Source organism: Rhinolophus sinicus, chromosome 3 (genome assembly GCF_057876585.1).
Source record: "Rhinolophus sinicus isolate RSI-liver-muscle chromosome 3, RSI-T2T, whole genome shotgun sequence".
Lineage (NCBI taxonomy): Eukaryota > Metazoa > Chordata > Mammalia > Chiroptera > Rhinolophidae > Rhinolophus > Rhinolophus sinicus.
In genome coordinates this window covers 160,708,342-160,852,520 of record NC_142503.1, presented here as the reverse complement: position 1 = coordinate 160,852,520, position 144,179 = coordinate 160,708,342, and the positions used below count along the sequence as shown (strand labels likewise).

Here is a 144,179-nt window from a genome sequence, read left to right as displayed (position 1 = left end):
GGACCCAAACTCACAATGACCATGATCTCTATACTATCTCAAAGCAAAATCAAGGCAACCTGTGGTTTATGAATGAATTTTAAATAATGGGAAAAATAATGCTGGACCTAGAGTAAAATAAAAATCTGAAAGTTTAATAATTCTCTTGTCAGGATCACAAATTAACTATAAAACCGGTTGATCTTTTCTGGTGTTATTTCCTTTTATTTTGCATGTCAAAAATATCCATAGCAGCGCATTGCAATGATAAAAAGTCTGGCTTCTCCTGATATGCACCCTCTATTATTCAAAGATGGATGTAGAGATATTGAAAACTCTTTCATGTTAGAATTTATAGCTTTTCACTAATTCGAAAAAATATATGCACCTCTATGTTTATTGCAGTGCTATTTACAATAACCAGGACATGGAAACAACCGAAATGTCCATCGGTAGATGACTGGATTAAGAAACTGGTACATTTATACAATGGAGTATTACTCAGCCATAAAGAAAAATGAAACCTCACCATTTGCAATGATATGGATGTACCTAGAGAACATTATGCTAAGTGAAATAAGTCAGACGGAGAAAGACAAATACCATATGATTTCACTTACGTGTGGAATCTAAAGAATAGACTAAATGAACAAACTAATCAAAAAAAAAGAATTTATAGTTTTTGATTAACTAATACATTTTAGAAGAGTATTTAAAAAAAAAAAAATTTAAAACCACCACCTAGTTCCAAAGATACCATGACAACCATAGTTACCATTTTAGTATGCTTTTTTCCTGTATTTTTTCTACGCATATATTTATACCTACAAAGATGAGGTAATAGTTTATGCATAAATTTCGTATCCTGCTTTTGCCCATGGTATTAAAAATTTTTATAGACTACTTTAATGGCTACACAATATTGCAGTATGCATTATCATTCTATTAGTAGAATAGAATAATTATATTCTAATAATAGAATAGAATGCATTTCATTCTATTATTTACTCAACTATTTATTTATTCTTGGAATTCAGATAATTTCTAATTTTCTGGCTATCGTAAACAGCCTATAATGATATCCTTGTAGTCTGCATTTGGGGATTTTTTTTTCCTTTATATACTCATACATCCCTAGAAGTCCTTCCTGGTTTCCTGATAAGCTTGCAGCTTGAGAAGAATCAACAGGCTTACTCCCTACATCCACACAGCATGTTAGAAGGACATGGGCCTAGCAAGCAGAAGACTCCTTATTCCACTATGTGGATGGATGTCCTACACAAGTCTCTTTACCTCAGAGTCCATGAGTATAAAATCAGGGAGTTGAATTAGATTATCCTTATCATTCCACCCATGTTTAATGTTCCTTAAACGTTTGTTTAGTAGACCTAGCTCCTATCCAGCACCATAATTCTTCTTCTCATCCAGTTAGGGCTGTATCGACACCAAGGAATGCTACTGGTAACGGATCCTAGGATATTACTGTATTACTATCTTTGTGCCACAAAGAACCCTCAACATTATATAGGAATATGGTTGGTCTTGTGACTCACCCCTCTCAAACGCATATTACTTATTGTTTGTGTGTTTTTCCATTACTTTTGGCTTCTAAGTATTAAGAAGTGTATTATAGTTCTGTGAACCTGCTCACTGATCCTTCTAATATTAACCCAAGGCAAAATGTTGTTCACCTGCTAGATATTAAGATATCATATTTAAAATTTTTTCTTCTGTGTTCCCTGAATTTACATCTGGCTCAGTCTTCATATAAAGACTATATTAAATGTTTCTCTGTGCATGAGCTTGGGCTAGGAATTATGAAGACATTTATTTTGATGAGGAGGAATTTCTAATTAAAAAACCACAGCACTGATGACAAAGGAGCATCTAAACAACCAGGAAAGGAGCATTCTGAGGAATTGTGAGTTTGGGGAGGCTGGAGCTGGTGCAATATTTTGCTCCTCAGAGAGAAGATACGTGAAGGAAATAGGATTCCAGAAGCTTTTCAGATGAAGTGGCAAGGCTTAGGGTCTGCCAGAGAGAGAACATTTCAAGATCTGGGATCTAAACTAGGAAAGCTATTTTTCCTGATAAAGGTGGAAAGAGCCATTTAATGTTTTACAGATTGAAAATAACTCAGATACAGAATAAATAGGAATGATAACTTTAGGAAAGGCAGGTCTTAGCAAATGGCACTGCAAACAAGTAATGGGAGGTAGTGTGGAGACCAGCAGCTGATCCAGGCTATTCCCTTTGTAGGAGTCTGATGTGGTGGAATTGAAATTTGCAGAGAATGCAGCCAGTGGCCAATCGGAGGGGTATGCCTCTGAAGGAGGAGGTGGCAGCCTCTGAAAACTTTGTCCACAAATTGTTGGAACTCCTGCCAGGAAAAAAAGTTCCTCCTTAAAGGAAAAAAAGTGGATGTGAGGCCAGCCACCTAGAAGAACCCGTCACAGTTTGAGGCACAAGCTGAGAAATGTGAGTATGTTTGAATCTCCAGAGTGGGAATGGCTCAATCATGCCCGAGATTCTAGTGATTCTGCTTATGGATGAGCCACACCCTCTGAGAATTTTGTACCGACTCCTTCAGGCTTTCACCTGATGGATCTGCCCCCACCCCCATTTCCGTCCACCACTTTCTCTCCTCAAACTTTGGAGTCCCTCTTCCTCATTCTGGCATCCACTACTAGCATCTCATGTCTTTTCCATTACTTTATTTAGCTGTACCGCCCCCTGCGCCATTTCAACGGCCCTTCACCTTAGTTCAGCCTTCTTTCCCCACCAAATGCTATGGTGAGGCTGTGGGGACAGACCCAGGAGTACAGTTTCCTGGCTCTCGGCCTCACATGGAAAGGTGCTGGCTCAGGTAGTAAATGGCCATCAACTGTGATTGGATGGCCATCAGCTGTGGCTAGTTGGCCGTCAGTTGTAACCAGTGAGCCATTGGCCACTAATATAACTGCTGTGGCTACACTAGCAGAAAATGGGGGGCTAGCAAGAAGATGGTGGCTGAGCCTGCAAGCAGCGCAGTGAAGGTTGCAAAGTGTGTGGCTCCTGCTTCCTGTGTCTCCAAACCAGCCGCCAGCGAGACTATAGTGGTATGACTCCCCTATCTATGGCTCTGTGGGTGTTCCTTTTTGGCCTCACCATGCCCTGCGTTCTTATGTGGGGAGCAGGACCAGAGACCCCGCAGGCCTCCCCACACGACAGAGGCCTCCACCAGATATTTACATGAAGGCCTTTGAACCCTCTAACCACCATGGCAGCCAAGATTTGGGCATTCCACCCTCTATGGTGAGTGAAGCTGAATTTGAAGAGATCATGAAGTGATTTTTGTGTCTGTATTCATCAGAGATACTGGTTTGTAGTTTTCTTTTTTTGTGTTATCCTTACCAAATGTTAGTATCAGGGTAATATTGGCCTCATAAAATAAGTTAGGAAGTATTGCCTCTTCTTCAATTTTTTGGAAAAATTTGAGAAGGACAGGTATTAAATCATCTTTGAATGTTTGGTAGAATTCACTAGTGAAACCATCTGATCCTGGACTTTTGCTTTTGGGGGGGTTTGGACGATTGTTTCAATTTCCTTACTGTTTATCAGTCTATTTAGATTTTCCAGTTCTTCATTACTCAGTCTAGACAGGTTATGTATTCCTAAAAACTTGTCCATTTCTTCTAGTTTATTGAATTTGGTGGCATATAGTCTTTCAAAGTATTGTTACATGATCCTTTTTATTTCTGTGGCATCTGTCGTAACTTCTCTTTCATTTCTGATTTTGGGTTTTTTTGTGTCTTTTCTCTTTTTTCCTTAGTGAGACTAGCCAGGGGTTTGTCAATTTTATTAATCTTTTCAAAGAACCAGCTCTTTCTTTCAATTTTTATTATTTCTTTCCTTCGGCTGACTTTGGGTTTCATTTGGTCTTCCTTTTCTAGTTCTTTAAGATGTAAGGTTAGGTTGTTTACTTGGGATTTTTCTTATTTCTTGAGATAGGCCTGTAATTATATAAATTTCCCTCTTATTACTGCTTTGGCAGCATCCTAAAAGTTTTGATGTGTTGTATTTTCATTCTCATGTGTTTCTTTCTTTTTTTTTTAATTTATCTATCTTTCTTTTGATGTCTCCTTTTATTTCATCTTTGACCTAGTTGTTCTTTAGTAATATGTTGTTTCATTCCTACATATTTTTGGTTTATCCTGCTTTCTTTTTGCATTTGATCTCCAATTTCAAAGCATTGTGGTCAGAGAATATGCTTGGTATGATTTCAATCTTGTTAAATTTGTTGAGGCTGGTTTTGAAACAGAGCAATTTCCAGCAATTCCATTTCCAAAGCGAAGTCTGGAGCCAGTGCAGGGGATACAGGGACTCTCCTGAGATGCTGCTCACAGCCACTTTGTTGTCAAACAGTCTCAGATGGTCAGTGATGAGCACTGACAACCTCCTCATCTCCTCAATTAAAAGCGGTCTTCACATTGAAGCCAAGTCCTACAGGGTAGGTGCCAGCAGGAGCTCTTCCCAAAACAGACATCTGTCCCAGGAGAGGTCACCTAGCGGGCCACGTAGCCAGAAGAGCAGCAGGATTCACTGGAACCTGCTTCATAATGAAGATTAGCATAATGATTATTTCCAAGACAGGAGCCAAGAGCATGGGAGATAGAGATAGTGGAGTGGAGAATGGGACCCGCTTCACTGAGAAAGGAGTCTGGCTGGAAGCAAATGCTTTTTTTTTTTTTTTTTAAGCCTATTTGATTTTTATTTTTTATTTTATTTTATTTTATGATTTCACATTTTATTTTTCTGATAATTTTTTTCAGCCTTCATGTTTACATAATAGTTTCTTTTTTTTATTAGTTTCAAGTGCACAAGACAAAGTAACACTTAGATGTTTATCATTTATATCCCTCACACTGTGTGAGCCCCTCTCCCCCATCCACTATCCCTCTGACATCGCACAGAGCCATTACATTTCCACTGTCTCTATTCCTAATGCTGTACTCCGCTTCTTGTAACCATAAACATACAAATATATACATATATATATATATAAAATTATAGTTGGCATTCATTATTGTTCAGCTTCAGCTTCAGGTGTACAGTGCAGTGATCAGGCATCTACATCATCCCTGAGGTGGTCTCCCAAATGGGACAAGTGTCCATCGGATACCCTATAAGAAACAACTGGTTTTTAATGGACTTGTGTCTCTTCTCTTTAATCAGGACTAAAGCACTGAGGCCTCTCCACCGCTTCCCCTTCCTCCAAGCCCTTAACCCCCTCCAGACATACAAAGAATAACCTCTGCCCTACAGCAATGAAAATTTTCTGGCATCTCTCTCCCACATGTCCTCTTTGCCAGTGTGAAGAATCTATCAGATAGACTGTAAGGAAAAGAAAGGGATGATTAGGTTAAAACTTAAAATGCATTTTTTTTTTAACTGGGCAAGACTATCTTATAATGTCTAGGGATGTTTTATCATGATTGGGTGATAAAGCTACTTGCAAAGTAGCAAAATTAACAGTAAAAGTAATTGGGGAAGAAACTGTTCATCGTTGGGATGGGGCTCATGGAAAGGGCTTCTGAAATGGAAGGCAACGTTTTATTTTTGACAGGGATAATAGTTACTAAGATGTTCACTTTTATAAAAATTCATGCTGTACATTTCTTTTGTGTAATTTTCTATATCTTTATTATATATTCCAATAAAAATTTGTTTTAAAAGAGAGAGAATGATACTTAGGAGACACAGCAACCAAATATATTATGTGGAATTTTTTTGGACATTGATTTGAACAAACCAATTATAAAAGATTTATGAGCTAATCAGAAAAATTAGAATGTTGACTGGATCTTTGTTGATATTTAGGAATTATTGTTTAATTTTAGATGTGACCATGCTACTGTATATTTTAGAAAAAAATAGTTTGTTATTTAAAGATCCATTGAGGGTAGAAATGGCAGGTTGGGGTATAAATGAAACAAATTTGGCCATATGTTGATAATTGGTGAGGCTGGTTGTAGAATACATGGGGGTTCGTTGTATTATTCCCTCTACTTTTGTGGTTGTTTGAAAATTTCCATAACAAGAAATTTCATTTATTGATATGATTTGGATGAGGAGTTCATAAGTAAACAAAAGATGATGGACCCCATAGGTTCTATATGGGGGTGCTCAAGCAGCTTCCTCTCTTCAGTGAACTGTGCTAAAAATTCTCCCTGCATAGAATAATTGTTTAAGTAAACCAAAATTTTAGGGCCAGGTGTCATTTGTCAGGTAAAATGGTCCTGAATACTAAATATCCCAATGCTTCTTTCAAATCACACTGGCAAAATAAAACCTGTTTGAATTTCTCTCCGGAGGGCTGGAGACAGTGAAGCACAGGCTGAACTGCAGTGAGTATACTGTCCAGGAGCTGACGCCCAGATGGGTGCACCTTATAGGACACCACCTTCCATTCCATTCGGCAGAGTTTCAGGTCCAGACCTAAAATCTGTCTCTGAAATGCCTCCCACACTCGTCGAGCAGCTGCTCAGTCTCAAGTTAGCACCCAAGTAAAACATAATAATGTGGGTTGTTTTTTAAAGCCTCACTCCCTTAATTTTGTCATGCTGGCATCAGCACCATATGCCGACTGGTGTGACAAATTGAGAAGAAAATGTTTCTATGACTGTGTGGCTGGTTTTTAAAATAACTTATCTAATGAGCCAGCTGTGATTAGACCAAAAAAAAATTTAATAATCATTTCTGCAGTTTATTTTATCCTAAACAGTTCTCAAATATTATTCTATCTTTTCAAAACTGTAACACAGAAATCATAAAGATGGCCCATTTGATGGATTCTATCTTAAACAAGCCACCTAGGAGATCACTGTTTTTATCAAAAGGTATGAAAATTATCCCAGGTCAAATGGGAAGAACTAACATAAATCATCACTTTGACACAATGACATACATTTGATAAAATAGTGTTGTCAGTTCCTGGAGATACAGTGAGTTGTCCCCCTGGAACTTGAAAATAAGGGAAATAAATAAAGATTGACTTGAGTATTAAACCATGCAATAAATATATAGTGATCAGGACTGAAAATGCAAAGCTACTCAGAGACCAAGTAGCTGTCAGTTCAGCAAGACTGAGCAGTGAAAGAATGAATATATTATACTTAAAGAATTTGTTCATCAAAGGTGTGTGGAAGGGGGTGAAGTTAGCCTGTCGTAGAAATCTAGGAAAGTGAGTATCCCTAAGGCAAGTGTTGGCTGTGGGCGTCTCAACACTGTTCAGGGGACAGGGACTTCACCAATAGCTCTGAGTTACTTGAGTGTCATAGCAAGACCACCCTCTCCTTGCGCTAGATGCATCAACCTGTGGCAACTCAAGGCCGCTCACACACTGGCGTGCTGGACACCTAACCTGGCTGACAGATGGATTTGTCCGGCTCCTGTAGCTTTTCTTTTTCATATTCAAATTAACTGGAAACATTTTCTTAAATGAAAAGATGTTAGATTCTCCATTTATTAATTTTCTTGAAAAATCTTGTATTCCTACGTGGCACCAGTCAGCTAGAACTGTGTAAGAACTGTCCCTTGCAGACAGCTCTCCAGTTCTACATGGTCCCTACCAGCATCACTCAGCTCTCTTACTTGCCTGGCCCCCATTTAATACCTTTAGCTCATCGGTGGGTCTCACTTCCTGTGTTTGGAGTCCATGCTCATCAGACAGTCTTCTGGTGCCAGCCTGACTTCCGTTGTTAGTCTTCTACAGAGAGGAAATGAGCTGGTCATGTCAATCTGAGGATTCCTGCCCATGTGACAGTTTTATGTTTCATGGAACAGTAAGAAACTGGCATTTTGATTTTACATGTCAGTATCCAGTAAGTCAGCCTGGAGATATGGATCCACTCTTGGTATAAAAACAAAACCTTGTGTCGGTCTCTAAGGCTGAGGATCAAAACCCCATTGCTGCTAAACACAGTGGCATGCTCCCTGGTACAGTGACTTGGCACTGAACGACCCACTGTCACCATATGGAATCTTCCACAGAGAGGAAATTTTTTCGTTTTAATTTTATATTTGGAAGGTACTTCATACCCTAATTTTGTTTTATAAATCACATTTGCTTACACTATACTTTTGTATGTAGGGGTGTGTGTGTGTGTGTGTGTGTGTGTGTGTGTGTGTGTGTGTATGTTAAATCCAAAGATGGAAGATAAGGTTAGTGGAAGAGTATACAAAATGAAAGTTTTGGTTCAAAAACAAAATGATCTTTGCCTTTCTGGCACTCCTCCTGCAGAGTGCTGTTTGTATGTTTTTGGTTGCTTTATTCTTTCTATTAGTATCACATTTCATGGCTCTTTATTAATTGTGAAAGAATTACTGCTTTTTCTAACTCTCAAACCTTATCTTCCCTACTTTGTTAATGTCATTGCCTCTGCCATCACCCACTAGCCCCTATATTTTATAATTTAGAAAATGCCCACCTACATATTGCATCTCAATTGTGTCATCTGCCAGAAAGCAAGATGATTGGGAAAGAAAATTTTAAAAACACTTCCTACACATTCACACATTGCAGAGACTTTACCTCACAGGCACTTGGGAGTCCCACTGTGTCTGGGAGAAGTTGAGAATGATTCATAGAGGAAACAACTGGGGAAAAGATGATCTCTCAAAGACTCTCCTTGGCATGGGTGTTGTCTTGCTGACTCATGTAGCAACTCTGAGATATTTAAGATCCTCCAACTCTTTCCCCACTTTGGCCATACACATAGACATCTCATTCATTCATTTTTGAAAAATGGTTTTGCGGGTGACCAAAGATACGATTTCCTTGAAAATAAGACCTAGCCGCACCATCAGCTCTAATGTGTCTTTTAGAGCACAACTTAATATAAGACCGGTATTTATTATATTATATTATATTATATTATATTATATTATATTATATTATATTATTTTATATAAAACCTGGTCTTATGTTATAGTAAAATAAGACCAGGTCTTATATTAATTTTAGCTCCAAAAGATGCATTAGAGCTGATTGTCCAACTAGGTCTTATTTTGGGGGAAATATGGTATACGTAAAGCCAATAGGAAGCGGTTTTCCTAAACTTAATATTAAGGATCATAATAATGATGGTGACAACAATAAAACAGATAAGAACATTTTTGCCTTTGCAACCACATATGTGATTTCAATTGTTTCGTTTTTTGCACAAGATATAGGCTCTAGGGCAGCTTACAAGAATTTTCAGAAAGTGCCAAGTAGATCTATACTTAAGATTTGTGTTTTCCTCCTATAAAGATGTGTCTTTGGACATCAAATTGAAGTTTACTATAAAACACAGGCTGAAAGCTGGCAACTACTTAAGGAATATTTCTCAATATTGCTTCCAAATAATTTTGAAAACATACCAGACTGCCAGAAGCTCATTTTCTATCTCTGTCCCCCCTATATCATTTCTATATCAGCATCAATTATGGTTGAAGCATCTTAAATGAAAAGTCAATATGTGGCATATTGAGAAATAATAAATAGATCTCCTAAAATTATGTTTTTGAAATTACATATGCATTTGATTAATAAGTCAGGCTCACATAAAAGGATCCTAACTGTGCAACTTCTCAGACCTTTCATCTTTACAAAATAGAATAGTTCTAAAGCTGACATTTCAAGGACTAAAATACCTCTTCGATGACAGAGAAGTGCTGGGGCCAATTCTTTATCAGGGTTACAGACTTGAAGTTTATCTTAGATCTTGCTTCCTAAGAATCAAAGAGAATGATAAAAGAACAGAAAAATGACCACATTTTTGAAGGACTCAATATTGATGTTGAAACTATAGAATTGACTGTCCAGCTCCAGCAGAATAAGGCACCTAGCATTGGCCAAAGAATAGGTTTTATCCCATAAAGATGTTATGTTTCTTGCCTTTAATGAGTACTTAGAATTCAGATAGAGATAGGAACATCAGAGACATAATTTTAATGTAAACATTATTCAAAGTGGGATCTATTTTTTTTTTCCTAAAATAGATCTGCTTGTTCCTTCTCCTGTAAACTCTGTCAGCAACGAGACAAGGAATTTAAACCTGACAAATAGAGTTCTGGAAGCTATGCAAGATTGTGTGTTGTTAAAACTGTTAACTTTTAAATCACAACTGTGCTAGTTTATCATCGGGACAAAACAATGACTCTGTGAGTTCCACCTGGGAACCCTGCAATGAACTTTAAAACTACCTTAGGAATCGGCAGGTAAGCTTAGAGATCTGACAGCCAGTGACGATATTTGATGGCTTCACGGGGATGGGTTTGATACAGTACTTTGTAATAGAAGGGAAAACAATATCAAGCTGAATGTGAAGTATTGGGCATTTGTAAGGAACCACAGAATGACCTGCTGGGAGGTAGCATACACATTTACCTGTACTACTCAAAGCCTCTGCCGAGCTTCTCTGAACTTGAAGGACAGGAGGCAGATGATTCCCCTGCCTTTGCAAAGCAAGGACTGCAGTGGAATCGATTCCGCTCAAAACCCTTGGGCTTCAGATTTGGGCACTTAGGATTTTTGTGACCTTGACCAGTTTCTATAACCCGAATCTATTTTTTTATTTTTTTTTTGTCTATAAAATGATTATGTTTAATCTATAAAAATAGACTAGAAATACCTATCCCACAAGAACCGAAGGCTGTTGTAAGGGTAACGTGAGAGCGAGAACGTGCTTAGCAATGTACCTGGAGGATAGTAAATGCTCGGCAAACGAGCATTTACTACACACCGTCTGCCGCTGCTGGAAGCAAAGGAACAGAGCTGCCTGTTTGCTTTGCTTGACCTGATCGAGGCGGTCACCGCAGCTGAACTATAGCAGCTCTGGTTTCTTCCTAAAGGAAGACAGTGATATGAAACAAAATGTGTGTGAGTCCCCCATACTGAGACACCAAGAAAGAGAGATGGTTTTCCTGAGGAGGGTTGACTGAGGGGCAATATGTGTATCGACTTCTGTGTGGCAATGTGTGCTGGCCACCCCAGTATAATTTAGAGTGCCACTTGTGCACTTAGGGACTACAGGTGAAAACCATTTTTCTCATTATGAATGAGATTGAACTTCTCCCCCCATCACGAGTATTTTCCAATTCAGGTCGTTGCTTAAATATCTTAAATATCACCGTCTCAATGAGGCCTCCTCTGACTACCATGTTGAAATTGCAACCCACCAACACATATTGATTCTCATTCCTGAATGTTTTCTTCTTCCTTTGCTCCACTAATCTAATGGAAAATACCTTTTTCAAATTTATTTCATCTATTTATCTATTTTATCTATTGCTTATCATCTGTCTCTTCCAGCTAGAATGTAATCTTTTGAGGGACAGGAATCGTTGTTTTGTGCCTGGAACACTTGATAACTTATTGAATGAAGAAAGAAAGAAATAGGTTTATTCATATTTGCTTGTATATGCACAGAGACACTCTGGAAAGCTAACTGAGAAAATAACAGTTACTTGGGCAGGGAAAGTGGGAGAGGTGATCCTTATGAATTGGGGTCAAGGGTGGGAGGGAGATCTCAATTTTTTATTTTTGTATAAAAATATATGAATGATTTTATACATATCAGACATCACTGTTTCTAAAGTCACCTGCCATCTCGGACTTCCTTTACTTTCCCTTAAGAGACCTCTCTTCCTTCTTTTCCTGTCCCCTAATGTCTCTGTCAAGCCTCAAAATAGCAAGTTTGCTTCCTGCTACATATGCATGTGCATCTGTACATATCTTTTCTGTGTCAATGAATGTTGTAAGAAAAAAATGGAACTTCAGTTTCAAAACAGAGAGATTTTACTCAAATACAGAATGTAACCAAAAGTCTTCGGTAAAGGCTTACTGAACAAAAGCAACAACAAAAAGTTGAATCCAAAGAGGAATGCCAACCAGAAGAGCAGTGGTGACTTTAGAGGGTTTGATAAACTGATGACACATGATGACAACTGCATTGCTGGGCATTGGCCTTCACACCCTGGGGTCCCTTGATGGAAGGCCCATCGTGTTACAGGAAAAGTGGCCTCTGGGCTGGGAATAGGTGCTCTGGGATTCTCCTTGCTGAGCATTTCCCTGAGGCCAGGATATCTGCTTTGGGCTGCACCCTCCACCATTCTGTGAAGGGACTCATTGGTTTTAAGGCATCTGAGGCAAATGCCTCAGAGAGACTGAGAGAACACAAACAAGCCGATCTGCCACGTGGTGTGAAGAAAACAGAAGGGACACATGAGTTGGGACGTGTTAAACATTATGAATTTATTTACATAGTCACCAGTGGAAGCAACATGATCTGAAGTCAAGACGAAGCCAAGAGCCTTGCCTTTCAATCTCCAATGTGTTAGAACATAAGTAAAAATTTAAAATATAGACGCTTTATTTTTTCCTTTCAGCCTCCTTTTCAACTACCCTGCCGTGTTTGCCAGCCAGTTCTAGGCAAGTGAATTACTATTCTAGTCACATTCCTCTAAGAAGGAAAGAATAAACTCAATCCATCTTCATTTCTCTCCTTTTACAAAGTAGATAAAACAGTGATAATATCAGTCTTTAACTCACTGGATTTTGCTAGTGTGGATTTAATGAGTATTCGTTAACACACTGTGATAAGCAATGCAAAAATATGAAGCACAGCAAAGTGATAAAGGCCATAAATTATAAATTCCTAAACCCTTATTATGCAGAAAACCAATTTCTTGTTACTACATTAAGATCTATCTGACCATCTCTAGACCCAATGCCTTTTATGCACTCCTATGAAAGGAGTTATTTTAAATACAAGAATTTATTCCTAATTCCCCACAAAATCATTTCTCTTTCTAAAAAAAAGTAAGTGAACAGTAGTCCAGCCTTAAAAATCACCAGAGTCACATACCACAATGACCTATAAATGTCTTGTATGAAAAGAAAGTCTAAAAATAATTTCTAAATCGACTTGTTAGATTGTATATTGTCTTTAAGCCACTCATTTGGGAAATCATGTTAATTAGTTAGAAATTGAAAGCAACATTTTCTAGATTGTTGCTAGTTATTTCTCAGTGTTGGCTGTTGCTTCTATCCTGGAGCATTATAATGACACCACCCCTTGAGACCCTGCCCCCAAAACAAGACTGTTGGTCACATGATGTCTGAGCAGCATATAGCTGCTCATTCATTTCTTTGCTTCCCTTTTACTTACTTGCTGCCATGACTGTCGTTATTTTTTCATTGTAGGGGTCACACAATGAAAAAGGAGCAGACCCATCACACCTCCGGGTTACAGAAGCACCCAGCCCGAAGGGAACAACTCAGATTCTCTGAACAGCACCCACAGCTAGAGGACTTCAAACCCCCAAGTAGCAGCTTTACTCTGAGCAGCAAAAAGAAGACACAGTTTTGCTTGTGATACTCGTCTTCAGAAACTGCAGCCCACTCTGTGAAATGGACTTTCCTAGAGCATGAAACAGAAGTCATGCTTCAGCAGCCCACTGCTGGACCAAAACACAATCAAAAGCTCTAGCAGTTGCCATGGCAGCAGCACCAGGACCCGGAAAGGTTTCCAGAAACAGGTCTGTCTCGGGAATTTATAATGCAATCACATGCTGTCTGTGTTTAACACATGCCGAAGGAAGACAGATACAGTCTGTTTTCCAACTCCCTCTGTCAGTTCGCATTAAGATTATCTGGAGTGGCAAGTGTGATGTGTTCTCTGACCCAGGTCTTCAAGTTAGTCTGTAGCGAAGGCTCAGGCCTTGCCTCCCAGCCAGAGTAGGCAATGCAGCACAAGCCCATCACTGATGTAGGGTTAGCTCTGTTGGCTATAACTTCCGATTATACTGGAACATGTACCAGTCTCTAAGTGCACAGTGATTGATCTAATAACAAAACTGATTCCATCACTATAGTATTAATTGGCAATATTAAGGGCTAATACACGTAGAGCTGGGGAATGTTCTTTGAATCTGAATTCATTTCAGAAAGAACAACAAGGGGATTTTTTTTTTTTTCTTTGTTCCTCTGTAAGTGAAAACTAGGCTCTGATTGTAGATGTCAACTTTTTCCTGGTATAAGAGGCCAGACCTTTCGATATGCGTTCATTCTCTAGATAAATTTTACCATTCCCCTATCCTGGGGGGACTGAGTTACTTTTTTTTATTGTGGCAAAATGCACATAACTTAAAATGTACCATTTTAACCATTTTTCAGGGCACAATTAGTGGCATTACGTACACTCACAATGTCATGTAACCATCACCACTATCTATTTCTAGAACTTTTTCGTCATCCCAAACAGAAACTCTGTACCCATTAAACACCAACTCCCCATTACAGCCCCCACCCCACCCCAGCCCCTGGCAACCATTCTTCTACTTTCAGTCTCAATAAATATGCCTGTTCTGGGTACCTCATATAAATGAAATCATACAATATATGACTTTTTATGTCTGACTTTTTTCACCTAGTATAATGTTTTCAAGGTTCATCCATGTTTTTGCATATATCAGAATTTCCTTCCTTTATAAGGCTGAATAATATATAATAGTACTATACACACCTTGTATGTACGTTTTTATCCATCCCTATGTTGATGGACATTTGGGTGATTTCTGCCTTTTGTCCTAAACAGTGCTGCTGTGAACAGGCGGTGTCAAGTATCTGTTTAAGCCCCTACTTTCGCTTCTTCAGGGTATATATCCAGAAGTTGAATTACTGGATCATATTCATAGACATATTTTATGTTTAACATTTTTGAGGAACCACCAAACTGTTCCCCACAGCAGCTTCATCGTTTTACATTCCCATAAATTTCCCCCTTTTAATACCTTTGGAAAGATACAACCTGTCTGCCACTTTCCCAAATTTCAAGGTGCTGGGGGAAGATTGCCAGTGGAGCCAACCCTGTGAGTCTGTGTTGATAGATTTCCCTGATGTCACACTGAAATCCTGTGAACTGAAAGTCAGTAAACATGTGTTGAATGCCTACTATGAGCTAGGCAACGTGCCAGGCGTTAGATGTACAAAGAGCTCATAACTTAGGAAGACAGACATTTAACTGCAAAAGTGTCGTGTGATGAATGCACTAATAGAAGGGTGTGTACGGCAATATAATAGCAGAAAACGCTTTGCAGAAGGGATGACTGGCCTGGGTTTTGAATAATGAATTAGTTTGCAAGGTGGGAGGAAGGAGAATAGCCTAAGTAGAAAACAAGTTCAAAGAAGTTCCAACAGAAGGATCAGGCAAAGTTTACTTGCTCTATAAAGCCTGCAGGAGAGCAAGAGTTAACAATAGGACTTTTATCTAATGTAATGTAACATAATCATGGAATGACATCCCATCTCCTTTGCCATATTCTGTTGAGTGGAGGTAAGTTACAGGTCTCACTCACACTCAAAGGGAGGAGATTATACAGGGCATGGTGACCAGAAAACAGGGATCATTGCAGATCACTTTAGGGGCTGTCTACCACCTGGGTCTGTTATGTAGTGCCACATCCCAGAAATATCTATGAGGAGGTTTCTCACCAACATCAAAGCAGAGTACTGACTGCCCATGTCACCTTTGGTGTGCTAGTGACATAGTTTGTCCCATAGCCACAGTATTTCCCTGAAAATAAGACCTAACTGGATCATCAGCTCTAATGTGCCTATTGGAGCAAAAATTCATATAAGCTCAAATATTATATTATAAAGACTCGGTCTTATATTAGAGTAAAATAAAACCGGGTCTTATATTAAGTTTTGCTCCAAAAGACGCATAGAACTGTTTGTCCAGCTAGGTCTTATTTTGGGGGAAACACGGCATTACCTATAAATGTTGAAGAACACAAGATTTATTAGTTTTTAATTTGTGTATTTTATGAAAGCTCTAAATATGGGGACATTCCAAACAGGACAGACAAGTATAAGGACCAAGGACAGATTCTTTATCTCCTTTCCTATTCACAAACCCCCAGTACCACTCCTCAGCAGTAATCTTCAGAAATAGTTTCTGGATAGTGCAGGATATCAAGACTATCACCATTTCAGGAAAACAAAAGCACCATCTGTCAAAAGAGAAAATGGAAGTTGTCCTGGGCAAGGTCAGCTATTTAGTTTGCTGAGGTACCCAAGGTGAACATCAAAGCGTAAGACATTGGTTAAGGCAGCAAGAGGGGCAACAGGGAACAGCAGAAGCAGCCTCCATTTTACTCAGAGTACCAAGTTCAGTGGTAGCTTAAGGAGAGGTTAAAACCTAAAGGTTAATTACAAAATAAGAGAATTAAAAGGAGTGAAATAAAGAAATTTGCGTAGGAAGAAAACCAAGAGATTATTTGAAGAAGAAAAATAGTAATATGAAAAGAGTGCAACATAAATAAAGGGCAAAAGTTAACACCACACTGCAAGTTGAAAGTCAAAACAAAGAATTACAAAAGTTAGGCTTAATTTTTTTTTAAATATGGATGAAGAGATTAACTGACAATTTACAAGAAACACAGATGGTCTATCTATGTGGGAAATGTGTATCTGAATCTCCCTTTAACCAAAAAAATTAATAAAAATCACAAGATAATATTTCTCACACATTAATTAAGAAAGATTAAAAAGTTTGATAACATGAGGAAAACAAGTCTCATACACTGTTGGTAGGAATATAAATTTCTGTGGCCTGTTTAGATGGCAATTTGAGAATATCTATAATAATTTTTAAAGCTACTTGAATTAGCAATTCTACTTCTAAGAATATCTTGTAAGTATATTTGCATGGTATGCACGTATAAATATACAATTTGTCTTCAGACACAATATAGATAGATAGATAGATAGATAGATAGATAGATAGATAGATACAGATACATAGATTCATAGATGAATCATCTTTGATTGAGATAGAGAAATGGTAGAACAACCTACATGTCTATTAATTGGTAACATAAATGATTATATCTCCATTAAATATGGCTTATTTTTACAATACAGCTTTTACACGCCTGAAATGGGTTTCCCTTCATTCTCCTCCTACAGGAAGCCTTCTCAGGTTATTCCACATCTTAATAATGGTTTCTTTAGTAGATGCTAAGGTGTTGCCCACCAGATCCATTTTCACTAACTTTAACTTCAGGGAAGTTAAACTTCAGAGAAGTTAAAGTCCCAATCAATGGCCTCCACAGTCATTGCCTTAATGGTCCCAATCAATGTCCCCTCTTATGCATGCCCTCTGACTTGCCACTCTAGTTCTGGCCCAATTTGAATCTAGGTTTGGCCATGTGACCTGTTTAAGCCAATAGGAAAATAGTAAACTTTGACACACACACACACACACACTCACACTCACACTCACACTCACACACAGGCCTGAAAAAAGCTTCTGCTGGACCCCTGTGATTGCCAAAAAAACATGACTAGGCTAGCCTGCTGAGGATGAGATATGTGGAGTGAAACCCAGCCATCCCAGTTGAAGCCATCCTAGAGCCACAAACTGCCAGCTAATTGTCAAGCTAGTGATTCAGTCTCAGCTAAAATCAAAGCATCAGCCAAACCAAGTGAAGATTAGCAGAACCACCCAATCGGCATGTAGATTAATAAGAAATAATAAGTGGTGGTTATTTTAAACTACTGTATTTTGGAGTTGTTTGTTATACAGGAATAGCTAACTGACATTATTTGCCAATTTACCTTTTTCAAAAATATGTATATATTCCTAAGCTACTTGTGCTTATTAACTACCGTAGCATTCACTATCTTTAGAAACAATCTATCATTAAGTTCAGGATACTGTATTATCAATTATATAATTATATCTTATTGAACCTAGAATTTTTTTTATGATGTAGTTGTTTCTTTTACTCTTCTTAAATCAACCCCCATTAATCTTTTTAAAACCGAGCTACATTACGTTCAACAATGTGGCAATTAAGAGGATAGTGATTGTGAGCAAAGGAAAGAAAAATCTCTGGAGAGGAATTCCTCAAGCCACCAGAGTGGGGGTTTCTTTTTTCTCTCATCTCCGTTTCATTAGTGACTCAGGACCTCAGTTAACACTGAACTGGTTTCAAATAAAGGGGAAAGAGGTGTATGCACAATCAATTACCATGGTAAGAAAAGTTTAAAAAAAAAAAAAAGCAGGAGCTTTTCAGATGGAGGTGTATATGCCTTCATTTTGATCTTGAAACAACATCAAGCATTTTTTGCAGTTGTATACAACACAAATTGATTTCATACGCTGTCCTCACATTTATACTTTTAAAAGCCTATGGAAAATACATACTACAAAAAGGAGAAGATGCAAATATTAACATTCTAAAACTCTAACTTTTAAATCCATCAGCTTTTTCTTTCTGCTCAGTGCCTTTTCTAGAATCTGTCTTTTTTGTTTTGTTTTGTTTTAACCACCTTCAAGTCTCTGAAACAAAGGAGGATTGATTACAACCTTCACTAATGCTTTGGGTGCACCATTCTTGGAGGATGAAATGCTTCAAAAATCCTTTCTAAACAAGCTCTCAAGTCAATTACTCTCCTTTTTTGATAATGTAAAATAAATTGTACCATTAGTCATTTAACACAAGCAAAATGTCTTTCCCTTTGTGAAAATCATCAAGCCATTTGCTTTAAAAAACCAAAGGCTAAATCACATCTATCTAATGGAACAAATCTGATAATTCTTCCATATGCTAGTCCTAAAATTGACATAGCAGAAGTTGCCAAGAGGACACAATAAATGGTACCTCTAAAGAAAGAAAAATCGTTCTTGAATACTCATTAAACATATCTTTGTTTTAAAGTGTTATTCTGTTTCCACCAAGAAATTGACATTTTCATTAGATTTTTGCCTAAAATTAAACAGCTTTTTTTTGTTTTGTTTATAATTCATATTTATTGAATTGTATGAAGATAGAAACAACGAATGCATCATATATTAATAATATCTTAATACTATTATAAAATTGAAATTAGTTCTGATATTGCAGATGCCCTGAGATGGTTTCTAAAATCAAGTATGAGCTTATTCCAGAATATGAAAGAACATAATGAATGACAAACCCTGGAAACAATTTAACATTTTAACCCTCTTTAAGTGTACAGTTCAGTAGCATTAAGTATATTCACATTGTTATGCAACCATAATCACCATTCATCCCAGAAATTTTCATCTTCTCAAACTGAAAACTCCCTACTCATTAAACAGTAACTACCCACCCCTACCCCCACCCCCACCCCAGATGCTGGCAAGCCACCATTCTACTTCCTGTCTGGAAATAAATTTTATTTGCCTTGGTTTATAAAATCTAAATCTGAAAAACTATGAAAAGTGTTAAAATCTTAGAAAAGCTTGCTCAATTTTGATAGCCTAGTTCCCTTGGTTTATTGTTTATTGCTTTCACCTACAATATGAAAATTCTTTCTTCTGTGTAATCTGTATAGTGAGCTGTTTTCAGAATAACTATCCCCAAAGCCAGTCTTTGGAAAAAGCAACATTGCCAAGTTACTTTTTATGATTCTTAGTTTACCAAGGAGTGGCTTGTGAGTATACCCTTTTTATATTTAATAAAGCAACAACAACAACAAAATGCCCACATCTGCATCATTTGTATTCTAAGATAGTCAACCTTTGCACTGAGCATTAAACAAGAAACCTGAACCTTCCAGAGTAAAATGACCTAAGTTCAAATTGCTTTCTCTAAGTCCAATCTGATCTCCTAAGGTCATTGCCCATATTCAAAATGTACCCTTACATCTCCTGGCAATTAAGCTATATACCAATGGAGCTTCCTCTAAGAAGCTGAAAATTCCATTAATTTCATTCAGTCTCTTTTGCTATTTGACAGTGTTTTCCAAAAAAATTAGTTGAAACAGCTACAATGGCAATGAAAAATCACTCTTACTTAATGGCAAGATACCACTATTATATATATTATATATATATGTATGTATATGTATATATATATATATACACACACATATATGTTACATATATAATATATATAATTATATATAAGTCTATAAATTATAAATATATACAATTACATAATATGTATGTATATGTGTGTGTATATGTATATATGTATATACGTGTGTGTGTGTGTATATATATATATATATATATATATATATAGCCTCATTAGTCTCCTTTGTTTTAATTTCTAAAGTAGTTTATTTTTATCTGTACAGGTCATGGCAAAGACTGTTTTCTTTTATAATAAAATCACATTCATGTTCTGGTTTTTTGAAAAGTATCTCCTTCTATGTCCACCAAAGAGAGTTGTGTGATTCAAAGAGAGGGAATTATAAACTAATTTGGTAGTAACCATGAGCCCAGTGCTTTACATATAGTATTTTATTTAGTCCTCATAACCACACGATAATTTAAGTATGTTACCTCTGTTTTGTAGTTGAGGAAATTAAGGCTCTTGAATAGACAAGATAACTTGCTCAAGACCACCTATGGAGTCAGAATTGGATCCCACATGGCTCTGATTCCAAAGCCAGAGATCTTCCCATTTCTTCTTATTACCCAGTCAGATTTTGATAAAACCCATTTGAATGACATTTGTAAGAAGCCAGCAGGATTCATCTAATTTAATTTCGGGATCTAGAATTATTTCCTCCTCTTTTTTATTAAATCTACAACTTGCTTGTATTTGACCCTTCTTAGTTGTCCAAATGTAATTTAAATTCCAGTCCCCTATTACAAAAACCAAAACATCTGTGACTTACAGGTAAAAGAGGCAAACTCTTGGCAAGCATCATGGTTTAAATTCCTGGCTCTGGCATTGAGCTGGTGGATATTCAAATCCTCAGGGAGTCGTTTGAGAACTAAGCAAGGTCATGTATGTTAGCACCTGAGAGATGTGCAACAAGTAGTAACTTAATGTGACAAATACTAATAGAGTGACAAACAAAATGGAGCTGATTCCCGTCACCATTAGACAGGCCCTGGAAGAGGAGAAAGGGAATGAAAAGGAAACAGAATGAAAAGAGAAATGGGTAAGAGTCTTAGGGCCACGGGGCCAAATGCAGCTGAGGACACACAGAGACCAAAGCTTCCACTTTACAAAGTCAAGGGCTGCGGCTTTTAATTACATCTGGGAATTGGTAAAGCTTCCATCTCCTGTTAGAGAAGGTTCCAGTTCCCACTTGAGAGGGAAACAATCAAGCTTGGCAGATAACAAGCAGCTCCGCCGATGACAACAATGCTCAGACATCAAGCCTATTGACACAACAAGCTGACAAGTTCATACCCTCTCTGCGGAATGGGAATTCTCAAATGTGTTTTGCCTCCTTCAAGTGTGGACTGATGTATGTAGAAAAAAAAATGACTGTTGCAAATGAGATTTTTTTATGTGTTGCTCAGCAGCCTCTGCAGTTTTGACAGGTGCAAGAGAGGCGGTGGAGGTAGGTTTGCAAAGCTAGCCCTGATGCCTCCCCCAACTATGCGAGCTGGGTGATTAGCTGGATGTGCTGTTTCAGTTCCTGCAGGCATTTGTTCAGTCAGGATGTAAGTGGTAAGTACTGCTTAGAAGAAGGTTTCCTAGCTAAACTCAGCCCACCTCCATCTTTCATCCTTTAGGGAGCTTTCTGTTCCAAGTGCTGTATATGTAATAAATCATTTTATCATCACATCAGCCTATGAGGTAGCCACCATGTTATCCCCGTTTTACAAGTGAGGAAACAGACACCGAGCAGTTAAGTAACGGTCATGTTTGTAAGTGGCTGGGCCATATTTTGAACCTAAGGAGGAAGACACTGGAGTCCACACTACATGAAAAGCCTTGTATTTGAGAGGCTAGCAATGTTAGGATTCAATTCCTCATAGCAGAGGCGACATTCATGGGGTGCATAAAGTGGGCCCAACCCTGTACTAAGCATCATCAACACATTTCTCATTTAATACAACACCTGTAGAAAGTGAATACTATTGTCATCCTTACAAATGAGTTAACTCAGGAATTTGCCCAAGTTTACAAAAGTAGTAAGAGTTGGAACCAAAATTAAAAACTCAATCTGTCTGATCCCACAGCCCATGGTCTTAACTACTGCAGTGTCCTGCATTGGACCCTTATTAGTTGTCTTGAATATTTGACCTCTAAGCCTCAGTTTCCTCATCTGTGAAATGGGGGTAGTACTAATAACTACCGTGTTTCCCCAAAAATAAGACCTAGTCGGACAATCAGCTCTAATGCGTCTTTTGGAGCAAAAATTAATATAAGACCTGGTGTTATATTATATAAGACCCAGTCTTATGTTATACTATATAAGACCCGGTCTTATATTGTAGTAAAATAAGACTGGGTCTTATATTAATTTTTGCTCCAAAAGACACATGAGAGCTGATTGTCCGTCTAGGTCTTATTTTCAGAGAAACACGGCATCGAAAGACCAATGGGGATGAAACAAAGGAAGGTATATGAAGATGATCCACAGACTATAATGTACTAGACAATCTTTCTTTTCTGAATTGCTCTAGATTTGCTCCTTAGCTCTTTCAAATACTTATAAAACCATTCCCCAACTAAAAGCACGTTTCTGAAGGGTAGAAACACTGACTTCTCTGCTTGCAATTTTGGCTCCCATAGAATTTGGACATATAGTTAGGCACCTAGTGAAGACCTAATAAGAGCTTCGTAAATAAGTAAAGGCATGTGGAACAGCAATGCCAGACATTTCATCTGAGGAGGAAAATTGGTGAAGCCGTTTTGCAAAGGCCAATTCAGGCTTTTAGCCAATAGTCCTATTTATAATGATCATGAAATACATGTATATTCTTTTACTTTAAAACAATGCATAAACTAATATAAATCAATCTCAAATCAATGTTGGGAAAGAGCCAAAGAAAGAAAACGTCCTGTAATTTCACTGAGTCCCTAAACCTGAGGTGTCCGTCCAAGTACAGCACATCCAAAGGACAATGTGTCTAGAAAAAATGTAGCAGGACAAGTAAAAATGACTCCCCCCTTTCTTGAATTTTCCAACCTGTTCTCTACAAAGTTAAACTCTCTAAATTGTGTTAATAAAAGTATTCTGTCTACTCCTAGTGTGATCAGTGTGTGACGATTATATTATCAATACACACTTTCTAAAAGAAAATTAATATGCTTTTCCAAACAAATTAATTCAGTCCTTCCCAAAGCTGAAGGTTTTGGCGTGTGTAACCCCTCACTGATTTATCAGTGAAACACATTTAGAGGGTGGAGAGGAGGAAAGAGAAGCAGGAGGGCAAACCACTTTGCCTCTGTCTCCCCCACTAAGTGGTTTTGTACAGGAGAACCCCACGCAATCCCTGCCCCTTTGCTATGTCATTGAACTTGAACAAGGTAATGAACGGCAAATGAGCCTTTTTCCTTCCAACATGGTAAGTTTCTTATATGACAGTGTCTTTGCATTTGCTACTCCTTCTATCTGAGGCATTTGTCCCCAGATTTCCCCAGAGCTACCTCTTTTCCATCTTTCAGGTTTTTTCTCAAGAGGCTTTCATCCCCAGCTATTAGCAGCTCCCCCCTCACTCAAACGTAACCCTGTTTAAGCCTCTCCACAACATGAATCTGGACCTGGAAGTTATGTTGTGTGCTTACTACCTGTCTCCCTCAACTTGAGCATAAGCTCCTTAAGGGCAGGGAACTCTGCTACATCCTCAAATGCTTGACAAGAGCAGGTGCACATTAAATATGTGTGGACTTAACTTTGGGAAGACAAGTCCTCCTCCCTCAAACCCCACTCCCATCTCCACTCATCTCCAAGCCAGAAAGGCTGTATCAAGAGCACATCTAAGGAAGTGGGGCTCCCTGGTCCTTGGTGGTACCTTGCAGTCTCATTGTGATTGGAGCACCTGAGCTCTGCCTGTGGCAGCCTCAGCTCAAATCCTAATCCACTCACTTGAAGTATTGTTGCAAGGAGTCTACATCATGACTGCCAGGGTTCAAATTCCTGCTCTGGCCCTTACTAGCTGGGTGATCGTGGGCTAGTTACTTAATTCCACTATGCCTATTTCTTGATGCTTACAGAGGGGATCTATAGCACCTATCCTGCAGGTTGAGAAGATTCACTGAGATAATGAATGTACCAGGCTGAGCCCAGTGCCCGGCACAAGGTAAGATCTCAATATATTGTAACTCTGAATTTATTAATGATGCGAGAAAATTTAGACTTGAGCCACTGGTTCCTCTCCCATGGTAGACCTCACTAATTGATGATACCATTCTTTCTTTCAAAAAAAAAAAACTCCTCACAACCTTTATAACACCAACCTCGCCTAGACAACTACCACCAATAAATCTTTCAGAATTGTTGTGCAAACTGAAATCTATTAGCCTTTCCTAATTCAGGAAGCTCTTAACAGGCCTGTCAAGCAGGATTATTAACATTGAGCTTGGTGTCCAAGTGTAAATTGGTAGTTAATTTTGCGTCTGGACAAGTGGCGAAATCGGCAGTATATATCCATGGACAAACTCACTAGCAGGAAAGGAGGAGAGGAAGTCATGGGAGACCTGCTCTTGATAGATGAGGGTAGAGGGGAGACCCTGCCTCCTCCCATTAGGTTTGGCTACTGAGAGGTTATAAAAATCAGGCCTATCGGAAGGTAGGAGGTGAGCAGGCTCTGATTTACTTTCTGATGGATTCCTTTAGATTACACAGCTCTGATGGAAGTTGGGAGTTCACCAGGAAACATCATCTCCTGATTCCTTTGAATTTTTTTCATAATGTTTTATATTTCAATTACAGTTGACATACATGATTATGTTAGTTTCAAATGTGCAATATAGTAAGAATATGGAGCGCTTCACACATTTGCATGTCATCCTTGCACAGGCGCCATGCTAATCTTTGTATCGTTCTAATGTTAGTATATGTGCTGCCGAAGTGAGCACACTTTGGAATTCTTATATTAAACATTCCAAACACCTCCTAACAATTTCTGGATTCCAGTCCGTATCAGCAGAGTTCTATCATTTTAATGACTTATTTTTAAATGATAGAGAGTCTAGCAGGTCATCACTATTTGGGGTGGCACTGTTTTCGAAGTAGCAGTGGGATTAGTTAGAGCTTTTTCTAAGAGCTGAGGAACCTGCCAGACTGAGTGGATAGCAATGACATTTTCAGAACAACAATGTGAAGAAGCTAGAGAGACAAACTATAAAAGGAAAAATAAAAAGTACTGCGCATGTTGCATTGACTTCTGTAAGTCTGGCCCAACCCAAAACAGCAAATTAGGAGATGCCAGGTCTCCAGCATCCTCAGGTCCTCTTTCTTGTTCCCGCTTTGGGTGGTTTTTCTTCATTCTTTAAAGGACCTGGTGCCTCAACTTTCTCCTTAAGTTTCATCATGAGACTCCTCCTACAGGAAATTTCTTGGGGAAAATCGAATTCATACCAGAATGGAAATGTCTATCGGGTTAATATGTCCTCTTATAGGTAATACACAGACTTCATGGCTTAAAGACCATTATGAATTATGTCCCCCGCCCACCAAAATCATATGTTGAAGTCTTAACCACTAGTAACCCAAAATGTGATTGTATCCGGGGATAGGGGCTGTAAAGAAGTAATTAAAGTTAAACAAAGTCATTGGGGTGGGACTTAACAATATGACTGGCCTCCTTATACGAAGAGGAGATCAGGACAGAGATAAGCACAAAGAGACCATCTGAAGGCAAAGGGAAGGCAGCCATCTATAAACCAAACAGAGAGGCCTCAGAAGAAGCCAATCCTATTGACACTGATCTTGGACTTCTTGCCTCAGAGCTGTGAGGAAATGAATTTCTGTTAAGCCACCTAGGGTGTGGTATTTTGTTATGGCAACCTGAGCAGACTAATACAAGTAGCTTTGGAATCAGTGAGATTTGTGTTAGACTCACAACTCTTCCCTTTAGTAACTGAAACCTCAGGCAGTTAATTCTCTGAGCTTCAGTTTTCTCAGCCATAACTAGAAATGATATCATGCCTACCTCATGGGTGGTTGTGAGAGAAGACAGTTGGCACAGTGTCTGCATGTTACCTGGCACTTAGCACTTCATAAAGTACTATTTATTATTACTGTTGTACTGGAATTTTAACTGGAGACAGATCGAGGAAACCAGCACTTCTGTATTACCACTTGTATTTACACAGTAACTACTCCAAAACTATTTATTACTGGATCACACTCCCAAGGGGCCCTCAATTCCTATACATGTGCCATCAGAAGCTATAGGTGTGGACTTGGTCTCCAAAATGTAGATAGGAATTGTAGAAAAATATAACTAAAGTCCATCCTGCAATAAAAGAGGCAGAGAAGAGTCTGCACCAACAAGTGAAATCAATTTTAAACTTATAGAAATATGGATGATTATGGTTAAATAGTTTATTAAACCATTAATACTAATAACGAAGCAATTTGTTTCTATTTTCTGAGAAAGCCTATTAAACGTAAGTGCTCAAGTAAATGTCTTGACATTCAGAATAGTTATCTAATAATAGTTTGTGGTCAGGCACATTAAAATTCAGGTAAACATTCTGAATTTTGACATTTAAATAATTTTTAGTATAACTGGTTTCTCTAGCAATCCAAACTCCCAACATAGGGAGGGAAGACATCACTAAAATTTACGGTATTTCTTCTAGCTCACAGCTTTACAAAACAGGTATGAAACAGATCACAAATCTGTTTACCCACAAGGCATTCTGCAAAATCAGTGTATGTTATGTTGCCTTATATCCCAACAAGAAGTAGGAACAGAGCCGCTTTGGACTTCTGGGATCAGGAATTTTAGAAGTGAGCACATTACCACTCAATGCCTATTGTAAGGCTTTTCCCACACGCTTATCAATAAATAGAAGTAAAGCTGAGGTTGAACCAGCCAAGCACATCACACCAAAATACAAAACCAGATGTAGTCTTCCCTCTGAGTCTCGTCCTCAATGTACACAGACAGTCTACCCCTGGCCATTCCTTCCCAGCAGCAGACAACTGTCCCCTCTTTGTCTCTCTGTCCCAGTCTGGCACAAGATGTCTCCATTCATTAATCTTGAGTCTGTAATGTTACCCATCCTGCAGCTGTATGTTCTATTCTGTCCTCCTTGTTCCCTAGGCTCTCGCCTCCAAAACCCACTACACCACCCCTTTTCAATTACTATCTCTTATCTACTTCCCTGTGCAATACAGTTCATCCCATTGTGCAATAGATTCAAGAAATCCTTAGCAGAGAGGCTGAGAGGAGGGGAGAATTGGCTTCCATTCTCACATCAGACCTCTGGGAGTTCCTGGAGCATGGCTGTTAAAAATGTATCATTAGCCATATAATTCAACACCTCCCAATATCCAGAATTGACCCCAAGAGAATAAACATTCAAATCTTTGGAAAAGGACACTAACAAAAGAAAAACAGAAAGAGGTTTGATTTTCTAGACTTCTTTTATAGTTGATTTCCTCTTCAAGAAGAATGTAAGCAAGATAAGTTGCTTTGAATTGAAGTAAGATTCTTTATTGTGAATGGCTATTTACACGAGCCTTGCAGAAAGCTATTTCTCAACATCTCCATCAGAACAGAAATTACCACAATGATACGTTCATTTAGCTCCTGTTAACCTGGTACCTCCCCCATTGTCCAGCAGAAGAGAAAAGAAAGGCTGACTTGCTGTTATTATAAATGGTATAACTGAAACTTTATTGCATATATATTTTTACAGACTAAATCACTAGCGAAGATGTATATTTTTACCCACCTAGTAAAGATGTATTTGTTTTCTGTTTTTCTCAAGTAACGATAAAGCAATAGGTTTATTTGGCTTAGCCTCTCTATGTTGACAACTCATGGTTAATCATGAGGGTAGAAGAGAACACCACACTTAATTTCCTTTGTATTGTACCCTTCAATCTCCAAGAAGCTTTTCTCACTGTTCAGGTGACCTCACTCCCTAGACTAGCTTAGCTATTTAGGCATAAACTTGTTTTGCAAGTATACATCCATAATCTTTGATTCAGTGATTCCTCACATCACTGATTTTGCATCTGACTTTCTCTTTTTTCATCGCGTTGTAATTTGTCACTCAATGTGATGACCAGTCAGTGTGTTTTATTTTTTAAATTATTTTAGTCTATACTCTACTGTTGAAAGAAGACAAAAGCTTCTAATCCTCTGAATTTAGGGTTCTAATGTTCTAATAATAATGTTCTAATCCTCTGAATTTAGGGTTCATGGAGGAATTTGGATTGATGCTCCTGGATGTGACAGCTTCCATGAATGTCCTGTGATGTCTCTTGCAGGACCTGATAAAAATCTTCATATGCTTTCACAAGCATATCTATTATACAAGCAAAAGAACCTACCAGGGCATATAATTATGAATAGCTCAATCACAGAATTCCCCTAGAACACTAACTAAAGCAATAAAAATAGAGGTTTAAAAATAAATAAACAGCAGCAAATAAAATGCAGTGCTCCCCATAAGCATTTAGTAGATACTCATTAATAGACTGAGAGACAAAGAAGATCCCAAAATGTGACTCAGGTCTGCATCTTCAGAGATGTGCAGTCACTGATACACCAGATACTTATGATGTGAAGCTTCATCAGCTCCCACACAATATAAATGAAGACACACACACACACACACACACACTGAAAATTCTGGAGCTGAAATTAATATAAAAGGCAGAATGGGCAAAACACTAAAAATGAAGGAATAAATAACAACTTTATGAGATAAAGCTTCCCGTCATGGCCTACGTACGCACACAAAATTGTCACCTTGGTTTGTATTCTTCTCACTCAGACATGATTTTAAGTGTAAGCATTTTATTTGGGGTATGATCCTAAGGAACTGTGTTAAGGAAGTGAAGGAAGAAAAGACAGAGGTTGCCAATAAAAGGAGAGTTACCAAGTTACTTTGGGCAACTTGAGCTGATCCCACTGGGGAACTCTGGGAGACAGTGAGGAACATGTCGCAAAATCATCTCATCCAGGAGATATTAGGAACCTTGGTATTTACCCAAACTTTCACCTTCTCAGCATCTTGGTTGGGGCTGCATCCAGGGGCCTTAACTCCCCAGCCCTTCTGGCTTTCCCCATGTCTTGGCTGAGCATGCCCCCTCAGCTGGAAAATCCATCAAAAGCTCACAGCTTTCTGCACTAAGCAGCCTTCCGCATGAAGAGGTTTATACTAAGGAAAAATGGACAGACAGAGCACCAATAGCATCTGAGACAATAGAGGTCCTGAAGATGTATGTGAGTGATTAAAATGTGACTAACTGAATAATTTGATTTTTGTCTTTTGATTGCAAGGAAAGAAAGCACACTTAAGATAACCAAGAAAAATTAAATTTATTTTAAAGTTACCAATATGTTCATGGACTTACAAGTACAGAAACCAAACTAATGCTAGGTCTAGGGGGAACTATTAGCCATTAAGAAATAATGAAGCTACTTCATCGCTTTCAAGGGCCATTCTCATGACTGGTCTCTGCAGATCTCTTCCATTTCTCTCTCTTTACTACTGGATTTAGTCAGGTTAGGCAGCACTATGTTGCTGTAACACAAAACCCTCACATCTCTGGCTTAACACAACAAAAGTTAATTTGTCCTCTGTTGTTCTCCAGGCAGTGAATGGACAATTCTGATCGCTGTTTTCCATGTGGAGAGCCAGTAATCCAGGCAGCTTTGATCTTATGCTTTAACAAAATCTCAACACATTTTCCATAACATGGTGCAGGAGGTTTTTACTGACTCAGTTTGGACTCAGTAACACACATCATTTCTGCATACATTTCTTTGGCCAGAACTGGTCACAAAGTTTTGTCTAACAACAAAAGCTTGGGATGCATAGTCCCCCATAAGCCCAGGCAAGAAAAGAGACCTAGATATTGCTAAGTACGGGAAACATCTACCATGCCAGACATGTTCCTCAAAACTTTAGCTTCCATATAACTATACTGGCTAATTTGGCTTCTAGTACGCTTCATGACCTTTCTGCTTAACCCACCCCCAACTAATATACTCAGTCTTTCAGGTTTCCAATTTCAAAATTCTAAGAGAAGAATTCCTATATTTAGTGTCTTCTAGCATTACCAAAAGTAGTAACACTAAATTTAAAAGAAATTGTGGTGTAAATGACTTCTGACTTTGAGACTTAAACATCAGAGAAGAGCCCAGGGCAGTGTTTACTGAACACCTAAGGGAAAAGGATTCTGCTAGCACCTTTATTTTTCTAGCAAACTGTCATCTTCTTAAAGGCAGGGAAACAATATTTGAAAACATACAGAATGTAGAGAAATTCACCAGGAAGACAAACAGCTCCAGAGAACGTTATAAGGAACAATGGCATTGGAAGTGTATGGGGAAGCTTAAGGGGAAAGTAGCTATGATTTCAAATAAAGATAGAATAAATAATGTAAGGTCATATTAACACTATAACAGCAAATATAAAGTAGAATTCCAAAATAGAAGATCTGAAACGTAATAGATGCTTCCAAATTCTGGTATATGTCAATGACGATTAGATAGGAGAAAAGGTATCACAAGTACAAGGGCTCACGCTTCTTCAGAAATTACCTCAAAATTCTTCTAAAAATATTTATTAGATGTTTTTGAAATTATAACATGCTTATTATAAGAAATGAAATAACCTAGTTCAAAGCTGTTTAATGATGTGTATATGTAGAGGGTGGACCTCTACCAGGTTAAGCAGTACGAACTTCAGAGGAAAGAGCAATTCCTGGAATTGGAATACAAACAAGTCTCCTTACCTATCTTGAAGATTTTTTTTTTTCCTTAAAGAGTTCAAGAATTGTATCTGTATATGCTGGGTCTTTTTTCATCAAGGGTATTTGTAATTCTAAAATCCTTTCAATTTGTAACCTCAGATCTTTCTTTGATTCAGGAAATTATTTTTTCAATTGCGATTTTTTTTCTTCCATCTGTGCCTTTTCCTATTCTGGGATTCCTGTTATTCACAAGTTGGGTCTCCTGGATTTATCTTCCAACTTTCTTACCTTAAATACAAGATTCATTAAACCTCCATCTTCCCAGTCTCCTGTCTACCCTTTCCAAAGTATTAGTAATAAAGTATTTATAGTTAGAAATACTACAGAATTTGGATAAGGTCATCTTCCAGTACTAAATGGGCAAAATACTCTTACTACAATAATTGCATAATTAAAAGACAAAGGAATATCAACAATAAATATGGAAATTATTAAAAGACGTCACAAATATAGCAAGCATAAAATTAAATAATGGGCTAAATGACCCCATAAAAAGTTTGCTCAGAGTTTCTTTTGAAATAGAACATCACCCCCATCACTTTTCAAACAATACAAATTTCACAAAACACATTCAGCAATATCATTAATCACAAACTAAATACAGAATATTTTTATCTGTGTCTGAGAATCTTAAAGGGCCAGCACCTACAATCAGCTCCTTTCATTGATTTTCCTGCTGTACTAAAGATTGGTGGCTCTAGGAGAGAATGAGGGGAGATGGGAGAGAATTCTTTCTTCTCTGAGTGTTCGTTCTTTAGAATCAAAAAGACTGTTGTGTTATTAAGCATTGTAGTCATAAAATAGAAACCCACCTAAATTTTTCATTGGTAAACATTTGTTTTAAAAAAAATGGAAATACTGCTAGAACATTTTAAATTTGTTTGGCTCATCGCTAAAGAACATTGTTTGGGTGAATAATTTACTAAGTTTCAGAGGCTAATCAGGCACTTGACACAAATGAGAACATCTGCAGTCTCTGCAGGAGTAATGAAATTACAGGGCTATCAATCCTTGTGCTGCAGGGCATGGGCTGATCACCAGCTGGAAGAGAGAAGATATCCCCTAGTATTTCTATAATATCATCAATTACATTCAGATGTTTATTTCCCTTTAAATACAACTCATGGGCGGGGGCAGTTTTAAAGTATATTATGGCCAAATAGGGCAACATGAAGGGAAAAATCTTCAAAAGTTTACAGAAATATTTTAAAGAAATTAATTTTTTTTAAATCCCAGGGAAAGTAAGCAGAATAGCATAGAAACTAACAAAGATCATTTTGGGTATTTTATCACACACAGAGCCTGACAGAGAGTAGAACTCAGCGTTTGTTGAATGAATGAGTGAATGAATGAACAAAGAAACAAACTTTCATGTGCCTGGGTTCAAATCCCAGCCTCACCAATATTCGACCTTGAGTACTTTGCTTATCTTAGTTTACTCATCTTTAAAATGGAGATAAGTGTACCTACCTCATCTTTTTTTTTTTTTTTTAAAGATTTTATTGGGGAAGGGGAACAGGATTTTTTTTTATTGGGGAACAATGGTCAAATTGTTGTCCTTTCAATTTTAGTTGTGGAGGGTTCTGTTCAGCTTCCAGTTGTTGTTCTTGCAGTCTTAGTTGTGGAGGGCACAGCTCAGCTCCAAGTCCAGTTGCCGTTGCTAGTTGCAGGGGGCACAGCCCACCATCCCTTGCGGGAGTCGAACCGGCAACCTTGTGGTTGAGAGGACAGGCTCCAACCAACTGAGCCATCCGGGAGATCAGCGGCAGCTCAGCTCAAGGTGCCGTGTTCAATTTTAGTTGCAGGGGGCGCTGCCCACCATCCCTTGCGGGACTCGAGGAGCTGAACTGGCAACCTTGTGGTTGAGAGCCCACTGGCCCATGTGGGAATCGAACCGGCAGCCTTCGGAGTTAGGAGCACGGAGCTCTAACCGCCTGAGCCACCAGGCCTGCCCCCCTACCTCATCTTTTGATTACAGGGACTGAACTAGGTAAGGCATGTAAATAAATAAACCCATTGCCTAGAGCAGAGTGAACACACAATAAAAGCCAGTCATTTTAAGAGCTCTCTTGGGATTGATATGTCTAATTCCTGAGGTCTAACAAATCATCTCAATATATTTCATAATAGATCAAATGTTTGCATATTGGCTATATTATAAATCTGTATTCTATTGAGTATCTGTGGAAACCAAAAGCATATTACATCACAGACATTCCCTAAGACTATCCCTTATTCTGAACTAAGCATGAGCTTTGTGCTAATAAGCAGACCTCTTAGATGGTGTCTTCATCAGTTTGGGCTGCTGTAACAAATTGTCACAGACTGGGTAGCTTATAAACAACGGAAATTTATTTCTCACAGTTCTGAAGTCTGGGAAGTATAAGATCAAGATGCTGGCAGATTTGGTATCTGATGAGGACCTGTTTTTTTTCACAGGGTATAAGGCACAAGGGAGCTTTCTTGGGCCACTTTTATAAGAGCACTAATCCCATACACCGAGGATCTTTCCCCCGTGACCTAATCCCCTTCCAAAGGCCCCACCTCCTAACACCATCGCACTGGGGATTAGGATTTCAGGATATGAATTTTGGGGAGACACAAAAATTTAATCTATAGCACACGGTATACTGTGATAAGCAAAATTCAAACTCATAAAAAGAGTAATAGCTGCTCACTTTGAAATGTCCAAACCCCTGGCCCAAGGTTACTGTGACTTTTGGCCAAATGCATACAAAAGTCATGGAAAGAGTTGTAAATTAGGAGCGGTACTGACAATTCTTTCTAACAGTTTCTTAATAATTACCTGCCTGTTATTAGCAAATTTTCTTGGGACTCCTAAAGTATGTGTATCCTGCAGATACAGATAACGTTCCAAACCCAAACAAAGAAATTCTATGTAAACAGAATACATATGCCTTTGGATGTTCTGGATGCAACTAGCTAAAAGATAAGTTAAAAGTAAATTTTATAGCATTTGTGATAACGTAACTTTAAATAACAATGAGAACATTTACCCCCAGTAATCAAGTGCTGTTGTTTGTTATTTTTATAAATTTTTACTGGGGCATATTGGGGAATAGTGTGTTTTTTCCAGGACCCATCAGCTCCAAGTCAGGTCGCTGTCCTTCAGTCTAGTTGTGGAGGGCACAGCTCACTGGCCCATGTGGGAATCAAACTGGCAACCCTGTTGTTAAGAGGTGGAGTTCTAACCAACTGAGCCATCCCACCGCCCTCAAGTGCTGTTTTCATTGCAACTGAAAAGAGTATTGAAGGGATAACCTAGTTTATTGGACTATTTTTCCAAGGGCAAGGTTATAAAAAGTCTTTTTTTTCTGGGCAATAAAGTGGTTTTAAATTTAAAATGTGGCTGCATATCATCAAATTATCTTTTTTGGGAGATGGAAAATTAGAAGATATCTTAGAACTTTGAGTTTTTATTATTTATTTCATGAATCACTCAGCAAAAGGCAACCATTTCATATGAGTTACTACCACAGAATGTCATTATGTCACTTGACTCAACGATTTTTCTTTCTTTTTGTTCTCTATCATGAAATCAACAGTTCTGCTGGCAAGGGGCAGGACCAGATATCTCCAGCAATGTTTGGGGAGAGGGAGGAGAAGGATGCTTAATATATGAGAACTGACACTAGGAAACCCCCTCATCCCCCACCCCCCATGGTCACTTAAGGGAACAGAAAGAACCCAGCATTCTAAGCCTTGGTAAATGCTCAGGCCACGTGACACCGAATAATGCCGTTTGGAGTCAAATACTGGGACTCCTCAGTAACACCCTGATTCATCTGGAGCTAGTTACTCAACTAGGGGCCTCAGAAATGGGCAATCCTTTCCTGCCTCAGCTGAACCAAAGGTCCTGCTGGCCTTGTGAAAGCTCAGTCAGACGCTGAGAGCGGGATGAGGACAAGCTTTGGGAGGCAGGGAGAGTGAAGAGGGGACCGAAACACGTTCACACCATACGGTAGGAAGCCTCTGAGCTAGCCCGAAGTGAAAGCGGGAAATGAATGGGGCACAGATTTGAACCAATGTACTGAGCCTTTACATAGGTCACGTGGTTTAAATCTCTAGGGAGCCGATACCATTAGACATCACGGAGTGAGAAGGAAAGACGCGAAGAGGCTCTTGCCAGGGCTCCTGCACGGCGCCCTCAAAGTCCCGGAATGGGAGCGCCAGGGGCACGCTTCAGCGGGTTCATGAGGAGGACAAAAGCCCGGCTGCCACACAGAAACGTAGGCCTGAGTGAGGACCAGTCAAGGCTGCCAGCAGCGGAAGGATAAGGTCGGCGCAGAGACCATAGCTGGAAGCCAAACGCAGACTGCTGGCGAGAAGCACCAGCCCCCTCCGCCAGCCCACTCGCTGCGCGGAGGGGTTTCTCACGCCCCCTGCTCCTGGGTGACTGCACCGGAGGTCGGAAGGAAGGGGGGCGAGGGATGAGTCATCCCGCCTAATACCTTCTTCCGGGTCCCTTCGCCAACGCACGCCAGCCCCCTCCCGAGATCATGCAGCGGGGAGCAAAGACTCCGCTCATCCTCAGTCCTCCACCAAACCCCCTGTGGCCTGCGGAGGAGAGGAGAAGAACGGGGCGTGTGGCCAATGAGAGCTTCGCTCTGTCGCTGCCGACCAATAGGCGGGACCTAGGCGGGCAGGAGGGGGCGGTCCTGGGGTGGCGCTCAGCGCCGCGGTGCTGTAGCTCACCGAGAGCGGTTCACAGGGAGTCCGCGCCTCGGCTACGCGAAGAGGCGCCGCCGCTGCCAGCGCCGCCGCTGCTGGCCAAGGTGCTGGACACGACAGGCCGGTGGCCACCTCGCCAGCTCAGCCACCCGTTGCAGCCGCCGCTGCCTTGCTCCCAGCCGGGTCCCCATGGAAGAGATGGAAGAAGAGTTAAAATGCCCCGTGTGCGGGTCCTTCTATCGGGAGCCCATCATCCTTCCCTGCTCTCACAATTTATGTCAGGCGTGCGCCCGCAACATCCTGGTGCAAACCCCGGAGTCTGAGTCCCCCCAGAGCCGTCGGGCCTCAGGCTCCGGTGTCTCCGACTATGACTACCTGGACCTGGACAAGATGAGCCTGTACAGCGAGGCGGACAGCGGCTATGGCTCCTACGGGGGTTTCGCCAGCGCCCCCACTACCCCGTGCCAGAAGTCCCCCAACGGCGTCCGCGTGTTCCCCCCGGCTATGCCTCCACCGGCCACCCACCTGTCACCGGCCTTGGCCCCAGTGCCCCGCAACTCCTGTATCACCTGCCCCCAGTGCCACCGCAGCCTCATCCTAGACGACCGGGGGCTCCGCGGCTTCCCCAAGAACCGCGTCCTGGAAGGGGTAATTGACCGCTACCAGCAGAGCAAAGCCGCGGCTCTCAAGTGCCAGCTCTGCGAGAAGGCGCCCAAGGAGGCTACTGTCATGTGCGAACAGTGCGATGTCTTCTACTGTGATCCGTGCCGCTTGCGCTGCCACCCGCCCCGGGGGCCCCTAGCCAAGCACCGCCTGGTGCCCCCGGCCCAGGGCCGCGTGAGCCGACGGCTGAGCCCGCGCAAGGTTTCCACCTGCACAGACCACGAGCTTGAGAATCACAGCATGTACTGCGTGCAGTGCAAGATGCCCGTGTGCTACCAGTGCTTGGAGGAAGGCAAACACTCCAGCCACGAAGTCAAGGCTCTGGGGGCCATGTGGAAACTGCACAAGGTGAGTCCTAAGAAAACCCTGCCCTAACTCCCCGCGCCTCCGATCCTCCGGTTTTGCAGCATAAAGTCCTCTTCTTTTGCGCACAGTGCATCCCAGCTGGGGCGCAATGCAGGTGCCTACATTTGCTTCCCCCGTATGGTGCATTGCAGGAATCGCAGGGTGATCTTAAACCGCATACTGGGGAGTTGACTGTCCCCACAGAGTTGTTGCGGGGGTGCCTTAGAGCAGGTCTCCCCGGACGCGCAGCTTGCGAGGTAGGCGCAGGGCGCCCCCTCTTCGCTGCAGAGGTGCAGCCCGCGGCTGAGGGCCAGCATGCAGGAAAGCGCTGCGTAACTGGGTAGAGCGGCGCTAGTGCCCTAGTAGGCCGACAGTGCCCCTCCAAGGCCGACAGTGCCCCTCCAGAGCAGAGCTGGCTGCTGGGCTCTGGCCGCGGTGCTCCAGGAGATGGTGGGGGAGGTTGGGTGGTGCGGCCCGCCGGGGGCTGGGAGCTGTTAGGCAGGCGCGGTGAGTCACCGCCTGGGCGGGAGAAACGCGGCGGGAGGAATATTGATGAGTTCGCGCTGGCCCAGACCCTGCGAACCAGCTAGAGGGTTTGCGGGTCGAGGTGCTATGCTCTCAGGAGGCAGAGGAGTGGGGTGGGGAAATCCTGTGGTCGCCTTGGCAACACGGCTGGCAGGCTGCTATCTTAATCCTCCCGGAGGGGACCTGTGGCTGGAATACGTAGCAGCAGGACCGAAGGTTTCTGCGTGGTCGAGGCCTGAAAGCTAGGTAGGAGTGTCTTCCCGGGTAACCCCTCCTCCCAAACACCCACACACCTATTTGTCTGGGAGTCAACCCTTTTCCTCTTTCAGGAGTTGTCTGTGCAGACTTTCAGACACCTGTTACCAGATTTATCTTTCCGGTCTTTTCTGATGGCGCCTACACCAAAGCTTGCTTCAGGAAAAGTGCCTTTAACGTTCGTTATAGGTCATGCCACGCCTCTACTCAAAATCCTCCAATCATCCCCCTTGTTTCTCAGGCAGTCCTTAGAATGGTCCATCAGGACCTACGGGACCTGTTCCTCTTTGGCCTCATCAACCTCGTTTCCTCCCACTCATTCTCTCTGCTCCAGCCACAATGTCCCTCTTGCTGTTCCACAACCAACACCAGGCACCTCTGGCCCCAGTGCCTTTGCATTGATGTTCTGTCCACCTGTGATGCTCTTCCTCAAAATCTCATATACATATCCAATTGGCTCACTCTCTCGCCTCCTTCAGATCTTTGCTCAGATGTCTTCTTTGCCACAATTGCTGACTTTCCTGACCACAATTGCTGCCACTCACCTCAGACACTCCTTAGTTCCCTCCCTGCTTTTTCTCAATAGTAGTTACCACTACCTGGCATGCTATATAGTTTACTGATCATGTTTTTTTGTATATCTATTGCTTCCCTCCCCGCCCCCCCCCCCACTGGAAAATAAGCTTCAAGGGGAAAGAGATCTTTATGTTATGCCCATATGCTTGGAAGGAAGGGAACCACTCTTGAGATGTGCATAAATTTGACTTCTACTTTTTAAATAATCCACTTAGTTGGGGGTGTGAAGGGCAGGGCAGGAGTTTAGGATTCTTGTAGGGAGGGTTTCTTCACATCATTTAATTGTAAGCCTAAGGATAAGGCAGGCAGTAAAGATGGTGTTCAGGCATTCCCTGGAGACTGGAAAGGCTAGCTGTTAAGAGAGGCCATTGATATTTACAGAGAGAAAAAAAAAAAATCACCATTTTCAGCAATCAGGAAGGTTTTCTCAACTCAATATTAATTGAATGTGATTCATGTTTACAGTCATTTGTGTTCTTATATATAACCTGTTAAACCATATTAGTCCTAATGGAGATTTAATTCTGCACAAATTTGAGCCCTACAAGGCACATGCCACTATTTTGAAAATGCTTCAATTTAATTTTTTTTAGGTGACACTTAATTTGGACAGTTTTTAAAAATTTAGTTCATGGCCAACTGTTATTTCATTTTATGATATCACTCTTAAATAGTCAACTATAGCCTATGTTGAATTGCCGGACGAAACTATTCTTGGAACAAAGAAATTAATCACCCTGTCTGGAAAAAGAACTTAGAGCCACACACTAATTATGATGGTCAAACCACAGCATTATTTTTCTGTGAAGAAGAGCCTATACTTCATTGGTTAAGACTAAAAGCAACCTTTAAATCTGTCTAGCCCCAAGTAGCTTTGAAATGTTAAACCATTTGTTTTATCAGTAATGAAAGTGTAAGTAGACACTGTGGTGTGGACTTGTTTGAAATTTGGATGTCTGCCAAAAAAGAATAATATTCAAGCTCTTCAGACATGACATAAGTAGGCTAGCAAGGTTATGTTGGTTTATTAAAAAACACACACACACACAAAAAAACATTTCTTCCCTGATCTTTTGCACATTTCTTCCAAAATAGTAAGTAGATATAATTTTGTTTTGTCAATATCAGGATTATTAAACTTCCAAGAAAAAATAAGGCAGAAGGATGGCAGATTTTAACATTCACTTATCATGTGTTACATGAAAAACAAACATTACTCCCCCACCTTATCTCCTTAATATGGCAGTAAATGGTAAACGCTGGATTTTCTCATACACTCTATTTATGTTCTAGTTAATGATACTTCTAGCTTTACAAAAGGTCATGAGCCAGAATTTTTATGCCCTTCAAAATATAGGAGAGAACAAAGAATTACCCGAGGTAATTCTCCTAAAGTTGGGCAGGTAGTTGTTAATACAGGTGATTATTAGACCTGAACGTTGTCATTACTATTCTACCATATTAATTAGCCATTTCTAGTGATAAAGAAAATCCTGTGAATAAATCTTTTCCTTGGGCACTAAGTTATTATCTTACACACTCAGGACAAAATGTCTGAAGTTAATTTTTTAAGTGGTTTTAAAAACAACTGGTTAACATTCATTAGTTGTCAATTGACCAAATTAAAATAGTTTTCATATATATATGGCCTTCAAAAATCCATCAAAAATAATGCATGAAGTGGCCTTATAAAATATCTGGTAACAGTTTTTATTTAGTATCAGCATTTGCTATATTCCTTTATCCAACTTTGGTTGGTATAAAGAATTGCTACACACACAAAAAATGATTTTGTAGACACTGTCAAATAGACAATTGGAATAATTGTTATTGCTTTGTAATTTCAACAATTCACGTTCCTAAATCTAACATTATCCTTGAATTCCTAGTGTGTTTTCTCCATCATTGAATCAATAATATATTTGTAACCGTTCTTTTGTGTTTGTGCTTTTGAACAAGGATTTTGTTTTCCTTTGTATCCTAAACACCTAACTATTGATTCTGAATCTGGTCTCAAGTGTTATTTCTTAGCTTCTTTTTTTGATGAAGATTTGCAATTTAAACACTTTAAAATGAACTATCAGTTGTTATGCTTTTATTTTCAAAATATTCTGGAAAAAAATTGCTTTGTACTGTGGTGACATTGCATCAAGTATGTCTGTAGCAAAATGTGTTATTTAATGTAACTAAAATAATCAGTTAACTATATATCAACAGTAAACACAATATAATCTAGGTGTTCCTGTGGTAAATAGAATAGATACATCTGTTCATGTTTTTTAATTTTTAAAAAATTTACCTCTAGTACAATCAGAACAGTCTGTGTGCAATGTAAACATTCTTAGAAGTATTAAGGAGAATGTACAGAGACATAAATTGTTCCTCTTTGTACTGAGACATAATGGAAAGAACTCGATGACGGGAGATCTGGGTTCCACCCCTGGTGCTGCCACTTGCTTGCTGGTAATGTTAAGCAAGTCTCATAAGCTCTCTGTGCTTCCCTAACCCATAAGGATGTAAAGGAGCTAAAACTATATTTGTGAAGGTACTTTGAAAAAATAATGTAAACATTTGTAACTTACTGATTTCAGTTTGCCCCAAGAGAAAGTTTTTGCATAAAACAGAAGTTATGGTCTGACTATTCAACAAATACTACATGAAAATCTCATCCCCCAGGTTGGGGTATTTTGCTTCTTTCAAAGCACAGAGTGCAGTACAAAGGCTACTCTGGAAAGTGGCCTAAAAAAGTGAACTACATCTTTATAGGTCCATAGAGAGTACTCAGTTGAATTAAGCTCAGGGAATAAGAATGTCACACAAAGACTTATTTATGTATTAAACAAGTGTATCTTTTTCAATAACAAAGCTACAATGATAACTGATATGACTGTTTTTTTCAGATTTTCCAGTAAAGATATTGGTATCAATTTGAAGTTTTAAAAATTGTTCTTTCTGTATATGCCATGAAAATATGCTGTTAATTAGAATTTCAGGTCAAATCACAGTTTGTATAAAGTAAGAGAAAATGATCACAGCCATCTGTTATTAAGTAAGAAGATAATGCATAGGCAAAACTTACCTTTACCATCAGTACTCCTACAACACATTGCATTTCTTTCACCTAAAACCTTTTCAAAGTGTGTATGCATATAACTTAACATTGACACCGAGATAGCATTCATTACAAGATTAAGAACAAAATAGTTTTAAATAATATCATTTTTATCAGTTTTATCAGGCATTGTTGGTTGTAAGGGACAGAAACCCACTTAGGTGATCTCAGAGTAATTCATGAGAAATTAAACAAAATCAACTCACAAGGAGAATGGAACTAGAAAGCTAGAAACTAAGTTCTCTCTGTATCAGTCAGTTTGGACTAAGTTATCCTGCAGTAACAATTTCCAGATCTCAATGAATTACAAAAACAGCACCAATTTCCTTCTCATGTCGATATCTCAGCTATGGCCATCCTCCACATCCTCCTTATTTTTGAACTTAGGCTGAAAGAGAATATTTGGGATATGCCAACCTTATGGCAGTGGGAAGAGAGCAAAGCAGAACCACTCACTGTCACTTAAAGGTTCTACTCAGGTGTGACATGTCACTTCCATTTATATTCCATTGGCTAAGACAAGTCATGTGGTCAAACTTGATGTTCATGTTTCAGGAATTACATTTGTGGGGACAGAGTCCCAGAGAGCAGTTTCCAGGCTCTCAACCTCATATGGAAAGGTGCTGGCTCGGGTATTGGATGGCCATCAGGTGTGACTAGTTGGCCATCAGCCATTACCGGTTAGCCGTTAGCCACTAATACAACTGCTGTGGCTACGCGGATTGGTTGGTTGGTTGGCAGGCAGAAAAGCAGACAGCGGATTGTGGATCCTACTCCCTGTGCCTCACCTGGCCACCAGCGAGACGGATGCAGGAAGACTGCTTATTGGGGTACTGGCGGATGTTTGCTTTTGTGTCTCCAACCCAGCCGCCAGCGAGAATATAGTGGTATGACTCCCCTATCTATGGCTCTGTGGGTGTTCCTTTTGGCCTCACCATATCCTGCATGACCAGAGTCCCTGCATGACAACATTCTTTCAACAGAGAAAGGCACAAGAGAGGAGTACTGTAGAGTTGGGTAGAGAATATTTTGAACAAAGTGCAATCTACCACATGCTTAGCTCTCCCATTCTCTGTTTCTCTCTCTTGGATGGGTCTCCTTAGCCTGTACAAGGCCCAACATGACTCCTCCAGCCCAACTCAGCATGACATTTCAGTTCAAGTGTCCACTGTCATCTAACTAGTGACTCTGTGTCTCTTCGTTTACATTTTCAAGTTTAGAAAAAGAATCTGATTGGCTCAGCGTGAGTCAGGTGTTTAGTGATGATTGTCTGGCTCATGGTGCCACCCCTTTGGTCAGGTGGGTGCAGAAGACTAGGCACTGACCTCAGGTGCAAAACTTAAGAGGCCACCAAAAACTCAGTATAAAAAAAATATTGTAATTCAATATCTTAAAAATAAAGATGAATGTAAAAAGAATCCACAAGGAGCAAAATATCAACATTTTAAATAAAGACAGGATCAGTAACAGTGCCATGCTGAGCTGTACTGTGGCCTGAGTCAAAAGGAAACATCAGTAATATTGATCCTGTCTTTGTTTACAATTTTGATCTTTGTTCACCCTAGATTTTTTTTTGCATTGATACTTATTTTTTTTAAATATTGCATTAAAATATTATATATGTTGATTACTGAGGTTTTTGGCATCCCCTTCAATTCTGCACTGAGGAGAGTGTCTCCCTCACTCACACTAACCCTGGCCCTGATAAAGACTCACTTGATGCAGACCTGGGTCCTACTGTCACCCTTCAGCAAGTGGACAGCCCAGAGCAGAAAGCCTTGGAGAGCAATAGGGCCAATGAGGCACTAGCAAGCACCTCTTGTACAGTCTAAGAGAAAGGCATTCCGAGTACAGAATAAAGAAAGCCCTTTTACTCTGCCTAGATCTTCTGCATTTTAGCTACAACAATTTCTTGAGCTGCTTGGGAAGGGAAGCAATAGAGTTGATGATGATGGAAAAGAAAACACAAGTAGAGAGAACACTGGCAGCTGTAGCTCAGTGTGCTTCCTGTCCCAGCAATGCTCCCACCACCAAGTGGTTTGTGCGAATGCTCCTATTACTATTCTGTCTTAGGTGACTGTGGCCACATCAGAGCTAAGTGGTCCCTCACTTCGCTTGTGTAGAAGTAAAGGAAGGAGGGCAGAAGGTGCCCAACGTGATTTCGCAATGACTTTCTTTGGCTACCTCTTTTAAAGTATGTAGGTGGGTTGGGAGTGGGAGGAAAATAAAATCATATAGTTTCATTCTAATAATGCCATGTATTTGTTAAAAGATAAGAGCTTTAGTAGCCGTGGAGTTTAGTAGTCTGTCTATTCATCCGTTGAGAGCCTTAGGTTGTGGAAACGTTTGGAGTACCACGCAAGTTTGGGAAACAGGATCGCAGACAATGATTAGCCAATATGTCAGTAAGGAGGTTAAGTGTTCTTAATTTCTTGTGTAGGCAGATTAGACTACTCTAAAATTCCAGCCTCTAGATAAATGTCCCTAATAAGCCTACTTAAATCTTATGTTAATTCTTGAAACAGATATTAAAGTCAAAGACAAAGAGGTTAAAAACAATTAATATAAGGCTTTGTAGTATTTACATGCATACGTTGAATATAAATTGACTTGGACATATGCTGCTTCCCTTTCTATTGTAAATAACTCTTAAAAATGATTTTAGATGTCAGTAATACTAATATAATTAAAAATAACTGTGCGGATCTACTTTGGACAACTTTCAGGTTCTGTACACATGATGCTAAATGACTAGCTTACTTGAGTTTTTCATTAAGTTGTGGCGAACAGAAATAGATTGTTTTTAAAGTACTTTTGATAAAGCAAAAAAAGACAAGCAAAAAAAAGGTTAAAATTCTAAGTTGCTCCTTAGAGGGACAACATAGCACAACAATTTGTGAAAATGAATGGAGTAGTGCTTTGCCTGTTACATTCCAGGCTCTGCTAATATTTTCATATTGACATTCAGGATCAGTTTTTAACCATGAAGAAAAGTTAGCTATAAAATGGCCGCCAGCAGTGTAACTAGATCATCAGAGACCTACTAGGTTTTGTCAGCAGCATGTTTAATTTGTCCCAAAGCACATCTCACAGCCAAAAACATTTCCTGGGGTGTTCTCACAGCTGTTTCATCCCCAAACTTAAACTGGCCCCCTGCCTTAAACTGAGAACTGTTTCAGAGTGAGAGTACTCAGAAAACAATCCAATATGAATGCTCAGCATGCACTTGACATCATCATCAGGGAAATCATCACAGTGTCTACTCCTGTTTGGCCGTGGCTTTGCCATCTTTTTAACTTCTCTGATTTACAGTGCAGCATGTTGGCCACGAATCTAGTCCTAGTCCCTTCTGCCTACGTTATCTCTTCCTTCCTGACTTGCATGGCCTTCCAGCTGCCCCACCGCGCCCTTTCCTCCTGTCCACCACCACCTGCCCACCACCAGTGTCTTAGACCAGACCTTCAGATCACCCAGCTAAGCTTGCCAAGCCCCGCTCAGATGAGCCGAACTTGACCCCTCTGGCCCAGACCAGCCCGCCAACCGGGAACCAAATGCTGCTCCCATTACATAGAGTTACCACTGCCCCAGCAGCACCCCCGCCTCAACTGGGTTTGATTATAGACACACTGTTGAACTGCAGAAAGAGAGTTTTCTTCATTTTGACTGATTTATTTTAAACTGAAAAGCAAGAAAACGTCTCTTGAGTTTCTAGTCATGAATAAATAAACATCACTGACTTTTCTCTCCTCTTCATGTGCCCCATCTCTAGAGACTCATCCACCCCATGGTTACAACTCCCACTTGTACCCCAATGTCTGAAACAGATCTCGTAATCTCAGTCCCCTTCCCTTTCGCTGTGTGGTCCCAAGCTTTCCTCTGTCTTCTATCCACCCACCTCCATAGCTCCCATCTCTGTGCTCTAACACGAACATGCTCCCACTGTATTCTAAGTGCCTATGTTAGAATCTCCCACTTGACCCTAATAACTCAGTCATGGACTGTTTCTGAAATGTCTTTATTTCCCCCATTTCTGCACTTAGTAGATGTTAGAAAAAGGTTTGTTTAGTGAAGAAAAGAATTAGTAGGAAGATTAATGATTAGCAACATGTCCCAGTATTTTGTTTCTCATAGTAGCCTGACAGTAATCATTAAATTAAAAAATCTGCATTTTATAATTTTTGCTAAAAAGGTACTGAACACTTGGTATGTGTCAGGAACTGTTCTAAGCCCTTTACAGGCACTTTGTCATTTCATCTTCAGAATTCACACATCCTCCTCTGAGAAAACTGGGGCACAGAGAGATTCTAAAGTCATACCAGTTGTAAGTGGCAGAACCAGGGTTGGAATCCAGGTTGTCTGAATCCAGAGCTCATGGATTTAACTGCTATTCTGTGCTACCAGCTGATAATCATAGGAAATATATGACCTATAAAGCACAGTTTTATGGTTTTATGCATTACAATGGCATAACTGAGATCTTTTAGTTCTCATGTATGGAAATTCTGAGAAATTAAAAGTCATTTGTCTCCTAAGTCTTGTGACAAAATAAGTTTAAAGAGGAAAGTACAGGACAGAAAGAAGGGAGAGACATGCTGAGTATTCCATAAACCAGATCACTGGAGGGGCGCTGAGAACGCCACATTCTCTTATGAGAGGTCCATCCTGCTCCTTGTTAGAACCCAGCAAGCAACAGATGGGCAGTAAGGTCCTATCAGCTCAACCATGGATTCGTTATCCTTCTTCTAACAAAATAATCATCTTAAAATTGATAGACAGAAATGACATAAAAGAATAAGTAGGAGGGTTTTTTTGACATTTTTAAGTATCTTTATTTCTGCAGCTCTAAAACATTTATAAGTCTATCTGGGAAAACATAAAAATATGTTTAAACCTGTAAGTAGGTATCTGCTGTATGTTTACCATCAGTTTTTTTCTTGTACCTTTTGCCAAGGTGGTTGAAGGAAAATACGTGTATTCCTATTTAAGAATATATGCCTGACCCGCCTTTTACCATAAATTTAAAAAGGACTATGTGAATTGGAAAAGCCTATTGTTTAAGATTGGATTTAAGCACTGTCAAATAAAATTGTTTTTTCATAAGCCTTACATAGGACCAGGATGTGGGTTTTATACTAATAGCTCTGGTCAAAGAAGAAACTGTTCCTTAAAGTAAAATGCTAAACATTGTTGTTGGGTGTGGGATTCGCGACCTTTGTTCATTAGCCAGTACACATCGATGGTTAACGCTCATCTACTGCTGATTTATTCATGTGAAGCTGACTTTCCAGCCAGATAGCATCAATTCAGCTTTATTGAGATTTTTATTTATCCTCTCTTTACTCTTACTTTGCTTGCAGCTTGCATTTTAAGAAGCAACTGTTTGACACCAAATACTTATCACTGTTTCCCATGCTCTAAGAAAAACCTGTGAGGGGGCCAGACTATTCTCACCTGTGCTGTACATCGGTCTAAGACATTATCTAGTCTATGAACAAGGCAGGTTGAAGAGAGAAATAAATGCAAATATGGGGGGGGGTGTTTAAACAGTTTCTACCTAAGGCTTTTTTATTTTGGAGGGAGCAAGTACTTGCCAGATCAGTTATACACAGGTTCAACTGTAATTGCAACTCACCAACAGCTTAAGGGAAATGACTATAACATAATCTATCATTTTTTGATCGTCTATACTTTACTTTTCATCAGTGCCAATAACCAACGGCTGATTTTACTACAGATGTGCATAGTCTACTACGTAGTGCTACTGGTGATATTCACGTCATCACCCAGACACACCAATTCATGAAATTGATAAAATGGTGTCACTTATGCTTTGCTATCCCCCACCCCTGACGCGTATGAAATGTTATCCCAAGAGCATTAGTCACATAAAATCAAGTATAAAATTGGACTTCCATCCAAACTAATAAATCTTACATGGCACAGATAAGTCTGCGGTGCTTTTAACAAGCAGTTGTTATTGATATTATTGATCATCAATCATCTGGCCAAGACTTTGCAAAGAAATATGATAAACACCTTTCAGCACACAATCCATGCAGTATGAAGAAGCTTGATGTTTACATTCAATTTGTGTTATCTGGCTATCTTCTGCCAGATAATATCTTCTGCATTATGGAAGTGAATCTGACATTGGTGGAATTAAAACATTATTCAGTATGAAATAAAATTTTCTCTATTTTCTACTTTGAGGACCAAGAAATATAGTATATAAAAACTTGTATGAGCTCTGAATTTCCAAGCTGACTTCAGCCAGCACAATAAGGGTACAGAAGGTAATTACCATTCCCTTACATTTCAAAATTGGTACCTTTACACCGAGATTAGGACGTGGATTTGAGTCCTCTGGTCACTGCACATAAAAATTTTGTAGAAAAGTTTGAATTGATAGTGAGGTCCTGCTATGTAAATATAAAACATGTTACTGAAACTATTAGTATTAACTGATAAAATCAACACACAAATATTTTACATGAATTTTAAAAACCATAAAGCCAAAGAAGAATTTAATGCCTTTTAGCATTGAGAATATCCTTGATTCTTGTTTTCCATAAAGGCTGCTCCATTTTACATTTCTACCAGCAATTACATTTCTACCAGCAATGTATAAGGGTTCCAATTTCTCCAAAGCCTCCCCAACACTTGTTATTGTCCATCCTTTTGACAAGACTCATCCCAGTGGATGTGAAGTGGTGTTTCAGTGTCGTTTTGATTTGCAATTCCCTAATGACTAGTGATATTGAGCACCTTTATTTATGTCTGTTGGCTATTTTTATATCTTTTTTAGAGAAATGTCTGTTCAAAAGCTTTGCCCATTTTTAAATTGCGTTACTTCTCTTTTAATGTTGAGTTGTAAGAGTTATTTTTATATTCTGGGCGCTCACTTTTAAAATGGAAGGGAAAGAGATGTGAGCCTCTCATCTCTCAGAGATACTTACAGGAAGTAAAAAGTAGATACAGAGCTGAGCGTAAGGAAAAACTTGTCAAGACTGGCCCACCAGAATTCTCTGTTGCGAATTCCTTGCCCAGAGAACTTTATTAGTCGGTTCTGAGGCAAAACTTGAATAAGCTCTGCCAGGATTGGCTCCTGACAAATAGAAAACATGGAAAAGTGCAGGAGGGGAGAATAATTTAGTTATCAAAGTCCCTGGGTGTGGTGGCTGTGCCTCCTTCTTACCTCAAGTTCCACTTCTCCTGACTTCGATAATGCAGTACAGTATGATAAACCTCCAGTGGTGCTATGTCTTCTGTTACTTACAGGCTACCATTGTGGTATTCAAAAAAGTCACTGTAGGGTGTCAAGATGGTGGCTTCATTTGCCACATTTAAGAGTTATAAATTGATAGAAAGGACACTGGGTCTTTGAGATCATTTGCCCAACCTCCAAAGTCAGAAAAATAAACCCCAGAATACTTCAGTAAGTTACCAACGTCACACAGTACATATTACCAAAACAATTTTGATCTCTTAGAACTTATATTAGGAATCATGATCAGCCAAGGACCCATTTTCAGTGGCTTCTATGTGAGTGGGTGTGAGTGTGTGTGTGTTCAGTGGAGCTCAACTGAAACATTCATTCTCTCTTTTGGAGGCTCTCCTGTGCCCCCAACTATAATCACAACTTTTTTTTCTATACTCCTGACCACAACTATCAAAGTTTACCTTCACCTTGTTACTCTCTCTTTAAGGGAAAATTATATATGTCTATACAATTGAATAATGTTCCTTCATTGTAAGTAAGATTTTATTTTTTTAACATTGGCCTTCAGTATTTGCTCGAAGGATAGATCTAATGGTAGGAGTTTCAGCATGAGGCTGGAAAAGGAAGAATTTATAGAGATTAGGTTTGCCTTTGTCCCTTACACAGGGAGAGCTGCTATGTTACAGCATGGCTGTCCCCTTGAATTGGCTGTCTGACTGGCTTCTGCTCTAGCCAAAACCACAAAAGAAGTTTATGGGATGAAGCAAGAGGGTCTCCTTGCCTCTCCCCTGCTGGTGCACTACTTGCCAGCTTTTGTTGGCTCCTTACTGACCATCAGTACTCTGCAATCCTCCCCTCCGCCTCTGGTCTCTTGTGAATCTTCTGTCTGTAAGCCCTGATTTGGTTCCAATATATGTGCCTTCTTTCCTACTCAGCTCCATGCTTTGTTCTGACCAGTGTATGTCTGGTCTGCTCATCCAGCTCCAGAACCTTGACCAGCAACTTCTGGAGAGTCTCTCTGTCCAGTCCATCTGGCTTGTGCAGATTCGGCCTCCAGCCTGACACTGGCTTCCCAGCCCTGGCTTCCTTCCCAGTGAAGGTCCAAGTGTTCACAGCTCCTCAAACCCTATCTCATGGGCGGCACCTTCAGGGCTGGCACTGATCCCAACGAGAGCTCACTGTAACGTAGTTGGCTGATCACCTGTAATGTTAAAATAAGATTATAACGTACATATCTGGGCTGTATGAAAATGTACTCACATAACTCTTTTCTTTTGAAAGATGCCATAAAATGCTTTAACTACACACAAACACAGAATCCATTGACGTATAGCCACTACTGAAATGAAATATGGTGGCTATTTGGTAGAACTTGGAAGCTCTGCTTATATTGAGGACAAGAAGTACAGAATAATTTATAAATTTCATCTGCTAAGCAGAGAAGGGGTGATTTAGTAGGTAGACTGTTATTACCCAATTTGGAAGCTAGCCAAAGACTGGTCAATTATTCTCTTCTGAGTGGAGCCAAATAGTTTAATTATATTATAGTTTGAGTCTTTTAAAGTCTTCTGTTTACTTTTATGAGAACAAAGTCATCAATTTACCATTTGCATTATTTAATTTGCATATTATGATGGCTTTTGTGTTATGGGCAGTTATCAACTTTTCTAAAACTATATGTACAAAAGGTCATTATTGTGAGATACAGCCATCAAAAATTAATCCAGTATTTTTAGAGAAATTCTTTAATTAGTATGTCTGAAGGGCTTGGTATAAAATTTACATAAATACTAGATTTGAAAATCAATTTCATTTAGTATTTGTTTACATGTCCTGATTTTCTTCAGGGATTAAATTATATTTATCAGTGGTATACTAAACCCACTACATTCCTTCCTGTCATACTGTTCTTTAATCTTCCCAGCCATGCCAAGGGATTTAGATGATCTGTATTCAGGGCTCCATCCTCACTATAACCACCTCAAGGCCCTGTGTGGGTGGGTGGGGCTTTTCCAGTTGATACAGATTCAGGATACTGACGGTAGAGCCTGAGACCACCCGCTGTTTAGCCAGTATGGAGCTCCCGTTTTATTCAGCTGCTCAACTGGGGAAATTCACACAATAAGGGAGATTTCTAGTTTGATCACATAAACAGAGCGTTTTTATATGCCCAGAAAGAGAACTGGTTCAATGGTTACACAGATAATGCTGTGTGACCATTTTAATTCCCAAGTACCTCAGAGAAGAACTAGTTCTTACAACACATTAAAACCAAGGTCATGGAACAGCTAGAACAAGATTTGCTGTGTGAACTGTGCTATGAGATGTGATTTCCTATTGGTGTTTTGTCCACCACGAACTATTTCTTTGATTTAACACTGAGGATCATTAGAATTGGGTTAGGAGGACTCTGTGCAAATTGAAGCTGAGGCTGAGGGCCAGGACTTAAGTAAGACAGCTCATGGTCACCTTACCTGAAACCTTAAAATACCTTATTGAAACCACCATGTTACCTACAGGAAACATGAGACTCTGTCCTCCTCACTCCTAAAAAAAAAATCAATCATGTATGTTATTGTGAAGTTGCTACATCAGTACCTTGTTGGCTGAGAACAAATGATGACAGAATTTTGACACTATATATAAGCTAGGAGAATCTGAAATGCACAGCAGGATTTAGGTAACAGACAATAAAATAGTCAGGAGAAATAAGAAATAGAATGAGCATGGCAGAAATGCAAAAACTAGTCTCTAGTTTTTGCCTTTTATGGCAAGCACTAAAATGAGAATTAGGGCCAAAGAACTAGAGCCCAGTTGAAGAGGGCTTTTCATGATAAAGCTATAATGGGGACTGCCTACGTGGTATTGTGCAGCTTAGGGCCAGAAAAGCTGGGTTCTCTTCTTGGATCCACTATTATTCAGGCAGCACGATGGAGGGATTAAGAACGTGGGCCTCGAAGCTGACCCCCTGGGTGTAACCCCTGGCTTTTCTGCCATTTAGTTGTGTAAACTTGGGCAAGTCCCTTGGTTTTCTGTAAAATAAAGATAATAACCTCTAACAATTATGAGAATGAAAGGAATGGTAGACAAAAAGCCCTTGGAACAGAGCCTGGCCAGAATAAAGGCATGATTCATGTGAGCTAGTATTACCTTTTAAATGAGGCTGGTAATTTCTGCCTAGACCCAGGATGGTGATAAGGCCTGGATGAAAGAATGATTATATGAAAGCCTTTTATAATAAATCCAAGTTGTTGTGTTTTTTGTTTTTGTTTTTTTATTATGATTGTGCATCTATAGAGCTGGCGGGCTACACAGATAATGGAGAAGACAGCTGAAACTCCTGTGATTGGTTCCCTTACATATCGGCCCCTACTGTGGGAATGAGGGAAAGTCAAGCAGCCACAGACATAGCACTTTTCACAGAGAGCCATAGGATAACAAAATGGATAAGAAAGGAAGGTCCCGGAGAGAGAAAATTTTAGCAGGAGGTTAGGACAGTCCCTTAGAGTCATTCCTAACTTTGAGAACATATCATTCCATGAGAAAAGGGGGATAGTACACTGAGAAAGAGCCCAGGCGTTGGGGCCAGAAGAGGTCACCTTCTTCACTCATTTGAGTTTATCTTTGTCATTTAACCTTATCTGTGACTCTGTTTCCTCATCTGTGAAAACACCTTCCACCTCCTTGAATTGTAGAGCAGGCTCAATGAGATTGGTCTTGAAAAGTGCCTAGCATTAGCAGTCCTTCAATAATTAATAGCTTTTATTATTTGAAGATCATCCAATAATTTGTTTTGGTGCCCAGGTACTATTGTAGGTGCTGGGAATACAGCAATGAAAAACAGAAAACAAATTTGAAAAATTCCTGGTCGCTAAATTAAAGTTTATATATGGAAACATTTCTTGAATTCTGGCTGTAATCCTCTTTTAGGTTATATGTTCTTTGACAAGAGAGCACATGAACGATTTTTTGCATTCAGTGCATCTTGTACCAAATGAGGTAGAAATTGGGTGCATTAGCCAGAGGTCTTCAGAGAATATAATAGAATCAATAGAATATAGATATAGATATAGATATAGATATAGATATAGATATAGATATAGATATAGATATAGATATAGATATATGATTTGTTATAAGGAATTGTCTCATGCGCTCAGGGCCTGAGAAGTCCCATAGTCTGCCATCTGCAAGCTGGAGACCCAGGCAAGCACCTGAGGAGCCAGTGGTAATAGCTAGTCAGAGAGCAGAAGACCAATTTCCCAGCTCACATAGGCAGCCATAGAGAACAAATTCTCCCTTCCCCCATCTTTTTGTTTTATTCAGGGCCCCAGTGCATTGGATGATGACCATCCACACTGGGGAGGGCAATCTGCTTTACTCAGTCTACCGACTGAAATGCTAATCTCATCCAGAAACATCCTCACAGACACACCCAGAAATAATGTTTAAATATCCAGGCACCCTGTGATCCAGTAAGGTTGACACATAAACTAAACCATCACTTTGGGTTAGTTACGAGTTGGCGAAGAGCATGGAGAAATTCAGATAGATCAGACCCGGCCCCTTGAGAGTTGGGACAGCTCAGCCATCTGCATTGCCAAATGTTCCTCCTCAGAGCCTGCTGCAAGGCTTCCTGACTCCCACTCACCTGTGGGTGTTTGCACAGAATTCAGGCCGTGATATCTGAAGGGCAGCAAAAATGAGAAAAAATTGACAGGCAGCAAACTGCTAAGGAAGTTTTCCAAAATGCAGCCCCAAGTGGGCATATGTTCCTTGAAAATTGTGTGGACCACATCATATTTTAAATGTAGCAGAGACATTTTCAATATAAAAATACCTTTAATATATATGTATTTTCGACTGTAAATATCTGTTGTAAATTCACATTGCCCAGATTCCAGGACACAAACAGGTTAATAATGCCTCAAATTTTGTTTCTTAAAAATATAAAGAAAAAGAATGTTTAAAAAAAATTGTAAGATACATCCCAATTTCAGAAACATTAACATAGAGTGAGAGTATTCAAAGGGGTCTCCATCAAGGAATTTGGAATGGCGGCGGCCAAGTATAATAGAAAAAGCAGGAGACACGGGGTTAGAGCCCCTGTTCTGATCCTGTGTCCACCTCTTGGGGAACCTATTTGACTGCTCAGGACCTCCAGCTTCTCTTGTGTAGAATAAGGATGTAGGATGAGATGAGCGCTAAGATCCCAGTCAGGGGCAGATTTAATTGGGATCTAGATTCATTCATGTTTCTCGGGCTCAGTTCCTGACAAGAGTTTCTTGGATAAACACTGTCTGCTACCTGTTGCGTGTGCCTTTGTAAGAGACACTTTAATTTTCTGTCTATCTCAAGTTTCTCAGTGGGGCTTCAACATTTGGGGATCAAAGGAAGATAGACCAGGTAGCTACAGCATCTTTCATTCGCCGTATTTTACCGTGGCGGTGGAGGTGCCCCAGAGGCTGCAGAGCTGTGTGAGAGGGAGGCTGACGATGAGGAGGCAGCGGAGTGGGGAGAAGAGAGCACGTGCTGCCCAGCTTTGAGCTCTGCTTCCAGCTCCTGGGCGAACAACCCAGTGGTGGATCTGTAATGACCTGTCTACAGATTGCACTCATTGTCTCTTACATGCAGAGAAAGAAAAGGGCTGGCAGAGGGGTGGTCCAGAAGGAATGAAAAAGCTGTTTTGGACTATTTACTTCCTAAAATGAGAAGTAAGATATGACTGGGAGAGATAAGAGATGGAAACAAAGAGTAAGTGTGCTTGTGCCTTCTCACTCATCCTGAGGATTTCGAAGCTTGAGTTGGGATGTAAACCTGGTCTGGAGTTCCTTATCCCAGGACGAAAACCACACTTCAGTGCTAAACCTCTGAGAGGAGGAATGTATTGTTCATTTAGATGCCAAATTCCTTCAATTTGAAGCAATTACTATTTATGCAGGAGAAACAGATGTGGGGGGGGTTGTTGTTGTCATTGCTGTTATTCAGTGGTGTGCTAGTAAATGTGTAAAGCCCCGATTTGTAGCATTTGCCAGGCTGACTTCAAGCCCCCCTGTCCTGAGGGCACTGACCTTGGAATTGGGAAGAGAGTCAGTACAAGCCAGCTCCCGCACACCACTGCTTGTTGTTAGCTCTTTTACTTTAAGTCAGATGGAAGGAACTGCCAAGCTGTACATTTTCTAAAATAATTTCTAAAATTATTTAAGCCTGCGCCTGCAAAAAAGAAAAAGATATGTTACAGAAATTTTTAGCGTAGAAATTATGAATGCACGGCTCAATGAATTTTCACAAACTTGTCACATCTGTGTAATTAGCACTAAATCAAGAAGCAGAATATTATCAGCCCTCTGGAGCCTTCGTCCTGCTCCCTTCCAGTCAACAGTTCCCATCTGCCCCCTGCCAAGAGGAACCAGTGTCCTGACATCTAACAGCAAATCAGTCTTGCTGGGTTTTGTATTTCACATGAACGTAAGCAGCAGCACGCACTCTTATTACATAGTGTCTTTTGCTCCATGTTTGTTGGATTCATTCATATCACTGCATGCAGTTTTAGATCATTCATTTTTATTGTTTTATAGTATTCCGTTAGGAATATTCCACAATTTATCCATTCTACCGTGGATGGGCATTTGCGCAGTTTCCAGGTTTTGACTATTATGAGCAGTGCAGCTATAAACATTACATACTTGTCCTTTTGGGCATACATATAAGCAGATCTGCTGGGTGTGTCCCCAGGAGGGGAATTGCTGGGTGACAGCGTATTCACAAGCTCAGCATTAGTCCATGCTCCCAAGCACTGTTACGGAATGGTGGTGCCGTAGCACGTTCTCACCAGCAATACTCCTCATTCTCACGCACACTTGCTAGTACGTGTGTTTTCCTTTTTCATTTTAGCTATTCCAAAGGGAATATGGTGGTATCACAGTGTTGTGATAACCAGGGTTATTAAGCATGTTTTCATAAGTTGGTCATTTGAATATCTTCTTTTATGTGGAGTCTGCCAAGTCATTTGCTCACTTTTCCATTGGGTTGTTTGGCTTTTTCCTACTCATCTTTTAAATTTCTGTTTCATCCACAAATACTAAAAAGCAAAACAAACAAAACAAAAAAACCCATCTAATTCTGAAATAAGCTCCTTTTTCCTTGTGGCCAGAGGTACTCATTAGAAAAGCTTTGCCACCTCTGCTTTCTCTTGTAATTTTCTCTCAATGCAAAGCTTCTGCTACACCAGGCATTGTTCCTTATCAAGTCTTTATCAGATTTTGTGCACATTTCAGAGCTTCACTTAGAAATACTATACAGCAGTTTAGGGAAAAAGGTTTTTTTAAGCGCAAACAGTGCAAATGCAAATACATTTTCAAAAGAACAATTCTTTCTTAAATGAAAGTAGGAGCTCTTTAAACAGTCTGTAAGAAAATAATGAATTGGAACCCCAATAACCTCAAAAAATAATTCTGATTTCATATTAAATATGAATTTCAAAATGTTTCCAGAGGTAAGGCTTCTTTTCCCAACCTATTATCTCAATAAAAAGGCTTTCTTCCTTATCTACAAGTCTTCTTCTAAACCTTGTCCACTAAAAATTGAATTCCTCCTATGTATTGTGGGAGCTGTCTTATTTTAAAAATCCTTATTTAGATATGGGAGTTCAATCTGTTAATCCATAACTGATTTTATGGCAAGTAAATAGAAAAATTTAAAGACTAGTTCACTATTTTAGAGGTCAGGAAACTTCCATTTGGATGGTTGGATGTGGGTTACACACCCAAACAGACTTTTCATAGAAGCTTAATTGCTTTACCCTCCTTCAGTATTTTTTCTCATGTAATAAAGTACAAAGACTATTATTTCGGTAGCAAGAGTAAAGTCTCCCCATGAAGAAGAAAGTCTTGTAGGTCCAGGCATATTTCCCCTGAAGCCCACGTCAGCCTGATGGAGCCATGTGTGCCTTTTCACTGCATGCGTGCAGCTTGGGCAGCGCAGAGCAAAACTGGGAAGAACAGGAACTTTCCCTTCCATGCGTCTGCTCCCTTTGTCTCTGTGCTGCCCCTTTATGGTACTCCCTCACATTCCTGAGGCCAGGATTGACAGATATACGGCACTTGGTCACTCCTCTGTCTTCTGGCGCCTGGCAGCCATTACTGTCAATCAGGACACTTTTTTTCTCAGTGTAACCCAAATGCAGCTCAGAATTCTTAAGCATACATTGAGAGACTAATACCAGTCTTTCAGATTTGGCATTTATGATGGTGTTTACTTGTCATCACTTTCTTAGGTGATATGATTGTTATTCCACCTTTCCCATCAGCCCCAAAGTGTAAATGGACGACTTTTCCCAAGGTTATTTACATTATCTTATATGGCAGTCCTTGTTGTCTGAATCTCTGGCTCATAGTTTTCTATCATGGTTCTGGACACTTTCCATCACACACACACAAAATATGTGCCTAAGATGGTGAGTTGAACACCTACAGGGACCAAATGATACAAGTTAAGTAGCAAGGTTTGCACGTTTACAGTTTAGTCCATAGGAATAGGAATAATAGCAATAGTTTTCAGCTTTAGAAAGAAATACTGTCCCATTTTTCAGGTACATGTAGCCCTAGGTCTATCTTTGGTTTATCCACTTTTGAAAAAGATATATAGGTGATTTTCATTATTCAAGGTACTTAGGTTCTATAAACTATGAAAACTGAGTTAGCAAATACTGAACCATTGCTCCTAGGGGAAATACAGAGTTAGGTTCCTGCAAGCTTCTGGTCACAACCTTTATGTCAATCTATCAACATGTAACCTTGTTTTCTGTGTGTTTGTGTTTATAGATACCTTATTTTATATGTCTTGTTAATTTATTATCATTGAACACACAACCAACAGCACTACATGAATGAAGCTTACCTAATGCAGGTTAAATTCATTGTCATAAAGCTATTCATGATATTTCTGTATTATCCTTTTAATGTTTTTAGGATTTGTAATGGAAGAAATATTCTCTCTTTCATTCCTGTTATCAGAATTTGTGTCTTTTCTGTCTTTGTTTCTTGATCAGTATTTTTCAAAGAACTACTAACTTTAAAATTCTTTTCTATTTATTCTCAATTTCATTGACTTCTAGTCTTTTTCTATCTTTTTTTAAACTTCTGTATCTTTAAAATGCAAATATTTAAAGTATCTCTTTTGTAGACAGCTTATAGTTGGGACCTATTTATTCACTCTGCCAGTTTCTGCCTTTTAATTGGGGTCATTAGACTTAAATTTGATGTAATTATTGATAAGGTTGGATTTAAGTCTACCATTTTCCTGTTTGTCCCATCTGCTTTGCGTTGGTTGGTTGGTTGGTTGGTTGGTTTCCCTGTTTTTCTTTCCTGCCTTTTTGTGGGGTTATGAGGTCTTTTTTAGTATTTAATTATAATTCCTCTATTGGGTTTTTAGCAAAAGTTGTTAGTGTTATTTTTAGTGGCTGCTCAAGGGAATCTAATATACATCCGCTAATTCCAACATTTGGGTTATCTTGGGTTCTAATTCTATTGACAGATTTTTATTCCTTTTTGCTTTTCAATTATGGATCTCATTTCTTATTTCTCCACATGTCTCATAATGTTTTATCATATACTGGAAATTGTAGATGATATATTTTTAAAATTCTGGATTCTGTTATTTCTCTGAAAAGTGTTTTTCCTGGTACACATATAAATTACTAGGTAATCACGTTGATCTTGTAGAAGCTTAATGTTCCAAGGTGTTTATCAACTACTCAAACTTGGATTTGTCTTAGAGTCTCTTTATTACTCAAACAGCTCTTCTCATTTATTTCACCCATACAGCTGTTACTAGGTTCCCCTAGGCTTTCCAGAATTTCTCCCATACATCTACAGTTCAGGGATTAGCCAAGCATTTCAGGGGGATTTAAAGGCAGACTTCAGGGATCTGCTCTCTAACGCTCTCCTTTATAATATTACCCTCTAAATTTCCAGCCACTCTGGCATATATGAACTTTGATTTGACAAAGGAGCCAAAAACATACAATGGAGAAAAGACAGCCTCTTCAATAAATGGTGCTGGGAGAATTGGAAATCCTTGTGCAAAAGAATGAAACTAGACTGCTATCTGTCACCGTGTACCACAATTAACCCAAAATGGATCAAAGACCAAAACATAAGACCTGAAACAATAAACTACATAGAAGAAAACATAGGTACTAAACTTACGGACTTTGGGTTTAAAGAGGATTTTATGAATTTGATCTCAAAGGCAAGGGAAGTAAAAGCTAAACTAAATGAATGGGACTATAGCAAACTAAAAAGCTTCTGCACAGCAAAAGAAGCCATCAACAAAATGAAAAGGCAACCAACCAAATGGGAGAAGATTTTTGCAAACAACGCCTCTGACAAGGGACTAATATCCAAAATATATAAAGAACTTTGTATTCCCTAATTGCAGGCCAGTAAGACTTCAGCTTTTGCTAGCTTCCCTTGCTCCAAAGGAAAATCCCTATAACACAGATCTACATGTAATTCCTTCCAGTTTATGTCTGCTTTTGGTCATTCGCCAAAGCCTTTAAGTACTTTTTAAATATATGTTTTGCCCAGGGTTTATAATTGATCCTTGTATGAGGGTTCTTTCAATAATACCTACTCCATCATTAGCAAAACTGGTACTTTATTCTTTTCAATGTGATATCTGGCATACATTCAAAAATTGTGAAAATATGATCCATGGTCAAGACCAGAAGCAGTCAACGTAGCAGACCAAAAGATGGCCCAGATGGTACTATCAGACAGGGGTTTCAAAATATGTGTGATAAGCATATTAAATGATTTAGTAGAAAAGTTGAGTAACATACATAAACAGGTAAGTGATTTCAGCAGAGAGAGGGAACCCATAAAAAAGAACCAAAGTTAATACTGGAAATGAAGGATTTATTAATTGGGCCTAGTAACAGATGGGACGTAACAGAGGAAAGAATCAGTGAACTTGAAGAATAAACCATCTAAACTGAAACACTAAGAGGGAGAAAAGTGAAAACCAACAAACAAAAAAGACAGAACAGAGGGTGTGAAATTTGTGGGATAACATATGGCCTACAATACATAACACTGGAGGCCTGCAATAGTGAAGAAGAAGAGTGGGACAGGATAAATATTTGAAGAGATGATGTCTATGAATTTTCTAAAGTTGAAAAATTACTCCAATCCATGGATCCGAAAAGTGAACAGAACCTCAAGTAGGATAATTGTGCTAAAACACCTGCATACTGTATACATTAGTTATTTTTAAAATGAACCTTAAGTCCTACATCCATCTATACACAAATATTGATTTGAATTGGATCATAAACCTAAAAGTATAAGTTGGAACAATAAGTCTTCTAGAAGAAAATATAGTAGAATATATTTTAAGTTTGGAAAGACCAAAAAATTCTTAAACAGGTACACAAAGTGCTAACCACAAAAGAAAAAAATATGTGAATTAACCTCATCAAAATTTTAAAAATTTTAACAGTGCCTCTGGTAAGGAACTACTATCCAAAATATACAAGGAACTCATGCAACTCAACAACAACAAAACAAACAACCCAATGGAAAAATGGGCAGAGGACCTGAAGAGACATTTCTCCAAAGAGGACATACAAATGGCAAATAGACATATGAAAAAATGCTCAACATCACTAATCACCAGAGAAATGCAAATAGAAACCACAATGAGATATCACCTCACCCCAGTCAGAATGGCTATCATCAACAAGACAAATAGCAACAAGTGTTGGAGAGGCTGTGGAGAAAAACGAACCCTCATACACTGTTGGTGGGAATGCAGACTGGTGCAGCCGCTATGGAAGGCAGTGTGGAGATTCCTCAAAAAATTAAGAATAGAATTACCATATGACCCAGCAATCCCTCTCCTGGGTATCTACCCAAAAAATCTGAAAACATTTATCCATAAAGACAAGTATGTTCCAATGTTCATTGCAGCTTTATTTACAGTGGCCAAGACATGGAAATAACCAAAATGTCTTTCAATAGATGAATGGATAAAGAAGTTGTGGTATATATACACAATGGAATACTATTCGGCAGTAAGAAAAGATGAAATAGGACCATTTGTAACAACATGAATGGATCTTGAGATTATAATGCTAAGCAAAATAAGTCAGACAGAAAAAGCAGAGAACCACATGATTTCACTGATGTATGGTATATGAACCAAAAACAACAAATGAGAAATAGAAACTCATAGACACAGACTATAGTTTAGTGGTTACCAGAGGGTAAGGGGGGAGGGGGTGGTAGATGAGGGTAAAGGGGATCAAATATACGGTGATGGAAGGAGAACTGACTCTGGGTGGTGAACACACAGTGGGATTTATAGATGATGTAATACAGAATTGTACACCTGAAATCTATGTAACTTTACTAACAATTGTCAGCCCAATAAACTTTAATTTAAAAAAAATTTTTTTTTAAATTAAAAAATTTTTCCAAATCAAAAGACATCAAGACACAGACAAGGAAAAAATAAAATATATCAAAGAACTTGAGTCTGGCATATCTAATCCTGCAATAAAAACAAATAATCCAATTTTAAAATGACAAAAGACTTGAGCAGACACTTTACAAAAGAAAATATGGGAATGGCCATTAACCATATGAAAAGGTATTTAATATCATTAATCAAGTAATTGTCAATGCAAATCACAATAAGATAACATTTTATATTTATTATTTTACACTATATTACATTTTATGTAATTTTTATATAATTAAAAAGACTGACAACACTAAATATTAGCAAGTATATAAAACAACTAGAACTTTCATTCCTTGCTGGTGGGATAATAAAATGATTTTTGGAAAACCAACAATTTGTTATAAAATCAAACATCTGTCTACACTATGAATCAACAATACTACTCTTTGGTATGTACCCAAGAGAAATGAAAACGTATGTCCACAAAAGACTTATACAAGAGTGTTCATAGTAGTCATATTCATGATAACCTAAAACTGGGAACAACCCAAATGTCTATAAATAGGAGCATGGATAAACCAATTTGTGAAATCTCCACATAGTGGAATACTACTCAGCAATACAAAGGAATGAGCTCACGATATGTGGAACAATATGAATGAATCTCAAAAACTTTCTGTTGAGTAAAAGCAGCTGACACAAGAAAACACACACACACTATGGTTCTACAAAAATAAAATAAAATATATGATATATGCAGAGAATGTTATGATGATGACCTAAGAAGTACTGAAAGAGTAAGGAGGTCAGCTAGGTGGTAACAGGAAGATGGGGCAATACAGGACTTTGAGGGGTAGTCTCACAGAATGAGAATTAATCAAACTAAATAGTAATATTTAGATTCTTGACAGATAAAAAACATGGTTTCTGAAATATTATCCTGACAGTCAAGTACAGTTTGAATTAAAGAGGGAAAAATCAGAAAGCTAGGTAACGCATTACAAATTCTGAAGTGTTCCAAGCAGGCGGTGATTCATCTGTGTATTCCAATTTGATGGAATTCCTTTTTAAATGAGAGACCCATAAAAATCTTCAAGTTGGGGCAAAACATTTCTTTTACAGAATTTATTCCATATTTTCCACTTAATACATTAGTTGGAACCTGGTTTGGGGGCCTTGCTAGTAAGCAACATTTTTAAAAGGCACACTGATGGTTATATGTCCAAAGCCATAGTAGAGGAATATTAAATTCTTTAGTTGGGTTGTTTTTTCCCATTCTTTTCATTGTACCCCCAATTCTATTCATCCCATTCAAATATTGGTAAATAATTAAAAGTAATTGTTGAAAGAAAAGAGTACCCATCATATGTATTTTTAGCAGATGGCCTGTACTTCCTATTAATTTATTAATGAAGGCACCAGGAAAAATGCTATGGTCATCTAAGACTTCCACAATTGCTGTTTCTGTAAAAATTAATTCCTAAGTCATGTGGTAACCATGGTAACACAAGGCAAAGTTGTAGAAGTCGTGTGTTAGGGGGAATGAAAAAAATCTCTGCCCTTCTTCTACAATCCAATCTTCTGTGCTCCACTGTTTCCCTCCTTGGAGGAAAGAGTTGATTTCCCAAGAACTATTATGGGGAGGACTCGGGGGCGGGGGGGAGGAGTTGCTGATATTGGGTTGGTCCTTGGCCTGACTAAGTCTCCATTTCATCAGTTCTTCCTTTACAAACATATTCTGACCTGACCTAGAGAACTTGGAGAACCGTGTACTTAGCCCAAGAGTTCCAAAATCCTTGTTTTCTACAACAATCTCTGGGGAAAAAAATGCAAATCATCACATGAGAATTCTTACTTGTTTGTGGAGAGCTAAGAATATAATTTTTAAGCTTAAGAATCAGCAATATTTTTCTTATTCTTCAAACATCTCATAACAAATCCCATCTAGAATTTTCGTGGCATTTGTTGTTCTCAGTTAGTGTGATAGAAACAAACCACATGCAGCAGAATGGAAGGGGCTTAAACAAGACAGAAATTTATCTCTTTCACATGAAAGTCTGAGCCGAGTGTATTTGTTCTGCTGGAGCAGTCGTCAGAAATCCAGGCATCTTTGGTCTTGCTGCCATTGTCCTCATGGCCCAGGATGGCTCACCACCGCACCTGCCTTCTCACCATCACAATGGAAAGAGACAAAAGGAGGGCATGTCCTGAAGGGTGCACACGTGACTTTCGCTCACATTCCAGTGGCCAGAAGTTAGTTCTAGGGCCACGCTCAGCTTCAAGAGAGACTAAGAAATGCAGTCTTTTTTCTAGTGGAGAGGATTCACATGCAGCTGAATCAATAACCTAACTAACACATACATGATCTCGTTTGGTCTTCCCAACTCTAACATTGACAAAGTAGGCAAGGCAGGAAGAACTCTCCCCATTCTGTGGATGAGAGGCTCCCAGAATGCTAGTAACTGTTAATAGCTCAAGGGCATTTAGATAAGAAGTGGTTATGTCTGGACTAGACTTCCAGTTTCAGCTCTGAGTTCCAGTGCATGAGTGTGTTGTGCTGTAATGCAAGGACGCCTGCAGTCCTACTGTGGGAAGTTGACATGTGCTAGCCAAGGCCCCCAGATTACCACAGGAGTTTTCTTCATTTTCACTTGTTTTTCAGTCTCTTTATTAATAGGTTATCAGTTGTTGCCTCTTGCTGCAATCTGTTTATAGAAACGTTACTTTTTGAGTTGTACGAGACTTAGAAACTAAATAATCAGGTTATTAGAATTTAATTTAAAACCAGAGTAAATTGGCTTGGAATCAGGACCCAAAGTTCTCTCCTTTGAGTAAATTATCTTTAAGTGGTCTTTAAACTTACATATCAACTTATTTCTTAAATTCCAGAGAGATGGTTTAGCCTTGTACAAATGCTTTAGTCTCAAAAGAATTTTTTAATTTATGGATTTTATAATCTTGGTCTATTTTTTCATCAGTAGACTACATTAGTAAAAGAAAAATAAATTCAGATTAAAAGACCACAATTTTGATTTTATAACATTACAACAAAAATAAAAACATGATTTTCATACCATCTGAAAATTGCTGATGTACCATGCTGTTCTGCCCATATGTGTCATATTTTCAGTGGGTCACAAATGAACAGTTTACAAGCAGATTTTAAAGATGAAAAAAATCTAAGAAAAAATTTTAACTATGACAAAGCATTATTTTAAATTTAGTGTATTTTATGTTGGCAAATAGAATATTACTACAAGAGATAGGGCACTCAAGTTTTAATATTAATTATGAGGACTTCCAGAAAACAAATCCTTTCATCTATAAGAGGAAATAACATGACTTCCGTTATAACCTTGAAGGCAACTGAAGGGATATCTGTAAATTGAGAAGACAGAAACCTTTTAATTCTGTAAAGCCGAGCAGCACCCCTAATAATCAGGCTAATAGCGGTAATATTAGTAGAACACTATGTTAGCTCTGTCATTGGCTGTCAAGGCCGCCCAAGTGATTTGCTTTCCTCGAAAGTGTGAGCGGCGATTTCTATCAAAGAGGGGAGTGGGGTTTTAGAGTAATGAAATAAGAATCAGAAGATTTAGGGCACAGCATCCGCAGCCATGAAGATGTAGCCTGTCTGAGGCCCTGTGCTGGCTCCCCACTTATCAGTGAATACTCCAAAAAGTAAAAGGCTCCAGAATGGTTCTGTTACTGAATGGGAGACGGGTTCGTTTATTCATTCTTTTATCTGATGTGCAGAAGCTCAGATGAGCCAGATGAATATTAACAGGTACAAGATACTGCCTTAAATCTCTATTTCACCTTAATAAATATTTGCTTCTTGATCGTAGAAGCTGGAAACACTGACCTTTGGTATGAAGGAGATAAGGGAAAGGCTTGGGCAAATTGCATTATGTATGACAAGACAGCAATGATAGAGGAAACAAAGCAATAAAAAGAAAAAACCGTTTGCCAGAAAAATTAAGATCTTGGACCAGCTGAAATGAAGATCCTAGAATTGTAAAATTGGAAGGAAGGATAATGGCCTAAGAATAACAAAATAATGGTTTTCTTTGACGGCTTGCTGAGCTGTTGATCCAAACCAATTGCCTAAGTCACCTGTTTTGTATTCAGAGTACTATGCCCTCTGAAGGATAGCTTGCTGTGCACGTGTGAGGTGACATTTCCAAACTGCCTGAAAAATGTTGGACTCATTTGTTTAATGTCAAGGTTTTATTTGTGAGATTATGAGATCTGGGATCTTGAGTATAGCATATCTGGCATTAGGGATTATTTCACGATGAGTTCTTTTGTTTTGTTTTTTAGAAATTCAGCTTTGGATTTAGGTCATACAGTTGCAAACTATGCATTTGTATAGAATTAATATATTTATGTGCTGGACTGAGGACCAACACAAAGAATTTGATGTATTTTAGAATTTTTTAAAGAAAATAAATATTAATTAATGTTTTTTATTTCATTGCATGGTAAAGATTCACTGATAACTAAATTCTGGTCTAGTTAGACAGGTTTTAATACTTTTGAAATATTCTAACTTTGGATATTAATTCATCCTGAATCAAGGATGATGAATGCTTAGGCATAATTTTTGTCCCATTGTAAAGGTTTGCTTTTCCATATCTGTAATAGAAGTGAAGGAAACATCAGAGATCTGAGTGGAGTGTTTAGTGAGGTTGGTTTTTGGACATATTTTTCTGAATTTATACATCCTAATGAAGGTTGTTTCCTATGGCAAAGGAGTGCATAATTAATCTTTTCAGGATTGTCTAAAATTGTTTATGAATAATATTTTAATAATTCTCATGAATTTACATATCTAGTAAAATATAAATATTATAATTTCAAATTTGTGCAAATTATTAATATATTGCATTCATGGATTCTAAGATGTACATTATATTAGCTTCCTATCACCACCATACAAATTATACAAATTTAGTAGCTTGAACCAACACAAATATATTATCTTTGACCGTGCTATAGGTTAGAAGGCGGATACGGGTCTTTGTAGGCTGAAGTCAAGGTGTCAGCAGGGCTGCATTCCTTTCTGGAGGCTCTAGATGAAAATCCATTTCTTTGTCTTTTCTAGCTTCTGGAGGCTTCCCACATTTCTTAACTCATAGCCTCTTCCTGCATCTTCAAAGCCAGCAAGCTTGCTTTTCCAACCATTCTTCTGTGATCACATCTCCCTCTGACTCTTCTGCCCTGTTTTCCACATTCAGGACCCTTGTGGGTACATTGTGATTAAAATCCAGGATAATCTCCCTGTCTGCTGATTAGCAACCTTAATTCTATCTGCAGTTTTAACTCCCTTTTGCCATGTAATGTAACATACCCATGGGTTCCAGGGACCAGGATGAGATCATGACTAGGGACCATTATTCTGCCTACCACACACATTTTTTTTTTTTTTACATTTTATGATCTCTGCAATCGGGATATGTCTTACAATCAATGTGATAACAAAACATTGTTTTATAGTTTAATTGGCAGTGCTTTTCCTTATTGGAACAGAAAATAATGGTGCTTCTTACAATTGATGGCATTTAGACTTAATGAAATAACTTATCATAACTTCAAAGAAATAAGCCAAATGAGTATAAAGAAGATCCAATCCTTTGTCTTCTGTGTGAGTCATAAATCATACTCTCAAAATGATGTCAAAATGATTTCTAGAGAAAGATTAGTTAATTCTGTGAAAGTCTCTGGACTTCAATAACTACATTTTAAGATAATGAATTTTTAAAATTCAGGTTGACCATCTATCTTTGGAGATGGTGGCTGATTAAATTGACAACTTTCTTGAGTAAAGATTTTAAGACAGCAGACCCTTGTAGATTCATCCTTGCCCATAAACTTTTTCTTCATATTTTATAGTTTTTATCTTTGGGTAATAGTTGGTAACTCCTCCCATCCATAAGAATACCTGTTCTGATCAATTTTACAGGTAAGGCTTTGTGTCTGAGATGCTCAAAGAAAGTGAAATATGCACTAAAAACTGAATGTTGAATTAACTGTTCTGCATTTGAACTGAAGCATCCCCTGATGTTAGTATGCACTGTGCATCACTTCCCCACCAATCAAAGGCACCCCCTCCATAAAGACTCAGTTCCTTAGAATAAAGTACCAGGAAGAAGCAGAAGATTTCCCTCAGGACCTTGGTAGGAAATGGACATTTGAAACTTGACTCATCTTGGGACTCTCTGATAAACACAATGAGAGTACCTAAAATAAAGCTCATCTTATTATCATTAATAAAACATTTCATATATCTGAAATGATAGTGCTTTGTGCAAGGCATTTTTCAAGATTCTTTTTGATTCTAAGTTGTGTTTTCTTTTGTTTTTACTCTAAAGAGAGTAAAATGATAAATTCTCTCCATCAATGTCAGGAATAAGGTTTGGGGCTAATACAGAGGGTGCACCAAGAAAGTGGCATGACCTGCTGAACCCTAACTCTCAACAAATAAAGATTTATGGGCAATGGTGTCTGAGTCTGAAATAAAGAGTGAGGGCTTAAGAGGAATCTGCTTAAATAATAAAAGTCTGAGTACATAGTGGAAACAGCTAAACTAAATGTTGTAGAATCCTGGCAACCTCTGTGCCTATATCAAAACTCCTACTTTGAAATCAAGGTCTCATACCATTGAAGAGTGATATGTCAGGTCACCTGTGCTGCTTCAGGCAGTCAGAATCACAGTCTCCTTTCCACTGAAAATTAAATCCATAGGAAATAAATACAAATCAAACGTTCCTAATAGCAAAGATAGATAGCCAGAAATAAATAGTGCTAAAGGATGAGGCTGTTGGTGATAAAATTTAATCTCCAGGAGAAGAGGAATTCCAGCAGACATACCATAGGGGCTAAGAAGATTTTGAAGAGTTCTTCTTAACTAAAAAGTGATTCCTGATCTTGTTCACAGACTTTGGCTTTTTTGCTATTTTTAAAGGGGCTCCGTAAGTGTTAGAGCATTGGTAGTTTGCTTTACAACATTTATAGGTCTTTTTTCTGCCATTGGAAAAATATGTGTCGAGAGAATTAATTTAATGACAAGCCAGATAAGGACATTGATAGAGTTCAGTAGCTGGATCCTTGTGCCTGTCATATAAAAGACTTTAAGTATGGTTTGCTAGATGGTTCAATCTTTGGGGAGCCTTAATACCTCACTAACAATCCAGGTTTGGGATGGTTTAGCTATAGGTCGGTGCAAAAGTAATTGCGGTTTAAATGGTTAAAATCAATTCAAAAACTGCAATTACTTTTGCACCAACCTAATATTTGCATTATACTCCTCTGCTAATTACATCCACACTTGCAAGTTCCATGAATGCATCTTCACGGTGGTGGTTTGGCCAAGAGAGTCACAGCTCCTCTGAGTGGCCTCGGGTAGGCCAAGAAGGGAGGAAGTGAGATCAGCTGAGAGGAAAGAAGGGAGCAACAACGAATGGGGGGAGAGAATGAGAGGGAGAGAGACATTAAAGGGATAGCCAGGATGGAAGACGTGGGATAAATAGGTAGGAGGAAGGAAAAAAGATAGATAAAATTTTCAGGGATAAAGAGGTTTTCCTGTGGTTACCTGGTTTAGATGATATATACTTTTTGTAACTGGTAAATCAGAGCGTAGACTTTCCTTACTAAAAACTCTCCAATGACTTCCCATCACACTTAGGCTTAAATCCAAGATCCATACCATGATCTACAAAGCTTTATATGGTCGAGCTCTTAGACATGACCTAGAGACTAAAAAGAATTCATTATCTCTTACAGTTTCTGTGGGTTAAGAATCAGGCACTCCTTGGCTTGGTGGTTCATGAGGTTGCAATCAGATATTAGCTGCTGCCAAAGGCATCTGAAGCCTTGGAGAAGAAGGCTGAATTGTAGGATCCATTTCCAAGGAGCCTCACTCAAACAGCTGGCAAATTGGTGCTGTTTGCAGGCAGCCTCAGTTCCTCTGAATGTCAGCCTCTCCCATCTTCCTCACAATCTGGCAGCTGGGTTCCAATGGTGATCATCCATGGAGAAAAAGAAGGAGGGAGTCAGGGAGGGAGGGCAGCAGAGATAGAGACAGAGACAGATTGGAAGCCAGGCAGAAACTTTATCCTTTTTGCTATCTAGCCTTGGAAGGCACCTAGAGTCACTTCTGTCATATTCCACTGGTTGGGACGATTCCAAGCTCCTCTCCACATTAAAGGAGAGGGAACATAGAACCCTTCCTTTGGCGTATCACATTGTTAGAAGTACATCTAGGACAAGATAAGTATCTAGATATGGCCATTTTTGGAGAATACAGTCTTTTGCAGGGAGGGTTTTATGTGGTTATATGGTTATAATAATTCTTTTATATAACTGATAAATCAGATCATATAAATCTGTCCAATGGCTTCCCATCCATTACTTCCAAAATTCCTTACCTACAAACCCGTACATGACCTAGCCCTTCACCCTTTCCTTCATTCTTGACCCACCCACACCTCTTTCCAGGCACATCCATATCCATCTTTTTGCTACTTCTCACACATACCAAGTGCATTCCTTTGCTTAGATTGGTTTGCTCCCAGATGGTCACGTGATTTGCTTCCTTGCTTCTCTGTGTAAAAGTTACTCTCTGAGAAGGGCCTTCCCTGTGACCCCGCACTAGCTAGGGTGCCCATGCACACACTCACTTTCTCTCCATCTGCCTTTACCCTCTCTACTTTTGTTCAAGGCAGTTACCACTACCTGACATTATGGATAGACAGCTATATAGATAGATAGCTAGATAGACATATCTATCTATATAATGTGACATATATAGATAGTGTCATGCATTATATCTATATCTAGCTATAAATACATCTTTGTTCTTTTGCCTCCCAGCAGAGTGTGAGCTGTGTGACAGCAGGGACTCATTTTGTTCACCACCCTGTTTTCCATGCATGGAACACTGTCTACCCCGGAGTGGATGCTCATTGCTTGTGTGTGTGTGTGTCGGGGGGAGGGGGTGTTGAATGAGTGAATAACAAAGCAAATGGATGGTAATTCTTTGTGTAGGCCATTTCCAAGTTGCTCTGACCAGTAGTAGCAGCACTGTAATGAATGTGTCTGGGAGAAATAGAAGTGGCAGAACTCCACTGTGTGTACAGATTCTAGCTGCCAAGAGGTATTCACAGTACTGCAAGTCACAGTGAGACCCAGTGTAATATTTTCAGTCTTGAAGAAAGAATAAAAGTCCATAATGGTGCTTACACTAAACTACGTTCATGCAAATGATAAGACTCAACTGTAATGACTTCAAATTTGTGCATTCAGGATCGAACTCAGCCCTTTGCTTTTGAATTTGTTGATCTTGCCAAAATCAATCATCTCTGAGGCTTTTTTAAATAGTGTAGTGCTATCTTAATGATGATATATCAAAGGATTAAAACTTCAGGGTAAAAAGGACTCTATGAGGGATTTTAAAGTGGTATCACTGGATCTTGTCTCGCATGTCACTGGGTAGAAGGTAAATTGTACTGCTAATGAGATGGTTGTTCAGATCTTTTCTGAAAGCCAGAGAATAAAGCCAAGCGTGATGCCTGTGCCTGCTAATTTAAGAAATTTAGCAAGAGCTTGATCAGTGATGGCTACATCACTGTTACTACAGGAAACAGAGGAAGCATCAGGAAATCTCTGGACCATGTCCCCTCATCACCCTACTGCAGCCATGCTGAACTGTCACCGTTCCTGACCAAGCCAGGCCCATCCTAACCGCCATGCCCACGCTCGCTACATTCCTTCTTCTGGGAACAACTCTTCCCTGCAGCTCTCAAGCTTCTCCTCCTCCTCCTCCTCCTCTTCTGAGGCTTCTCTCAACCCACACCCACCACAAAGTAGAACTGGGTGCTTCCTTCTGTTAACCCCACGGTACCCTGTACACATACCTCTCATGGCACTGGAACACGTATGTGTTTATTTACCAGTTTGCATGCCTGCGCTCTCCTGGATCACTAGTTTCTTGAAGGCAGAGTCTAAGTCATGTTGGTCTTCGTATCCTTGCTAACAAACCAATAATTTTTACATAGGACATGCTCAACAGAAGGACTTAATGGATGGACAGGCAGGCAGACAGACAAATGCATGAACTTTTTTAACAGTATCTACTAACAAGAGCTCTTGAAAGTATATGTGAAGATGCTGAGTAATCAGCATGCCGATAGCACACTCACTGGGGAATCGGTTGGTGGCTGTCTTCCTAGATTGTCACACTGAATATGGCTCCTGTCTGCAAGGTCTGTGAGATGAGAATTCTCAAGACTGGCCTTCGGGGACAGAGCTGCATGATATTCAGTCTGGCCTCTACAGCACGTACAGTTAAACATTCATAAGGAAGGGATTACCCGTGCAATGGTTCTTCCCTAAGCTGCTAGACAACCATTTTAACCCTGAAAACTGCACAGCAAAACAATTGGGGAATTTAATTTGATTTCGCCAGATATTCATCATTCTAACATTCACAGAGTCTTGCGTGAGTAAAATTTAGGAAATGGCATCTTGGAGCAAGCTATTGTCAGGAAGGAAAATGTAACCCTTCGGTGCCTGAATGAGGGCATGTGCTATACAATGATAAGATTTGCTAAGGGGATATTTTAAAAAGAATAAATGATATAAGACTATATATGCTTAAAATAGATTGTTCTTGTAGGTGTTTTTTTTTAAATTAGAATTAAATATAAACTTTTGTTAAAAGCTATATATTTCCATTGAAAGTTTTATTCTTGTTCTCTGAGATGTGTTGCATTATTTTTACTTGGAAAAGTAAAAAGAATCTCTCAGATTAACCCATACATTGCATTTGGTTGTTACCATTCCTTGGCCGTTTTTCTTCCCAGATGCATATCATATGTGTGAGTCTTTCCTATACTAGAACGTATGTCCCTTTTTCTGTTTGTCTTTGTACAGCAAGGCCTGGGCCAGTGTCTTAACCCTGTTAGCTACATCCTGAATAATTTAATTAGTTACTAATCAAATAACTTGCTGCAGACGCTTAATTGTCCTCTCTTGCTTCCTAACTTTGCAACACCCAGTAACAAATCAGCCTCATGATTCCATCATCCTACAGGATGGTTTTCTATGTATTGTCTTCATTCCTCAATAGTCAGCCATTGCTTAATGCACCAGTACTGGCCATCCAAGAGCTCCAGTGGGAAGAATGAAAGAACGAGTGCAGCCGCAGAAGTAGATGAAGGTGCTGTCTGGGTGGTGACAGATGGTCCTATGTGGGGCGGGGTAGTCAAGGACAGCATCTCAGGGGAGGTGACATTTGAGCTACAGGACTTGAGAAATAGCACAATATGCAGACAAATGATGGTGCTCCCTCTGTGCCCCTCCCCAGCAACATTCCCTTCCCCGTTACCAGAGTTAATTACATCCTGCATTTGTATGTATCACCACCATGCATTTCTTTATAGCCTTACTCTACACAGATGGATCCATATTCTAGTAATACCGTTTCTCAAACTTCATATCAGTGGTATCATAGAGTTTATATAATAAGAGCCAACAATCTACTAGTCTGCCAGCGCTGTTGTAAACATTGTACCTACCTATATTGAGCCAGGTAGCCGTTACAACACTTCGATGATGTGGACAGCTATTGTTATCCCATTTTACTAAAAAAGAAACCAAGGCTGAGAGTTGTTTTTTTGTTTTGTCTTTTTTAAGGCAGTTTTATAATTTTGTTTGACAGTCAACAGTTAGTTCTCATCCACATTAACTGTGTAGATTTTTGAAAGTGGTGACAGGTACATAGGTAACCAACGTATAGAGTTTATTTGGTGACTCTTCATCCTCGTTACACCTTCTGGACAACCACACCTGGATGCGGTATTAGACATGCGTTCTTCCTTTGGCCCAGACAGCTTTGTTGAGTCTGGTGTCAATGAGCACATCTGGAGTTCCCATCTCCTTCAGGACAAATTTCCGATCTCTTTAAGTGCCTGAGGGGCACACTTCTTGAAACCCACCCCAGGGATGTGCTTGTGAATGCCGATGGTGTATGCTCTGGTCATTACCTCACTGAGGGCGGAACGGCCCTTCTCGCCACCCTTCTTTGTGGGGGCCATTCTGCCAAGCCGAAGTTGGAAAGGAAGAGCGTGAGTTATTGTGGGTTCAGAGTTTTTATTTGTCCAAGATGTCACAGGTAATAAGTGAGAGAGCCAGGATTCAATCCCAGGCAGTCTGGTTCCAAAGTCTGAATGTTTTCCTATGGCTTTCAAAGTAATTTTCTTAATGAAAATCAGATTGTTTTTTTCTGTGAGAATGAAAAAAATTTTAAGCTTCTATCAGAGAAGAGAAGACCAAGAATATTTACCAGGTTTTTCACATTTGAAATGATGTTTCCTTTGTTTTTTAATTGAGATGACTATAGATTCAGATGCAGTTGTGAAAAATAATATAGAGACATCCTTTCTATGCTTTCCCCCAGTTTCCCCAGTGGTAACATTTTGCACATCTGTATAATAGTACAGTGTCACAATATCACATTGATATGCGACATTGATACAATCCACGGCTTTTATTCGGATCTCCCGATTTTACTTTTACTCATTTGCGTGTGCGTGTGTGTGAGTGTGTGAGTGTGTTCTGTACAATTTTAGCATTTGTGTAAGTTTATATAGACATCGCCACAGTCAAGATGATCAGCAGGTCCACCCTACAAAGATCCCTCATGTTGCCTTTGTAAATGACTAACTGTGCAATCATCTCCAAAGAAAAGCCTGCTATAAGCTTGCATGAGCAAGGGGGGGTGATGCAAGGTGACTGCTGAATCTCATTCCCCCCACCACCTACCCCCACCTCCAACCCCATTCACTCCCAACCCCTGGAACCACTAAACTGTCCTCCATTTCCCAAATGTTATCATTTAAAAGCCTGAATTTTTCACCTCTCTATTATATTGCAATTTGGTTTCCAAAGAACATTATATTTCCAAGATTGTTACATTATGTTGAGGTATGTTGCTCTGGTTCCTTCATTGTAATTGCTGGGTGGTATTCCCAAACTTGTCTTTGCTTCTGTTGATGGACATTGAGGTTGGTTCCAGGGTTTTTTTCACCACTACAAACAATTCGTGAACATGTGTGCTTGTGCATACTGTTGCTTCTTCACTCTTGGATTGGGGTCTGTCTTTGATGACCAAAGCAAGATAAATGAGAAAAATTATTTATTCCAGGTAATAGACCTATTTGTTATAATGAAGCTCACTAGAAGGGTCTTATCAGGGCCAGTCACTATTCTCTTGCTAACAGATATTCGAATTACTAGATCTGTTATTTTTAATGAAGGTGTTTGAGTTAAGGCAAACAATGCCACAACATTACTGGCAATAACACCACATGTCCTCTATTCTAATGGGAATTTATGTTACAATGCTCCTTGAATCACAGGACATCTAGTTGGAAGGGAACTTCCAGTTAACCCAGACCCATTAGGTCTTGAATCCCCTCTCAATGTTCCAATATAAGCTTGACATCCTTTGCCTAACTTCCAGTGTCAGGTAACTCAGCCCCTCTCCAGGTAGCCCATCACACCTCGTGATAGCTCTCCGAGCTGAAAGTTCTAGTTTATATTAAAATGAAATCTGTTTTGTCCTAAGCACTCATTAGCTAGTGTCATCCTCCACCCCCACCTGCCAATAGGACTAGGCCTCCACTGGCCTCGGAAAGCCGCTCTTACCCTATGGAGGAAGATACCCAATGGGAGGGATGGAAGAAGAGAAGCTTCATCCTAAAAAGATAAATCAGTTTGCCTTTGTGGCCAGCAAAATAAAACTAATATAATTTTAAGATCCCCTTTCCTCACCAAAATTATTCCCACTTTTTTCCACATTACCAAAAATTCCCTTAGCTACAAAGTTTTTGTTTGACAACTAGAAATAAAAGATTTAAAAGGGAAGTTTTTGGTTTAGAAAAAATTTAATGTGAATGAATTTCAATGGAAGGATAATGGATGGGGTAGTTGGCAGATCATTCTTAAGTGGCTGGTATCAGGTCACTCCTAAGCTTTGAGAGAAAGAAGGAAGAGAGTTGGCATCAGGGGACAGGCTGAGGGGACAAGGAAGGTGCACAATACGAGATGAACACTTTAGCAGATTTGGCCATAATTATCTTCTGCTGGGTGGCGACAATGACAGGTGGTGACCTGAGGGATTGCTGTCGAATACTTGCAGGCTTTTAAAAACCAGCTCACTTAGCATGATACCCCACAAGCTGGTGGTGGGAAGGAGTTGATGGAGCTACGGAGTTTGCACTTTGCAGAGGGTCCTTGTCCCATTTTGAATATTTGTATTGTTATTCAAAGCTACGCATTCATTTCCCTCCTCAGGTCTTTGCTCAGGACACAACCTCACTCTCACAGAACTTCCTGCTTCAGCAGTGAGAACCACTGTTCAGAAGGAAACATGGCTTAATGGATTCAGGAATGGAACTGATGGAATTTATTTTGTTAATTATCTACCACTAGATTGCTAGCAATGTTTTTCTTACAAATTGGAATTAACCATGATGATTTGTATAAATGTGATTAGGAAAATATGTTTATAAAGCATTATTTGAAACAACACCCTGTTAGGTTTTAAAATGAAAGTTTAAAAACCTGAAAATGTTTCTATGTAATTTTTAAGTAACAAAATAAAACAGATTACTAAGAGGGAGGAAATGATGGTAAAGAAGTACAATGTCAGCCCCAGTTTAACAGAGAAATAGATAATAAACAATTAAATTCATACCATACTGCATGCTTTTCCAAGGCACTAATAGTTTCTGGAAACCAGAGGAAAGACATTTGAGGGTGAACACTTGCCATTTGCTATGAGGTGCTCTAAAACCTATTCCCTCCACCTCGGATTAAAACATCATTGAAATTCACAGGAGGGCCAGGCTATGTAGCCCACACTTGGTGGGTGCAGAGCAGAGCAAGCTGCTGCTCAAAACAGGCAAATTCCCTGCACATCGCTCTGTCTGGGTGATATTAGCGGCAGATTCAGCAGTCACCTCGCATCACCCACCCTTGCTCATGCAAGCTTATAACAGGCTTTTCTTTGGAGATGATTGCACAGTTATTTAGTCATTTACAAAAATCAACCCACTCCCATGGTGAGATTTATTTCTGTGGGAGTCAAATCTCAGTTTCTAACTAGCAGAGCAAAAATCTGTTGTCATGGAAACCATTCCCATTTATCTAGGCTGGAGCTGCAATTCACTTGCATGGAGATGGATTGACAAAGATGCAGAGGGGAAGGGTGACGTGGCTTAAATCCATTTTCCTGAACAATATTGATGATCGCTATTCATTTTACTTTGGATGGAACTTGACCAATAAATACTGGATCCTAATAAAACCTTTCCATTGGGGGGTGGGGGGAGAGCAGAACCTAATCGGGTTTTAGAAACTATTTAAGATATCTCAAAAAGTTTCTCTTTTGCCAATGAAGAGGATCATATATTCATATATTAGAATAATAAGATTGTGTTTTACTTTGTTCTCAGAGTAATTAAGACCATAGTACCGTGTTTCGCCGAAATAAGACCTAGTCGAACAATCAGCTCTGATGCGTCTTTTGGAGCAAAAATTAATATAAGACCCGGTCTTATATATTATATTATATTATATAAGACCGGGTCTTACATTATATTATGTTGTATAAGACCCGGTCTTATTAATTTTTGCTCCAAAAGACGCATTAGAGCTGATTGTCCGGCTAGGTCTTATTTTCGGGAAAACACGGTACTGGCAGGGAGAGTCATATTAAGAATAATTTAACTTCCTAATATTCATTAGGACTCTCAGAGAAGGAATATGTAAATTTATCATCAGTATAAAAGGGATTCCATGCCTCTCAAACTCATAGGCCCAGTAAAGGAACCAAGCACATCTGCACACGAGTTCTTCTTCCTACAAACTTACGGCATCATGCGTTGACCAGGAAGGCACCTGTGTAGTATGAGCCTGGTGGTATTTGTGCCTTCCTACAGGATGGGACATCTCTGAGGGTGAGCAAAGGCATTGGCAGAGGTAGTGTGTGTCATCCCATGTCTTACTCCGTGGTCCCAGGCATTCCTGCTCCCCCTGAGGAATCGCCACTTTTCAAATTAGGCGTCTATTTCCTTCTAAAGGACTGTCAGCCAGACACATCTTTAAATTTAAAATTATGTGATTGTGAAAGAGCACACAAAGCCGAGTTAGCAGTTGCCATGTGACTAGATTTCAGGTGCTGCTGGGTATCTGCAACAGAAGAAAAATGACAACATGACCAGAGGAAGGTTATGAGAGGTAACTGTCTTTATCCAAGGCCTTTGAGTGGAGGGCTCCCAATATCAAGTATTTAAAAAAAACTGAGTAAAATATTTCTATTGGTGCTCGAGGGTTTTGTGGGTATCTATTTAAATCAGAGGGTCAATTGGAAAAAAGAAGAACATCTGAAAAAATACTTTTTTTTCTATACAGCATAGACTTCTTAGTAAACAGATAACTACATCAGGAATATTAATCCTTAGAAAAAAGCATCCTTTTTTCAAAAGCATAAATTATCTACAGGAAAACATACAAACCTTACATTTGCATTTCAATAATCTTTTACATACAAATGTATGTATGTGTATAGATAGATATGTAAGTCCCACCCAGATTAAGATGTAGAATATATCCCTACCTCAGAGAATGTCCTCTCAACACTTTCCAGTCAATCTCCCCACCTCCACATGTCACGATTTTTCTTACTTCTATCATTGTGAGTTAGTTCTGCCTGTTCTTGGTCTTTCCATAAATACAATATGTACTTTTTTGTGTCTGGCTTCTTTTGCTCACCATAATGTTTTGAAATTCATTTGTTTTGCATGTATCATTAGCGTATACTTTTTTATCACCAAGTAGTACTCCCTTGTTTGAATATATGCAAGTTATTTATCCATGTTATTGTTCATAGACATTTGGGCTGTTTCCAGCTTGGGGCTATTATAAATAAAGCTGCTATGAACATTCTATCAAGTCTTTTGTGGACATAGGCTGTCATGTAGGGTAGGTATATATTTAACTTGACTAGAACCCACCGGTTTTCCCAATTGGTTTTCCCATTTTTAACTCCCACTAGTAATGTGTGATTCTCCCCATCCTCACGAATACTCAGGGTTGTCAGTCTAGCAGGTGTGTAGTTGTCTCTCCTTGTGTACCCTTTGTTTTAAAGAAGCTGTGCTAATGTCTGCATCAGTGTTGTAGTAGTGTCCTGAGATAAAAATTAAAATGGAGATATTGTGATTAACATTTTCTAGCCACTTAATGACCCCATGCCTTTAAAAAAAATGTAGTTTTTCTAAGACACATAAAAGTTCAAGTAATCAGAAATTTCAGGGTAGCCATAAGCTGATGACCAGAACAGATTTAAGTTGGAAAGGAACACTTCGGTATCCGAAACACACATTCATTTAGGCTTCTAAAATGAACAATAGCCACTTGACCTGAGGAGACCAGAAATCTATTCTCTATCCCAATTTTTAAGACGTCATTGAAATTTAATAACTGACTACAGGCTGGTGGGGAAGCATCACTCTTGGTGATTAGCTACAAGACTGTTGAGACCGCTCAATCTCACAGAATTGCTAGTTTATCAGGAGGTCAGGTGCTTCATGTGTATGAAAATAGCTGAATAGCCTGTTCTTGTTCCTTCACTCAACCTTGAAATGTTCCTTCACTCAACCTTGAGATTGCAGTGGATCCGATTCTTTTTATTCTTTGTGGCCATTTTGCTTTCTATCTAAAGCTCAAAGGGAGAGCAGAAGATGCCACAAGTGTGGCTTTTATCCCTCCCAAGGTATCTTGAAGGCTGAAGAATGGATGGTAATGCCACCAGTTATATTTGCCTCCCAGTAAAGTTTAAAGGAAACTTGTGACTTCACTCTCAGATTTTCTACAATCTTTTCTTTGATGTTATGAAAAATATTTTTAGAAGAGAGAGAGACCATTATATCTTGCCATGAATCTCATAACTTAATACTGGGGGAAAAAAGACACTCTGAAATTACTGAATGTTCAGAACACAAGAACAGTCTGCCAGAGCCATCCTAGATATAAACACTTAAGTGCAAAAAAAAAAGCCACCTCTTTCTTTTGTGATCTGGTCACCACTCGATTCAGCTTTGAAAGTTATGAGGGGTGGGAAGGGTTGTATTCCAAGTCTAGGGGGTGCAGGATAGGGAGAAGGGAAAGGTTCCTGGCTTTTCAAGTTTCATCTAAGAACATTTCTAGTGGGATCAATGTTATAAAGAGTATTTGGGTTTCCTAGCTAGCCTAAATATCATATTTTTAAAAGCAATATATTTTCATAAGCTGTTTCTCCTCATTAATATCTAGATAATTTACAAACTTCGGTTTAATTTCCATTTGATCCAGGGGTTATTTAGAATGGTATTTCTTAATTTACAAGAGATACCGAAGATTAAGTGAAGCATTTTGGGGAACGTAATGAAATAAGAGAATCAAAATTATTAGTTAACTTTGACTTAGTCATGGACAAATGTAAATTTACATGTGAAGAAAGAGGGGGAAGGTAACAGTTTGCAAAACAGAAAGGTATAGCAAAACATCCAAATTAATTGTTGAGTGGGATTAAGATATTAAAACTGTGATAAAGGCACAGAATTTTTAAAAAGCAAGAAAAATGGATTATAACAAATAGATATATAAACAATATTGATGGAATAAAACCAACTATGTCAATTAACACAATAAATGTAAATGGCCCAAGTTTTCCTATGACAAAGGAAAAACCAAATATATTGAGTTTAAAAAATAGGTTTGTTTTTTTTTTTTTAAAAAAAAAAAAAAGATGAGCAAAGCTATGCTAGAGAGAGAAAGAGAAAGAGAAAGAGAACGGTATGTATAATAGTATCAAGTGAAATGGAGTTCAAGGCCAAAAGAACTAAGTGAAACACAGAAGGATATGATTTAATGTTAACGGTATAATGAATGCACAAAGAAGATATACCAAACAACAAAGCCATATTACATAAAGCAAAACCTCCTAGAAATAAAGAAGATGATCAGAGCACAATCCTTGTGAGAAATTGAATCACCTGTTTATTTTAGAATTTTATAAGTTAAGTAGACAAGTAATAAACAAGAATTTTGGGTTTCTGAATAAACCAATTAACATTCAATTATGTTTATGTTTACAAATGTATTTTAAAAGTTTATATTCTGAATATTATTTTTATATTATCTATCTCCTCTCCTATAAGAGAATATATTCTTCTCTTACACCCATTGAATATTTATCAGAAACTATCATGTACATGCATCTGTCTACAAAATAATGATTATATTGTAAACTCTAAAGAGTAGAGATTTTTTGTGAAACAGATGTGACCATAATCTACTAAAACTAGTAATCCATGACTTTCCACTTTCTCTCCAACAGACCACCTGAATTTTCCAGTTTCAGGACCCTAAGGCTTTCTTGGTAAACAAACACACGGTGGTGAAGCCAGCCTTGTCCACAGATAGTTATCAGCAGTGGGAAGAAACTAATTTGTTTAAAAGACACCATGAGCTAGGACCTCTTCCAAGTGCTTTACAAATAATTCAAGAATTTACACCTTAACTAGGAAAAATGATCAGTAAGACGCTTAAAAAAACAACAACAACAACAAAAATAACACCCTCATAATTTTAAAATGCAGATTTGAAAAATGAGATTCCATTTTTTGCCTATCAGATTACAAATACAAATACAAATCATAATATTTGGAGTGAGATGTACAGGCAAGTGTTACTCTCATGACCTTATAAATTGACCACTCACAGAGACATTTTGATGACATGATCTTAAAAACCCTCTAAATTTAGAGTTTGTTGATCAAGAAATTTCATTTCTGGAAATGAAAATAATTAAGACTGTATTCAAATACTTACTACGTGAATTCCATTTCAGCTCTTTGCAACAAGATGGACGGAAACTAAATGTCCTGAAATAGGAGGTTAGTTAAATAAGTTATCATGCACCTACACAGTAGGTTACTCTACAGTTTAGCGGTCAGTAGCATAGTCTGGCCACAGACTTCCTAGGTTTGAATCCCTGCTCTGCCTTCTAACAGCTTTATGACTTCTGACCACTTAACTTCCCTTGGCTTAATTCTATCACCTATAAAAATTTAAATCATAATAGTATCCATCTTTGCTGGTTTATTTTGTAGGAAAAGATGAGTTAATATGTGTAAAACATTGCAAGTAGCCTACCACTTTTTATCAGTGTTATATAGGGAGTACTAGTATGAGGTCGGGCAATTAAGTATGCAAAGTCATCCTAGAAATAGTGCTATATATCACTACAGTCGCCTTTAAAATACTCCCTTTGGGAAGCTACGCACCAACGCCAGTGCCTAGTCCACCGTTCAAAGCAATTGTGGAACTCTTTTTATGAAATAACCATCACAACTGTCTTATTACCCTTGATGTCTTGAATGTCATCAAGATGTCTTCCTTTCAATATTTCCTTTATCTTTGGGTAAGAAGGAAGTCTTTGGGGACCAGATGAGGTGAGTAGGGAGGGTGTTCCAATACAGTTATTTGTTTACTGGCTAAAAACTCCCTCACAGACAGTGCCATGTGAGCTGGTGCATTGTTGTGATGCAAGAGCAATGAATTGTTGGCGAAAAGTTCAAGTCGTCTAACTTTTTCACGCAGCCTTTTCAGCACTTCTAAATAGTAAATTTGATTAACTGTTTGTCCAGTTGGCACAAATTTATAATGAATAATCCCTCTGATATCAAAAAACGTTAGCAACATCGTTGAAAACAAGTTTGCGAACTTAATTGTCAGAGCTCATATTTGCATATTTAGCCAGATGGAAAAATATTTATAGCATCTTAAGTGAAAAGATGGGTTTTAAGAAAGCAATGGGTATATGACATGATCTCCGTTTTGTTGATATACATTATATAGAGACATACATATCTGCCTATGAATTTATACAAGATTTCAAGGGTTTATTATCAAGGTTGTAAATAGTGTGAATCTGGTGAGACAGGGTTTTATTTTCTTCTTCTTTTAAGTCTTTTTATTTTCTGATTTTTCTGAAATGGGCACATTCTGCTTTTGAATTAAGGGGTAAGAAGTTATTTCTTAAAACAAATAGAAAGTGTTACTCCCACTAGCTATTAAGTTCTTGTCACTGGAAATCCGAGGGGATGAGTAAGAAGTCATTTTTGATTTAGCACTTAACACCTGACTCTCCGAAAGAGCACAGTAAAAGCATTTCTATATGAAAAATAGTTCAGTGGGGGTTTTTTGTTTGTTTGTTTGTTTTGTTTTGTTTTTTCACTTTATCGCATGTATTTCTAAGAGCATATTTTTAATTATTTAGTGAAAAACTCTTATTTGTACAACTGAGAGTTTCTAGCTGAGGCAATTACATACTGTAGAGAAATGAAAATTTTTGGATCTCAAATCTGTTTACTTATCTTAAAACTGTTCCCTGGCAGTAGCAGACAAAACAGAATGCTATACCACCTGGAAGAACATGGTGGACTGTGAAGTGTGGACGTGAAGGCCGCCAGAGGGGGGTCAGTACAGAACACAGTTTTCTGGAAAGTGATTCAAAGCCTGCTGGTTGGGGCCCTAGAATTCTCCAGAGAAAAGACAGCATTTGCACCAAGAAGATCAGTCTTGTAGTCCATCTCCAGGATGTGAAATCCAATATTTACACAAAGGCTTAGCCCAAGGAAGGCATATTTTTGATCCTCAGCTATAAGTACTTAGTAACTGCCTAACGACACACATAGCGTGATTTAGAGTGTCCACTGAAAGGCATGCTCTCTGACAGAGCCTTGGGCCGAGTCGTGTTGACCTTACAGCCTGTGTGCCTGCCGCTTTATTAAAGTTTCATGCCTTCAATCACAACTGCTGCATGAATGCTTTTACAGCCTCCAGCACTCTAAGCTAAAGCCATAGGGACATGGCAAATCAATTTTCTCCGAAGAAACTATGAACATTGGGTGAGGGAACAGGTTTTTAACAAATTTTTTTTTTCTGTGCTATGAGGCGAAAAGTGGCTCCTCTATCTCATTGCTGAAAAAATCCTCCATGTTGCTTTGCATCTCCAGTTTCGAAGTTTCCTGTCTAAGACAGAGAAATCTCTTAAATTTGAAGAACTTGAAAAACTCATTAGAGTGTCTCTGGAATTCAAACTCTGTCCCAAACTGGCTACATTGTCCCTGAGTAGTAGAGAAGCTACATTTCTGTTATTGGTTAGAATATTCTAGTCTTCTGCTTCATTAGAGAAACTCCATGAATATTGATTAAATTAATAAATCATGAAGGGAAAAATTATCATTGTCATCTGTATTAGTCAGTTTTGCTGCATAGCAACCCCCAAAATCTCAGTGGCTCATGAAACAAAGATTTATTTCTTATTTATATTAATATCATAGGAGGTAGTCTGAAGTTCTGTTCCACATGTCTTCTTTCTGAGGTCACAGACTCTGTTTGGGATGTGCTGACCTCGCTCATACCAGCTCATCAAAAGAGTGGATGGTGCGCATGTCTTCCTGACTCCATGTTCGGTGATGTTATTTTGATAGCCTAAAATCAGCTATATATTTACACCATGGAAAGCGGTAAACACTACAAATCAGAGAGCCAGTTTATCTTGTTTTTTGATAGCAGTTTATCAACACACCACCAGATTCATGTGACAAAGAGGAAGAGCAAAAGAGCTGGCAGAAAATCACAGTGACATTTTAGGCCAAAGCAAATCACATGACCAAGGCTGACAATGGGGCAGGAACACACGCTCTGTCTACAGGAGACCCTGCAAGTCACGTGGCAAAAATGGAGAGGGAGCAAATGGTTGTAAACAATACTACAATCTACCACACTGAGTAATTATAATTGAGCAAACCCCAAACTGAGACATGTGGTGTGACAGAGTGTTTTAAAGATATATGTTTATCTTTTAACATAACTTTTATATAAAAATAATACTCTTCATTAAATGTTTACAATATGCCAGGTGTTGTACAGAAGAACTTTATCTACATATGATTTCATATAATCTTCAAATCAAGGTAGTGGGGCCCCAGCAGTCACTCATGGGACACCCAGAAGAGGGCATAGCCTTGAGCAAGGCAGTTCCCTGTTGGCAAGACCAATTCCCAGTGTAATCTATCAACAGCGATATTCCCAGCAGCCGGAAGAGGGATGCATTGGCCTTTAAAAGGGAGTCGATCTGGACAGAGCATCTCAGTATCCACTACAGTTAGGTAATGTGTCCATGGTCACACAACTAGTCAAAGGCTAGAATTTAAACCTAAGTCCATCTGACCTTCAAGTCTGTCCTCTGAACCCCAATGCTACGTTGGTGCCATTGCCCCATCTGTCTCATTCATTTGCTTCTATCTGATGATATAATGGCATTTCTGGTACATGTTATGGTTTAAAGAGTGACTGAAACAGAATGTTTGAATTGCTATTTTTTTTAAAAAGGAGGTAAATGGCATTATGCATTAACTTTGGGTGTGAATGTTTGTGTGCTTGTGTATGCAGGTCTAGCACTGAGGAGTGGGAAAGGGCATTATAGGTGACATTGTGTTTGATTAGATTAAAAGTGCATAAGGTCGTCCTTTCTGGCCTCTTCATAAGTTACAGGGTCAAGTTCACGATAGAAATACTGTGATTTGCTTCATGTACGAGAGATGTGCCAGCTTCGGCGGGGAAACTTGGACCTGCTGGGGACGTGCTTCCTCACTTAACCTTAACATTAGCCTGGGCCTGCCGAAGGGCGGCTCGTTGCCCAGGGGTTGCCCCAGCTCTCCCTAGGTCAAAGCCGGGGTTCGCCACTGTCAAAGATAAACCAAGCCAGATACTAGTTACAGAGATAAGGACAGATTTGAATTAGTAATATACTATTGCAGTAGGGAAAAGAGTCCAGCATGAACTGAGCTCAACTTCAATTCGTGCAGAGGTGACGGGGCGTTTTAAAGGGAGAATGAAGGAGTAGGGAGGGGGAGGGCAGGAACTCAGCAGAGTCAGAGAAGTGAAAAATTACACAAAGTGGGAAGGAGGGGTTGGCCCACGTGACACTCATCCAGGTTTGCTAACTGGCACTGATCGCTAATCGAGGTTAGACTTCTCTCCCACAGAGACGGGGAGACGGGCGCTTTCTTTATGTGATGGCTAGAACAACAGTAAACTCTTTTGGCAGCCTTAAGTTTGTCAGACAGACCCTTTAATGGGGGCTGGTATTATCCTAAGGATGTGGCCTTGAGTTGGTAGACACTAGGTCAATGTTTTATTTAAATCTTTATAGGCCAAAGTTGAGGCCTACTTGAGAAGACAGCTCAGAGGAGCCTAGCTAGAGTCTAGTCACGGAGAGAATCTTTGTCACAACCAATGAGAAATAAGCAGCAGTTTAGTGGACCAAATCCCTACCTGTAAAACTCCTCTGACACCAGGCTTACCCAAAGCCAGTAGCCTCCCAATACACCACTGATGAGAAATCTCGTATGCACACATTCACATGTTCTCACATACTCTTACACTTACACTATCCCCACATTCACACTCGCGCACGTATATACACATACAGTCACACATACCCTTTCACACACACGCACACACAGAGCCTCATACGCACTCACATGTTCACACACACACACACACACACTCCCCCCCCCCCCAGAGTGAGTGTCAGTTCCCAGGCTCAGCTACTCAGTTTGCAGATCCAACCCTGCTGCTGGGCTTAGAGCAGGGCGGCATCGCCAGGCAGGCCAGCCTCTGCAGCTCCTGCCCATCTAACTACGGTGAGCTGGGGCTAGGGTAGATCCAGGAACTTTCATCACCACAGAAATCAGGGAGAGATCTCTCCATCCGGCCGGAAGGGTGCGGGCAGGGCAGGAAGAACAGAACTTTTAGCTAGAGAGAGAATCAGGCCATTGGGCAGGTCAATTTGAAGGCTCCCCAAGTACTGGCCACTCGGTGAATTCTCATTCTTTTATCTCATTCCACATTCAGCCCAGTTTCTGACCGGGGTCTCATGTCAGGTCAGTAGGTGATAAAGCCAGCACTGGACCCCAATCCAAAGCTTCTTGTCCTCTACCATGAGATCCCTCTCTTTGACAGGGATCCTTTTCAAATTCACCAAAAAACGTTATGCAGAAAAAAGAAGATGAACAGCTCATAGGTTAACTAGCCATGCTATGGTTTACCTATTGTCTAATTGTTAAGCATAATCAAATTCCCTCATAATCAATCGTAATCTCCTCATCAGTTCACCTTTGGTTTTACATGCTCTTCCCATAGGTTTTTGTTCCTTCCTGCATGGGTGGGGGAAGAGTTCTCTTCTTCGGGAGGCTGAAACGGAGAGCATGACCTTGGAGTCAGAATTGTGTCCTGGCTCTTCCGTATGTGAGTGATCAAACCTGAACTCAGATGTATCCTCCCTGAGGCTCTGCACAGTGGCAGGGTGGTCATTGGGATTCAATAGGAGACACATTAAAAACGCCCATCCGAGTTCCTGGCTGATAAGAAATGGCCAGTATATTGTAACTATTAGAATTTCTTGCTTTTACTTTTTAATCATATAACGTCAGTAATTGTAATGAGACTCAAACATCGGTATTTCTTCAAGAAAAATTGTTATTCTCCTGGGGGTGGGGGTGGGGATAAGGGGCGGGCCTTCCTTCAGAATCCCATTGCATGGATTGTCACTTTGCTCCTATGCTGTGTTGACCTTGGGAAGGAGGTGGGATGGGATGCAGTCTTGAGCAGCATGCACTGTGACAGAGCTGCCATGGGAGGCAGAACGCTTGTGCCTGGAACTTCAGATCCCAGGCAGCCAGGAAGCCTCTTTTTGTTTGCCCCAGTTTGTCTCCATCCAATAGTAGCAGTAAATTGGGGGGGGGGGGGGGGGGAATGGCAACATGAACAGTGTTCATGGCAGGGAAAGGAAAGGAGACCCTGTCTTCTGTCTGGACATGCTCGGACGCGTGGGCCAGTGAGGAGTTGGTGAGGATGCGTAGAATTCCATATCCCATTTACTGAGCCTAGATAGTAATAGGTTCTGAAATAGCCTCCATAGGCACTCCCAGATTGAACTCCCCATCTCTTCTAACATCCTGTCCTTTGGGAGGTGAGAGGAGCCAGTCCTGGTGGAAGTTGGAGCAGAAATGCAGGAGAGGAGGGAAGGAGGAGGCAGAGTTCTTTGTCTCTTTCAAGCTCCAGACAACTTGCCATCTTTCTGGGAGATCTTGGTTATTCAGAGCATGCTCTGAGCCCTTGACTGGAAATTTGTCACTGCTTCTTCGGCTACATCATTTTCCTACTCTCATTCACTTTCTGATCATGACACCTTTTCAGGAAATTGGAGAACAAATATCCAAGAAATCAGAATGCCATTGCTAAAGCATTATAAACAGCTTCTAATGACATGTACAGCCAAAGATGCCGTAACGGAAACACACTTAATATTTGCATCTTCAGTGTTCCAGTATGAATTTACAGGGCTGCGCTGTGGTCCTGAATACAGAACATCTCTGTTAGCACAGAGCAGGAATTTAAATGCGTCTGGAAAACAAAGTCAATCAATAATAATGTTCTTCTACATCAGATGTAGTTTGTAAATGTGATTAAAAACTATCCTATAAAAGCAACACACACATAAATGCGTACAATAAGAGCACTTTCTAGTGATAAATTGTTTCCAGAATTTTTCATTGTCTCCTGCTCAATTTCCGAAAGTTGGCAAAGCTTAAGAAAGAGGTTTCTAAATCTTTATCTTATAATGCAGTTGTTTATCAAATACCAGAACAGTCATTTGCCAGGTAGAAGGTATTCTTGGGACTGAACATAGACACAAAGACAGAAAATCTGCAAATAAATAGATTTTTGCAATTCACTTATTGTTTTGCCATGTAAAATACTGGGAGTGATTTGAATCAGCACTCTTTGTCAGCTACGGTATAATTTTTTTTGGATTATATAGCAGTCAACAATTCTTTATGGGTGTCAGGTCTGAGTTACATTGTACAGACAATTCATTGCAAAGCTAGAATACAAGAAATCAGGTTGCTTCAGTTCTGTGTAGCCGAATGAATTTGGCTTCTGTGCTCCAACCTCCAAATGTTACTAAGGCATAGGTTATCATAAAAAGGTGGAGAAAACTGTGGTAGCCCAGCCAGCATTTGCTCATTCAGAAAAAGAAGGGCTATGAATTCTAAAGTAACAATGAAAAAAATGTCTCCTTTAGAATATGTCTCTCATTTTATTGCCCACTCTTCCAAATGAGACCTTCTTTCCTTCCTTCATCCCCAGAGCTCCTGGTAAAAGTTCTTGAGGAGAAAACTTTTAACCCAAATTATAGTGCAGTTGGGACCTAGTGATAAATGAGTAACCCTTTCAGCAAGGGTAAATCTACTTTGTGCATTTTCTTACTCAGCTATGTGGGTCTATCCTTCCAGCGTCTGAGTCCATAAATCAGAGCACAGGTGATAAAGGATATTCTCCAACAGATCCCATTCCAGGAATCTCCCCTTCAAATGCCCCCAGTCAGTCAGCAGGTATTCATGAGCAAGAAGGAAGAATGTCAATAAGAGTTAATAGCAACAAACAATTATTAAGCATCCACCATGCGCCAGCAGGATTCTGGGCTTTAGACATGTGTATCTTGCAATGCCCACAACACCTACGAGTAACTGTATTCTTCTCATTTTATACATGAGGTAAAACTATGTGTAAAAAGTTGAACAACCAGTAACCAGCAGCATTTATGAATTCAGAGTAGTTTCCTTAACCACTACCCTTAATTAGCAGGAGATTTCACATTGATGAATGCACTGAACCCTCACAATAAGCCAACTACAAAGTATTGTTATTATTCCCATTTTGTCCATTGGAGTAATTCAAGCAGAGGTTAACTTTCTCAAGGTCATACTTAGTAAGGGTCAGAACCAGAATTTGAAGCCTTCCAAAGCCTATGTTCTTTCTACCACCCCGCAATGCTTCCACCAAGCATTTGCATGCATATTCTCAAAGAGATTTCGTGCCGAACTTTGTGTTTAATAAGTAAATATGAGAAAAATAATCATAAGATCAAGAGATGTAATTTTAAGATTCTGTCCTTTTACTGAAAGGAAAGAGTGGATGAGGCATTGTGTTCACAAGGAGGAGAGTGGGCTTAGTTTTCAAAGGCATGTGGGAAAGGGAGTTTGTCCCTGTAGTTGACAGGAGGGAAGGAAGGATATGGCCAAACTGCTAGGACACGGAATTTTGTATCAGGTACAATGATAATGGCTGGAAGTAATGGAAAACTTCAGGACCGGGACTTAGCCAGGAATTTGTTTTCCCCACGTACCAAGAAGCCAAGTGGTAGGAGACTTGAAGTATCGGTTCAAGATGCTCAAAAGATGCTGTTGAAACTCAGGCTCTTTCTCTTTCCACCCCTGCTCTCTTATGTTGGCCTTCCTCTCATGAGAGTCACAAAACATTTGCCATAAAGTCAGGAACAAAAGGGAAGAAGAATGCATCAGCCATGCTGGTCCCCTGTTAGCAGAGGCTTTCTCAAACCACCCCCCACACACACACCAGCCGCCAGCCAACTTCCACTTAGGTCCCGTCAATCAGCAGTGTGTCCCGTGGCCGCCACAACAGACAGGGAGGCTGGGAAAGCAAGTACTTCTCTGGGCATGTGGCGCTCCCAGCAGAACTGCGTCCCCATATGGATGGGGCAGTGTGGGAAATGACAAAGACAGTACATCTTGGTTTAGGAGGCTGGTGTGGAGAAGAGTTAGGGTAACAGGGCTGTACTTGGGAAAAGGAAGACAATGTTGATGAGAAAGAATGTTGTGTCCTTTGTGATCTATCTTTACAGTGAAATGGCCCCAGAGCATCACACCTGTGATGCTTCCTTCCCTCCCTCATCCTGTTCTTGACACTCTTCATTCTTTGTGCACCAACCCCAGATCAATTATTTAGACTTCAGGCTAAATAATTTTGATAATTATCTGATCATCTGACTCCCTGGTGTTTTTTTGTTGTTGTTGTTTTTTAATTCTTGACAAATAATAGGCATTGAATAAATTATTGCTGAATTAATTACTTAATGAGATGAGGAAATTTTAAGCAAATTTCACCTGAAAAGGGCCTTTGACTGCAGTGGCCAGAGGTTTTCACTACTACAGAGGAGAAACTAACTATTCAGGAGCTATGGAAGGTGTCTGGACGCCACTGTTACCAGAATCCACATGTACAAATGTTGGCCAAGTGGCCCCAGTCAGACAAGAGAAATCTAGGAGGCCGAGAACTCTTGGGTCTCAGGCCAACACAACACTGTATGGTCTTGTTGCTGCTTCATGTGATTATAGCTCCTGGTTTCCCTCTCGGTCTTTGCAGAGCCAGCTCTCCCAGGCACTGAACGGGCTGTCGGACAGGGCCAAGGAAGCCAAGGAGTTCCTGGTGCAGCTGCGCAACATGGTCCAGCAGATCCAGGTACGGGCAGCACCTGAGACAGAGCAAACCCTGGGGGATAAGATGTTCTGTGCCGTGGGGGAGTTTGTCCGTTTCTTTTCTTTTATTTTTATGTGTTGTGAGGAAATTCCTATTTATTTTTGTCTGCTCTGTGTCTTCTAATACGTACAAATGCACATGCAGACCAACTTGGAACATACCCCTTCTTGAGGTGGTAATGTTTGCCAACAAGCCAGAAACAACCTGGTTTTCCAAGTGGTTCCTGTCTTCCTCACGGAGGTCCTAATTCTCCACTACTGTGTATTTAGGAAGAGACCTATTTCTTTGTGAACTCAGAGTCATTATTGTTTAGTTTTTTAAACTCTATAGGTTCCCAAAACACCTTGCAATAATTGTATCTTATTTTGATGGTAACAAACAGGTCACACTTTTCCTTCCTTCTTTCCTTCCTTTTCTAACTTCCTTCTTGCATTCCTTCCTGCACCATATTCTATTCTTCTCCTCTACTTCAGTACTTAAATTTTTTCAACCATGATCTCCTGGTGACTACAATTTCATATTGCTTTATTTGAAATCAATGACCAACAGATCAGCCAGCATTTAGAAGCTCGTGAATTCTCCACTATAGGTAAAAGGGATAAGCCATTAACTGCCTGAGATGCTAAAGTAATGACTTTCCCTACTGTTTACCATTTTATGTTTTGAGATTTGCCTTACAGAAGTAACCTATAGCAACCTTTCTATAGGTTACTTCTGTAAATTGTCTTTCTAAGTGAATATTTAATCCATGTCAAGGCAGAACTGGCTTTTTAATGTAAGCCAGCTTTCCAAAGCGTCTCACAACTGATTTCTTTGCCCCTTTTTTGGCATGCATGCCCACATTAAAACTTTTGATTCCAAACAACCTAACAGTTGTACACTTCCTTCTGTTTTCCAAAGCAATAGAGGTTATCAGTCAGTCCCTTCTTTGCTTTTGCTGGCATAAAATATGCAACCCCAGGCTTGCCTCTGTACCTCGCCTCCTCTTCAGAGCAAGGCTTTCTTTCTGGTCTAAATCAGAGCCTGTGAGGACAAGGCTCCCCCTCCCTCCCAATATTGCCCCGCGTGGGACATAGAGAGCTCTTAAATGGTGTTTTCCAGGGGATTTCTCCGAGAACTCAAAAGCAATTGCCATGAAAACAAAACTTAATGTTTGTAGACGTCATTGCTCACGTAATTACTAATGCACACCTTATATAAAGAAGAGCTGGCATTTGAAATTTACCAAATACCTCTCAGTAGGTCATTATGTTAAGAGAGACACACAGTTCTTTATAACTTTGGGAATAAATTAAAATTTAATAGGCTAAGCTGTTTCTTCCTTGCCAACCCCCAGAAGTTTACAGTTTACTCAGTTGGGTGCTATTTTTTTCAGTGCTGTTAGTGTATATGTGAGTGAGTATTCAGCTTTCACTTGATATAAATTACAATAGTTTTTCAGACTATGGTTTGAGAGTCAAAATTGCATTGGTAACTTATTGAAAGGATTACCTTTAATGGATGCTTATAATTTAGCCAGAGAATTGCTTAAAAACAAAGACGATGGCCTGTACAGATTTAGCTCAATCTAGGTTTAACTCCAGCATTCAATTTAAACACCACAGGGAAGCTACCATTCTTTTCAAACATGGCTACCCTTCCTCCTCAAGCTGTTGGTTCATGTCTGACTTTTACAGCCTACCCGTGTTCACTTTGCTTTCCTTAATGAAAGGAGGAAGTACGTTTGCCCAGGATTATTCTTATAAACTTCTGTTGTCATTGAATTATTGTTTCATAGTGGAGACCGCTGCCATCCTCCTGCTTCTTTCTTCCCCTGAATTTAGTGATTCTTTGATCTCTCATGCCTCAATAATACCCCACTCCCTTAGGCTTACAGCCTTTCTGAATGCCACCTGCCACTACACACAGGTGGACATATGCCAGCTTTCAAAAGGATTCATGTTCAACTTTATTTTATTTACTATAATGCAAACTTTGGAGGTGGTTTCCTTTTGATAAAAAATAAGTTCATTAAGTAAGATTTATCTGTTTCAATTTAACTTGAAAGCAAAACACTACCGCTGTCGAATGAAATTTATCCAGTTATTTTGAAGATGCCTGATGTGCCTCATGGACAGAGTTGCTCTCCATTCCCGTCAGCAGGGGTCTCCCCCCCTCAGATGGGTTGGGGAGCTCTGCTCTCTCTGGCAGCCCCAGGGCGCCCGGGCTCCTCATGGCTGAGAGGTGTGCTTCCTCACACAGGAGAACAGTGTGGAGTTTGAGGCCTGCCTGGTGGCCCAGTGTGATGCCCTCATCGACGCCCTCAACAGAAGGAAAGCCCAGCTGCTTGCCCGCGTCAACAAGGAACATGAGCACAAGCTGAAGGTGAGTGCTGCGCCATGGGGGAGCGGAAAGCCCAGGAGTGGGGCTGCCCGGTCTGTGTCGCCCAGGCTCCAGAGGGGCAGGATGCCCACAGCCTTGGGTGGTCAGTGGCCTGGCTGGCAAGGACTAGGCATATCCCTTCATTCACCACTTTCTTCTTCATTTACCTCACCAGTATTTGTTGAGTGACTCCTCTCGGCCAGGAATTGGTTTAGGTAAACGCATAATAAAATAAATCGCGAAATAAATCCTGCCCTCATAGGGCTTATATTCTACCAAGAGGGATAAGCAATGAGCAAGATAATTAAGTAAAAATATCCAGTCTATTAGTAAAAAGAGCTAAGAAACAAAAAAGGAAAAAAGGATAGGGAGTACTGGAGACCGGGGTTGAAATTTTAGACAGGATATTCAGAGTGACCATACAGAAGCATAATGTATTTTTTAACTGAGAGATGGAATCTGCACTTTCCAGAAAGCAAACACAATTTGTCTTAACGTCTGAGGTGAACTGTGCCATTGGACGGCTGTACAGACTTTTGTTTACACAGTGGAATCAATTGATTACAAGTCTGGGGCACTAACAGCACAAAGACTGGTCCTCCTGGAGATACCTGGTATCCCATCCATTGCCCATTAAAGCAGGCTGGCTGGATGGGAAGAGCCCAGCAGAGGGGAGCTCAGCAGTGGGCAGTCAGCAGAGGCCCATATACGTGTCCAGGAAGCTTCAGGGTGGCTACCAGTGGGTGGTGGGTGGGTAGTGTGCAGAATTGGCCCGGGATTGGGTTGAAGGAGGAAGTGAGGTCTGGCTATAGACTCTCTGTTGGGGTTGGGCAGTGGACATCAGGGAACTTCAATAGTGGGTAGCAGTGAGTGGACACAACCTCGGGTGAGCTGGTGGCTGCTGAAGAGTCCAGATATACCCAGCAGATTTGGAACAGGCTTTAGTCCCTGAAGGACAAGAGAAGGCCCCACTTTTTGAAAAAAAAATAGGATCCAGTAGGAGGAACCAAGGAAGAGTTTGAAAATGAAGAAATAAGAGCTCACAGCTTACAAGATTTAGGACTAAAGCTTGGTGGCAGGGAAGCTTCAAGCAGGGCCAGGACCCGGTTCATTGTTACCAGGAAAAAAGGATGGAAACCAGTTGCTGACAGGGACGTAAGACCTGCAGCAAGACTGGCAATGCTGAGCCCTGAGCAGCAGGGTCGTCCTTGCTTTCTGTGTGCCCAGCCCCACACACACACATGCACACCAGGACCCAAAGTCCAGGACAGGGAGCTGGGCAGCATGATAAAGAGCAACATTTCCCCAGGAAAATTCTCTCCAAAGGCGAAGAAAACCTTCACTCTGCCTGCCTTCTCTAAGGCATCGTCCTCCGCCATCGACCTGCTTCTCCTCAAAACACATTTAGAGCCACACACCTGCTTCTTCCTTCTCCAAAGCCAGGGCAATAATATGGCTGGAATGGAAACCTTTCTCCCCTGCCTTTGTGACTATCCCAGCTGTCTCTCTGAAGGGGCCTGTGGAACGGAGGCAGGCAGAAGGCTGAGCTGTGACAACAGGGTCCAAGCCAGAAAGGGCTGGTGAGGCTGTGCCCCATGATGCAGTTTGCCAGCAAGACCTCTGGTGCTGTATCAGGGCCATGTCTCTTTGAGTTTCCTCATGAGACAGCAATAGCGCAGTTTAGTCAAGAAGAGGCACAGCAGATTCCTTTATAAAGGGAACTGCACATCTTGAAGTTGAGTCTGAACTGGGGCTCTAGTGTTCAGAGAGCCTCAGTCTGTTGATTTAGACCGTGAACCAAGGCTGAGGATCATAATGCTCCTTCCAGAGAGGCCAGTAGTGTTACCTGGTAGTGAGTCTAACTGGAAGACCCTCTCAGGTTCATCTTCGAATGAACACAAGCCCCCGAGGGCCACCACACTGGCCCCTGCCTCGTGGAGCCCTCGAGCTGGACCTGAAGATAATCAGGAAGTCACCAGGCTTTCGAGGGAGGCACCCTCAGTGGCCTGTGTCGTGCACAATTCACTAAGCATTGAATAATGGCAAGTTTTATTGACATGGCTTTCTCTAATCCATCAGTTTCCAGGCTCCAGGCTCCCAAAATCTGTGATCAAATCATTTGCTTGTAATTCCCTAAAGAACTGCTGGACGTATGGGTAATAATTCCTAAAATGTGGAGGAAGAAAGTGGAGGCAGTATTAAAAATACTGTTTTTTACTCAAAACGTTTTACATGTGGATATCAATCTTACATATTTAACTGCAACAATCTGTGAAATATTAGTAATCCATAAATATTTTCATCCAAGATAGTCACATTAGGTCTGAATGAAAAATTCTTCTAGAGTCACCATTTTTTATCTGAATTAAAATCTAGAAATGCTCTCAGATGTGATTCTGTAGTTGCCCAGCGAGCAACACAGAATGAGCATCCCTGGTGACCAAGCTCTGGCTTTCGTAATAGCAATAGCTAACATGTGAGGACACTTTCTTTGAGGTGGCACTATACAAATTGTGCTACAGGGATCAACTATTCTATTCCTCACATCACCTCTTCGAGGTCATTATTACTATTATTCCCATTCTAGAGGCGAGAAAACCATGGCACCATGATATTAAGAACTGGTCCAAGGATCCAGAATTCTTGTCCTAGTAACCTGGCTTCAGAGCCCAGAATCTGGGCCACGGCACTCTACTGCCTCTGGCTGGTAGAGCTACAATGCAGAGAAGGCTTGTCCCCACTCACATCCATTCGTCAGTCAGCCAGCACCTACAGCACACCTGCTAGGAGCTGAGTGCAGGGCCGGGGGGTCGGGGGATAGAGTGACACAAAGGTGACTCAGGATGAGTCCTGCCTTTACGGAGCTTTACATTGCAATGGGTGAAATAAGTCACACCCACAAAGGACTCCAACACAGGCAGAGCAAGCTTCCAGGACAGAGGTGGTCAATGCCATCCATACAAGTTGGGAGGAGGGAAAAATTACTTCCAACTCAAAGGGTCAGAGTGCACCACGGAAGAGCTGGCATTGGAGTAGCCCAAAGTTTAGGAGGTTTGTGTTAATGGCGGCTTACATTCTTGCCTCCAGGATTCGGCAAAGCTGTGAGTGAAGAAGACGGTGGTGATTAGCACAATGCACCCTGGTCTTGCTCCATCTAGTGAGTCATGAGGACCCATGGATGTGTTCTGTTCCTGCCACCTACTCTTTTAAAAAACTCATTATAGCTCTTCATTTTAGCATGCTTCAGAAACCCAGAAAGTTCATTGTTATCACAGAACTCAAAATGTCATTTGAATCACACATAGCTATCTAAAATAAAAACACAATTGTCTTTAGGAAATGAGCTGGACACCTGGGTTCTCCCTCTAAATAGGGGGCCAACCATTTTAGTATGTAGCCATAAAATTTTAACTTTTTTCTCAATGGAAATCTCGCTTTTAAAATATTGCAGACACTTTCCTGGCATCTTTAAACAGAAGAAGGTGAATAGTTTGTGATAAGTCATAGAAATGGTGACTGCAGTAGCAATTCCTCCTATGTGGGAGAGATGTAAGGGCAGGAATCTGGATGGAAGAGGGAATCAAAGATTGACAAAGCATCATTTATTTATCATTTATTTATATCGAAAAATGACAGAGGGGCGTGAAACCTCCCCAGGCCCCCTCCTCAGTGCTGCCTCCGTGGGATGGGACTGTATGAAAATCAGTTATGGGCTGTGCTGTGCACACAGATGGAGACGACACAGGAATGGCTGTAACACGTCGGTCGCTGGGACTCCATGTGCCGTGACGGTGGCCTGCCCCACAAAGTGCACTGAAGCGCTAGGCGGATGCTGAGCTGAGGCAGCTGCCTGCCCTCATTCTACCCTGCCCAGGGCGGAGTTCCCTGCCCCAGATCCCAAAGGGCTACAGAGACAGGTGGCTGGTCATCCCCCATGGCAGCAAAGCTGTTCTGTCTTCTGTCTCAAGCGATTTGTTCCTCTGCTGTTTCAGCTGATTGTATCTGTCACTGCTTCTAAAAACAGCCAGCAGTGCCGGTGCTGTGACTGGTGATGCCAGCCTCCATGTCTCCTTCCCTCTGCTTTTCTTCTGCCTTTTCCCTTTCTTGTCACTTCTGTTGCTACTCAGATTTGTGAGAAAAGACTGGCCTTTTATAGACATCACTTGCCAAGCACAGTTCTTTTTTCTGTCTTTGTTGGCTAACCCATCACTCACACTCCGGCCGGGATAATCTTACGGTCTTCCGCTTCCCTTTGGCTGAGTTCTCGGGGGGCCTGCTTTTTGCTGACACAGGAGAGTTGTGTGTGTATTTTTCTGGCAACTTTCTCCTTTGGAGCAAGCCAAAAGGCTACGGATGCTGGAAAGTGAGTGCATATAAAGACAGTCTTTATCATCTACTCAGGCCCCTCTCTGAAAGCACTGATTGCCTGAGCAGATTGAATAGTTCTGCTTCTGAGGCAAGATGGATCTGAGCGGTGAAGAGCCCAGACTGTGTCATAGAGAACAGGGTGTGAGAACACACTTTATCACTTACTAGGTCTCTAACTGTGGGCAAGTGTAGGTCTCAATTTCTTTCACCTGTGTGTCAAACAAGGCTGAAATAGTCATCACCTCATAGGGCCTTGTAAAGCACTGAGCACAGTATGCAATAAATACTAGCTATTCTTATTGGTGTTATCACTGAGAGAGCATGACTGGAAATCTCATTTCATTCAGTACATTGAGGAAGGGCTCCAGGGTTTTTTCCCCCCATAATACCAGAGTTCATAGCATAGAACTAGCCTATAAACGGGTGTCATGGTCTCTAAATTTAGGAAATTGTTTAGTGGACTGAGTTTGTATTTGATCACCCTATAAAATAGTTCACAGAATTTGGCGAGCTATTTTTAAAAGCTGAAAAAAAAGGCTTTGAGACATATGCAGATGTGACCGTATTTTAGAAACACTGTTTGAAATGTAAATTACAGTTAATGCTAGTCTGTGGTTTAAAAAAACACTGGGAGCCAAATATCTATTATATTTTCAAGATGTGATGAACTAAAGCAAATGGTGACTGGAGAGAAAAATTGCTTTTGAGTGTTCAAGAAATATTACTAAGTCATGTTTGGAACTACTGGGCAATATCTGGTGGCCAACAGAATAAACTGGATCCCCAGGTTTCTCTCCCTCTGTATGTATTGTTAACATCCTTCCCAGGTCTTCCTTGGCTGAGTAAGGCCCTAAATTGTCCTCTCTGTCTGTGACCCTCACAGGAAATTTGTGACAACATTTAAAATGCACCATTAATGAGATCTGTGCTTTTGGGGGGAACTTTACAAATGTCATTTTTCTTTTAGTAAACTCAAAGAAATATCAGAATTATTTTTATTTATGTAATATTCAGAATTTGAAGTAATTCTACAGCCATCTTTAAAGTGTTCTCTCTCCAATATTTTAGAATGAATTCATGTGTTGCAATAGGTGTCTTCTTTGTTACCTTTCAACTCCAATGTCCTCTGGAAAAAGAAAATTATAGTTATTCAAAAACATTCTGAAAAAAATCTAATCTTTAATTTCCACGTGTGGTTGGTAAGTTAACAAACCAACAAAATTACTCAGTGAGAATGCTGAGGGATAATAATAAAGATTGTTTCATAGAGCTTTTCCTTTTTACGGAAGGTTTCCACGTCCCAATCAGTAGAATGCTTGATTTTGAATCCTACTGTACTGTTGGGTTTTGTTAGAATCATTATTATTATTGTCATTGTCATCTTTGTTATTATTTACTATGTATTGCCTGTTATATTCCCACTATGTTTGCAGAAAAATTAATTATATGGCCATATCATTGAGTACAAATTTACACTAGGGATATTATTGTTTGTCAAAGTGCTTACTTCAGCTATTTTGTCATTGTTTCATAATAGGTAAGTAAGAGAGAGAGAGAGAGAGGAGAGGGAGGAAAGAGGTGGGGGAGAGAGCAAGGGAGGGAGAGAGGGAAAAAGGAAGGAAGGGAAAAAGGAATACCTGCCCAAGCTCACAAAGAATTTAAAAATAATTAGATAGTATTTGACCGACTACAACCATTACTAAAAAGAAAAGACAACACATTTAAACCAGTAATCAGTTCAATCCCAATAAAACTACTGGAAGGAGGTCAGTTGGTTCATTAAAATGAAGATATTTGGGAAAATTAGGCACACTGTGGTAACTCGAACCCTTCAACTGCCCTCAGCAGAACTCTTTAGGGGTCCAAATCTAATAATTTAGCCACAATAATTATTGATTACAAGCCCATCATTAATGAGGAATTCCTTTCAGTCTCATTTAGCAAATTCTGTGATTCCCTGCTTCCCAGCATGTCAGAGCAAGTCACAGAAGGTCTATATGGACTAGAGTGCCCAGGGTGCCCATGGAATCACCAGGATGTCATCCCAGGCAGCTGGAGCTCGCCATGGTTAGGGGACACACCTTTGAAACTCCCTACCCACCTTGGCAATGCTAATGAAGGGCGGTCACAAAACTTCTTTAACACCCTCTGCCTAAACCCAGGCATGAATGACACTCCTTACCTCCAGAAGGCTTTATAGACACTTAGAAGATGATGGAATGATCTATTGTTCTTCACTACGCCTCACATGCTACAGAATGCCGTCCTGCACGCATCACTTTTACTGCACTCACCATTGATGGTACATGTTCTCTTGTGTGGGCGGGACTGCACTAACGTGCTTACCTCTCCAAATGGCTTGTGTTCTTTCCTCCAGTAACTTTTCTGTACCAAGGTATGGTATTCCATGCCCTAAGTACATGCTTTACATGTGCCACTCAGTGTTTATTGATGCGGCTATCGGTGGCATTCACACTCTAGAATAGAAAGTTCACAGCTTTACTGTTAAAATCTCAAGTCTTCCTCAAAACAGGTACATGTTTTATTTATTTACTAGGCCTGAATGATCCTTTGCTTGATTCAAAACTCAAAGCCTCAGGCTTGTCTTTGAAATGGTTAGTTGCCAATGTGGATGAATGAATAACACCAGTACAGAGGGTGATATCAAGAGAATGGGAAAATATTTGCCTAAAACCATGTGGGAGGATGGTGGCATGTGGGAAAATAAAGATGTTCTTTCTTAATTTAAATGCCTCTAAAGTTTCAGTGAATGTAATGATAATATAGGAGATAACATTCTACTCTAGGAAAAAAACAGGAGACTTCTTTATTTTACTAGATGAATCTAATGGCCAACGCACTTCACCTATAACTCACAGATAGCTGAGTCAGTTCCAAGCATTAGTTGGTCATCTTGCCTCAAGACGTGAGGGAACACATAGAAACTCCCCCTACTGACCAAAAGGACCTATGAAGAATAAATTCTTCAAGCTTGCATCTTTAAAGTACTTGTACCTCAAAAAGAAAAAAAATACCTAATACATATTTTTAGGGGAAATTGTTTTAAACTGTGATAGGAAGTTATAGATTATATTTTAAAAGAATTTCTTGAAATAGGAGAGAAAGAATATTAGTTACTTAGGCTAAAAATGGGATCCCTTCAGATGCCATGATGAGAGAGAATGATATGAGAAAAAGTATTTATTAAAAAGAAGAAATAAAGAAAACTTTAAAAGAGCCACATGTAAGATAAAGAAGTAAATGGAGGAAGGGTGTCAAGGTCAAAATCGAATAAAATAATAAAATTCCCCTTAATCAACCTGAGTTCTTCTTGCTGGATGTATCACATGAGATGAGTGGAAGGAGGAGATTAGCCTGTTAGAGATGGAATGGGAAAATATAGTTGTGGCTAGGCAGAACAAATTTTGTATTTGTATTGTATAAGTTATCATGGGTTGCTCTTTGCTACTGAAAAAGTCTGAGCGTTCAAAGGAACACAACACTCCATTTCTCAGAGTCCTCTTTCCAAATAGGTATTAGTGTCATATCCTGACCCAAGAGATGACCTTTATAAATTTTCCACTTAACAAAATAAAACTGTTCAAATGATTAATAGGCACTCGCCATCCAGAACAGATGGTGAATGCTGATAAAATGGTGAAAGTCTTCTCTGAAACTGTGTCCCACAAATTAATTCATGGTCCCTGGAGAGCTGGTTTAGTCTTTAATGAAGATGAAAGGAAGATTGTATCCCAATCCCTGTTTATGACAATTCCTGCAACTTGCACGTTTCCTAAGAAAAGAAACTCTTTAATCCAGCCAGCTGCTGCAAGCATGGTGCCGAGGGTTTCTCTGGAACATCAGAGCCACAGCACAGAAATGTGGAACTCAAAGGAAAAGTGACATGGCCTGGCTGCCTAGGAATTGTTTTCCATAAAAAAATACAATGTAGAAATAAATAATAAGGGTTAGAAATAACAGAGTGAAGAAGGCAACAAGAGAGCTAATAAAGACACTCAATTAGAGAAAAAAAATCTTTATGCTCTTAAAAGTTCTAATTATCTGGCTGATTTCCAGAAGATGGGAAATCTTGCTAAATTAATTCGGAAACTAGAAGTCAATTACAGCACACCCAAAAATGCTGCTTCTGGGAACCCTGTAGTCTAATTTTTAGCAGTGATTTTTATCACAGGCTATGGTGATTATTGTGAGGTGGTTGATTAAAATGTAAAAGACAGACCGAAATCCATGGTTGCAACAGTGGGAACTGGAGCCAGGAACTCAGGAGTATTGAGTCCTTCCAAGAAGCTTGAGCCATGGACTTCAGGAACCAATTCAGCAACCTCCCCACCCCCTTGCACCCCTCCACTGCAACTCACTGACTCTTTGGCAGTGCAACAATTAAGCTTCTTAGGAGGAGCCAGAAAGAAAGAAAAAAGAGTAGCCAGAGAGCCCCAACACTTGGACAGCTCCTTTGGCACCACATAATCCTTGCTTGAGAAGGAAATTCATAGAAACAGACATAGAATTTTATGAGGCCTGAGTATTGTATTTATTTCAGCACATTTAAGTCATAAAATTACCATTGAGTTGAATGGTCTGGAAAATAAACCCAACAATTTAGTCTATTTTGCCTCAAAAGCAGACTCACTTTGGGTTACTGTGCTCAGCGCCAGTTTCTACTTGTTATTCGGGCTTGCAGTATCAGTCAGGTAGGCGTAGTCCTAGGGTAGATGCCATTTGGGTAGATTCAGTGATTGCTGAGGTTTCTGCGACCTAGCAGTGTTGATGTACTGGCTACCAAGATATAGAAGAGGTTTCTGGGAACAATTTAGTTAAGCGTCAGATAGCACAGAACAGTACCATATTAGCTATAGGTCACTTGTCTTGCATTTTTAAATGTTTTACTTAGGGTGATTTTTTGTTTTTTTTCTCCCAAGAAGCAGAACCTTAACCTTCTTGTTTCTTTTCTGATTAAAAAAATAAAATAATTTGCGTTCCTTGAGCCCAGGCCAACACATGGTTGTGGTTTGAAACATACTAGATGCCAGAAGAAAATAAACCACCCAGTGAATCTTAAATTTGATCTCCTCCACTCTCCCCATCAAAACAATGAAACAAATAATCTTTATATCAAAGTTGGTTTCTTTAATCCATTCCAATAAAGAGGTTTTATTTTTTTTTAGAGGAATACAAAACTATTGACCACTGTTTACCAGTATTTACAATAAAGTAAACAATAGTTAGCTGGATAACATTCTGATTACTACGAAGTTATTGTTTTTCCTGGCTTATCCTCTACCAGTAACCCAAATACTGAGATTGAGCCTACACGTAAGAAGTGAATTGCCGGGAGGGTGGGAGTGGGGGGACAAAACATGCAGGTCAAGAAGTGTTTACATTACAAAAGTTTGTTCACCCATTTCTTCCAGCAGGTCCTAAACTGCCAAGTCTCTAACCATCTATAACCTTCGTTCCATGAATGAAGTCTTATGCATTCCGTGAATCCTGACTTTTTTTAGTCAATAGCCACAAGGATTTCAACTTCTTGTAAAGGAATTGTTCACTAGAGGGCTTTTAAATAAGTCTTGCTTGCCTAATTAAAACATACCAGGATTTGCCTAGTTTTCTCATTTGGGTTGTTGGTAGTGACAGAATTTTCCTTTAAGGGGTTTTGCAAATAAACTTGCATTTATATGATTGTAGCTATGGATATGGAGTCTGATATGGCTGCTTTTAAACTGTCCAATTTTAACTGCTTACATTATATTTAAATTGTCCAATTTATTAATTTTGCTTCAAATTATCTATGCAATTTCAAAGGTTAAAGCTTCAGGAAAATTTCAATTTAACTTGAAGTGGTTTATTTGTTAGGTTGCTGAAAATTATGGCATCCCAGAAAAATGGGCTTATCCATGGTCGTGAAATGCTATTTTTGTTTTAGTAAATGTTTAAAAAAGAAAGAAAAAAAGAAAACCATTTACACATGTATTCTATGTATACACACCAAAAACCCCTAAATAAACAGAAGACCCAAAGTGATCCTTAGGCATATATGAGTTAAAGACAAATTCTGATTGAGTAATGAAAATGGAAATTTTCCCCAACATTTAGAAAAGTTGTTCTCTAATTTAGAGGAAAAAATATACCGTGATATTAAATGTTCCTTTCTGATAAAGGAAGCAACTACAGAAAGCTTTTGTTCAAAGTAACCAGTGTTATAGATGAAAAAAAAACTCCTCCAGTATTACTTCAAACCAAACATATCAAACTTGATTTTCATTAGAACCGTAGTTATTTCTTCACACTAATAAGTCAAAAACACCAAGACCCAGATTATATATGTATGCAAACAATGATTGGGCTTCATCTTCTGAACAAGAGTGCCAAGTTAGTCTCTCTTAAAAAAAAAAAAACAATTACAATTTGAGGACAATTCACAGTTGCCTCTTTTGCCAGCACCAATCTGCCTCACTTGAATCTTTCCATTTCATAAGAAATATTAATTCTCTACAGCTGTCTGTGGCACATTTTTCATTCAGGATCAAGACCTCTGGCAAAGCCTCTTGGTTTATCAGCAGCATCTCTTTTCTTTGATTTGTTATCATCAGACTTACTGTCAGATACAGTTTTTCTTTTTGTACCATCTATTTCTCTAACAGCTTTTGAGAATTAAGAAGTGCTTTAATTAACTCTGGACAATCTGAATTTTCTTCAGGTTCCCAAGTATTGTCAGCATCTTTGAATCCCTTCCACTTCAGAAAATACTCCACCTTCCCATTCGCTATGCGTTGGTCCAGTGCTTTTTCCACCACAAATTCTTCAGGCTCTGCCTCTTCAACTTTTTTACTTTTTCCATTATGTTTCTTTCCCGTTTTTCACAATGTAGTTTTATTGGAGACCATTTTTTATTGCAGACTTGAAGAGCTATTATTCACCACCTTCGAGCTGCTCCAGGTCTCGCACCTCCAATAAAGAGATTTTAAATCCTGTATTCATTTTTTTTTAATTATATTAAAAGTTTAAAAGCAATAACAAATTATCTGTCAAAAAATTAGGAGACTCCAAATAGCGAAAACAATCTTGAGAATGAAGGATAAAATTGAAGTTCTCATACTTCCTGATTACAAAACTTACTGCAAAGCTACAATAATAAAAACAGCATCGTACTGGCATACAGACAGATACATAGACCACTGGAATTGAATAGAGAGCCCAGAAATAAATTATCACACATATGATCAAATTATTTTTGACAAGGGTTCCAAGACAAATGAGGAAAGAGCAGTTTTTCAACAAATAATACTAGGAAAACTGGCTATCCACATGTAAAAGAATGAAGTTGGACCTAACACTATATATATAAAAATTAACTCAATGTGGATCAAAGAGTTCAGTGTAAGAACTGAAACTATAAAACTGTTAGATAAAAATATAGGGCAAACACTTTACAACACTGGATTTGGCAATAAGTTCCTGGATAGGACACCAAAGGCACAAGCAACAAAAGGAAAAGTAGACAAATTGGACTTCATGAAAATGTATAAGTTTTGTACATCAAAAAAAGATAACAAAAACAAACAACCCAATTAAAAATGGGCAAAGGGCTTGAAAGACATTTCTCCAAAGAAAATATACAAATGGTGAATAGCACATGAAAAGATGCTCAACTTGTCATTAGGGAAATGCAAATTAAAACCACAATGAGATACTACTTCACATTCATTAGGATGGCTGTTGTTTAAAAATAACAATAATAACAAGTGTTGGTGAGGATGTGAAAAAACTGAAACCCTTATGCACTGCCAGTAGAAATATAAAATGATCTAGCTACTGTGGAAACAGTGTGATGATTTCTCAAAAAGTTAAAATAGAATTACCATATGATCCAGCAATTCTACTTCAGTGTATATACCCAAAAAAAGTGAAACGGGCTAGCACAGATATTTGTATGCCCATATTCATAACAGCTTTATTCAAAATATCCAAAAGGTGGAAGCACCCAAGTGTCTATCAATGGATGAATGGATAAACAAAATGTGATCTATACATTCAATGGAATATTACTCAGTTTTAAAAAGAAGGAAATTTTGACACAAGCTACAACATGAATAAACCTTGAAGACATATGCTAAGTGAAATAAGCCAGCCACAAAATGACAAATATTGTATGATTCCGGTTACATGAGGGTCCTAGAGCAGTCAAATCCATAGAGACAGAAAGGAGAATAGTGTTTGCCTAGGAGTGGGGGGAATGGAGAGATGTTGTTTAATGGATAAAAAGTTTCAGTTTGGGAAGATGAAAAAGTTCTGGAGATGGATGATGGTGATGGTTGCACAACAATATGAATGTTTGTAATGCCACAGAATTGTCCAAATAAAAACAATTAAAATGGTAAATTTTATGTTATGTGCATTTTATCACAATAAAAAAATTAGTCCTCCACATTAAAAAAAAAAAATTAGAAACCAAGACCAGTAATAATGAATGGATGGATTGTGAAGAAATTAAGAAGAACTCAAATGTCCAAAAATATGGGAACAGAAATAGTTAAATAAATTATGATAACCCATTCAATGGGATATTTATGTGGCCAATAACATTTATTGGTGGTGGCAACATGGAAAATGCCAATGATATTGTGTTAAATGGGAAAGAAATAAAATTATCACATACTATGATTGCAGCTATAAATCTAGGTCAAGGGGGAAAAAATAAAAAGAAATATCAAATGCTTTAAAATTTGCATTAGAGAGGTGAGACGATTTGCTTTTTTTCCCATCTACGTTCTAATTGTTTTTGGAAAGTATGTGTAATGATCTTTAAAGGACAATAAATCTATAATGAAAAGAAGAAGCAAGGAAAAGTTGTTAAATAATTATTATTAAAACTTTTAGTTATTATCAATAAAATCAGGAATGCTGGATGTTTTTGAGGCTTTTGCAAAGAAGCATAAATAGCTAGGATGTGAGGGATTGAGATTCCTAGAAAACTCTCATTCAACTCTATGCTTCAGAAACCACTTCAGGATTCGGGTGACTGAACAGAAGATACAGAAGATGAATATCTCCAAAGAAAGAAACTTTTCAAGGACTGTCATGCATTTGACACTGGGCAAAGATAACTTCCCAAAGGCAGAAACTGCCTTTCTAGGTTAAAGCTGACTCAAGCTTGGCAAACAGAGCAGCCTTTAAAACTGCTTTCCAAAATGAATTGATTCTAAGTGGGTTATTCTTAAAATGTAATTCTGCATCCATCTTTCTCTGGTTTACTTGTCATTAGCTCGTTGTCTAACAGCAAGTCACACCTCTAGCCCCACCCCACCACCCACCCAAAGAAAGAGCATTAGAATGAGAAAGAACTGGGTTTAGATGGTGATGTCTGCTGCTTAGAAGGGACAGGCAGTGGGTGGGAGAAAGTGCACTACTGTGTCACAGAGCAGTAGCTGCTGCTGCACCTCAGGTTACTCAGCTCCTTTACAGACTCTTCACAACCTCCCACTTAGAGCAGCTTAGGGTTGTCAGCTTCCCAGAGGAGGGGAGTAAAGGGGAACCTGTGTAAGATGTCCCTTGAGGTGCCAAGGTAACCCTCTTCCCAGGGTTCCAATCTGCACTCCTTGCTGGTGGGTCCTTGTTGTTACAAGTTCCTATAAGAGTCATTACCCAATCTGTCCTCTAGGGCCATTGTCCACAGCAGACTGCCACAAAACAGTCTCATAAATCTAATTCCATTCCATGATACTCTTGGATTCTGGTTTGAAGGAGCTTTCCAAAGTCCCAGATTGCTTTTCTGCGCTCTGCCATTTTGGACCATTCTGTTCTCATCATTCCTAGGTGGTTCGAGATCAAATCTCTCATTGCACAGTGAAACTGCGACAGACCACGGGGCTAATGGAGTACTGCCTGGAGGTGATTAAGGAAAATGATCCTAGTGGCTTTTTGCAGGTAAGTATCAATTGATTTCTGCTTCAGATTCTCAATGTCCTGAGTCTGAGGCTATCAAGACCAGACTCTGAACGGTCCTGGCTGGGCATGGGTCCCTCCATAACAGAACGTACCTTCATACTGCAGTGTGTATGTGGGTGCCTGCTGACTTCCTGGAAGTCTCTGCCACCACATGCAACAAGATTGGGAAGTGCATGGGCTTTTTTGTTTGCTTTTGTTCTTGTGTTTAATCATGAAAACACAATTCCCTATAGTTCCTCCAAAGCAGAGTTATTTATTGCCTTACCTAAGAGTTGGGTCCTTTCCCACTAATATCTCCTGGACAGTTTTGTCTGCCAGAATGTCTAAGTATGCAAGGTTCTAGCTTTTTGATACCTCTTACTGCCATAAGTCAGTGATTTCCCAAAGAAAGTAAAGTTTTTTTCCATCCCTTGGATGTCTCTTGATTTCTTCAGCATCGTTTTAGTGAGATGCTATGATGTCAGCTGAATTTTACTTAAGTTTCTATCCCAATAATTAAGGGACCTTTTATTAAGGAATGTGTAGATCCCTTGCAACTCATTTTCTACCAAACTGGCCAAGAATGATGGAGACTAAATATAAGAAATGAAATTGTTCTCTACCAGAGTGTGATACATGACGATAATGGTTTAACGTGTAAGAAATTCCATTTTACAGATTACCGTATGCAACCTCTCTAAACTGTTTTGTAAAACTCATTTCCAAGTCTTGCAAGGATACCCATACCTCATATTAGAATCAGGGTTATTGGTTCTAGAATTATTTAACCACCAACACATCATTATTTAATGTTGGCTTTTAGCTGAACTGTCATAAATAGCATAATCATATATATCCAGGTTTGTCTATTAGAGTACTTAACAGCAGATAACTACTTAACGAGCCCTCTCTGACTCACAGACGTGTCCAGATCTGAATGATACATCACAGGTCACCCTCATCCTAATAGGCTCCTCGCTGCCTGCATGGAGAGCAGCAGTGTGGGTCCCACGGTGGTTTGGTGCTAGCACTCCAGGAGCGTCGAGAAGCAGTGTTTTGTGTCCGGTGTGGGGTGTATTTCTTAGGCTGTGCTCTCTGCTGTGATTAGATTTCTGACGCCCTCATAAGGAGAGTGCACCTGACTGAGGATCAGTGGGGGAAAGGCACGCTCACTCCCAGGATGACCACAGACTTCGACTTGAGCCTGGACAACAGCCCTCTGCTGCAATCCATTCACCAGCTCGACTTCGTGCAGATGAAAGGTGCGTGCCTGCGTCCCCCCGGCCATAGCAACGTCCCGAGTGGAGACTGGTGCTTGAAGCAGGATAAAGGCAAACAGAGGGCAGCTGCCAGGTTTATAAATCACCTGAGAGGTGAGAAAGTACACACACACACACTCCTCTGGTTAATGTTACAAAAACCTGGAGTGGCTCCTCTCTTATTGTGCAATGGAAGCATATCCTTGTGGCTGTGGAACCTACCTCTCAGAAAGTCACATTAATTCAGAAAAACTCAATGCTTGCCACTTTGAGAGTCTGAGAGATTTCATTTGCTCAGCATCAGAGAGTAGCTGACATAGGAAGAGAGAGAGAGAGAAAGAGAGTATCACTGTACATAAATATAATCTTGTTACGGAGAGTAACCCAGAAATATTGATATAAATCAAGGGAGTTCAGAATTGAAATAACTGCTTCCACATGGATAAAGATAGTGAGCAAGTGGTTGAGCATGGATTAGTGGGAACTGGAGAGGACCAGTCGGCTTGCCAATACTGGTCAAGAAAATGCCAACCTGGATACAGAAAGAAAAGGAAAGTTTGAAATAAACTTTTTAACTTTTTAAAATTTTTTGGTTTATGTGATTTGGAAATATGGCAAACATCTCTTTGAGATGTTTGGGTAGATGCAAGGGGAAGTACAAGTACTTAAAATGATCTTAAGGAAAATAACTTTTTCAAAGGAAAATAAAAACTCAAGCCAACCACGCAGTGATATTTTAATGGCAGTGTAAGTAATACCCATTTGAAAAATATTTCCAATAGGTTTTTTTTAAACCTTTTATATTGAAATAATTATACATTCACAGGAAGTTGCAACAATAGTAAGGAGAAGTCCCATATACCCTTTTTCCGGTTTCCATCAATGGTTACATCTTGCATAACTATCATAATGTCAAAAGCCAGGAAGTTGACATTGGCACAGTGTATGTGTCTAGTTGTATGCCATTTTGTCAGGTGTGTAACCATCACTGCAATCAAGATACAGAACTATTGCACCACCACAAAGCTCTCCCTCATGCTACCCGGTTATAGTCACACACACCCCTTCCTTCCACCATCCCCAACCCCCGGCGACCACTAATCTGTTCGCCATCTCTCTAATTTGGTCATTTCCTGATCTTTTTTAAAACCGAAGAAATTGATTTGCTTTTTGCTTCTCCCAATTGAAGCATCCATGTAATAAATGACTTAGAAGTCAGTGCTTTAAAATTTGTGTTTCTTAAGAAAACTATACATGCTTCCTTTCATCAGACAGAGAGAACCACACAACCCAGCAAGTTTTAGGGTTATAGACCCTGATGGCTCACATCACCCAGTTAAACTCACCCTGTACCTGCTACATGTACTTCTCTCGTCCTGTCAGTGGATTTTTCCCTCTTTTATTTCCATTTTCTTCTTTTTTTGTTTAGCAGGTATTGCTTTGGGACAATGCCTTAACTACTTTTTGAAGTAGTTATTGCTTTGTTGCGGTAACAAAAATGTTTAGCATCACTGACTGCTTTCCAAACCAGACACTCTCCTAAGTGGATTAACTCATTTTATTCTCACAGCCCTAGAAGGCAGCTAAGGAAACTGAGGCACAGGAAGACTGAGTTGCCTGCCTGAGCTCACATAGCTAGTGAGTGCCAAGGCCAGGATTCAAACCCAGGGAGCATGGCTCCAGAACCCATACCTACAACTTCCAGTCTGTGCTGTAAAGTTAGTGCCTTACTAAGCAGCTTCTTCAAGGAATAACTGAATTGCTTTCTTAGACTTGAGAAATTTAATTTTTGTCGCAGTTATTCTTTCTTGCTGTTTAAACATTTTTCTTTATCACCTACCTGGTGGCCTGTAAAATATACCCGTGTGAATAGTGTATACAGCCCCAGGTAAACTCCCCTCCACCAGCCTCTCTCTGTACCCAGTTCTTTCAATGAGGTAAAATCATTGACAGGTTATGTCACAAGTAGCTCAAAGGAGAAAGTATGTCACAAAAGGGTAATGTAAGGGCATTCTGGTGGAAGAGGAAAAAAATGAGCCAACCCACTTAGACGTGGTGACGGGGCAGAAGGAGGGGCAGGCAGAGGGTAAAAGCCTCAGGACTTTGAAATGTTTTCATCAGCTGGCAGAGCCCACTCCACCCCCATCCGCTGTAATTCTGTCGTGTCCATCTGCCCACCGTGGAGTACAGTTGGCAGGATGGTAACAATTGTGTTGGAGTGAACACAGCCTGGCACGGGGACTGCAGGTTCATGCACTGGGCATCCCAGACCACATTCCTAAAGCTTTGTCACTTGGCTATTGACAGCTGCACACAGAACTAAGCATGGGCATGGCTGTGTGTGCAATTCATTCAAGTCTGTACACACAGCCGTGCTAAGCATCCTGAAAGCCAGAGTGCAGAACTCTCTCATAGCAGAAATTCACTGGGGACACAAAATTATCCGGAACAGTTATTTAGGAAAGTAATAGGACAGACCATTTTGTATGAGACTGGATTATTTCATTGTTCTTTTCTTTTTAACACTTCATCTTAATTTAATTTACTTCTGATTAGTATCCCTCCTCAGAGTTAATTTATATGCTTTATTTTGTGCTCTTTATATTTAATTTATTCAGTGAGAGCCCAGTCCTCTTTAGAATCTGAATAATTTTTATCTGTCAGATGCTCGTGATGGAAAGAAAAGGCCAAAAGGTCACGACACACTACATCTTGATTGAATGTAGTTAAGACTTCTCCTACTGGCCTCTTTGATATCTGTTAACGTATATACAACTTGACCAGTGTAGTGTTAGGTTTTTATATTTTTAGCATATTCATAGTCAGTTTAATAAACTGCACTTTCACAGCTTCTCAGGAAAAATATCTCAAGAAACTGCTCTCCAAAATTCCTGTACAAATGTCCAAAATTTAAGTAGCACTTGGAATGGTGTTAAAAGAATATGACCATTGTGAAACTAGCAATACGTGTAATTAATTCAGTATGTTTTTTAACTGTTCTAATTGTTTTCTAGTTATGGATTACAGTAGAAAGTTAAAATATTTTCAAAATTACTTAAGATATGCACTTAAAGTTATGATTCAAACTGAAAACCTGAAATATCTACTTACTTCTTAAATCAAAATTTTAGCATCTCTGGGTTTGAAATTTCATCTTAGATGTCTTTTTTTTCCCTTAGAATCAAAGAAGATAGCTCTGTTGTTGGTTTTTAAATGTTTCCACTTAGGCTAGCTCCTACTATTCAGCAACCGTGCACTGCTTAAACTTATTCCGTTAGCTACAAATTTAGCTAATCTGTTCTTTCTGATTCCACATCACCAAGCAATTGAGATCTATGTCGTGAATGCTGGTTTCTTCTTTGTTCAAACATCCCTAAATTGTAATGACATGTTTTCTGGTTGCATTTTAATTAGAAAATCATCTTACCCTCTTTCCACACTATTGGGAATGGTGTTTGATCTCTCTTTTATAGAAAACAGCAGATTAAGCTTTGTTTTCTGTTTTTATTAGAGAGGGATAAAAACGTTTTTTCCTTAATTTTAAGTTGGTATTGTCAACTCTTTCCCAGTTCATGGGAAAGAAATTTTAAGATTCTTTTCTTAGTGCATCAAGGGCTCTGCTGCTTGACTCAGAACAGATTTCAGATACCTCCCCCCCCCCAGAAAAATATCACCCCAGAATTGTCTAGGTACACAAAGTATCCCCAGATCCCCAAGTCATGTGCTGAAATGAAACACCAATGTGTTCATCCTGAACCAGGATGAAATAGTGACCTAACACTCCATCAGGCCTTTTTAGCACATAGACCAATGGCTGTTAATCCCCTTAAGTGCCTCTACCCACCTAAGGACACACTTATCTTCATTAACTCGTGTTGAATGTAAGAGCCCTGAGTGTGCACCAAGGTCATGGGCAAGGACAGTGTGATCTGGACAGACCCTCCTGTAAACCATGGAGAAAAAGCTCCGAGAGGTGTGGCACACACTCTGACATGCATGTAATCTGTTCGTGACTTGGGGGCCTGAAAGGCATGTCCTCAAAACAGGTGTTACACGTATCCTTAATAGTGTACAAGTGACAGCTTTCCAGAAACAGCTTCTTGTTCCTCTAAAGTCTAAACTTTCCTCAGATTCCATTTGTATTGTTCAGCCACCATAAAAAGGAATGACAGTTCACAAAGGACACTTCAGGGAAGATGACTCAGGAAAATTGCATTCCCAACCACCATAGCGCCTTCAGCGAAACACTTCATTGAAATACACCAGCAATTCTTGGGAAGCTTTATTGTTCACATATAGGAATTTGTTTAAACCTGGGTTGATATTAAGATCTAAAAATGAGTGAGCGATTAGACTTTTTTCTATTCTTTCGGTCTTTTAAAGTGTATCCACTGAAGACTTATAAATGAAGTTCACATGTTTTAATTACATATGATACCATATATTTCAATTAATCTTTTAATTATACCTATGTCTATACAGGGACATTTGAGTTTCTTATTAGAGACATTGCAATTATTTGTATGATTCCAGTTGAAACCATGTTATTGGTTGCTTTTTTTTTCTTCTTTTTTTAAGAGAAGTTAGCCTTTGTTTTCCTTGTTTCACAAATAAAGTTGGCTGTGCTAGTTGCTTTTCATGTTATTGGTTTCTTATTGTGACCTTATTCTTTGATTTTAAAATTAATGAAATGTAGACTTGCCTGAAACATGAGCAAAGAGAAAATGAAGACTGATAGGGGAGCTAATGAGATAAAGAGAGTCCTAGGAAATTGCTGTTTTATGGTAGCTGTAATAAAGCCAGGTAAAAGCAAATGTCCCCGGGAGAATCATTTCATGTCCCTAGAAGCCGTTTGAAGAATGGTTTGCTTCAAGTTATCATATTGTACTCCACAGTTAATATGTTAAAATGTATTCTTTGTATAAGGAAAAAAAGTGTTTAAGTGACAAAGTACGTTCCTAACATGTATAGTGACCTAAAGTTAACCCTCTAATTACTACTCCGAGGTGATGCCCGTTTATGTGTAGATAGATGATCCTTAGAATCATTAGGAGTTTCATCTTCTCTCTCTTCCTTCCTCCATCCAGTCCTGTAGTCTTTTTATTGAACAAGGTGATGGATTTATCTCCTTTCCTCCGAATCCAGATGTTCTGGGACCTCTGGAGCTGCCGAAGCCATTGTTCTCTGATGAGATTCCACCTGAATTCTATGCCATTGAAACTTGAAACATGATGTCCCTTCCTAAACTGATCAGCTCCACTTAACTGGTCATGATTTTAATTTCATTATGGTTGATCTAGTAACTCAGGCATAGTTTTCCTGCAATGTATCACAGTCTTTTCTTAAGTATAAGATAATTGACCCACTTCACCTTCACATCTGTCATGGGAGAGTCACTGCTTTTGTTTTCTAGGTTACCCGGCATAGAACCTGTTTCCTAAACTACTGTTAAATTAGCCATCTTCTTGGTTGGGGTGACTGGCAAGCAGCACATTTCATTCAATGCACGACACTCAGAGTCCAGTACAGCCTACCAGGTGTTCCACAGTTAGCATTTGTTCATCTGAATATCCCTGGATGTGGTCCAAACTGTTCTCTCCTATTGTTGAAGTACTACAAAAATAAATAAATGCTTTGGTTTTGAAAAGACATTTTTAAGCAGTTGGTAAAAACATTATTCCCAGATACACATATTGAGTTTACATGTTAGGAACGGGGATTATTCATTACCTAACATTCCTATTCGTATGTCTGTGTGTCTCAAGGCTCAACTAATCTGCAGTTTTAAGTAATACAGAAGATTCTCGGCACAAGATGGGGACAGTTGTGACTAGTAACAATGTGACAGATTCTCACAAGGTCACAAGGACACCTTGACCCTCCTCTCCCAGGCCCCACCTGCTCCCATACTGCTCTCTAGGTTCACAGTTGACTGTTCTGTACCTACAGAAAGAATGGACTTGAGCTAGTGCTATTTTCAAGGTATAGCTACTTTGAAAGAATGTCAAATTCCTCAGAAGTTTCAAAACAGAGAAATCACTGTTGGTATCACTTAATACCAAATTTTCAAAAATCAGCTTTTATAGCTACTTATGTGCACAGGCTTTGAGCAGAATCACTGGTTAAAAAGAAAAGAAAAAAAAACATGATAGGACCTTAGCAATATAGTGATTTCAGAGCTATTTCTCAGAATAGACAGTTCCAAGTTTATAAACTTGGGGTTTAAGGTACATGATAAGTTTTATGATAAATTTATGAGCCATGTTATGGTTAAATAGGCTTTACTGGGCTGGACTGGAAGTCTATCCCCCACGTAAAACATTTCCCTTAGGGATGATGTCTTTGATGCTCAAGGGGGTAAGAACAGAGCAGTTGTCTCCCCTCTGATTAAAGGTAGGAAATGCCACCCGGAGCGTGAGAAAAGGCAGTAGTGTGGCTCAGGAGCCAGTCCCACTCTTGGAGACCCAGAGGGATCCTGTTCAGGTCCCCCACGCACCCCGGGCTAGCTACCTAGTCTAGCCACATGTTTATCTTTTCAAGATACTGCAATGATTGCGAGTGAACGGAAGCCAGGGTGACACTAATTTCTGTTTAGCTTCCTCTCCAGTGCCAGCAACCCCCATCCTACAGCTGGAGGAGTGCTGCACCCACAACAACAGTGCGACGCTGTCCTGGAAACAGCCACCTCTGTCCATGGTGCCCGCCGAAGGATACATTCTGGAACTGGATGACGGCAATGGTGGTCAGTTCCGGGTAAGCAGAGAACCTACTCCTTGGTAACCAAAATCGGTGCCTACCTCAGAGGACCCACCGTGGAGTCTCAGGCCCAAGTATCCTGCCTCTCCTGGGGACAGGCCATCCCTGCAGGGCCTGCTTACTCTGCCCCTGAGGCCTGCTTTCTCCTTGTACCATCAAAGATGGACAAAGGAGTCTCTGAATAGAAACTGCCCTGCCCTTCTTAAAAGAAAGTACCTGCAGTGGTGAGAGCTCTGGAGTCAGAATGCCTGCTTTCAAGTCCAAACTCCGCCACTTAGCTGTGTGACTGTGCTCATTTCTCACCTCTTTGAGACTTCAGGTCCTCATTTGTAAAATGAGGATGATAATAATAGGTACCTCATGCATTGTTAGGAGTCAGTTAGATAATCCATATACAGAGGGTGCCTAAAAACTGTATACACATTTTAAGAAAGGAAAAAACTGTATTAAAATTGTAATAGTCAATATATACCGATAACAAAAGATGAAATGAATACAAGTCACGTTTGACTTCTACAATTACAAGAGGTGCTCAAAGTGGTTACCATCAGTGTAATTTTAATGCAGTTTTTTTTTCCTTTCTTAAAATTTGTATACATTTTTTTGGCACCCTCTGTAGAATTCTTAGCATGTTGCTATCTCATACTCCAATCAGTATCGCACTAGAGAGTTGTCATTTTAAAGCTGCCTTGGGATGCAAATTATTTTTACTCATTACATCAGCATAATGTTGCGAAGTATACAGCTAAAGAGGGAAGCAGATACCAAACCTATGCTAAAGATGCATTATGCTAGGATTTATTTTAAACCTTTGAAATGTCATTCTTCCTCCCTTTTCTGTTTCCTCCCACTTCCTTCTGTATTGTGATGACAACCTATACTCCCGTGGCTTGAGTGTAGTCTTGGTGACAGTTTCTGAAGTTATTAGTGGAGTTATAAGCATATTATAAACATAGCATACAGACCACCCTCATGTTTTCAAACTTTTTTTTTTTACAAATCACACAGATGGATAAAGAGTTTGGTAGGTATAATACACTGTATAAATGCCATGTTAATAATAAGTAAAACGCAAACTATCACACCCAATTTTAATTTTTTAGCCCTAGTTGCTAATAACTCCCATTCATTAAGCTGCCAGGTACATGCTAAGTACAAGGCACTATGCTAGTCATTTTGTACACATGACCTTATAAAATCCTCACACCAACCTCATAAGGTGGGTATTACTGCCCCCATTTTACATATGAGGAAATTGAGGCTAAAAGAGGTCAATTAAATGACCCAGTATCTCACAGGATTCGAATCCAGATCAGGCTGATGCACTTGCTGCTAACCACTGGGCGACACTAGCTCCCTAACCCCTCACAAGGGTTCCCATTAAGTGGTGGCCTGTTACTTGTTGACCCTCAGGAAGTGTACGTTGGAAAAGAGACAATGTGCACCGTGGATGGCCTTCACTTCAACAGCACGTACAACGCTCGCGTCAAGGCCTTCAACAAAACAGGAGTCAGCCAGTACAGCAAGACGCTGGTCCTCCAAACGTCCGAGGGTAAGGCCCTTCCGCAGTATCCCTCAGAGCGAGAGCTGCGAGGCGTCTAACATGGCTGGCAAGCCGGAGGTAACCCCACCACTGCCCACATTCCGAAGTGTTTCCATGACTTGCTCTGCATTCTGGCACAGAGCCGCTGTTCCTCTCCCGCCGCTAGAGAGCCCATGGTATGTGGATGGGATCAAACCAAAGAGCCCACAGCAGCAGTTCCAATGGCTTGGGCCGTCGGCTTCCTTTGATAACACTCTAAATAAGCGGCGGCTGAAGAAGCTGAAACATGAAGGCCTGAATGCCCCCTGGTGTATAAGACCAATGTATCTAGGCTCTAGGGCAGGCCCCCATTCTCCTGATACACATCCTGTGCCACTTTTGTCCAGATGATTCTAAATTGCTTTATAGTGCTTGCTTGTTCCTGAGGGTGGGGCCGAGGTTCTTTCCAGCTGTGGATTTGTCTCCCTGACTGTGTTTCAATGGGTGTGGGATGCTAGAGCTATTCAGGGAGGACATAAGGGCCACTCCTGGCTTAACCAGCACGGACCGCTTCCATTTCACACCCAAAGCCCAGGCCGGCGGCACCAGGACTGAGGCTTCCTGTGGGAACCAGACAGGAAGAGACCAGCAACTCTGCTTTCCCTCGCTATTACATCTTGCCAGTCCCTCTAGCCGTGGTTAGGCTGCCCAGGGCCGCCAAACAAGGTCAATCAGTCTCTAAAGAACTTTTGCTTCTTGGCTATACTGTCAATAGTTTGGTCATCCAAAGCAAGCCATCCATCTCAGAAAAGGGGCTTGAATTTGATGGCCAGGTCCAAACACAGAGGCTTTTCACACTTTCATTTTAAAAGCAATTGAACACATGAAATCAAACCTATGAAGAGGTTTAAATCTATCTGTGGTCAGTGCCAAAGCATTTTCACACCTTCTGGATGTCATTTTAATCATAGAAGTCACCCCACCCCACCAGCATTCTCCATAACTTCCCTCTGCAGAGCTAATTATGTTGATTTTGGTCAAATTCAAGACGTTAGCTAAAAGAACTGTGATGGTGTTTTTTTCACACACACACACACCCATTTCCCACAAATCTCAGCATGTGCCAATCACCCCTAAAATGGTTCACATGGTTACAAACAAGCACAACTTCAAATCCCACAGCAAGGTTGATAGGCTCCTGGCCATGAAAACCACGCGTGGGGAGCAGTCGTAAGCCTGTGAGAGATGCTATTCAGAGAAGGATTTGTTGAAGGAAAAATGTCCACATGGCCCATTCCCATTTTGGTTACAGGGATGTGGTAGCTACAGCCTCACCTGGAATGATTGTTTTAGCAATTTCTCTCTGGGATGACCTATGAGCTTGAGAGCAGTTGCCTCTTTTCCTGAAGTACCATGCTAAACGCTCACGCCCTCCAAGAGTTTTTCCTAGAAGCAATACAGAAGGCCCTTCATGGTGATGGCCTCATTCCCCACGTGTGTACAGGAGGTTTGATTGAAGAGCAAGATGCATGCCTTAGAGCAGGAGACCCTTTGCAGCAGTGTTGCCAATATGTGTCATCAGACTTACGAGAAAACTATTTCTATTCATAATACGTCATGGAAATCATACTGTTCTGCTGAAACCAGTTATTAGCATAGCAGCCTGAGCACTTACGTCTCTCTTTTCATCCTGCAGGAGGATGTAGTATCTAGCTTTCACTTAATGTTCATAAGATTATGGTGTCTAATAAATTACAAAATTGGAGCTGCGATCCTTGGTACCATAGTCCGCAGAACTGGGGGTCATTTTCTAAGAGAAATGAATGGATCAAGTCCTCTTCCAACAAAGAAACTGTACTGTAGAAATTAACTTCCTCCATAAATTTTATATATTGTGTACAAATATAAGGTATGTATCTAAATACAAAGAAAACCTTATCATCGTGTAGATATCAGTATTCTCTGTTACTGCACAGAAGTGATTTTCTCATGATGAAATAAAGTTCGCACACATACTTTCTCCATAACTTTGGTTTGTTCTATTTGTTTCTCCCTCATTCTAATTCATTCAAACAGTGAGACAAGATTTTAAAAGAAAAAAATATAATGAATAGCTTATTTTGGAAAAAAAAAAGATTTGATCAATCTCTAACAATAGAGAAAGCCTAGAGAATTAAAGAAGTATCTCATTTTTGGTTTTTAGAAATCAGTGAGAAAAATGCCGTTAATGGAGTTTTGATATGTGAACTGAACTTATACTTTATTAATCTTATTCCCTACAGTTCCTGGAAAGGTTTGCGTTGGAGATTTTTTCTTTGCTGCTCTTGTGAGTGATATGGTGGTTGGTTTTGGCTTTCTACTGTAATAAAATCTTTTGCATCCTTTTTAGCAAGAGTTCACCCCTTTCCAAAGTTGAAAACAAAAAGTCTGTATCACAGAAGGTACGATTCCATAGCAAGTCTAACTTGTATTTATATGCATTGAGTCTAAGGTTTAAATCACTCATCACTTATACTCTGAACTATCACAAAACCTTCTGCTGACCCAAAGGTAACATTATGCAAGGGAGATCATATGTCCACATTGTTATGAATTCTGATCGTTCTTTTTTTTCAAAAGCAAATTTGTTTGTTTGTTTGTTTGTGTGTTTATCTATTTGTTGGGCAGTTTTCGAGAAGTGCCATTGTGTACTAGGCTGTGGGGATAGAGTATGGAGCAGACATCACCCCTGGTGTCATGGAGCTTACAGCCTAGGAAGAGTAGGCCTTAAATAAATAAACACGCAAATAGTTACATACAAGTTATGATAGACACTGTGAAAGAAGGAAAGGGGACGAGCAGGAAGACATAATTTATATAGGGGAATTGGTCAGGAAAACAAGAAAAATAATTTAATTCAATAGAAATTATAAAGAATATGTTATTAAAAGAGAAAAGGAAAGGGAGATGCATTATTATGGAGTTCAAATGTGGTGAGTGCCCTGAAAGCAAAGGTCTCGGGGATAAACTTAATACAGCCACGTGAATAAGGCCAGTTGTAGTCTAAATCAAATTACCCTGACTTAAGAAGAAATACAACGATAAGCAATGAAGAATTTTAATGAAATTTTAAAATAAGGCCCACAACCCTGGTTGTAGACTCATATATCTTTAAAGTCATTCACTAGCCATCATGGCTAGTCTTTGAAACATCTTTGAAACATCTGCAAAAGAGCCTCCATTAAAAACATTATGTAATAAGACCTTCTTAATACATGGAGTTCTAGGCTCCTTCTGTGTCGAGGAGACTCTGCAAAAAAAAAATAAAAAATTAGACAAGGCTGAGAACAGGAAAGGCAATTTTTCGGTTCATTATTCCCTACTTTCCATCTGCCTTTCTGAACAGACTATACATACCTTTTTACTTTAATCTGGAGAGAAAATGAAATAGACTGAAGGTAAAATTCCTGAGGTCACGTAACTCAGAAAGACAGTTAACTGGCTGAAAAGAGGTCTCTTTCTGACCCTGCGCAGCTTCAGAGTCAGGGAGGGAATTGCTTCTTACAGCTTTCACAGCAGAGAGGGAGCTGCAGCTCACCAAGCCTTGAGGGGATTAGAATGCAATCCCTCAGCAATCAATACTCTAACCCAAGTCTTTGTGTAAAAAGATGATTTTCCTTGGACAAATTCTTAGAAGTGGAATTACTGGACCAAGGAGTATGAACATGTTTAATGCCTTGATCAGTGTTTCCAAATTGCTTTCCAGATAGATTTTTATACCAGAAACATATGAACCATTTTTTATCAGTTTAATTCTACTATTCAGAGTTTAATTTTGATCTACAAGCAGCCTTTTCTGAAAGTAAAAATGTTTCTAAAAGGGTTGGGTTTTTTTTTTTAATTTATATTTTCATAGGAATAATATTCTGATTGTTTTAGTCTAAAAGCAACATGAAATAAATTACAACATATTGCATGGAAAATGACCATGATCTAAAGAAGAGGGAAGTCTTCCCAGTGGGGTATGGAAAGAGAGAGAGAACAAACAAAGGGACTGTTTGCAAGGCAAAAACTTCAAAATCTGCCTTGATCTGACCATGAAAAGAAACCTCATTTATTCAAAAAACATTAAGTGAGCGCCTTGAGTTTGTCAGGCACTGGGCTGGGCCCCAGTCCCACAGAGGGGCATAAAGCACAGCCCCTGTTCTAAGTATATGGGTTTTACTCCTCCTCCTTCCTGAACTTCATGGCACCTGACTCAAAGCACCTAAACACTATGGTATCACCTCACCTCTCTAGAACTACAGTATCCACCCTACAATCCAGATAGTCATTTTACAATCAAGAAGTAAGCCACAGTGACCTCTGATTCGGGGCAGGGGGTGGAATTCGTGCATAGAAGCTCCTGTGCTGTCCTCACATCAGAGCCCTTGGTCTCACTCAGCCCTCACTTACTTTTAGTTTACACACAGTTCCACTGAGCTCATTGACTCATTTGCAAAGAGCGCAGCAGACCATCCGCATCACATTAGAAGAGAGAAGGATTTGGTGTAGAAGTGAGTTGAGACCTTTGGCAGCATTGAGCAGGGAAGGTAACTGGAAAAACTGAACAGACCAAAAAAAAAGAAAAGAAAAAGTCAAAAGAACATTCTGTGGCATATCTTCTGATTAAGAAAGTCAGAAACTATATAATGCATTTTAGAAAAATTTCCACCTATCACATTTAAAAGTCAGTATATTATCTGGAACCCTTGGTAATGCGGTATTAGGTGTATCTCAGAAGGCTTTATGGAATCACAATATGAAATGAGCCCCAAGAAACTATGATTATAAACCCTAATCCATTTTGTGTCCAGCTTCTAAGAACTTTCTTCATTGTCCATTAAAATATTTCATGAAAAATGACAGTACATATACTTTAGATTATACCTCCATACGCGCATTGCTGGTTTCTGAGCCCCTTCCTGTTCTGTGGCTGCAACATTCCAGATTTACCGTATGTGTCTGTTTCTCATTGCTGCTTTAACACATTACCACAAGCTTAGCAGCTTAAATAACACAAATGTATCACCTTACAGTTCTAGAGGCCAGAATCCTAAGTGGGTTTTACCGGGCTAAAAGTGAGGTGTCAGCAGGGCTGTACTCCTTCAGGCTGCTCTAGGGGAGAGTCCGTTCTCTTTCCTTTTCCAGCTTCTGGAAGCCGCCTGTATTTCTTGGCTCATGGCTCCTTCCTCCGTCTTCAAAGCCAGAAGCATAATGTCTTCCAATCTCTGACTCTGACCCTCCTATTTCCCGTTTATAAGGACCCTTGTGATGACCTTGCACCCACCTACATAGTCCAGGATAATCTCCCCAAATCAAGATCCTTAACTTAATCACATCTGCAAAGTCCCTTTTGCCATGTCAGGTGACGTAGTCACAGATTCCAGGATCTGTGATGTGGACATTTTGGGTAGGCCACTATTCCACCTACGACACTCTATGAGGAAAGTGTTTTTATTATTATTATCATCATCATGAGCATCCCACTCTCCATATGGGAAAACTGAGCCTCTGAGAGGTTCAGTAACCTGTCAGACCCGGGCCTGTCAGCCTCTAACACCCAGCGCGGTGCATTTTGGTGCTGACTTGAGAACAGTGCTGTTTGCTCTCAACCAAAGAGAAGGGAAGAGGGAAAATACCCTAAATCTGCCTGCTAGGTGTCTTGAGACATCTTGTCAAAATGAAACAGCGTTGTGCAGCTGCCTGATGTGTTTATTTAGAAACCCCAGCCAGCAATAGGAGTCGAACACTGTGCAAGTGTCATGGTAGTGTTTTGTTGAAAAGAATAACATTGCTACTTTTAAAAGGAGGTGTGGGAGTAGCTGCGGTTTCCAGCATAATACCCCAGCTCCTCCCCAGGTCCTGTCCTTTCTTCCTGTCTCTGGGCTTCCTCTAGCTTTTCCCCCTCCTATTCCCCCAGTGAGCACTCACCCAGAGAGGCCCTTGTCCCCATTTGGTAGCAGTGGGTACTCTCTGCTGGCAGTGACAGGTCACTGCCTGGGAAGGAAATGGATGGTGGGAGCCACATCTTGGAGGTCCCTGAAAGACCCAGAGCCTATCTCGGGTTGAAACCACAGAGCAGTTTAGTCCTCTCAGCCCCTCAGACCGCAGCAGTGGGAAGAAGGTAATCAGTGATAATTAGTGACTGAGGCTTTAAACAAAGCTGTAAATTCCAGCACTCCCGGCAACTAGGTGCTCATAGCACTGAAAAGACTACTCTCAAGCACCCTTTAAGTTGAATGTCCACGGGAGCCATCTCCCCAACACTTTCTAGGATTATTTTGTCTAATGATAATGTTAACACGTTGCGCACAGCGGGGTTTAAATCCCTCGTGAAGATTCTCGTGATCCGTATGCAACGTGTTAAAAGTTGGGATTCTTGGTTACATCTTAGAAATTGCTTTCTAAAAGTGGACGTGGAAAGTGTTATTCATAGTGATTAAAATGCCTTTTTCCACCCATTAGAGTCTCAGCGTCACACCCTCCAATGGGATAGCTTCTTCTCCCCCACATCAAAGGAAATAACCCAGAGAACATTCACTGGGGCAGACGGAGTGTAGCCCCAGCATAGCCCCACATGCATCTGTCCAAAAGCTCTCTGCAGATGTGTTCCAGTGATTTGGGGCCAGCATTAGCACTACGCTCTTAAACCCTGATATACTGAGACCCTCCCCAAGAGAACTTGTAACCTGGTGGTGGGGAAAAGAACCTCATCTGATCTCAGAGACGACAGGGAATGGCTCAGCCCACCCACCCGCTATGGCCAAAATCCCAAACAGGAGAGTGGAGTGTTTGCCTTTCTATTCCTCACAACCACAGTCTGTGGAACTACTCTATTTGAGAGAAAGATTCATCCTCATTATAGTTCACGGTTTGGAGAATGGTTAGATCATCTACACAAACGTTGGTAGCTCCTGAGACCACTGGGAATGTGCCCTGTGGCCTGTGGCATAAACTTTACCTTTCATGCATTTCCAAGGCACAAAAGAGCAGCCACGGCCTCGTCACCACCAAAATGTTATCCACCAGGAATTGGTCCTGCTACAGCCCCTATCCTGCCCCACCACAGCTGGTAGTGAGACTCGCATATGTCCCTGCACTTCTCGGGACTTCAGGGCTTTTGTTTGGGGGGATTTTTTTGTATCTAAAACTATAGACTTAGAGCAGATGACCTCTAAGTTCTTCAAAATTAGTACCCCCTGGTTTTCTTCTATTACTTCTCTCTTCAGAATTACTGCTGAAAGCTGTTAACTATTTTAGAAAATGCTACTATGAACAGACGTAGACACCTCCTGCCTCCTCCAAAGGTCTTTGTGTGTCTTTGAGTTTTACCTGTGACACAGAAACTTCAACACTGATAGGAAATTGTTGATAAGTATTTGATAAATAATTGATAAATACTTGAAAAGTATATGCTATGCTGGAGATATTTCTCCTGTGCCTCTGCTTTGCTTGTCCTGACCCAGAGCCTCCCCCAAAATAATTTAGTTGGAAAAATATGCATGTCTAGGACAAAGTTCTTCAAGGGAAGTAAATCACACCTGAATAACTTTGGGTCGATTTTATAAAATCCAAGGTGAGAGGCATGATGGTAGGTCTCAGAGCCCAGAAAAGAGAGACATTTTGTTTCTTTTAATTTTGACAGCATGCATAATATCACAAGGAAATTCCTGAATTTTTCCATGGGACTGAATTGAGTCCAAACTCTATGTTTGGTTCTGGGGAATGTGCTTTGCAGTTTACACTTTGGGTAGCAGTTTAGTCCTTTGGAATTCTTTGTATCTATTTGAAATATAGGAATTTTCAGTTCTTCTGATGATAGTTCCTTATAAATAATGCCATGGTATTCTAAATTGGACCAGAGGACCTGGTGACAAAGTATGCACCTGTCCTAGGGGTGGTAAGAGGCTGTTTCATTCCTTCTTTTAAAAGGTTTTCAAGACAGATTTGTTTCTCACTTCTCAACTGCAATTAATGCCACACTTAAGAAAGCTTAAAATACCACCTTTCATTGTAAATTATGTACCAGTTGGACATAATTGTGACTTTGGATCTTATTAGCTCAAGGAAACTCAGCCTCCTTCATGCATTTCTTTTTTTTGTTTTAAAATCTTCCCAACAAAAGCAAATTATTTTACAGCTGGTTTATAATTGAACTGAAACTCATCTTGAATGCTGCTCGTGCAGTTCTTAGTGACATATCTTGCTTTGCTGTGCTCTGAAATACAACCATGACGATGAACCAGTGCCCAAAGCTGCTTAAGTTATGAAACTGGTCACTACTAGGCAGGAAAATAACCAAGAATTCTGCCAGGGCACAGGGGATGTTGGATTAGCATACACTGTCATAAGGAACCCCTGTCACTTTGCTTTGCTTTTTTGAATTCCAAAAATAACACCTCAAAGACTGTACACATCCAAAACATCCTACAACATCCATAGAAATCGTAAGTAGTCTGTTCATGTTGGAATCAGTCGAGAAATTCTACTCCCAGAAGTGTGAAAATCAATCAATAATATAAGACACAGATTTTCTCGGAATTATTTTTCTTATGGTTAACTATCCCATCAACTTCCTGTTTCCCAGCTGCTCAGTTTTCATGCAAGTTCTGGCACGCAGTCGGTGTTCAGTAAGTGTTAGCTAGTGAGCAAATAAAAGAAATATACAGTGAGTCAAACTGGAATACACCAGCCAGATATTTATTTTCTCCTGAAACCCAAAAATCAGTAAGTAGTGGGGTCCCCTAGCCAATCGTTAGTTTGATAATTCTTGATTGCTTCTTTCAGAGGCCCCAAGTCCAGAATCCAGCAATCCAGGTGGGAAAGGGAAGCAGTCCACACAAGAGCAAGGGAAAGTGATGGTCATGGGCAGAGTTGATGGATAACGTGTCTTGACCCGTCTGCATTGTGAACATATCCCCCTCCCTCAATCCCACATGCCTGGAGTGGCCACACTAGTATTCAGGGGGCTGGCTCTTTTCCACTGCTCTTTACTACTAAACTGTTTTTACTCAGCAAAGCTCTTCAACAGACAGGGTCACTGCATGTGATGAAACATGACAAATTTAAAATCTTTTAAGGAGCTACTTGTGTTTCCCTAATGATCTATACATTAAAAACTAATGATAATTTCCTGGAGATTAGCGATCAACCTAAAGATAGATTTGTGTCATATATTCAGAAGAAAACAATAAGCTCCTTCCCATTTGTCTTGACCAGTAGAATAGCAATGGCTGAGACATCTCTTCTCCAGACCTCAATTGTTGTGCTTTGAAGGGGAGAAGAGGAAGGGGGATATGAGTCCTTCCTGCATCCCATGGATACAACACAGATACACACTTGGGTAGCTGTGTGTATGCTCAATGTGAGTTATGTGATTTGGCTAAACCAGGGAGTGGCAATACTGCTCTCCCGATATTGTCCTATTGTCTTTGGTTCATGTCTTTGAATATGTCCAGAGGGGCATGACAAGAGTAAAGATTTGAAATCCATACTATAGAAGAAAAGTTGGAAATAGATTCTATTTATCCCAAAAAAGGGAAGATTTAAAGAGGATTGGTGACTGCCCTCCAATACTTTAAGAACTAGTGATCTGTTCTGCGTGGCCCCAGACAGTATTGCTACAGCTGATGAGTGGAGCTCCCAAAGAGGTATATCCAGACCAACAGAGCCAAAAGTACAAACGAGGGGGCTGCCCAGAGGCTATGAGTTCCTTAACCCAAGGGATTCCAAGGGGAAACTTGATGATTGCTTCTCAGATGTTATCGAGATAAGTGTATTCCCCCTAAGACTCCTACAATCTAAGATAATATCAAATGGCATAGATGATCTGTAGGCAACTGACCAAATATTTACAGTGTGTGCCTATGGGGATGGGCATAAAAGGCACTGCTTGTTTAGTCTGGCTGGGATCCAGTGGGAAGTGCTGTCTCTTTTATAATGCATTTGGAAAGTTTTCATGGCGAGATAGGAAGTTGTTTTGTTTTTTTAGGAGCTGCTTAGAATGGGGTGAGAGCCTAGCTGGTAGGGTTTGGGGGGGCCATAGATGGGAGAAAACTCGAAGACAGAGATGGAATGGTTGGATAATGTGGATATTAAATAATCTCGCCTGAGCAGAGGGCATAGTTTAAGAGTGAGAAGAGTCAAGGAAAACCGGGTCATCAATTAACAGTAGATCCACATACAAGGATAGGAAAAAAAGTCACTATGTTGGTGTCAAGTTATTAATCCCATGAATAACCATAGCTACCCTCGGCCCCCACCCCACAGAGTGGTGTCATCACCAACTCTAGGTTCTTCTTCCTGGTGCTGAGAATAGAAAAGGTAAGTACAACCCATGATGGGCTCGTCCGTGCTCCCCAAGGTCTGGATTCAGTATCCATCTCTTTGCTGGTTTTCAGATGATTATTCGGGTTTCAATATACTTTGAAATCCATTTTATGACATGTGTCCTTTCTCTTAATTTTTAAAGCAACAAGTATTTCTAATATAATTGATTGATTATTACTACCTAGTGAAAAATACATTTCCAAGCAAATTTTTGTTAATAAAAACATTTTTCCCTGGCATAAATATCACTGTAAATGCCTCTTCTCTCTAAAAGAAGCCCATGTAAGTTTGTGTTGCTGTATCGTACTTCAGATTTTTCCATTAAACTAAAAGACTAATTTCCCCTTGAGATAGTTATAACAGGAATTATTTCTGATTTGCTATTTCTGGACAAAGAAATGATTACATATGTCAAGTCATCCAAACCATATGAAGTTTAGGTAGAAGAAAATGTAAGTATATTATTATTGGGACCACAATCCCTTAACTCCATAAATAGCAATTCCTTTTCTCTGAGATCTAGTTTATACTTTTCATTACAATAAAATAAAATAAAAAATCCCCTCAAGGACAAGTCTAAAGCCTGAAATGTCAACTTTAATATTCTAAGTTCAGAAATGAAAATGAGGCTGACTCTTCATAGTATCAAAATTAAAACTCTCCAAGCCCTTGTTCTGAGCCCTTCAAGTAGAATCGTGTTCCACACACATGCACTCCAGTTAGTTTTGATTGAACATGCCCACAGTAGTATTTTCACAGGATCAAGGGCATATTCAACATGGTGAAGCATGTTAACAGACTCAAACCAGAAAGATATTCCCAGGAATACCCTTTGACCACCAAAGAAAAATTATTTTTTTCAATGAGGCGAAAGTTCCTGGGTGGTTTTGGACATAGACTATGACCATCGTGCCATCTGTATTTCCTAAATCATGGTTATCAAACTGAGGAAAACATCTGTCTCTGACCAGACCATGCTAGTGCGGAGAACCAGTTATTGACCGACAAAAGAGAAAGGAGGGATTTTAGTAACTTAGAGAAACTACCCCACAAGCCTTCCTAAATCCAGATCAAGTAATTGGTAAGTTCTCATTCTGGCGTAATAGTCATCTTCACACCAGAGCTGACTATCTGAAAATAAAGACTTTTTTTTTGCCACCATTGCACCTCCCTGCTGCCCACAGTCTGTTTATTATTACAAAACCAGAGATGTTCAAGTGACGTCCCTAGGGCTTGATCATAACTCAGAAGTAGAAGTAAAGCTTCTTCCCTAATGACTTGTTCAGCCCTATCCTCCTCTCCTATGCAAAGAGCAAGTCTTGAGTGTGCAGGTGTAGAAAAACCATCTCATCCAGTCAGAAATAGAAAATCTGTATTAAGAGAGAAAAGGGAAAATACAGAACAGCAAAGATTGGTTAAAAAAAAAAAAGTCATCATTTCCTAAATAGAAACCCTTTGAGAGGCCATTGTTGGACAGGAAGTAACTTCCGAGATAGCTGAAGGGAGTGAAGTATTAATCTCCTCTTAGTCATCAATGAGTAAAATTTACCTCTAAAGTTTCTAAATTCAATTCTAAAAATATTTAATTAAAAGGAAACCTTCCAGAGTACTTTCTCTACCACGAAAAATTGGGGGCAAATGAAAACAACTGTCTGTGGTGTCCGGGGTGTGCTCTGGTCTTGGGTTCTGACCTGCCGAGAATTCCCTCCCAGTCCCAAGCCACTTTGGATTAGTAAATGGCAGTGGCTTCTGTGGCTGGATGAGGCTTTGTACAGATGCATCGGTAGGTAAAGCAGGTCTTGGGGAACTGCGCACGGGCAGGTGGCAGATTTCTGATCTCTAGTTTGCATTGATCTTACATTTAGACACAGATTCAGAAGAACAGACACTCCCTTTTCCAGTGCCTTCGGAAAGATTGCCGCTCCGTAGAATGAGTCCTTTCTCCTCCACCCTTAATCTACAACCCAGCTTCCCGGGGAGATCCTACTTTGATTTCCGATCCTCACCCCACCAGCTGAGCTTGCATTCCTCCTTACAGTCTCTCAATACACCCGGTGAGCTGAGCTCCTCTGACCTTTCCTCTTAATCTCTGTGCCTTGAAGGCATCTCTGAAATACCTGTTTTGTTCTTGCCATTGATGTGCGTGGAGAAGGCAGTGAGCTAGTCTCTGTCTGTGGCCTGCTTCTGGTATGAAGGGCATTTGGATGATGGAGCTTTGTGGCGTTCTTGTTTGTGTGGTGTGAGGACCCACCATCGAATTGTGGTCAATGTGTAATGGCATTGGAAAGTGATGAGTGAAGTTGTTCTTTTTGCACCAGCTGGTACCACCATGGGCAGCCTGCTCTGTCATTACATGCAGTGGCATAGCTCGGCCTAGGCACTGCCTAAGTGGACGCCTTAGTTTGGAGGTTTGCAACCCTGCTGCATCCAGGAAACCAGACTGGATGTGTCTGGCAGACTGGATCAGTGCATCCAGCCTGGGGTGGTCTGATTAAACATAGACTCAAGAGATCTTTGTTGAAAAAATAAAGTCAAAACCGGCCAACAGCAGAATGCACTATACAAAGCAGGCAAACCAGAGAGCAGAGAGTGAACGTTTTTTCTGCAATAGCCTGTGCTCACTGGTAGGTCAGTCGGGCTCATGGCTGTTTTTCTTTTCTTTTCTTTCTTTTCTTTTTTTTCTAAGCAAAGGGGAGGGGCCACCACTAGCTGAATTAGAAACCCTTAACTAGCCTAAGCCCCAAAGATTTGAGTCAATGAAAAGTCTGGCCTCCCCAAAGTTTTCCACAGCCAAGGGGCTTGTGACAGGGCTTTAGGCTGATTTCAGGGAAGCTAGACTTTTGTTACCGTGCAGTGAACTGTCTAGCAAATAGTATCTTTAAATATCTACAATGCAGACCTATTTGATCTCTTCAGGACTATATTGTAATCATGGATACACGTGATGCACATTTCCCATTTCCAAAGGTTTCTTTTGGTTTTTATTTTATTCTTTTTGCTCATCCCACATCTTGGAATGAAGGCCACAGCATGAGAGTGCAAAAAGGATGCAGGGACTTCAAGCTCTCTTTAAAATGACATTTTTCTTTGTGCTTTTACGTTTCTTCTTGTTTTACTGTGCACTACTGGCTTTCAAACATGCTTTGTTATGGAATTCTTTTCACTTGTGTCTAATGTACTGAAATATTGTAATAGTGTTTGTAATGTATATTGTCTCAAGAATAAAATGAAATGTGGGTTTGGGAATATTTTATGGCTGTATTTGACAGCAATGTTCTAGTTGTATCATTAAATCTTTAATGTATGATGGTGTGTTTAACGTAGTGTAAAATGATTTCAGAAAACTTGTTTTGAAAAAAACTTGCACAAGGCATGATTCATTTAAAAATTTTAAAAGCCCTATTCAGATTCTACAAATTTATTTCCAAAGCTGGATATGAGATTCAGTTTTAAAACTTCTGTACTCACTAAGTTCTAACCCAAAAGGAATAGGAATTGAAGTGATAATTGATAGAAATTAAACAAAATGGAGTTGGAAGAAAATGATTCTTTTGTATGTGAATTCATCCCAGAGTAAAATAAAGTTACCAAAAGTAAGGTCATAATCTTTAACTTTGTTTTTTAACTCAAGCCTTAGTCCTTTCTAAGTTGCTTTCTTAATTCTTTGGAAATTCTTTTAATTCGGTGCATTATCCTTCAATTGTTTTAGAAATTAGCATATAGTACGGGCATTACTTAGTTGAAAAAAAATTAAATGATCCCTTCCAGGGGATACCCTAGTGCTCAAAAACCCATTTTCTAGATCAATGCCTGACAACACTTGAAATCGTAGTTCACACACTTTTGAACATTTTAAGACAAGACTGCTTCGTCCACCCCGATGCAACTTGTCATGGGGTAGGTAGTGGGGTGGTTGAAAAAGTCCCACAGGTGATTCTAATATATTTTTGAGACCACTCCCAACCCCACCATTCACTAATCTCCTCCCCCCCTTATATGAGAAAGGTTGATGTAGTGAAACAATCTAAGAAGGAGGTGAGGTAATTCTTGGTTTTACTACATTTAATTCATGTTATTATTAATAATTATCAGATGTATTTATTAACATACAGATTACGTTTCACCTTTAGTTATATATGTGTCATTTAACTTGGGCCCAAGTCACAACAAAGGCCTTTTGGCATTACCCCGAGTTAGAAGTACATGGAATAGTGATGTAGAATGGAGTTTTATCAAGAGCCAATGTTTTTCTCCATTTCAATTGGATGAATTTGTCTCCTTTTTAAACAGTAAGCGTTCTTGATATGGGAATTTCAGTGAAAAAGATTGAATCAGGAACATGATGAATATTTAAGCTGTACAGTTTAGAATCAATTGGAGAAGGATTTAAGGATTTATTAAATGGGGGGAAAAAAAGATGTACTTTTCATTTCCAAAGAGCAGAGAAGCAATTGTTACCCAGCAAAGAAAACTAACATGAAAAAGGGCTTTGGTTTTTCATGAATCAGGCCTCTGACCACTGTGTTCAGCTGGTGCTTTTTAAGTGTATACAAATAATTTTTATCAACCTGGTTGTTGTTTCATCGCTTTGATGTGTAGTATCTCTTTATAGGATGCAATTTTGAGACACAACCTGCACCTTACTCTCAATTAGGCAAGTATACCTATTGTAATTGTTATCTTTCACTTATGTGATTGGTATGCTCCATTCCTTCACGAAATAAATGGCAGTAGCTAATTTTATGTCAATAATTGTCTAATTGTCATTCAAACCCCATTATAACAGCTTCTCAAATGGAAGCGAAACCTGTATTTTTAATTTTTATCCCTCAAGATTACTTTTCCCCCCAGTTTTCTTGCACATCAATGCAAAGCACTCTTTATCGGTGCTAAATGTGGGTGAAGGGACAGCCAGACCAACTGTTGTAGAGTTTTAAACTGAACCCTTTTTTGGTATTAGCCGATCAAAAGAGCCACGTTTTCTTATCAATGTCAATTTTGCTTCCTGTTTCTCTCTCCCATGCCTTTCACTTGGAATGACAACAGTTGACATTAAAAAGCTGTTGGCAGGTATGAAATAACCTTGTTCTGTTACAAATAGCAAAGACCAAAGTGCATGTGAGGTGATTCACAGGTTCAATAAATCAGCAATGACATCTTTCCAGAGTGTGTTATTGATAGGCAGCATTTAGAATTTGGGGCATAACAACATGTACTAAAACATCATTCTGTCTGCATCTCATGTCCAAAATACCTAGTGCTCCAGCAAGATATTTGACATGTTAGTGTTAGGAGTAACATGCAAGCTGTATTTTTAAGTCATGAAGGAAGCAACCTGCTTTATGTCCAAATCACAACCACTCATGAAAATTAGTTTGCGTTGCTGATAGCTGCACAGCTTTTGAGCTTTTACTAGCACTGAGGACATTTTCAAAATGACGAGATGTTAGCATTCTGCCAAAGGGACATTTCCTAGTTTCACAGTGTGTTTTATCCCTCCTCCATCTAGGACTCTAGATCCTAGCCTCCCTGCTTCAGGGTTACACAGGCATCTTAGTGCATCCCTCTCCCTTTATGTCTCTGGTGTACTGTTCTGCCAGTCACTGGGTGAAGGGACTTGTACCTTCCAAAATCGATGTCACTTCACTCCCGGATCACCTGGTTGGGAGTGCAGTCTGAGCCAGGTAACCCCTGCTGAATCGGTCGTGTGTCCTCCGTCTGCTTCTGGGCGCCGAGAGTACCAGCTCCCAGGATGTGGCCCCTGTCTGCTCACTCACGGCCCCTTCTGGCCCTGGATGCCTCCTTCCTGCATGGCAGCATGAAAACGGGACACAATGCTCCTCACCCGCCCAGAAGTCTGTTATGGTGTTGCGCTCCTGAGGTCTGTCTTAGTAACCCCTCTCCCTTCTCTTGTTCCCAGTGGCCTGGTTTGCTTTTGACCCTGGCTCTGCGCATTCTGACATCATCTTCTCCAATGACAACCTGACTGTAACCTGCAGTAGCTACGATGACCGGGTGGTCCTGGGGAAGACCGGCTTCTCCAAGGGTGTCCACTACTGGGAGTTAACCGTGGATCGCTATGACAACCACCCCGACCCTGCCTTTGGCGTGGCTCGCATGGATGTGATGAAGGATGTAATGCTAGGAAAGGACGACAAAGCTTGGGCAATGTACGTGGACAATAACCGGAGCTGGTTCATGCACAACAACTCGCACACCAACAGGTACCCTGCAGCCCCCAAACCAAGCCTTCTTCACGTCGGCTTCTGGTCAAGAATGAAAGCCCAAGTTCAAACACCTATTAAATAGACAACATAAAGGAAGTCAGGCAGGCAGTCTTCATTAAGTAGCACAGGAGTTCCACTAGTCTTAAGAGTCCATCCTGGTGGGGTTTTTGGGTTTTTTGTTTTGTTTTGTTTTGTTTTGTTTTGTTTTGTTTGCCTAATGACAGAGACACGAGCACTTTCCTAGGTATTCATTGCTATATTCCACCCATCGCTGGAAACTAAGAATCCTCATGCATATTCATTATAGGAGAACATCCCAGGATCCTAAAATCCAGTCCTACAACTCATCAGGAAAGCACTTTTGAACACGTTACTTAGTTTTTCTAAACCTTGATATTCTACTCCACCAAATAAGATTAATAACATTTTTGCATGCAGGCGTGTTCCCAAGATGAAATGGAATATGCAAAAATGCCTCACATCAGAAACACCTGAAAATAGAAGCCATTGTTCTTATTGTGATTATTATCGATACTGCTGCTCAGAATAGAAGCCATTTTATAAACTAAATCTTATGGATGCCAATTTGGATAGCTTTGTACTTGAAGAACTGTCTTATGATTGTATGGATTCAGAGTACCCAGTTAACTGGGGAAAGAGAACATAGTAATCTCCTTAGGTTTTCCTCTACCACCAAAATATGGGCAATTATAATTTAACCCATACTGTAATATTTTCTTTACACTTCCTTTTTCAGTTGGTCTGTGTTTTCTTCCTGAAATGTGTTTTTTCACAAATTTCCTAGAGAGATAAGTGTCTGTCATGGGTACTGGTCCTTCTTATTCTCAAAGATTTCCCCAGAATACATTCTTATTGGTGTCTCTGAAAAAGAAAAAGTATGTACAGTTTTATTCAGTCAGATCAAAAGGAAAGTGAGTCAGGCAGTGGTAGGATAGTGGACTCCACTGTTTCAGCTTTTTCTGTATGCCCATTGCTGCTCCTTCTCTCGCCAGTACACCTCCTAGGGTCTCCACTTCCTGTTCCCTTGGATATTTTCTATACACCTCATTCTGGTGTGTATTCTTCACTATCACTCTAAGTGAACACACATACCATTTCAGCCTGATAGCAAATCCTACTGGATGTAGATAAGCGGTTATCATCAGTGATTTACACTTGGGGGGAACCCTGTCACTAGATCTCTGATTCTATCACCCATGTACCACTCTTACGTTTCCCTTTTAACTTCTTCATTTTGGAGTAAAGGAGTGAGTAATGACACAACTGTCACACGATGCAGAGAAACACATTCTGAAAGCTGAACCGATCTGTTTGCATGCAAACTGCATGTCACTTGTGCTGTCATTGTTGAAGCTGTGAATTAACAAGGCACAATGTATAAACTGTCTTTTAACAACTATGTGTAGTCTGCATTCTGCATGCTGGGGGAATAGAACAACACACTTAAATTTCTGTGCTCTGCTAAGATGAGGATGAAATTCAACATTGCTGGACCTCAGAGAGGGAGAAAAAGACAAATCTGATCGTCTATGCTTTAATAACTTTTGGGAAACCATCAATTGAAACATAGGGCACAACTTGTTGTAAACTGACATTTGAATGCAGGTTCTTTAAAATCACTCCATCTCCTGCACAGTAATTACTTTCAGAAGAGAATCCTCTTCTTCAATGTTGTCAGTTTACATAAAGCCTCAAACTTCTCAATTCAAACTCAATATGTCAAAAATTACCATTTTTCTGGAGTAAGTTTTTCCATTTAATGGGTAACATAAGCCCCAAATCCAATATTTCATGCATATGTTTTAGGTTCAGCTTAAGGGCTTCTTTATTTTGATTTCTAAATTAATTCACTTTGGATTAAATGATGCTTAATTCACACTGTGCAACACATACGACATAGCTACGGGTAGAGCTCTGATAACCCAAAGGCTACTTTTTCTCTCTTGGTCTTTAATGCTTTGTTTTCTGAGCTGTGTCCCAGTGCCCTATGTGAATGAGTTCACTCTCAGCAACAGCAGAGCAGTGTGGTTGAACCTACACATTCTCAACACCGGGCAAGGCCTCCCCCAGGGGCGTGAAAATTGGTTTGGGGGAAGCGAGCAAAACAACCTCACTCTTTTTATATATATAAAGCACAGATATACATACAGCACATAAGCAGACACACGGTATATATGTGATACTAAAATTGTTATATGAGGAGAAAGTATGTTTTCAAAGGCTCCTGGGGTGAGGGTGGGAGGTTGATCCTTTTAAACAGGTTGAGAAACATTGGTTTAACCATACAAGAAGGGAGCTTCTTTTAGAATGATGACAGCCAAGTGAAACCCAATTGTTTTCTTTTCCCACAGAACTGAGGGAGGGATCACAAAAGGCGCCACAATTGGGGTCCTCCTCGACTTGAATAGAAAAACCTTGACATTTTTTATCAATGACGAACAGCAAGGGCCCATAGCATTTGAGAACGTGGAGGGTCTGTTTTTCCCGGCCGTCAGCCTGAACAGGAACGTGCAGGTAAGCGCTGTCGGCCTGAATATAGAAGAGGCTTCTGCTGCCTCTGCTTCACAAGCTGCCCGTGGGTGGGCAGATGCCTGCGAGAGGGAAGCTGACTATGTAAAGCCCAGACCGAGATGTGCAGGAAAGGAGGAGGGAAAGGGATCAATGGTGACAACTGTCATGATTCCAAACCAGCCTAAGCCCCTTTGTTATACCTGGACACAGTCTAGTTAACAGCAAGTAGGAAACTGGAATTATATTCGTGGTTTGCTAATGATTGTCCCTCTGAGCCCTGATTTCATCTCGAATAGAAATAAAACTCTTGAACCAGCTGGCATGAAAACAAATAACTTGTGAAAAGTTCCATGTGTGCCCAAGAAGGGAGGGTGTAAGACTGAAGTATTAGCACCCTCATCAGAAATGTTGAGCATCTTTTCTGCACTCTTATTTGGTTCTATGGGGATAGAAAACATAGTCCCTTCCCAAAAGTTAGTTACTTGTGATTTATTGTGAACAGAAAACAACAGGTTCTTCTCATTCATTCAACAAATATCTATGGAGTGCCTTTAATAGGTAAGCCACTATTTCAAGTATGTTGTTTATCAGTGAAAATAAAACAGATAAAAATCTTGCCCTCATAGAGCTCACATTCTGGTTGTAGGAAAGACAGCAAATGAGAAGCCAGTTGCCGTGTTACTTATATAGTGTGTTACAAGGCAGTAAGTGCAATGGAGGAAAGACCAACGGGGGGAAAGGAGATCAAGAATGCTAGGGCTGGGAGGGCACTGCAGTCTTAAACAGAGTGGTCAGTGTGGTGGGCCTTATTGCAGCCACAGGTGAGCTGAGCATTGAAGAGGGTGAGGGAGTGAGCTGTGTGGAGTTTTCCAGGCAGACGGAACAACCGGGGCGAAGCTTCTAAGACGTAAGGGGCCTCACCAGGGCAAGGAAGGGCCAAGAGGCTTTGGGCTGGAGCTGATGGAGGTGGGGGGCAGTGGGGAAAAGATCAGAGCCATGCAGGGAGGAGTGTGCCCTGCCAGCCTCTGCTAGGACTGGGGCTTTCATTGCCCTCTTGAGCTGGAACTCTCATTGTCAGCCGTGAACCCCATTCAGCAAATGGCTGCCTTAAGATAGTTAGGCTTTGAGAATCAAAACACTGCAGGTGATTTTTGCTCTATTCAGAACCAGTCTTGGGAGCTATAAAAAAAAAATCCATTGTTGTTTATCAGTATGTACAGTAAGAGTGATGGTGACCCCGTGACCTCTGTCCTCCTCACTTCCTGCAACTAGTTGGGGTTTTCTGAGAGGCTGAAATCTAATCTATCAAGTACAGCCTCTATACTGGAAGAAAGAAAATCATAAATTATTCTAGAAGTGAGTCTTAGAAAAACCTCATTCAAAGTGTTCTACATTTTCAACTGTTCTGAGTATCTTTGGATAAAGATTCTTGGGCTGGGAAGAAAGGGATAAGAAAGGGAGAGATGACGTACTGCATGAAATGGTTCTAGCCTTGCCCATTGAGGTTGGACAGAAGTCGCTAAAATAGTATGAGTGCCCATGTTTCTTCATACCTGGCAATCATCTATGCAATCCCCAAATGAAAGGTTTATCCTAGTTAGAATAACTAGTTGACACGTAATAAAGGAAGGGTTGTCTGCTCCTGTGTATTCTCACCATGGATTTGGCAGTGATCCCTGCTTTGTGGCCAATAGGCTTTGCTGCCTGCAGATCAATGCCTGGGTCTTCAGTCCTAAAGAACATAATATCCCCAGAATCTTAAAAGTGCCACGTGGATGAGAACCATATTATCAAGTGTGTCCAGGATTTGGGAGCCCACCGTGGTGGCCAGATGCTCAGCACAGGCAGAATTCTATTAGAATTCTCTTTAATGGCTTCTAGAATAGACACTAAGGAAAAGTGAACCAGTACCCTTTTGAATTAGGGACACACCTGCTGTGCCCCGGGGAGGAGTGTGCAGGGGGTTTCCTGAAGTGGCTCCAGGCCTCACAGTCTCTTCCCCCAGGTCACGCTTCACACCGGGCTCCCAGTCCCTGACTTCTACTCCAGCAGAGCGTCCATAGCCTAAGGATGGCTGTGGAGGCACCAGCGGCCTCGTCTTACCTCCGCCTGAAAAGCAACAGCACGGAGCTCAGCCAGAGAGTGGTGGGATCCAAGAGCGCCGGAAGGAGAGGGAAGGAGGAGAGCAAAGTTGGTCCTCTACAGTCTTCACATCCCACAGCTCCACCCCTTTCCCTTCCAACCTCTCTACTGCTGTAATGCCTGCATTTGCTTCCATGTTCACCAATTCCAACCAACAAAGGAGCTAGACAGTCCACCATGTCACTTTGTTTCCACTCCCAGATTTTACTTTTGTTTAACTTAATTTTTTATGTAGGTGAGTTATGTTTTGTTCTTTTCTGATCATGTGATTGGTGACTTACTGAGCTGGCGCAGCCAAGAAAAAATTCTCCTGATAGCTTTTCTCAAGCTTTCTGTCAAAGAGGTTGTAGGGAGAGGTAGGGAAGAACGAGCTGAATTTGGAGCTTGCAGTTTACCTCCTAGAATGTTCTTGCCCTGTTACCTCTCATGCAGTGTTAGATCTGCATAGCTAATCTTTGGGAGGTGGGCAGAGTGAATGTAGCATTGAAAGATTTTACTGTCCATTGAAGCCCCAAAGTATCTTCTACACAGCTACCCAGAGGTTCACGGGAGAGGATCATTAGGATAGCTGGGTCATTAGGACAGGCCAGAGACTCTGGTTATTCAATGAAACTGGAAAGTCTCCAGACATAGGCAGACCACGGGACTTAATAATTTGGTTCATTTATTTAATCCAAGTTCTTAATTTAGAGCCTGCTGTGGACCAGGCACTGTTCTAGACACTGGAAACAGGGTGTCGAATACGTGGGTGTGGTTTCTGCCCTCCTGGAGAGTATATTCTAGGAGAACAAACCAAAAATAAAATAATTACACATTGTTATAACTAAAAAGGAAATAAACAAAGGGCAAAGAGGCTCATTGGCAAGATCTTTCATATCCCCTACAATGATGCTAAAAATCTACATAGTCTGGCCATCGCACCAGAAACATACCAACTCAATGCCTTTCTAACCGTGCTATTTTAATTATGGCACCTGCGGCCATTCATCACAGAGCCTTTTTTGGTAGAAATGATGTTGGCATTCTTATTTGTTAATGCTGCAACGATATGAAGCCTTAAAAAATGAATGTGAAAAAGAAATAGTTGCCAGAGAGAGAAGGACCCATTCTCAGTAATGGAAGATCTGACGTTGCACCGCATTTACATGCAGTAATGGAGTCCACCACATCTACATTCTCAGGATAAACATGCTTGTCTCCATATATACTCTCTGTGCCTGTTACAAGGGAAAAATCCATCCACTCTGCTGCCCTTTACAACCTAACTTTCTGAGGTAGTTCAAATAATGGTAGGAAGAAAATGAAATTGTATGTCATTGCTATGACTGACAGCAGAATAATAATGCTTATTACTCCTAGATAGAGATAGACTTATACAAGTTACCCTTCAGATACTTTAGTTTGACAAGAAGTTTCAGGAAATGTAGGGACCTGGAAACAGGTTCTGATTAGTTGTCTAAATATTTGCCAGTGAGCCAAGAAATTCACCAGGAAAAATAAAACAAGAATGACATAGAAAAGGGAAGACGGAGGATGGGAAAACTAACAAATTAAAGTTTTGGCAAAAAGTAATATATGTACATAGCTAACTATTGACTTTTGTGGTTACTTGATTTAGATTATTCCTATCAGTTACAGTGTCTTTCTAGTTATGTGTACCTAATTTATTGAATGGGTGCTATCCTGTTTATGTCTTGGTTTTCCTTGGCTGCAGAAGAACTCTGTTGCAGGGCAACACTAGTTTGATGTTTGATTTACTCTCCAATGAGACTCGATGACTGGGCCACTGTAGACTCATCGTTACTCCTGTTCTTTATTAAATTCCTCCTGCTAATTAGATTTCTAGTGACTTGTAACACATAGTTTACACAGAATTGCCATTGTAGATGCATACAGCTACTGTACTAGGAGAAAAATATTTCTGGTGTGCCAATAAATAATTTTTATTAGAGAACATCACATGTCTCTTCAGAATTTCTTAGTTTTTGCCTGTTTGGGATGATAATTCACCTTTGTCTGAGCAATATTTCTTCAGTAAAGTGTCATCGGAAGGTCCCCCCAGCGCTCTTGAAAGCCCATGTTCTTCACCCCATTTCCTTGGGAGGGCTGGCAACTGTCTCCTGGTGGTACTTCACTCCTCAATCTAAACTTAGTATGAGACATTTGTAGTTTGGATGCTGTTGGGGGTCTGCTTCCAAACAATGGGGGTTCACGCTAACAAACCTGCTCTTAAAGAAGCCACAAATGCGTACAGCAAAATATAATGTCACTGACTTTTTCAAACCTGGTTCCTTCAACATTTCTTTGAGTGTTTGTATGGCTAAATAATACAACTGTTTTTTGTACATTTGTATGGCTGGCTAAACAATAGGATTGTTTTTAAATAATTACAACATTATGGATCTCCCTTACACGGTTAATAGCGTTTTAAAATGAGCTGCCTTTGATTTTTTTTTTATTAAAAGAAAAACATCACCTAAAAGTATGTGACCTAGGTTAGAACCTCAGAGTGAAACCTTGAGCAGTTGGTAGCCACTGCTTCTCTGCATCCAGCCAGGTTTCTGCTCATCCTTCTTTCCTCACTCCCTACCCTGATGTTTTTTTCTTTTTCCTCTATTGGTCCAATCTCTCCTCTGTTTTTATTCCCTTTTGTTCACTCCCTAATGGCACACTTGAGCCATTTTTCACTCTTCTCATGGTACTAAGATTAATGAAACTTCTGATCCCTGGTATTTCCTCATAGGAATAATTATGTTATTTATAAGAAATCATCCCAGTTTCTGGAAATGAGATCCTTTTTTTTCTGCCTGTAATGTGTGCCTTAATCTTTTGCGCATCTATTCGACTCTGATAAGAAAGGAGGGTTTGCTGTTTAATCAGCATCTCTCATTATGGATCAAGGGAACTGTAGTAATTAAACAAAGAGGTTCTCAGATTACACTGCCTCATAATTTATACGAACATGCTCAAGACACCTAGACTGGTAAGGAAACTTGGGTCTGACAACACATAACTGAGGCTACCTAAATCTTGTCTTTATCTGAAGAACCAGCTTTTTGGATACACACAGCATTTGAGGTACTGAATAAGAGTGAACAATGGGCGCCAATTAAATACACAGAAACAGTCTGGTCCTTTGAATTTATTATCTGCTCCACTCTGCCACAGCTGTGCTAAGAACAGTTCCAGGTACATAATTAGCTATCACTGAACTAAATGATGATGATGGTTGCATAACCTAGTGAATATACTTAAAAAAAAAAAAAAATCACTGAATTGTACACTTTAAAAAGATGAGGGGCCATCTTGGACATGACCAGATTCTCCTTACAACCTCCCTCACACTACATCTAATAGTCTGTTCCTATTTTATCAAACCTGTGATCTGTGGTAAAGCCAAGGGCACAGGAAGAGCTGACCTCCTGACTCTACCTTTTCTTTCCCTTCCCACCTTCCCTCAGTCAATGGAAGGGCTTTGACTTGCTTATTCTCCTGGTCTGATGAAGACTGCATCTCCATTTCCTTCTCGGCCTTCCTGTCGGGGATTGTAACCTGCCCCTTTTCTGAGGGCCACAGTGATGGAGAGAGTGGAAAACCCGCTACCATTAAGGAAGCAATTGAAAATCACTCTCACCTACCCACAGTGGTTGTGAATCTTGTTCACGTCTTTTTTTCCTTCTCCCACCAGGTGAAAATAAATACCATGAACTCTAAAAGGATTAATATTTTGGCTGGTAATCGTGCCTTTTTTCCCTCCAATGTTTTTTTCTAAAATTAATGAAGATAAATAAAGATAGTTTCATTAACAGGCATGACTGAACGTTAAATTTTAATTACCTGCTAACAACTTACAAACCGTCTTTTGATGTTGGCCATGATTTTTAATGTGTATGATAAAGGAAACAAAAAAGCTCAAGAAACCACCTTAATGACAGAATCTTCACAAAGGTATAAACCAGTGGTTCTCAACCCTAGCTAAAATTCTTTAATAAGGACAGTATGTTCAACTAGGCATTTACATATGTTCCGCACAAAGGAAGGGGCACAAAGTGAGAGAAAGCATATACGTAGAAGTGCTTTGTGCCCTAGAGATGAAAGACGTGTTCAATATAAGTATTAATTGCTAAGGAACCTCGACACTCTGCATTATCTGACAGTCCTGAGGATGGTAGTACAGTGGCTGAGAGACAGTATCTCTGGCTCTTGACTGAATTCTGGTCCTTGCTTCAAGGTGTGCCAGCTGTGGGTATTGCTTTATAGCTGCCAAACCATTTGTTCCCCCTCGCTCTTCCCAGGATTTCACAGGGGAGTGCCTCAGCAAACTGAGGCCCGATGGAGTTATATCGGTCCCTCCCCTTCAATGGATTCTTTGGAGATGTACGTGTGTGTGAAGGCAAAGTTCAGGCTGGAACACAATGGGAACTTTCGGAGAGACAGCCAGCAGGCTACGTAGCACACAGATCTTGAGATTAACAATCATTACCTCTTTAGAAGTTTACCAATAAAAACTACACGTTGGCTCGATTCGGGGTTCAGTCCCTGAGACTGTTCCCCTTGGCCCGTGCTTGCACTGTGTTCGTGGCTACTGTCTTTTCTTAACCCTGTGCCACCCTTCTCCTTCCCCACAACCCACGTCATGCTGGACGCAACAGTGGGCCCTAGAGCAAGCGATGAAAACTCTCCCCCAGTTTCCACATCTCTAAAGTGGAGGTAAAAATAGTATTGCTTTGAGGGTTAAATCAGATAATATGTGTAAAACACTCTGAACAGTACCTGGCCCATTATGAGTGCTCTAAAGTGTTAGGTATTATTCATTTGTGTACAACCTGTTAATGATGCCACAGTTCCATCCCCTCCCTTTTTATTACTAAGATCAGATTTGAGTGTCAATAATGATTTTTACTATCATCTTCTTGGGAGACAATGCTTATTGTTTTTTGGAAATTGACAAAATGTTTGTTATATTCTTCTGCAAAAGTTGATGGAAGAATATCGGCAAGGAAATTCTGAGAAAAAGCAATACCTTGACTTGTGTCACAATTAAAATCTACTTCAAAGCCACGATAATCAAAATGGTATGGTATTACTAAGATCAACTGCAAGATAACTCCGAAATCAAGATTTCAATAGTTGTTGAACAGAGAATCACAAAAGAAGAAATAAAAATTACTCAAAAATGTTGAAAAATATTATTTGAAATTTGGTTAACTATTTGGAAAGCAAAACTATTGTGGGGACAGAGCCAGGAGTGCAGTTTCCAGGCTCTCGGCCTCACGTGGAAAGGTGCTAGCTCGGGTAGTAAACTGGAATTGGATGGCCATCAGCTGTGGCTAGTTGGCCATCAGCTGTAACCAGTGAGCCGTTGGCCACTAATATAAATGCTGTGGCTACGCTAGCAGAAAATGGGGGTTAGCAAGAAGATGGTGGCTAGCAAGAGCGGATTGCAGTTAGGACGGCAGAGTGGGACAGATTCTGTGGCTCCTGCTTCCTGTGTCTCCAACCCAGCCGCCAGTGAGACCATAGTGGTATGAGTCCCCTACCTATGGCTCCGTGGGTGTTCCTTTTTGGCCTCACCATGTCCTGTGTTCTTATGTGGGGAGCGGGAGCAGAGACCCCGCAGGCTGCCCCGCACGACAAATGGCGCAGCAAGCAGGGTCTCCCGCACTACAACTATATTCTTAATCATACCACTTTCCAAGTGTCAAGGTGTTAAAATAAAATATTTAAAACTTCAAGAAACCAGAAAAGAATGGAAATATTCATCTTTCTCAAGGAGGCTTAAGTCACTGTAAATTACTTCATGCAGTTGGCTTATCAGTTTTCTAAAAATCCTCAACTTGTATTTTACATTGTAAACCCTTCTTTCTTATCCCTGCCTATATATCATAGCCATCTGTTTTCTTCTTTAATTAACTGAGACTATCTTTATCCTGTCTAAACCCACTTCTAGTACTATAGATTTATTGAATGTATTGATTTATTGTTATGCTGCTGTTTAACAAACTACTTTTAAGGAAAGACTAAAGTATTAACTATGAACTACTCTGCACTGTTTCTGAACTGTGTTTTGAATCCCGTAGTTGATGAGTTAATAATAAACAAGTTCATCTTAAGTGAGGATTCTAATGGTTCCTTCTGTAATGTTGATTTCCACGTGTGATCTGCGGGAAGACTACTCCACTCAGTATATTCTCCTAATTGCCTGGTGCATTGTGTGGCTGTCAGATGTGAAGAAATAAGTTTCCAAACTTATCGGTTGGGCAGGCTGAAACTGACGAGCGAGAGAAAGTTAACTGCAGCTTCTCAAAAGTTTGGTTTCATGGTTGGCAATACCATAGGCACTGCAGAATATGCAGACCTTAGCTATCTAGGTATAGTGATGCACTCAGACCTGATATACCTGCAGATAAAAAAGTACAACTATCAGAAATAAATCAGCCAATTTTAGAAACTTCTGAGGATCAGACAAAACTTCATGCCACTATTAAATTCCATGTCTTCAAGGTTTCAACTAAGACCAAGAATTAAAATGCAGTGCAGTTACCACCTATAACAAATATACTGTGTGGCAGCTAATTGTCCATCACCAAGTTGAGGGGACACTTGATGTTAAGAGAATCTGAGCATCTGCTCTCCATACCTTGGGGATGGACAGAG

The 144,179-nt window shown here is 40.0% G+C and overlaps 1 protein-coding gene, 1 non-coding gene and 3 pseudogenes across 13 annotated transcripts; 2 read left to right on the top strand and 3 right to left on the bottom strand.

Moving 5' to 3' along the window:
* Positions 1–3,309, top strand: part of LOC109444429 (cleavage and polyadenylation specificity factor subunit 7 pseudogene) — a 7,431-nt pseudogene extending 4,122 nt beyond the window's left edge.
* A 21,400-nt stretch (positions 3,310–24,709) lies between these two features.
* On the bottom strand, positions 24,710–24,813 carry LOC141570987 (U6 spliceosomal RNA). Its single transcript, XR_012495412.2, has one exon. It is a non-coding gene; the product is annotated as a U6 spliceosomal RNA (small nuclear RNA).
* A 9,970-nt stretch (positions 24,814–34,783) lies between these two features.
* On the top strand, positions 34,784–139,478 carry TRIM9 (tripartite motif containing 9). 12 transcript variants are annotated; one of them, XM_019725681.3, is made up of 13 exons: positions 34,784–36,385; positions 89,947–90,042; positions 92,302–92,424; positions 106,624–106,734; positions 107,843–107,996; positions 114,589–114,746; positions 116,163–116,301; positions 128,487–128,675; positions 131,234–131,275; positions 131,668–131,691; positions 132,542–132,791; positions 135,221–135,383; positions 137,386–139,478. In XM_019725681.3, the coding sequence occupies exons 1-13, from the start codon at positions 35,564–35,566 to the stop codon at positions 137,446–137,448; spliced, it is 2,334 nt and encodes a 777-aa protein (XP_019581240.1). In that variant the 5' UTR covers positions 34,784–35,563; the 3' UTR covers positions 137,449–139,478. The 12 variants fall into 12 exon arrangements, with proteins under 12 accessions (XP_019581240.1, XP_019581238.1, XP_019581243.1 ...); XM_019725679.3 differs by having other exon boundaries at positions 132,542–132,845; XM_088797337.1 differs by having other exon boundaries at positions 35,362–36,385; positions 107,843–108,107; positions 132,542–132,845.
* Positions 72,267–72,659, bottom strand: LOC109444354 (large ribosomal subunit protein eL31 pseudogene; annotated as a pseudogene).
* Positions 102,804–104,007, bottom strand: LOC148758684 (chromobox protein homolog 3 pseudogene; annotated as a pseudogene).
* Positions 139,479–144,179: the final 4,701 nt, after the last annotated feature.

What these genes read in the sequence shown, in the direction of transcription:
- TRIM9 (XM_088797337.1), top strand. Translation starts at nt 35,564, where the DNA reads ATGGAAGAGATGGAAGAAGAGTTAAAATGCCCCGTGTGCGGGTCCTTC. An exon ending in GGTCCTCCAAACGTCCGAGG is followed by an intron (nt 116,302 to 128,486) that starts GTAAGGCCCTTC and finishes TCTTACATTTAG; the next exon opens with ACACAGATTCAGAAGAACAG. An exon ending in AACAACTCGCACACCAACAG is followed by an intron (nt 132,846 to 135,220) that starts GTACCCTGCAGC and finishes CTTTTCCCACAG; the next exon opens with AACTGAGGGAGGGATCACAA.